This window comes from Ranitomeya imitator, chromosome 2 (genome assembly GCF_032444005.1).
Source record: "Ranitomeya imitator isolate aRanImi1 chromosome 2, aRanImi1.pri, whole genome shotgun sequence".
Classification (NCBI taxonomy): domain Eukaryota; kingdom Metazoa; phylum Chordata; class Amphibia; order Anura; family Dendrobatidae; genus Ranitomeya; species Ranitomeya imitator.
This window is the reverse complement of record NC_091283.1, coordinates 498,243,431-498,387,609: the sequence shown is the minus strand read 5'-3', so window position 1 is coordinate 498,387,609 and position 144,179 is coordinate 498,243,431. Positions and strand designations below refer to the sequence as shown.

At 45.1% G+C, this 144,179-nt stretch overlaps 2 protein-coding genes across 3 annotated transcripts in view; both read right to left on the bottom strand.

Annotated features, from left to right (window-relative positions):
• HAP1 (huntingtin associated protein 1) overlaps window positions 1-23,843 on the bottom strand; it is a 141,673-nt gene extending 117,830 nt beyond the window's left edge. Inside the window, exons 1-2 of the mRNA XM_069751545.1 lie at window positions 23,745-23,843; window positions 2,196-2,382 (exon numbers count right to left, since the gene is read on the bottom strand). The gene's annotated coding sequence lies outside the window, so the exon portion shown is untranslated. The remainder of the gene's footprint in view (window positions 1-2,195; window positions 2,383-23,744) is intronic.
• Window positions 23,844-67,442: 43,599 nt separating this feature from the next.
• Window positions 67,443-123,607, bottom strand: JUP (junction plakoglobin). Of its 2 annotated transcripts, none has more exons than XM_069751541.1 (15): window positions 123,483-123,607; window positions 91,198-91,418; window positions 88,020-88,270; window positions 87,650-87,888; window positions 87,346-87,547; window positions 83,672-83,816; window positions 82,322-82,425; window positions 79,493-79,831; window positions 78,793-78,948; window positions 77,920-78,039; window positions 73,618-73,768; window positions 73,418-73,539; window positions 73,242-73,281; window positions 70,105-70,253; window positions 67,443-69,305 (listed from the first exon to the last, which is right to left on the bottom strand). In XM_069751541.1, the coding sequence occupies exons 2-14, from the start codon at window positions 91,409-91,411 to the stop codon at window positions 70,120-70,122; spliced, it is 2,217 nt and encodes a 738-aa protein (XP_069607642.1). In that variant the 5' UTR covers window positions 91,412-91,418; window positions 123,483-123,607; the 3' UTR covers window positions 67,443-69,305; window positions 70,105-70,119. The 2 variants fall into 2 exon arrangements, with proteins under 2 accessions (XP_069607642.1, XP_069607643.1); XM_069751542.1 differs by having other exon boundaries at window positions 123,530-123,592.
• Between the last annotated feature and the right edge of the window lie 20,572 nt (window positions 123,608-144,179).

Genomic DNA, 144,179 nt, shown 5'->3' with positions numbered 1-144,179 from the left:
GTATACATATCACCATTCTAAAACATGCCAACATGAAATCCCAGTGTGTAACAGCCAACAGATCTGCTACATAAGAACACTGTAGAGGCGGATATAAGCAAGAGATAGCTGTAGGTGACAGTGGTAAAAAAGCAGATGTCCCCTCCCCATTATTAGCCACTGTCATTCTCCCTGCAGTAATTATGGGAAGAGGATGCAGGGCACGTCTAAACCTATTACACAGAGTGCTTTAGAGGAACGCTCATAACTTATGGGACAGGACGGAGATGCCAGCAGCGTTTTGGCCAAATGGCTGAATATCAGCTTTAACCCTTAAAAAAGCTTCAAGTTACGGACAACCCTAACAGGATTATATCATTATACATTCCCATGCAGGCTTACAGGGACTGTACATATAGCCTTCAGTGTAATAATAATAATAATAATAATAATAAATATAATACATATTTTTTTATGTATACCCCTTTTCACATGTAACACGCCATGGAACAAATGGCGCTATATTAATAAATAATAATAATAATAATAATAATAAGTGGGGCTCGGTGGCAGTTTTGGTGAATAAAACTAACTTTATTAAAAATGTAGTGCAGACAAAGCACACATGTAATCCATACCCAAAAAACAGTGAAAACAGGTAGCGTTTTTACGGCCAATACAGAAGGTTTTTCCTGCAGAAACAAAATAAAGCTAAAACGCTACATGTGAACATAGCCGTACTCCTGTAATATGGTAAAGATAGGCAACACTGTATATTTAGGCAAATCTATTAAAGACGAATTGTTGCCAGGTCACAAGTGACCAGTTGCTCTTATTCTCTTCCGATGCCCCCATGAATTTACTTTAATTTGTACCGAATCCCTTTTTAAAACCTCCATATAGTTGCAGAGATATGGGCCTTTTATTTTCATTGTCTTTACTACAGGGGTTTGGTTGAATGGACTCTTTGGGGATCTGTCTTTACGATGTTCTGCCTAATTATCCTGTGAGCAATGCCCCCTTAAAAGTATGTGAAAAACGGTAATCTTGTCCAGCACTCAATCTCAAGGACTAAGAACAGTACGTAGTTCTAGGCTTGAAATGGGTCTGAATTTTTGCAGAATGTCCTGTTTTCATATCTTTTTAATGGATCAATAAAGGTCTTTTTTTAACTTGGAAAATTTGGAGACTGAGTGCCGAACAAGATGACCATGTTTCACAAGTCTTCTATTATCCATCCGACTCGGATTCAGTGCCCATGTACACCTTGAGCGTTCACGTTTTTTTCCATCGGGTGAGCTGAACATTTCTTTTTTTAATCACTAAATAATCTCTAGAACCATATGGTAGAAGAAAGAAAAACGCACCTACTAAAGGGAGCCGCAGGAATAAATTAAGGGTAGAAACTGGTCACTTATGACCTGGTGACAGGTATTCTAAGTGCTGGTTAAATATAGCTTTCTGAGCTACAAGCACTTTTAGTACTCCTTCCTTTCCAACTTTTGACCATTTTCTTGCAATTTCAGCCCCATAACTTAGCCATATAGTGCCCAAGAAACAACATATTGCCATTTTACCCTTGCCTGAAGTCCACATAATACAGCATTTGCTTCCTCCAATATATCATCATATACCTCTAAATAATAATGGATGGTCCGAGTTTGCTTTTCGGTTTCCCATTCTTGGGAGACCCCTAGTGAACAGAGGTCTTGGGCATTTTCCTAAAACAGTCGCTGGTCATTTTGTTATAACAGAGCATCCATTGATTTAATATAGGGCCAGCGCAGACAGTCTGGGTATATAAGCACTGCTGTCAGGTAGTGTATACTCTAAAGTTGGGGGGGACATGGCATAGGGCCAGCCTGTGAAGCCGCACAGGGGGCCAAGATGTAAGGGGGCTCATTCCTGCCTCCAAAGCTGCAATCAGCCCATGTCACAGGCACATAAATAGGTGCATTATGAGAAATTATTGGGTTGCAAAGGGCCATGTGCTTTTCTTACACAGGGATCCTCTTTCTTGAGGACCCCGATATATGGTCAGAACCCTGTTTATTTATGTAAAGTGCCGTAGTATGGATTCCTGGGATATGTGGGCTGTATATGGGATATCTGCAGGCTCGGACGCTCTCGTATGAAAGTCATCAGACACCTGCAGAGTTTGCAGTCCTGCAATCAGACAAGCACAATGTAAAGAAAGCAAGGCATAGCGGACTTACTGCGTCTATGAGCACCAGTGCAATGCTCTGCGACAGCTCCCTGTGGCAACGCTGTTCGCTCTTGGTCTCCAAGTACACAGTCTACAGTTCCTCAGTCCCAGCCTCCTGGCACTTTAACCCCTGAGCATACGGATGCAACCACTCAGCTGCTGTTTGAGGATTCACATTCGCAGCCACTTGTAAGCACCTGGGATGAAGAGAAGAAATTCAAAAAAATGAAAGTGAGAAATCCAATATCAGCTACGACCCTTACTAAATTATGCATACAATGGAAAGTATAGAAATATCTGAGTGAGTGTTATTCGCCATTTTCATATTTGCAATGGAAAGTTTCGGTGCACTACTGCTCTTAAGATCAGAGGAGGGTTCCCATCAATTGCACCCTGCAAATCAGATGTATGAAATCAGTATGGCCTAAGGCGTTATGTATAAACACGTCAGAGGTGTAACGTGAAGACCACCAACGACCCAAACTGCAACAGGTCCTTCACCTACCATGTAGTACTGCGGCTTCTTCTGGTCCCAATGGCTACACCCCTGCTTGTGAACCCAAGAATGGTTATTGACTTGAGAGTTCGGATATCGTGTCCAGACTAAAGGTAAGAGAACCAATTCTCAAGACTCCATCGGCCAGGTCAGCAATCTGTAACCGCTGGAAGAGAGGTCTGCGAGTCTCCTTACCCCCCATAATTCAGGCATTTTCTTTTGATTAGGCAGGCTGGCGCTACATCATATGTGCATCGCACCGCTATAATGACATTGGATCAGTCAAGCTAATCAAAAGATGAGCGGGGATGTAAGGAGATGTGGAGGCTACCTGTCCAACGGTCACAGATTACTGACCTGCCGACAGACCGGAGTCCCACAAATCAATTATCATGTGTCTGGTCCAGACAATGATCACTTCTTGACCAAATAAGGCAGTTTGGAAGATGGCAACCAGTTCTGGGGAACTATACTTTCCAAATTATGCTTTCCTGTGTGGGAAAATGAGGAATACCACCATTTCTGAACATCTTGTATACTGCATTTTCACCAGTTTTACCTTCCACAAGCGTTATTTCTTAAGTTCCAATTGACTCTGAGCTGCTGGGAAGAGGTGAGCTGCTCAAATGTCTCCCATACACAACACACAGGGATGGATTCCTGCTCTCCACTCCTTAGTTAGCACACACAGACAAGCAGCAGAAGGATGGAAGAAGCAGAAATGACATGTATATCCAGCTCTTGGATGAAGTAAAAGACTTGTTAGAAAGCTCAACACAATCTTTCTGTGTCTCCTGCTTTCTGTTCTGCCACTCTTTTCCTGCACCTCTTCCCTGCTCCACAGAGCATAATAGGAGCTGTCACCTGATTCCTCACTGTGCTAGAAGGCCATTTTGTTCATGCAAGAGACTTGAACTGGATAGATAGATAGATAGATAGATAGTGAATTACAAGTTTAGGAGGCAGGGGAGAGGTGGCTCATAAGTGGAGATTTCTCTGATTAGATACATTACAAAGTTGCTCATATTTCCTTGAATTATTGATTTATGCAAAGTTTGCTGAAAGTACAGTTACGTTTATTACAGCAATAAACAGTAATCTGCTGCCAGACACCTTGGGTAAAACCAACGCTTAGGACTTTCTTTGCTCACAACATCTACAGACTAGGAATCTTGGGACATCCGGTTTCAAATAAGAGGATGGTCCCGCCGAAATCAACGGATTGCCAAATTAAAAAGTGTTGTCTGGTCTTAAAACTACAGTTCCCCACTTACACTATGTGACTGCAGACTCATGAATCCTCATATCTCGCACAATGTGCAGATTCTTTGGTACCGATGTCGGGAGCAGGGCCGGACTGGCCATCGGGCACTTCAGGCAAATGCCAGAAGGGCCGGTGGCAGTAGTGGGCCGCTCGCCAGCACCGATTCACCCCCCCCCCCCCCCCACCAGCGCATTCAACTATACCGGCGTCTATGAAGCCGGTACAGTTGAATGCAATGATGGAGGAGAGAGCGTCTGCTGTCGCTCCCTCACCCATCATTCCCCGCTTTGCCTCTGACACTGTGGGTGCGCGATGACGTTATATCATCGCGTACCTGCTGTGTGTCAGACGGGCAGACTACAGATGCTAAGACCGGAGCCGGGAGCAGTGCGGGACATGAGGGGGGCTGGCTGCATTACATTCTATGGGGGCTGGCTGCATTACATTCTATGGGGGGCTGGCTGCATTACATTCTAAGGGGGGCTGGCTGCATTACATTCTAAGGGGGGCTGGCTGCATTACATTCTAAGGGGGGCTGGCTGCATTACATTCTAAGGGGGGCTGGCTGCATTACATTCTAAGGGGGGCTGGCTGCATTACATTCTAAGGGGGGCTGGCTGCATTACATTCTAAGGGGGGCTGGCTGCATTACATTCTATGGGTGGCTGGCTGCATTACATTTTAAGGGGGGCTGGCTGCATTACATTCTATGGGTGGCTGGCTGCATTACATTCTATGGGTGGCTGGCTGCATTACATTCTATGGGTGGCTGGCTGCATTACATTCTATGGGGGGCTGGCTGCACTACATTCTATGGGGGGCTGGCTGCACTACATTCTATGGGAGGCTGGCTGCATTACATTCTATGGAGGGGCTGGCTGCATTACATTCTATGGGGGGGCTGGCTGCATTACATTCTATGGGGGGCCGGCTGCATTACATTCTATGGGGGAGGGCTGCATTACATTCTATGGGGGAGGGCTGCATTACATTCTATGTGGGAGGGCTGCATTACATTCTATGTGGGAGGGCTGTATTACATTCTATGTGGGAGGGCTGTATTACATTCTATGTGGGAGGGCTGTATTACATTCTATGTGGGAGGGCTGTATTACATTCTATGTGGGAGGGCTGTATTATATTCTATGTGGGAGGGCTGTATTATATTCTATGGGGGGTTGTATTACATTCTATGGGGGGCTGTATTACATTCTATGGGGGCTACATTATATTCTATGGGGGGCTGTATTATATTCTATGGGGGGTTGTATTACATTCTATGGGGGGGCTGTATTGCATTCAATGGGGGCTACATTATATTCTATGGGGGGCTGTATTATATTCTATGAGGGGTGATTGCATCATACTCTATGAGGGGGCTACATTATACTACATGAGGGGGCTGCATTATATTCTCTGGGGGGTTACATTATACTCAGGGAGCTACAATATATTCTGTGGGGTGGCTGCATTATACTCTGGGCTGGCATCATTATACTATATGTGGGCTGCATTATACGGTATCGAGGACTATGGGGAATACATTATACTATATGAAGAACTATGGGGTGCACTATACTATGGGAAGTGAATTGTACTACATGGATGACAATGGTGGGGCATTATACTATATGGAGCACTATGAGGAATGTATTATACTATTTGGAGGACTGAGGAGTGTATTATACTATATGAGGGACTGAGGAGTGTATTATACTATATGGAGGAATTGCGGTGTATTTTAATATATGGAGAACTATGAGGAGTGTATTATACTATAAGGAGGAGTGTATTATACTATATGGAGGACTATGTGGAGTGTATAATACTATATGGAGGACTGAGGAGTATTATACTATATGGAGGACTGAGGAGTGTATTATACTATATGGAGGAGTGAGGAGTGTATTATACTATATGGAGGACTGAGGTGCACATTATAATATATGGAGGACTATGGGGTATTATACTAAACAAGCAAAATGCTGCCTTTTCATCGAGTGATTGGATTGTTTATGTGGGAACAGAAATCCTTGTTCTCAGCAGGACATTGCCGGTGTAAACTGTAGATGTGCTGCTGATAAAATGTTACTATATGGGGACAGATTGATCTAATTGTGATTGTTCTGTTCCCTTCATTCTTTCTCAGTTGGTGTAAAGAGGCCGAGAAACAAGCGAACGACTTCAGTATTGTCAATCACACTCGTTTAGTGGCCTGAGATCAGCGCATGTAAACACAGCAGAAATGCTTCGCAGGGAGACCAGGCAAGGATGATGACAGTTGTAGTTAGCACCCGGCGCCTGGGAATAGCGCTAACTCTACTGCTTTTCCCAGCCGCCAGAGCATTTAATTCTGGTATGTGTAATGATTTTTAGGGTTGATGTCAGCCGCGTAATGTCAGCTGCTATCAATCCCTGGTGTAAGTAGTGGAGAGGTGTCTATCAGACACCCCCAGTACTAGCCCAGAGCTGGCGAGAACTAGCGACTCTGAAGAGCAGTGACGGTAGTAACAATACCGCTCTTTACAGTCGCCGAGCTCAGCGCAAGACTCAGCGGAATATCTGAAGAGCGGTGACGTTACTGATGTCACCGCTCTTCAGAGTCACCGGGTCTCATGCTGCACAGCAGAACCAAAAGTGGCTGTAGGCAAAGTTTATGGAGCATCAGAATGAGGTTCCATAGCCTTTGGTCGTCTCAATCCCTTCATTATCTACGAGATCCAGTTATGTAGGTAAAGTAGCGGCTTTTCTTGGTACTGCAACTAAAAGCAATAAATAGGACTGAGCTGTAATGCTGGATACAGCTGTAATTATATGTTATACTAGATGGTGGCCCGATTCAACGCATCGGGTATTCTAGAATATGTATGAACCGTAGTTTATTTATGAAGTTTTCAGAATAATGCAATTTATACACAGGATTTCGCCACCAATTAGCGAAGCGTAGTTCAAATTCAGCACCAATTCGCGGCCAGACTGCGCCTGTCGCTGATTGGTCACGCCCGGCCGGCCACGAACAATCAGTAAAGCCCGGGCCTGCTCCAGGTTTTTCAGGGCCCCAGGCGAAAGAGTCTCAGTGGGCCCCCTTCTTTAACACATACCACGATTCATGATGCACAGATACAGCAGAGAAATATAGCACAGCCAAGTAGCATATAACACAGACCACGCAGCATATAACACAGCCCACGCAGCATATAACACAGCCCACGCAGTATATAACACAGCCCACGCAGTATATAACACAGCCCACGCAGTATATAACACAGCCCACGCAGTATATAACACAGCCCACGCAGTATATAGGAATGTGGGCACCATATCCCTGTTAAAAAAATAATTAAAATAAAAAATAGTTATATACTCACCTTCTGGCGGTCCCCGGATCAAGGCCAGGCGTTTAGCGTCATCATTTCGCGAGACCGCAATGTATGGACCGGAGCGTTGCGAGGGGCAGGAAAGGCGACGGAAGGTGAGAATATAATGATTTTTTTTAATTATTTTTAACATTACATCTTTTTACTATTGATGCTGCAATAGTTAGGGCTAGGGTTAGGGTTGGAGCTAAAGTTAGGGTTAGGGTTGGGGCTAAATTTAGGGTTAAGGCTAGGGTTGGGGCTAAAGTTAGGGCTAGGGTTGGGGCTAAAGTTAGGGTTAGAGTTGGGATTATGGTTAGGGTTTGGATTAGGGTTGGCATTAGGGTTACGCTTCGGATTAGGGGTGTATTGGGATTAGGGTTAGGTTTGAGGTTAGGGTTGAGATTAGGATTAGGGGTGTGTTGGATTTAGGGTTTTGATTTGGGTTATGGTTAGGGTTGACATTAGGGTTGTTTTGGGGCAAGGGTTGTGATTATTGTTATGGTTGTTTAGGATTATGGATCGGGTTGGGGTTAGGGTTGGAGTTAGAATTGGGGGGTTTCCACTGTTTAGGTACATCAGGGGGTCTCCAAACATGACAGCCAATTTTGCGCTCAAAAAGTCAAATGGTGCTCCCTCCCTTCTGAGCTCTGCCGTGCGCCCAAACAGTGGTTCACCGCCACATATGGGGCATCAGCGTACTCGGGATAAATTGGACAACAACTTTAGTGGTCCAATTTCTCCTGTTACCCTTGTGAAAATAAAAACTTGGGGGCTACAAAATCTTTTTTGAGGAAAAAAAATATTTTTATTTTCACGACTCTGCATTCTAAACTTCTGTGAAGCACTTGGGCATTCAAAGTTCTCACCACACATCTAGATAAGTTCCTTAGGGGGGTCTAGTTTCCAAAATGGGGTCACTTGTGGAGGGTTTCTACTGTTTAAGCACATCAGGGGCTCTCCAAACGCGACATGGCGTCCGATCTCAATTCCAGCCAATTCTACATTGAAAAAGTAAAACGGCACTCCTTCTCTTCCAAGCTCTGCGGTGCGCCCAAACAGTGGTTTACCCCCACATATGGGGTATTGACGTACTCAGGAGAAATTGCACAACAACTTTTGTGGTCTAATTTCTCCTGTTACCCTTGTGAAAATAAAAATTTTGGGGCAAAAAGATCATTTTTGTAGAAAAAATGTGATTTTTTATTTTCACGGCTCTACGTTATAAACTTCTGTGAAGCACTTGGGGGTTCAAAGTGCTCACCACACATCTAGATAAGTTCCTTAGGGGGGTCTAGTTTCCAAAATGTGGTCACTTGTGGAGGGTTTCTACTGTTTAGGCACATCAGGGGCTCTCCAAACGCAACATGGCGTCCGATCTCAATTCCAGCCAATTCTGCATTGAAAAAGTCAAAAGGCGCTCCTTCACTTCCAAGCTCTGCGGTGCGCCCAAAATGTGGGTTACCCCCACATATGGGGTATTGGTGTGTTCAGGAGAAATTGCATAACAAAATTTATGGTTACATTTCTGTTTTTACACATGTGAAAATAAAAAAAAAATGGTTCTGAATTAAAATGTTTGCAAAAAAAAGTTAAATGTTCATTTTTTCCTTCCACATTGTTTCAGTTCCTGTGAAGCACGTAAAGGGTTAATAAACTTCTTGAATGTGGTTTTGAGCACCTTGAGGGGTGCAGTTTTTAGAATGGTGTCACACTTGGTTATTTTCTATCATATAGACCCCTCAAAATGACTTCAAATGTGATGTGGTCCCTAAAAAAAAAAGTGTTGTAAAAATGAGAAATTGCTGGTCAACTTTTAACCCTTATAACTCCGTAACAAAAAAAAAAATTTGTTTCAAAAATTGTGCTGATGTAAAGTAGACATGTGGGAAATGTTATTTATTAACTATTTTTCGTGACATCTCTGTGATTTAAGGACATAAAAATACAAAGTTTGAAAATGGCTAAATTTTAAAAATTTTCGCCATATTTCCGTTTTTTTCATAAATAATCGCAAGTAATATCGAAGAAATGTTACCACTAACATGAAGTACAATATGTCACAAAAAACAATCTCAGAATCAGCGGGATCCGTTAAAGCGTTCCAGAGTTATAACCTCATAAAGTGACAGTGGTCAGAATTGTAAAAATTGGCCTGGTGATTAAGTACCAAATTGGCTCTGTCACTAAGGGGTTAAAGTGACTACAGACCTGAAGTTTAGGATCAAACAATCCCTTTAATGTATTAGCCCATCTAAAATTGCATCATGAGACATCTTTGGCTAAGGGCACTGTCTTCATTCCCAGACAGTCAGTCCAACCCTGTATTGATGATTGCATAGCTGAATCCATGTTTTAAGGAATAGCTATAACCAACATAGCTGAATTTGCTGACTGCTGTAACCTGTAGTTCTGCAGGCATAATTTTAGTATTTTTTGTGCATATCAAGAATAAAAGCATTAATCGGCAGATGTTACCAGGTGAACACAAGCAGACATCTTAAGGTACCGTCACACTAAGCGACGCTGCAGCGATATAGACAACGAGCCAACCTAAACTAGATCGCTGGAGCGTCGCTGTTTAGGTCGCTGTAGAGACGTCACACAGCGCAACTCCAGAACGATGCAGGATCGATCCAGTGACGTAACGGTGACTCACTTCTCGTTCTCGCTGGTTGTTAGCTCCATGTCAAACAGCCGGAGTGTACCGATCCGACACACATCTAGGGGCCCTATGCTCGTTGCTGGCATTGTTGCTTTTGATGTCAAACATGACGATACACGCCGACCTGGCGACAAAATAAAGTTCTGGACTTCTAGCTCCAACCAGCGATGTCACAGCGGGATCCAGATCGCTGCTGCGTGTCAAACACAACGAGATCCCTATCCAGGACGCTGCAACGTCACGGATCATTGTCGTTCTCGTTGCAAAGTTGCTGAGTGTGACGGTACCTTTACACTCGGGTATCTGATACTATGCTGAATCACAGGAAGGTGGAGTGCCACACCTACTATCAAGGGTAGATTAAAATGCAGACAAATGGCTCCAGGGCCCGCTATTGTAAATGCACATGCTTCATTATGTACACAGCTTCATAGCATCCTATTAATCTCATAAGCGACCAAAGTCTTGTAGATTTCCTGGAGAGATCCTGAAAAAAATCCCACTTATGAATATCCTGTACAAATGAACATTAGAGACTTTAGCACTGAGCTCGATGCGTCCTTTGCTTGAAGGTCCAAACTGCTAAGCTTTATGTGGAGAAAGATCTTCGATCTTAGTATGAAAGACATGTTCTCCGACTCTTGGGGCATCAATGGAGTCTGCATTGGTTCCTTGGTGGATCAGGGTAGAGCAAAGGTGTAAATGGCCATTATAGTGTCCAAAGAGGTGTGACGCCAGCTTTCCTCAGACCAAGACTGGCAACTAAACCAACCTCGGTGCTTTGCATTGTAGGACACACACTTATGAGACAGAATAACTTGCCTGGGTCGCATCGTGGTGACAATCACCACCATTGTTCCTCATCAGCATTATTGCCTTTTGCCAATACCCCAGCTACCTTCACAGTCTACTTACATCCCGAAAATATACCATCAGCGCTTGTATACTAGGTCTATGTTCTGACAGGTAGGACAATGAGCACATTCCCCACCATACAATGTAATGGGGGAAAACTCGGGCACGTAGGACATGTCCCAGCTTTACTGTAACATTACTCTGCTGGAGATGTGTAATTCCTATGTGAATTTTACCAGTGGAAAAGTAATCCCTTTCAGAGCTGCCAACGCAAGAAGCATACAGACATGACGAGGCATGAAGAAGAGTTTGCGTCTTCATTGTAAAGAATGCTGGCGCCTCAGCTCCATAATTCAGATCCAGAGGAGGCAAAGGAAAATCAGAAGACAGAATAAAGAGTACATGGGAGAAAGAGAGAGGAAACTCGTGCAGAGAACCCACGGACAGAGAGCCGTCGCGCAGAGAACCTACGGACAGAGAGCCGTCACGCAGCGAACCCACGGCCAGAGAGCCATCGCGTAAAGAGCCCACGGCCAGAGAGCGGTCGTGCAGCGAGCCCACGGCCAGAGAGCCCACGGCCAGAGAGCGGTCGCATAGAGAGCCCACGGCCAGAGAGCCGTCGCGCAGCAAGCCCACGGCCAGAGAGCCGTCGCACAGAGAGCCCACGGCCAGAGAGCGGTCGCATAGAGAGCCCACGGCCAGAGAGCGGTCGCATAGAGAGCCCACGGCCAGAGAGCGGTCGCATAGAGAGCCCACGGCCAGAGAGCGGTCGCATAAAGAGCCCACGGCCAGAGAGCGGTCGCATAGAGAGCCCACGGCCAGAGAGCGGTCGCATAGAGAGCCCACGGCCAGAGAGCCGTCGCGCAGTGAGCCCACGGCCAGAGAGCCGTCGCACAGAGAGCCCACGGCCAGAGAGCGGTCGCACAGAGAGCCCACGGCCAGAGAGCGGTCGCATAGAGAGCCCACGGCCAGAGAGCGGTCGCATAGAGAGCCCACGGCCAGAGAGCGGCCGCATAGAGAGCCCACGGACAGAGAGCCGTCTCGCAGCGAGCCCACGGCCAGAGAGCCGTCGCACAGAGAGCCCACGGCCAGAGAGCGGTCGCATAGAGAGCCCACGGACAGAGAGCGGTCGCATAGAGAGCCCACGGACAGAGAGCCGTCGCGCAGCGAGCCCACGGCCAGAGAGCCGTCGCGCAGCGAGCCCACGGCCAGAGAGCCGTCGCACAGAGAGCCCACGGCCAGAGAGCGGTCGCATAGAGAGCCCACGGCCAGAGAGCGGTCGCATAGAGAGCCCACGGCCAGAGAGCCGTCGCGCAGCGAGCCCACGGCCAGAGAGCCGTCGCACAGAGAGCCCACGGCCAGAGAGCGGTCGCATAGAGAGCCCACGGACAGAGAGCCGTCGCGCAGCGAGCCCACGGCCAGAGAGCCGTCGCACAGAGAGCCCATGGCCAGAGAGCGGTCGCATAGAGAGCCCACGGACAGAGAGCCGTCGCGCAGCGAGCCCACGGCTAGAGAGAGCGGTCGCATAGAGAGCCCACGGCCAGAGAGCGGTCGCATAGAGAGCCCACGGCCAGAGAGCGGTCGCATAGAGAGCCCACGGCCAGAGAGCGGTCGCATAGAGCGCCCACGGCCAGAGAGCAGTCGCATAGAGAGCCCACGGCCAGAGAGCGGTCGCGCAGGGAACCCACGGACACAGGGCGGTCGCGCAGAGAATCCACGGACACAGGGCGGTCGTGCAGAGAACCCACGGACACAGGGCGGTCGTGCAGAGAACCCACGGACACAGGGCAGTCGCGCAGAGAACCCACGGACACGGGGCGGTCGCGCAGAGAACCCACAGACACAGGGCGGTCGCGCAGAGAACTTACGGACACAGAAGTCGCGCAGAGAAACCAAGGACACAGAGGTTGCGCAGAGAAACCAAGAACACAGAGGTTGCGCAGAGAACTCACGGACAGAGCGGTAGCGCAGAGAACTCACGGATAGAGCGGTAGCGCAGAGAACTCACGGATAGAGCGGTAGCTGAGAGAACTCACGGATAGAGCGGTAGCGCAGAGAACTCACGGATAGAGCGGTAGCGCAGAGAACTCACGGATAGAGCGGTAGCGCAGAGAACTCACGGATAGAGCGGAGAGCAGAGAACTCACGGATAGAGCGGAGAGCAGAGAACTCACGGACAGAAGGCACAAACAAGAAAAATGCAACAGTGAGTGAGAGCATGAGCGACTCCCAAGAATCCCAAATTAATTCGATTTTTTTTGTCGCAGGGTCTGGAAGGGCAGCATCCCTCCTAGATTTTGCTCATCTATACTCATGGTTATTTCGGACAATAAGTGTATCCATCTGTACCCGGCAGCCACTTGAACATTTGTTTGAACATTCTTGTTAATGGGTTTGATTTTAAACCCCAGCACAATATTTGTTCCAATTTTAAAGGAGTTTTCCCATGAACAAAATTCATTTTAATCAAAAGATCTTGGAATAATAATAATTTCCACAACTGAATGTGTAAAATGTGCTGAGAATCTTATAAATGTGCCCCTGCTGTGTGCTGTGTAATGGCCGTGTCTGACAGGAGCATGGTCTGATCATACCACAGCTCCTGGGCAGGGGGGGGGACACAAAAGCGAGCATACAGAAAGTGCAGCATGGGATCACAGCTGAATCTTTCTGTGAGTTAAAACACTGATTAAAAACAGGCAGTGAAATGTTTTGCCTCTCAGAAAGTATCAGCTGTGATCCCATGCTGTCCTGTCTCTATAGCCTCTTCTGCGTCCTCCCCTGCCCAGGAGCTGTGGTATGATCAGACCATGTTCCTGTACGGTCAGACACGGCCATTACACAGTACACAGCAGGGGCACATTTATAAGATTATCTCGGCACAGGAACATTTTTTTTTATCACATCCGATTGTGAAACTTATTATTATTCCAAGATGTATTGATTGAAATGTACTTTATTCGTGGGAAATCCCATTTAAAAGGAACCTGTCACCCCGTTTTTTCAGTATGAGATAAAAATACTGTTAAATAGGGCCTGAGCTGTGCGTTACTATAGTGTATTTTGTGTACCCCGATTCCCCACCTATGCTGCCGAAATACCTTACCAAAGTCGCCGTTTTCGCCTGTCAATCAGGCTGGTCTGGTCAGATGGGCGTGGTGACATCGCTGTTTCTTCCCCCAGATCTTGCATATCTTTCCGTTGGTGGCGTAGTGGTTTGCGCATGCCCAACAGGCGAATCCACTGCGCAGCTGAAGGAAAAGAGCGCGATCTGCGTTATTCAGCCGTTTATCGGTGGGCGCGGCCATCTTTGTGAGGCCGCGCGTGCGCAGATGGTACTGCTCGGCTTCCCGGGGCTTCAGGAAAATGGCCGCGGAATGCCGTGCGTGCACAGATGGAGATCGTGGCGACCATTTTCCTGAAGCTGAGTTCGCATCTTGGCTTCAGGAAAATGGCCACCGCGATCTCCATCTGCGCACGCGCGGCATCCCGCGGCCATTTTCCTGAAGCCCCGGGAAGCCGAGCAGTACCATCTGCGCACGCGCGGCCTCACAAAGATGACCGCGCCCACCGATAAACGGCTGAATAGCGCGCTCTTTTCCTTCAGCTGCACAGTGGATTCGCCTGTTGGGCATGCGCAAACCACTACACCAACAACGGAAAGATATGCAAGATCTGGAGGAAGAAACAGCGGTCACCACGCCCATCTGACCAGACCAGCCTGATTGACAGGCGAAAACGGCGACTTTGGTAAGGTATTTCGGCAGCATAGGTGGGGAATCAGGGTACACAAAATACACTTCAGTAACGCACAGCTCAGGCCCTATTTAACAGTATTTTTATCTCATACTGAAAAAACGGGGTGACAGGTTCCCTTTAAGGGCTGGGTACTTGCGGCATGATACAACCACAGATCAAAGATAAACTTTTACAGATCAATGGTCTTTTAAATGCCCGTTTACTCAGGTAGACCAAAGTAAATGATGCACAGTGAGCAATCTATACTAGATCGCTCAGTATCCATAGGCTGCCATAGTTCTCGGCAGTGTGAGTCCTGTTTAAACAGGATGACGCATGGTCGATAGCGATTATTATGTTGCCATGTAAACACCCCCTTACTTTACAAATCTTGTATAATCCTCAACATATCTTACCTCCATTCCAACATAAGAAATGCTTTACAGGGGTTGTCCAGTGATAACGAACCATCACTTACTGATAGAATAAGTTATTGATAACTTATTGATCAGTGGGGGTCCGACCACTGGGATCGGCAGCAATAAGCAGAACAGGGAACTGTTAAATCCATTAGAATGGGGCAGCAGTGCATATGCTCGACTGTGGCTCTATTCATTCCCTATGGGGTTGCAGAGAGCTGCAAACTGCTTTTTCCGGTATCCCCACTGTGAATGAATGGAGCAGTGTTCAGGCGTCCAACCTGTCACGTCATTTTGTAATCGGGATAAAGATTCACTGTGAAGGACGAAAATTACCTATTCTAACGATTAGTGCGGGTCCCAGCAGTGGGATACCCCGGATGGGTAATAACGTTGTTTCACTGGACTGCCAGTTTAAGAGTGAACGTTATGAAAATGAGATATTTGTAGACAGCTGCTGGGACCTTAGTGTCTGAAGGGCTGTCACAGTGTAGAAGGATCAGCTTTATTCTTATTTGCGCAAGGAAAGACTAGTAGGAATGGGTTGAAACTGAAAGGGAGGAGATACAGATTAGATATCAGAAAAAACTTTTTGACAGTGAGGGTGATCAATGAGTGGAACAGGCGGCCACGAGAGGTGGTGAGTTCTCCTTCAATGGAAGTCTTCAGACAGAGGCTGGACAGACATCTGTCTGAGATGGTTTAGTGAATCCTGCACTGAGCAGGGGGTTGGACACGATGACCCAGGAGGTCCCTTCCAACGCTAACAGTCTATGAAAGGCAATAACTACGATTATATATATATATATATATATATATATATATATATATATATATATATTAGTTAATTTTAGAACAATCCGTAATGCCTCTTAAGGCATGATAGGAGTTGTAGTTTTGCAAGCGAGCAGCAATGTCCTATATAGTTTGTTTCCAGCAAGGAGATGGTTAATATAGGTGTGTATGAGCAGCTGACACCGGCACACCATGGCTCTGTGCCAGACTTATTTTCCCTTGTACTATAAGGTGCACGTGTGCCGGCTGCACGCCTTGTAAAGCAGCAGACAGCTGTGATGGCGACAGTCACCCTGACTCAGGGTTTAAGTATAAGGAACCTGGCGAGGCGACTCCGTCCCTATGCCCTCCATCTTCCCATGAGACGTGCTGCAGTTCCAGTATAATAAAGGCTAATAGCACACATTATATGTGCCTCCACCCTCTCATATTACAGACCGCTCATAAACGGCTTCATCTGATCACTCCACGCTATATTCCAGGCGGATATAATCGTTTAATGGTTTACATTACCCAATGACATAAGTCCCGCATTCGCATCATTAGATCATCTAAGTGTGCAGGTGAATTTATACACACTGCACTGGCTATAGGATTATATGGAGGGCACAAAGCCACGGCTCTCAGCCATCTTGGAGACCTAAGGACCTTCCACACAGAGGAACGGTATGAGATTGGCAAGTGTAGGAGGTGCAGGGGTCGCAGTGACATCTGGGCCCTAGAGCCTACAGGTGGTCCAAAAGGTTGCTTTGACCAATATAAAAAGACCAATGCTATTAAAGATCCGTAACAGCTTTCGAACCTGTTGGAAATGTTGTATTGGGGTATACAACCTTTAAAAGGGGTTGTCTCAAGTTCATAAATTGGTACAATTGCAAATTGCTTGTAAAATAACAAACAACTTTCCAATGTACCCCTCTCAATTCTCAGGAAAGGAGGGAATTCTAATTTGATAAGAGTACAGCTTGCTGCCAGGGTTACCGGCTACCTAGTGAAGGAGCACACGCTATGCTCAGGCTCTATGCTTTACAGCCTGCTTACGTAAAGTGGCTGGATCCAACCACCTTCAGTCCCCTGTGGTTTTGATATGCTGCAGAAGAAAAGCGGTTTCTGCTAGCAGAATGGGACATAGTACAGTTGTGGCCAAAAGTATTGACACCCCTGCAATTCTGTCAGATAATACTCAGTTTCTTCCTGAAAATGATTGCAAACACAAATTCTTTGGTATTATTATCTTCATTTAATTTATCTTAAATGAAAAAACACAAAAGAGAATGAAGCAAAAAGCAAAACATTGATCATTTCACACAAAACTCCAAAAATGGGCCAGACAAAAGTATTGGCACCCTCAGCCTAATACTTGGTTTCACAACCTTTAGCCAAAATAACTGCGACCAACCACTTCCGGTAACCATCAATGAGTTTCTTACAATGCTCTGCTGGAATTTTAGACCATTCTTCTTTGGCAAACTGCTCCAGGCCCCTGATATTTGAAGTGTGCCTTCTCCAAACTGCCATTTTTAGATCTCTCCACAGGTGATCTATGGGATTCAGGTCTGGACTCATTGCTGGCCACCTTAGAAGTCTCCAGTGCTTTCTCTCAAACCATTTTCTAGAGCTTTTTGAAGTGTGTTTTGGGTCATTGTCCTGCTGGAAGACCCATGACCCAGGGAGACCCAGCTTTCTCACACTGGGCCCTACATTATGCTGCAAAATTTGTTGGTAGTCTTCAGACTTCATAATGCCATGCACACGTTCATGCAGCCCAGTGCCAGAGGCAGCAAAGCAACCCCGAAACATCAGGGAACCTCCGCCATGTTTGACTGTAGGGACCGTGTTCTTTTCTTTGAATGCCTCTTTTTTTTCTCCTGTAAACTCTGTTGATGCCTTTGCCCAAAAACCTCTACTTTTGTCTTATCTGACCAGAGAACATTCTTCCCAAACGTTTAAGGCTTTTTCAGGTAAGTTTTGGCAAACTCAAGCCTGGCTTTTTTATGTCTCGGGGTAAGAAGTGGGGTCTTCCTGGGTCTCCTACCATACAGTCCCTTTTCATTCAGACGCCGACAGATAGTACGGGTTGACACTGTTGTGCCCTCATACTGCAGGGCAGCTTGAACTTGTTTGGATGTTAGTCGAGGTTCTTTATCCAACATCCGCACAATCTTGCGTTGAAATCTCTTGCCGTGTCAACTGGCTACAAGTGTGATTTAGTTATTGCCAACACCTGTTAGGTGCCACAGGTAAGTTACAGGTGCTGTTAATTACACAAATTAGAGAAGCATCACATGATTTTTCGAACAGTGCCAATACTTTTGTCCACCCCCTTTTTTATGTTTGGTGTGAAATTATATCCAATTTGGCTTTAGGACAATTCTTTTTATGTTTTTTCATTTAAGACAAATTAAATGAAGATAATAGCAAAGAATTTGTGCTTGCAATCATTTTCAGGAACAAACTGAATATTATCTGACAGAATTGCAATACTTTTGGCCACAACTGTATATTTCGGGCCAGCGATATGACCATGCTGCTAGTCCGAACGGTCTTTCTTCTGAAGCACATTGCCCTAGCAAAGCAGGAAGCCATGGGCCAGGAGCAGAGCATTCCTGGAGATAAAACCCCTTTAAGCTGTATATGCCCCATATACATTTGGCAGACAGCTACCTCTCCTGAATCCCTCATACACAGGAACTTTGAGATTTACCAAACACTCATGTGCTCTCCCAGAGAACAGATCCTTCTCTCCCCCAACATCATGTGTCAGGGAAGAGTCGGATGGCCCCAAAACAAATTAGACTGTCGGCGGGTTCAGCCAACTTAAGTTTTAAGTGTATAGGGGCATTTCTGAGAGAAGTCACTTTCTAGATGGGTAGTATATAGAGTTCTGACCAAGTCTCCCACCGCATGGGACAACAAGGGTTCCTTGAAGGCATGTCTTCCACTGTGCTTGAGTGTGCAATTGGACACAAAGGATCAAAGAGTCAAGTAGAGCATCTCTGTGTTACACGCAAGAAACATTCCAAAAGCTCTGCTTTGTGGGACTCTTTGGTGGAACCAAGGACATTTGCAAACTTTTCCATGAATGTGAGAACTGTTCCCTCTTTCTTGGGACACTCCTGGACATTACGGGATAGTTGGCAAGCAGCTTCACACATCCAACATTTAATGCCCGAGTATGTCAGCGAGTCTCCTAATACGAACTAAACAGCTTTAGGCCTCCTTCACAAATCCGTTTTATTATGTCAGTATAAGGTCCGTTTTGTAGGACACCCATTGAATTCAATAGTGATGCGCACATGTAGGGTTTTCCACACAGACCGTGTGTCTTTGTGAAAAAACGGCAGACATGTTGAGTTTTTTTTTGCGTAAAATGGACAAACTGCATGCCGCACACTGATGACACATGGATGTGATCCATGTGTCCTCAACGTGACACGTGCGGTACAGTTTGTGCTGTTCCCAGGCGCCGGCCGGCTGCTGAAGGCAACACTCATTTTCTCCTGCTTACACTAAGATCAGCGCTACCAGTAGACAATGATGGGAGTTGTATTCAGCAGCAGCTATGTCCCTCCTGTGTAAGATAAATAATTACATAAAAAAAGCCTGTGGGCTAAGGCATAATTTTCAGAAGAGACAAAGCCCACGGCTGGGAGCTGATGTTAATAATATGGGCCTAGGGACAATATCCCAAAAGATTCCCAGGCTATTAATAACAGCTCACAGCTTTTTGCTTAGCCTTTCATGGTGAATTTACAGGGGACCCCAGAAAGAAAAATGATGTAGGGTCCCCCTATGAATTCAAACCAGCAAAGGCTAAACATACAGCTGTGGGTTGATATTAATAGCCTGGGAAGGGGTCATGGATATTTCATCGGCCCTCAGCCACCGCAGAAAGGGCACATCCATAAGATACACCAAATCTGGTGCGTTTCCTGGCTCTTCCCACTTGTCCTGTATCGGTGGCAAGCGGGGTTCATATTTGTGGGGTTGATGTCACCTTTGCTATGTCTGGGGACATAAGTTTATTGTCTCAGATTACTACCATCAGCCCCCAGCCGTGGGCTTTCCCTCTGCTACTGTAGTTATGAAAAGGTTTTTTTATTTAATTATTTATCTTACACAGGAGGGACACAGTGTCTGCTGAATACAACTCCAATCATTGTCCCCTGGTGGCGCTGATCTCAGCGAGACCAGGAGACAATGATGAGAGTTGCCTTCAGAAGCCGGCCGGTGCCTGGGAACAGCGTGAACTGTACCATTTCTTCCCAGGGGCCAGTACGTGTCACACAGACACACGCACAGCACACGGATGTAACACATGGACACACAGAAAACAAACACGTATACACGGATGTCACATATGCACACGGAACTCACCAGCAATGGTTTTTCCTTTACAGGAATCACCAGGAAGTGTGAAGGAGACCTTAGAGGCCTATATGGGAATGTCAAGTTCAGAACAGGAGTGGCAGTCAGGAGAAGGTGCTCAGACTGTAAATTGTGACTGTGTGAAGCCGGCCTAAGGCTTTATTTAGGCTCTGCTGCTCAGTTCTTCCATGACAGGTCCTGGAGCCAGTTCTGTTACTTGCAGTATTAGTTTTGTCATCAATCAACAGAACCAGATGGACCCAGTTATAAGTCAGTGGATTTTGTGGGGTGATATTTATTCTGTCATGACATCAACGTGAGCAAAGACTATAAAATAAGGAGATGAGAAGAGGAAGAGCGGCTACGCACAGACATTGTGGATGGATGTGATATCAGTCTGTAACTTTTATCTTAACTATTCAGTGCTGCGGAGGACTTAGCCCCTGTGGTTATGCAAACAAGGGAGCTTCAGTGCACCATTGCCATGGCTAAGCTATGGGTCCTCATCCTGCATCTTGGGGACTTCTCTGCTTCTGATGAACAGCGCTCGCTTCCTAGAGCAAATGCGGTCCCACATGGGTGCAAATGTGCACCGACACTGCCTGTGCGGGATGCTCATGCTCACACACTTCATTGCAAACATACACAGTGACCGGGCGCATTCTCCGACCTTGCTCTTCATTGCTGACCCCGATTGCTGTGCTGGTACATCTGGAAGTGGAGCGAGAAGCTTCATAGAGGAGGAGAGGGCAGATTACGTGCACCTCTTGACTTACCGTAACTGCATCACCAAATAGGTGATTATCTCCCTGACAACAATAGATGACAGCTAATATAAAATAGCACTACCTTATCTGCATGGGTTGAACTCTGAAAACTCATATGTACAAGAGCATCTCATAAAATTAGAATATCATCAAAAAGTAAATTAATTTCAGTTCTTCAAAACAAAAAGTGAAATTCATATTATATAGAGTCATTACAGAGTGATGTATTTCAAGTGTTTATTTCTGTTAATGTTGATGATTATGGCTTACAGCCAATGAAAACCCAAAAGTCATTATCTCAGTAAATTAGAATACTTAATAACACCAGCTTGAGAAAATGATTTTACAAGCCGAAATGTTGGCCTACTGATATGTATGTTCAGTAAATGCACTTAATACTTGGTCGGGGCACCTTTTGCATCAATGTGGCGTGGCATGGAGGTGATTAGCCTGTGGCACTGCTGAGGTGTTATGGAAGCCCAGGTTGCTTTGATAGAAGCCTTCAGCTCATCTGTATTGTTGGGTCTGGTGTCTCATCATCCTCTTGACAAAACCCCATAGATTCTCCATGGGGTTATGGTCAGGTGAGTTTGCTGGCCAATCAAGCACAGTGATACTGTTGTTTGTAAAGGTCTTGGTACTTTTGGCAGTGTGGACAGGTGCCAAGTCCTGCTGGAGAATGAAATTTCCATCTCCAAAAAGCTTGTCGGCAGAGGGAAGCATGAAGTGCTCTAAAATGTCCTGGTACATGGCTGCGCTGACTTTGGTCTTGATAAAACACAGTGGACCTACACCAGCAGATGACATGGCTCCTGAAACCATCACTGATTGTGGAAACTTCACACTAGACCTTGGAAATCAAGGTCCCAGAGTCAGAGAGTGGAGAGGCCACAATCCAAGCTGCTTGAGGTCTAGTGTGAAGTTTCCACAATCAGTGATGGTTTGGGGAGCCATGTCATCTGCTGGTGTCGGTCCACTGTGCTTTATCAAGACCAAAGTCAGCGCAGCCGTCTACCAGAAATTGTTAGAGCACTTCATGCTTCCCTCTGCCGACAAGCTTTTTGGAGTGGAAATTTCATTCTCCAGCAGGACTTGGCACCTGTCCACACTGACAAAGGTACCAATACCTGGTTTACAAACAACAGTATCACTGTGCTTGATTGGCCAGCAAACTGCCTGACCTTAACCCCATAGAGAATCTATGGAGTATTGTCAAGAGGAAGATGAGACACCAGACCCAACAATGCAGACGATTTGAAGGCTGCTATCAAAGCAACCTGGGCTTCCATAACCCCTCAGCAGTGCCACAGACTGATTGCCTCCATGCTACGCCGCATTGATGCAATAATTGATGCAAAAGGAGTCCCGACAACGTATTGAGTGCATTTACTGAACATACATTTCAGTAGGAGAACATTTCGGATTTTAAAATCATTTTTCAAGCTTTTGTTATAAAGTATTCTAATTTACGGAGATAATGACTTTTGGATCTTTCATTGGCTGTAAGCCATAATCATCAACATTAACAAAAATAAACACTTGAAATAGATCACTCTGTTTGTAATGACTCTATATAATATGAGTTTCACTTTTTGTATTGAAGAACTGAAATAAAATTACCGTAACTTTTTTGATGATATTCTAATTTTGTGAGATGCACCTGTATATACATACACAGGCTCAGACTGGCCCACAGGAAAACGGGATAATCCTCCGGTGGGCCCCTGTGCAGTAGTGTGCCACTGCCCTCCTATAGGAGCAGTAATTGGCACTATATACATGAATCACTATATACAGACAAACGCAGACTCTTATTCATTTAATAATCTACCCTGTTCATTGTTTGGGCCCACCAGTTACCAACTCCAGGGCCCCACTCACCCATTTAAGTCTATGGGTTCGCGTGAAACATTAGACTGCACTCAGATGTCATCCGAGTGCAGTCAGATATACACGCACAGAGACTATGGAGAAATTAATTTCTCGGCACCTTTGCTGTGATTCTCTAATGCGCGAGGATCGGATCACAATCAGATGGCACTCAGATCAAACTCTGCTGGATAACTCCTTTAAGGTTTTTTTTATGACAGCTCCGCCTCTTTTCTGAGAAGTGGGCTGGGTTTAGCTAGAGAGGCGTGGTCTATGACAGCCTGGCAGATCCAATGTAAAGGTTAGCGCACATATACTCCCGCTCACGACTGGAGTACATTTTCTACCTCCGGCCAGCCCGAAAGATGTGCAAATCTGACGAACCCTACCCCAGCGAACTTTTGTATGATAACAGCAGTCTTGATGAATTTCCCACTCAGCACATTACCGCCACATTGGAATCTTTTCGATTAAAGTCACTCATACACATCACGCTTTTCCTACGCACCGCAGGTGTCATCGCACGAGATCTTTGTATAGCCCCGAGGGGCATCATTTTCTATTCAACCTCTCGGTATCCCCCTAATCCTCACAACCAAGTCACTCAGACGGAAGACGCTTCTCACAGCAACCAATAACATTGCTTCTTTCGTTTTCAGACGGGTCTCAGAAAAACGAGAGCTGGAATCTGATTGGTTGCTATGGGCGACAGCACCATTTTGAAGTAGTTTTTATAAAACTCTCCCGCCCCCCTCAAATAACGCATGACCTTCACACAATAAGTTTCTTAGTAGTCACAGTCATTCATAAACAGGAATTGTATGTAAGCAGGAAATTACAGAGCAAATCCAAATAGCTGACACTCCACCGGTAGTCTGCAACCTGTGGCTGCTGGGGGACTACAACTCCCAGCATCCCTGGGGGCTGTACTCCCTCTGTATTTGTGAAGGCGCAGGCCTGTACTCACCCCTCAGTGTCTGTCAGTGTCACTCTGAGCCTCAGGACACATCTCCTTCCACTTTCCAACTGTGAGGAGCTAGACAATCATTGAACAGTCCTAAGTTAGAGGCAGGTGTGGAGCTCAGCCAGTGCATGCTGGGAAATGTAGTCATAAAGCCAGAGAGGCCAGTGAGGATGTGCAGAGTGCTGACTACAACTCCCACAGTTCTCTCCTGCTGCAGGAATGTCCTGCACCTCCCAATAGGGAAGTAGAGGAGCTCCTGAGGGAAGGTGATGGCCACTGTCCTGTGCACAGATAATGGTGGCACATGGAAAGTCTTCCCCTTTAAGATAATCAAGACAAAAAGAACTTTGGAGCAAACAACCACAAAGTATAATAAAAAATTAAGTTATACAAAATAAGTAATGTAGGACAATATCCAGAACAGAGCAAAAGATAGGGTTAATGGTGCACCAAGAGTGATGGCACCCACAGGACAAGAACATAGGCCGCTATTCCATATATGGTCAACACAAGGATCCAAAAATAAAATGCCTAGTGCATGTAGTCTCAGATATAGCTCAATATAATCACATAGATCGCGGGCGGTAAAATCCCTCCATATCAGGCAGCCAAGTGGCTATGTGAAAAGCTTAATAAGGGAGACCCGAGACCATTAGTAGAACTTACCCATGCTCTTGTCCATAGGGATACCCACGCGCCCCTACGCGCGTTTCACAACAGCTTCCTCAGGGGGCAGAGTGATAATCCATATTCCCCATTATCTTCCTTAAATAGCCACCTAATGATCACAATTAGCGGCGCATGTGGCCCGAGGCAGGCGCAGCAGAGCCGCATCACTCCGGCGCCATCATGGCGCTGCGGGTCACGGGGAAAGAGCCGATGACGTCAATGACCCGCATACGTCACAACCAGGTGCCGGCAATGATGCCGCAGCCCGCGACCACATCGGAGACATGCGCACCAGTGACAACAGATTCTGAATCCCTCCCATTGGAACGGGACGGGGTTTTGCCATGTCCAACACCGGCTTGAAAGGTACCAAATATATAGGAATTTAAATACATACAAAAGCCACAGAAGATCATGAATAAACCAAAATACAATAAAGTGAAAGTGCATAAAGTGCCATAAAATACAGAAATACATCAAATAACAGTATAACAATCAATCATTAGTGCTGACAAAGCAGAATAAATACAGTACATATAGATATATAATATAAATATCATCCAAAAATAATCATATTCAGTGTTGCCATTCCATTATGTGCATCCAGAGCTGTGATTCACAATTGAGGATGAAGACTCATTTCTCCAACAATAAATATTATTCAGGTGTGATACTAAATAAAGTGAAGACAAATAATGTTAAAAATACAATAATAAAAGAAAAAGTAATAAGAATAAAGAATATAAAAACAAAGGGAAGAAGTCATAGGTCCAGAGATGACGTCAAATATTACAAGAATGATGAAAAGCTCAGTTGCTCATTAAGACCCGCCGGTGTCATTGTATCTAAAGTCACAATCCAACGGCACTCTTTTTGTGTAAGGATGCGCACATTGTCTCCTCCACGTATGCCCAAATGGACACAGTCAATCCCCCAAATCTTCAAATCACCCGGGTTACATTTGTGTTTCAACCTAAAGTGCTTGGGGATTGTTTTCAAAGAATCCACATCGTCCACATCACGGGCGGCCTCAATATCTCTCACGTGTTCGCGAGTGCGAACTCGTAATTCACGAGATGTTAGTCCAATGCATACCAAATTGCAGCTACATTTAGCATAGTACACCACATGTGTGGTAGTACAAGTTATATACTCTCTGATCTCAAATGTTTTGAGGCCATTCGATGATGTGAAGGACGTGGATTTTAGATGATTTTTACACGCCAAACACTTTCCACAGGGAAAGAAACCTTTCCGTTTTCCACTAGAATTGAAGAGAAATGTCTTTTTGGGGATATAATGACTAGCCACCAGTTCATCTTTCAGATTTCTACCCCTGCGTGACGTCATGAGAGGTGCAGTCGAGAGTTGCTGACATAGAGTAGGGTCGGTCCTTAGAATTGGCCAGTGTTTAGTGAGGATTCTCCTCATAGTATCCCATTGTTGATTGTACGTGGATATGAAGCGAATAGCTCCGTCACCGCTTTTTTTATTTTTATTATTTTGCCCAGCCAAAAGATCACTGCGATTTGTTGCTTTCGCTCTAGCATATCCTCTTCTAATACTCCTGCTACTATGTCCCCGATCTCTGAATCTCTGCCCAAGGTCCATAGCCTGTCTCTCAAACAATGAATCTGAAGTACAAATTCTCCGTGCCCGGAGAAATTGACCGGTAGGGATGGCATTAATTGTAGACTGAGGATGTGAGGAGGCCGCATGTAGGAGTGAATTGACGGATGTTTCTTTACGATATAGATCCGTATGTATAGATCCATCGTCATATACCCTCAATTCAACATCCAAAAAGGAAATTCTGCTTTTATCAAAATTATAGGTGAGTCTGATGTTGGACCTCCCGCAATTCAATCCCACCATAAACTCATCCAATTCAGAGGCAGATCCCTGCCAAATAAACAACACATCGTCGATAAACCTAAACCATCCAAGGATCTGGGGAGCGGCATGTGCGCCATCCAAAAACAAACCCCTCTCCCAAAAACCGAGAAAGAGGTTTGCGTAAGAGGGCACACGCCGCTCCCATTGCTGTACCCCGCCTCTGAAGAGAGAAGCGGTCCTTGAACGTAAAAAAATTATGGGTGAGAATGAAACGCAGGAGGTCCAACACCAGCTCACGTAAATCAGCTTCCAGATTACTGTTCTCAAGGTAGAAACGTGCAGCCTCCAAACCATCCTCATGATCGATACTCGTATATAGCGATTCTACATCCGCTACAACGAGAAGTGCATCAGAATCAAGAAAAATGCCATCTAGTCTCCTCAGGACGTCCGTAGTGTCCCTGACATAGGAGGGCAGCGTCTCCACCTGGGGATGCAAATAGTGTTCGATAAATTTACAAATTGGATCGCATAGCTCTCGAATGCCAGAGACAATAGGACGTCCCGTGTTGTGAATTCTGTTGTCGATCTCCCTCCTGTGGTCGTGAATGGTACTTCGGCGAGTTCTGTCTATGGGCTTCCTCTGGTGGCTATGAATGAAGCTGCTGCTTCTGAGGTTCCTTACACAGGTGATGTGGTTTATCCTTTGGTTGGCTGCTCTATTTAACTCCTCTCAGATCGTTATTCCATGCCAGCTGTCAATGTTTTTGCATTGGTTCAGTTCGCTCCTGGATCTCTCTGGTGACCTGCCTTCTCCTGCAGAAGCTAAGTTCCTGATAGTCATTATTTGTTCACTGTTTTCTTGTCAAGCTAGTTATCATGATTTTGTCTTGCTAGCTGGAAGCTCTGGGATGCAGAGTGGCCCCTCCGCACCGTGAGTTGGTGCGGAGGTCTTTTTTGCACACTCTGCGTGGTCTTTTGTAGGTTTTTGTGCTGATCGCAAAGTTACCTTTCCTATCCTCTGTCTATTTAGTAAGTCTGGCCTCCCTTTGCTGAAACCTGTTTCATTTCTGCGTTTGTGACTTTCATCTTTACTCACAGTCAATATATGTGGGGGGCTTCCTTTACCTTTGGGGAATTTCTCTGAGGCAAGGTAGGCTTTATTTTCTATCTCTAGGGCTAGATAGTTCTAAAGGCCCCTTCACATTAAGCGACGCTGCAGCGATACCGACAATGATCCGGATCGCTGCAGCGTCGCTGTTTGGTCGCTGGAGAGCTGTCACACAGACCGCTCTCCAGCAGCCAATGATGTTGGTAACCAGGGTAAACATCGGGTTACTAAGCGCGGCCCTGCGTTACTTACCTAACGCTGTCTGTCCCCGGCGCTCTGCTTCTCTGGTCTGGCTGTGAGCACAGCAGCCGGAAAGCAGAGCGGTGACGTCACCGCTCTGCTTTCCGGCTGACCGATGCTCACAGCCAGTACAGGAGGAGTGCAGAGCACAGCGCCGGGGACAGACAGCGGTAGGTAAGTATGTAGTGTTTGTTTTTTTTTACTTTTACGCTGGTAACCAGGGTAAACATCGGGTTACTAAGCGCGGCCCTGCGCTTAGTAACCCGATGTTTACCCTAGTTACCAGTGAAGACATCGCTGGATCGGTGTCACACACGCCGATCCAGCGATGTCCACGGGAGATCCAGCGACGAAATAAAGTTCTGGACTTTGTTCAGCGACCAACGATCTCCCAGCAGGGGCCTGATCGTTGGTCGCTGTCACACATAACGATTTCCTTAACGATATCGTTGCTACGTCACAAAAAGCAACGATATCGTTAACGATATCGTTATGTGTGAAGGTACCTTTAGGCTGTGACGAGGCGCCTAGGTCTGGTCAGAAGCGCTCCACGGCTATTTCTAGTGTGTGTGATAGGATTAGGGCTTGCGGTCAGCAGAGCTCCCACATCCCAGAGCTCGTCCTGTATGAGGTTTAACTATCAGGTTGTTCCGGGTGCTCCTAACCACCTGGTCATAACAGTACAGCTGGCCCAAAGTATTAATGCATCTCAATAGAGGGATAAGAGAACTTCTGAGACCATTTTTTTTTCTTTGCACTGTGTTTTATCTTTCTTTTCCCCTAGACCTTTGGGTGGTTCAGGACACAGGTGTAGATATGGACATTCAAGGTCTGTCCTCTTGTGTGGATAATCTCACTGCAAGGGTACAAAACATTCAAGATTTTGTGGTTCAGAATCCTATGTTAGAGCCTAGAATTCCTATTCCTGACTTATTTTCTGTGGATAGATCTAGGTTCTTGAATTTCAAAAATAATTGTAAACTGTTTCTAGCTTTGAAACCCCGCTCCTCTGGTGACCCAGTTCAACAGGTAAAAATCATTATTTCTTTGTTGCGTGGTGACCCTCAAGACTGGGCATTTTCCCTTGCGCCAGGAGATCCTGCATTGCGTGATGTTGATGCGTTTTTTCTGGCGCTTGGATTGCTTTATGATGAACCAAATTCAGTGGATCAGGCAGAGAAAATCTTGCTGGCTTTGTGTCAGGGTCAGGATGAAGCGGAGGTGTACTGTCAGAAGTTTAGAAAGTGGTCTGTGCTTACTCAGTGGAATGAATGTGCCCTGGCGGCAATTTTCAGAAAGGGTCTTTCTGAAGCCCTTAAGGATGTCATGGTGGGATTTCCCACGCCTGCTGGTTTGAGTGAGTCTATGTCTTTGGCCATTCAGATCGATCGGCGCATGCGTGAGCGCAAAGCTGTGCACCATCTGGCGGTATTCTCTGAGCATAGGCCTGAGCCTATGCAGTGTGATAGGACTTTGACCAGAGCTGAACGGCAAGAACACAGACGTCGGAATGGGCTGTGTTTTTACTGTGGTGAATCCACTCATGCTATCTCCGATTGTCCTAAGCGCACTAAGCGGTTCGCTAGGTCTGCCACCATTGGTACGGTACAGTCTAAATTTCTTTTGTCCGTTACTCTGATTTGCTCTCTGTCGTCCTATTCTGTAATGGCATTTGTGGATTCAGGCGCTGCCCTGAATTTGATGGACTTGGAGTTTGCCAGGCGCTGTGGTTTTTTCTTGGAGCCCTTGCAGTATCCTATTCCATTGAGAGGAATTGATGCTACGCCTTTGGCCAAGAATAAGCCTCAGTACTGGACTCAATTGACCATGTACATGGCTCCTGCACATCAGGAGGATATTCGCTTTTTCGCGTTGCATAATCTGCATGATGTGGTCGTTTTGGGGTTGCCATGGCTACAGGTCCATAATCCAGTGTTAGATTGGAAATCTATGTCTGTGTCCAGCTGGGGTTGTCAGGGGGTACATGGTGATGTTCCATTGCTGTCAATTTCGCCTTCCACTCCTTCTGAAGTCCCTGAGTTTTTATCAGATTACCGGGATGTATTTGAAGAGCCCAAATCTGGTGCCCTACCTCCTCATAGGGATTGCGACTGTGCTATTAATTTGATTCCTGGTAGTAAGTTTCCTAAGGGCCGTCTGTTTAATTTATCTGTGCCAGAGCACGCCGCTATGCGGAGTTATATAAAGGAATCCTTGGAGAAGGGTAATATTCGTCCGTCATCGTCACCATTGGGAGCAGGGTTCTTTTTTGTGGCCAAGAAGGATGGTTCTTTGAGACCTTGTATTGATTACCGCCTTCTTAATAAGATCACAGTCAAATTTCAGTATCCTTTGCCGCTGCTGTCTGATTTATTTGCTCGGATTAAGGGAGCTAGTTGGTTCACCAAGATAGATCTTCGTGGTGCGTATAATCTTGTGCGAATTAAACAGGGTGATGAATGGAAAACGGCATTTAATACGCCCGAGGGCCATTTTGAGTACCTGGTTATGCCATTCGGGCTTTCTAATGCTCCATCTGTGTTTCAGTCCTTTATGCATGACATCTTCCGAGAGTACCTGGATAGATTCATGATTGTATATTTGGATAACATTTTGGTCTTTTCGGATGATTGGGAGTCTCATGTGAAGCAGGTCAGAATGGTGTTCCAGGTCCTTCGTGCGAATTCCTTGTTTGTGAAGGGGTCAAAGTGTCTCTTTGGATTTCAGAAGGTTTCATTTTTGGGTTTCATTTTTTCCCCTTCTACTATCGAGATGGACCCTGTTAAAGTTCAGGCCATTTACGATTGGACTCAGCCGACATCTGTGAAGAGCTTGCAGAAGTTCCTGGGCTTTGCTAATTTTTATCGTCGCTTCATCGCTAATTTTTCCAGTATTGCTAAACCGTTGACTGATTTGACCAAGAAAGGTGCTGATGTGGTCAATTGGCCCTCTGCGGCTGTAGAGGCTTTTCAGGAGTTGAAGCGTCGTTTTGCTTCTGCCCCTGAGTTGTGCCAGCCAGATGTTTCGCTCCCTTTTCAGGTTGAGGTTGATGCTTCTGAAATTGGAGCAGGGGCTGTTTTGTCACAAAGAAGTTCTGATGGCTCGGTGATGAAACCCTGTGCCTTCTTTTCTAGAAAATTCTCGCCTGCTGATTGCAATTATGATGTGGGCAATCGGGAGTTGTTGGCCATGAAGTGGGCATTCGAGGAGTGGCGACATTGGCTTGAAGGAGCTAAACATCGCGTGGTGGTCTTGACGGATCACAAGAATTTGACTTATCTCGAGTCTGCCAAACGGTTGAATCCTAGACAGGCTCGATGGTCGCTCTTTTTCTCCCGTTTTGATTTTGTGGTTTCATACCTTCCGGGATCTAAGAATGTGAAGGCTGATGCCCTGTCAAGGAGTTTTGTGCCTGACTCTCCGGGTGTTCCGGAGCCGGCGGGTATTCTTAAAGAAGGGGTAATTTTGTCTGCCATTTCCCCTGATTTGCGGCGTGTGCTGCAAAAGTTTCAGGCTGATAGACCTGACCGTTGTCCTACGGAGAAACTGTTTGTCCCTGATAGATGGACTAGTAGAGTTATCTCTGAGATTCATTGTTCAGTGTTGGCTGGTCATCCTGGAATCTTTGGTACCAGAGATTTGGTGGCTAGATCCTTTTGGTGGCCTTCTTTGTCACGGGATGTGCGTTCTTTTGTGCAGTCCTGTGGGACTTGTGCTCAGGCTAAGCCCTGCTGTTCTCGTGCCAGTGGGTTGCTTTTGCCCTTGCCGATCCCGAAGAGGCCCTGGACGCATATTTCCATGGATTTTATTTCTGATCTCCCTGTTTCTCAAAAGATGTCGGTCATTTGGGTGGTTTGTGATCGCTTCTCTAAGATGGTCCATTTGGTACCCTTATCTAAATTGCCTTCCTCCTCTGATTTGGTGCCATTGTTTTTCCAGCATGTGGTTCGTTTGCATGGCATTCCAGAGACAATCGTCTCGGACAGAGGTTCCCAGTTTGTTTCGAGGTTTTGGCGGTCCTTTTGCGCTAAGATGGGCATTGATTTGTCTTTTTCTTCGGCTTTCCATCCTCAGACTAATGGCCAAACCGAACGAACTAATCAGACTTTGGAGACATATCTGAGATGCTTTGTTTCTGCTGATCAGGATGATTGGGTGTCCTTCTTGCCTTTGGCTGAGTTCGCCCTTAATAATCGGGCCAGCTCGGCTACTTTAGTTTCTCGTTTTTTCTGTAATTCTGGTTTCCATCCTCGTTTCTCTTCAGGGCAGGTTGAGCCTTCGGACTGTCCTGGTGTGGATGCGGTGGTGGACAGGTTGCAGCAGATTTGGACTCATGTGGTGGACAATTTGACATTGTCCCAGGAGAGGGCTCAACGTTTCGCTAACCGCCGGCGTTGTGTTGGTCCCCGACTTCGTGTTGGGGATTTGGTTTGGTTGTCATCTCGTCACGTTCCTATGAAGGTTTCCTCTCCTAAGTTTAAGCCTCGTTTCATTGGGCCATATAAGATTTCTGAAGTTCTTAATCCTGTGTCATTTTGTTTGGACCTTCCAGCTTCTTTTGCCATCCATAATGTGTTCCATAGGTCGTTGTTGCGGAGATACGTGGCGCCTATGGTTCCCTCCGTTGATCCTCCTGCCCCGGTGTTGGTCGAGGGGGAGTTGGAGTATGTGGTGGAGAAGATTTTGGATTCTCGTGTTTCGAGACGGAAACTCCAGTACCTGGTCAAGTGGAAGGGTTATGGTCAGGAAGATAATTCCTGGGTTTTTGCCTCTGATGTTCATGCTGCCGATCTTGTTCGTGCCTTTGATTTGGCTCATCCTGATTGGCCTGGGGGCTCTGGTGAGGGTTCGGTGACCCCTCCTCAAGGGGGGGTACTGTTGTGAATTCTGTTGTCGAACTCCCTCCTGTGGTCGTGAATGGTACTTCGGCGAGTTCTGTCTATGGGCTTCCTCTGGTGGCTATGAGTGAAGCTGCTGCTTCTGATGTTCCTTACACAGGTGACGTGGTTTATCCTTTGGTTGGCTGCTCTATTTAACTCCTCTCAGATCGTTATTCCATGCCAGCTGTCAATGTTTTTGCATTGGTTCAGTTCGCTCCTGGATCTCTCTGGTGACCTGCCTTCCTGATAGTCATTATTTGTTCACTGTTTTCTTGTCCAGCTGGTTATCATGATTTTGTCTTGCTAGCTGGAAGCTCTGGGATGCAGAGTGGCCCCTCCGCACCGTGAGTTGGTGCGGAGGTCTTTTTTGCACACTCTGCGTGGTCTTTTGTAGGTTTTTGTGCTGATCGCAAAGTTACCTTTCCTATCCTCTGTCTATTTAGTAAGTCTGGCCTCCCTTTGCTGAAACCTGTTTCATTTCTGCGTTTGTGACTTTCATCTTTACTCACAGTCAATATATGTGGGGGGCTTCCTTTACCTTTGGTGAATTTCTCTGAGGCAAGGTAGGCTTTATTTTCTATCTCTAGGGCTAGATAGTTCTTAGGCTGTGACGAGGCGCCTAGGTCTGGTCAGAAGCGCTCCACGGCTATTTCTAGTGTGTGTGATAGGATTAGGGATTGCGGTCAGCAGAGCTCCCACATCCCAGAGCTCGTCCTGTATGAGGTTTAACTATCAGGTCATTCCGGGTGCTCCTAACCACCAGGTCATAACAGTCCCGGGGGAGAGACAGGATCCTTATGGACCTTGGGCAAGAGATAAAAAGTAGAGACAACAGGACACTTAGGTTACCGTCACACTGAAACGACGCTGCAGCGATACGACAACGATGTCGATCGTTGCAGCGTCGCTGTGTGATCGCTGGAGAGCTGTCACACAGACCGCTCTCCAGCGACCAACGATCCCGAAGTCCCCTGGTAACCAGGGTAAACATTGGGTTACTAAGCGCAGGGCCGCGCTTAGTAACCCGATGTTTACCCTGGTTACCAGCGTAAACGTAAAAAAAACAAACACTACATACTTACCTTCCGTGTCTGTCCTCTGGCGCTGTGCTTTCCTCTGCACTGTCAGCGCCGGTCAGCCGTAAAGCAGAGCGGTGACGTCACCGCTGTGCTTTCCGGCTGGCCGGCGCTCACAGCCAGTGCAGAGAAGCACAGCGCCGGAGGATAGACACGTAAGGTAAGTATGTAGTGTTTGGTTTTTTTTTACGTTTACGCTGGTAACCAGGGTAAACATCGGGTTACTAAGCGCGGCCCTGCACTTAGTAATCCGATGTTTACCCTGGTTACCAGTGAAGACATCGCTGAATCGGCGTCACACACGCCGATTCAACGATGTCAGCGGGAGATCCAGCGACAAAAGAAAGTTTCAAACGATCTGCTACGACGTACGATTCTCAGCGGGGTCCCTGATCGCAGTAGAGTGTCAGACACAGCGAGATCGTAAGGATATCGCTGGAACGTCACGGATCGTGCCGTCCTAGCGATCAAAGTGCCACTGTGTGACGGTACCCTTAGTTACCAATCCACTCAGAGTTTTTTTTGGAAATAACCCCTCTCTCATATGCCATCTCCAAGATACACAGTAATTCCTCTCTAAATGCTGATAGAGGATTCTGTGATAGCTGGATATATGTATCCTTATCTCTCAACTGTTTGAAAGCTTCCCTCTCATATTTCCCCACCGGCCAAATAACGACATTCCCCCCCTTGTCAGCTGGCTTGATGACAACGTCATCAAGTAATTTAAGATCTTTTAAAGATGTCTGGTATCACATTATGGTATCTGTATTTGAGATATTGTTTCCCTTTAAGATAATGCAGTCATAATAAATATAGGCCAATTATAGCGCAAACTAGCCCTCTCCTCAACATGGCAACTTGCCATTCAGGCCTCTGAGAAAGCCGAGTGATTCCTACTTGCACTGGCAGTCATACTTTCTATAGTATATACTTAGCAACTTTTGCAGACGGCGCTCTGGTAGCGATAAGGTCTCCGAAAATGTTTGCCCACGGTCCTACTATTTTTTTTTCCCATTCTTTCTTTAAATTTTAAAATTTAAAGAACAAAAAAACATTTACACGTACTATAGGACGATACAAGCAATACAAAAAGAAAATCAGGCTCACAAGTCTCATCATAAAGAAATGCAAAACGGAAAAAAAACAATAAAGGAAGTGGGAATGGAGGAGGAGAGAGGGTGATCTGACCAATAATCACTGAAAACCTATCTAATCAGGTAAAACAAATGTAAAGGTCCGAAGCCTTAAATAGAAGAAGGTGGCAGAGGAGTAGCATATTTCGAAGAGGACCACAGTTTCCACGTCTTGGTGATTTTGGATCTGAATATATGGTTTTGAGCAAGATGAAACTCCATATGAAAATGAGTTAATTTTATCACAGAGTTGAGAAAGGGATGGAGGAACTGGAGCCTTCCACATTGAAGCAGTACACTGTCTAGTAGCAATACGGATGTGTACCACCATGATCCTGTGATCTATAGGGAGGCAATCAGTTCCCATATTTAGAACTGCAAAAGCAGGGGAAGGGACAGTTTTAACATTTATACGCTCAGATATCAAATCAAAAACACCCACCCAGAACAATTGAATCGGGACAAAACCAGAAATTATGAGCTAAAGAACCCACGGAACCATATACCTTCCAACACAAGGGGGACAGATTTTGAGATCCATGAGCCAGTCTATCAGGGGTCATATACCACCTCATATGCACCTTCTTCAATTGTTCTAAGTGATTTATGCAACGTGAAGATTTAAGTATACAACTAGAGGCCTCCTGAACCGAAAAGGAAAGGCCCAAATCCTGTTCCCATCTCACCATATACGGCCAGGTCCTACAGTTTTTAAAGGTGTAACGTACCCCAATATCTGTCCCCAACAGTGCGTACCGCGCTATGCAGAAGAAAGTGCCAGCGCGAGTTTCCAAGAAGTGTCAGTGGGGCGCAAGAGGTTCCAACTCTTCTTGGGGTCCAGGACGTCTCTTCTTTTCCCACGAGTCTCCTGGATGTATGAAAAATTGTCCTTGATTTCTCATCTGTGTAGCGTTTCCCGTTTTAGTCATTGCATTTTCCATTTAAAAAGGATGCCATATGAATTGTGTCTATATGGCATGGGGTTTTTGGCACACCCATTGCGTTTATTGGCTGGGCTGGGCAAATAAATGTATAAAATGTATACAATGTGATATTCTGGATTTTATATTTGATATTCTATCTCCCAATGTTAAAATTAACCTACCCTTAAAATGATAAACTATTCATGTCTTTGTCAGTGGCCAATCTTACAAAATCAGCAAGGGATCAAATACTTATTTCCACCACTGTATGTGAGCAGTCACTGTCAGACTGGGTTGGCAAAGGCCCAGTAGTAACATTGATTATTGGGGCCACCTGAATTATTATTATTATTATTATTATTATTTTATTATTATAAGCACCATTTATTCCATGACGCTTTACATGTGAAAAGGGGTATACATAATAAAAACTAGTACACTAATTGTAAATAATAAAAGTCACAATGGTACATTGGGAGAGAGGACCCTCCCGGCTCACAGTCTACAAGGGATGGGTGAGAATACAGTAGGTGAGGATAGAGCTGGTCATGCAGCGGTTTGGTCGATCGGTGGTTACTGCAGGTTGTAGGCTTGTCGGAAGAGGTGGGTCTTCAGGTTCCTTTTGAAGGTTTCCACGGTAGGCGAGAATCTGATGTGTTGGGGTAGAGAGTTCCAGAGTTGGGGTGATGCGCGGGAGAAATTTTGTATGTGATTGTGGGAAGAGGAGATAAGAGGGGAGTAGAGAAGGAGATCTTGGTTGCATGTAGGTAAGTACCGGGAGACGAGGTCACAGATGTATGGAGGAGACAGGTTGTGGATGGCTTTGTATGCCATGGTTAGGGTTTTGTACTGGAGTCTCTGGGTAATGGGGAGCCAGCGCAGAGATTGACAGAGGGGAGAGGCCGGGGAATAGCGGGGGGACAGGTGGATTATTCCGGCAGCAGAGTTTAGGATAGATTGGAGGGGTGCGAGAGTGATAGGCTATGTGCAGACATTGTGGAATTTTCTGCACAGATTCTTACTCTCTTGGCAAAAAACGCAGTTGAAAATCCACACGGATTTGATGCGGATTTTCATGCGGATTTATATGCGTTTTTGTAAGCTAAATAAAGATATATTATTTAACAAAAAAAAACAAATTGTGATGTCATTTCCTTGTCCAACTTCTTCTTTTACATACGCCACTGAAGAATAATGTTTACACACAGATAGATAGATAGATAGATAGATAGATAGATAGATAGATAGATAGATAGATAATACCAGGCCCGACGTTAAAGGGAACCTGTCACCTGAATTTGGCGGGACTGGTTTTGGGTCATATGGGCGGAGTTTTGGGGTATTTGATTCACCCTTTCCTTACCCACTAGCTGCATGCTGGCTGCAATATTGGATTGAAGTTCATTCTCTGTCCTCCATAGTACACGCCTGCACAAGGCAAGATTACCTTGCACAGGCGTGTACTATGGAGGACAGAGAATGAACTTCAATGCAATATTGCAGCCAGCATGCAGCCAGCGGGTAAGGAAAGGGTGAATCAAACACCCGAAAACTCCGCCCATATGACCCAAAACCAGTCCCGCCAAATTCAGGTGACAGAGTCCCTTTAATGAAATTAAACACAGTTTCCCATATTTATTATATGCCTAATTCCTGCGACGCCCTCGTTCTCCTGAAAAAAAATAATAATAAACAAACACAATGCTGTAATGCTGTAGATAAGCCCCTGATGTATCCTGAAAGATGAGAAAAACAGGTTATATTATACTCACCCAGGGGTGGTCCTGCGGTGGTCCGGTCCGATGGGCGTCGCGGTTCGGTCCGGGGCCTCCCATCTTCTTACGATGACGTCCTCTTCTTGTCTTCATGCTGCGGCTCCGGCGCAGGCATACTTTGTCTGTCTTGTTGAGGGCAAAGCACAGTACTGCTGTGCGCAGGCGCCGGGAAAGGTCAGAGAGGCCCGGCGCCTGCGCACTGCAGTACTTTGCTCTGCCCTCAATAGGGCAGACAAAGTATGCCTGCGCCGGAGCCACAGCATGAAGACAAGAAGAGGACATCATCATAAGAAGATGGGAGGCCCCGGACCATACGCCCATCGGATCGGACCGCCCACCCAGGTGAGTATAATCTAACCTCTTTTTCTCATCTTTCAGGATCCGTTTGGGGCTTATCTACATCATTGCGGAATGCTGTAGATAAGCCCCTGATGCCGGTGGGCTTAGCTCATCTTCCATTTTGGGGGTGACAGGTTCCCTTTAATAAATTCTCCCATACATTTTCTATGAAACTGAGATGAACCTTCAAACTAATGCGCTCTTCTTTGCTAACTTTTTTTTTAGAAATGTCCAGCTGCAATGACAGACTCAGCCTATGGGCAAGAGGGGCGCTGTATTTAATATAAAACAAAGACTATTTCTTTAGGTTTTGTATAATGCTTGATCACGGTATAGGGAAACTCATAATTTATTTATCACAGTCTGTGCTTGGTGTCAGTGGAGTCGTCGCACTGGCCAGAACTAAAGTCCAATGTGAGCGTCCAGGATGTCGGCCCTCTCTTTATACCGGATGGCGCAGATATTTTTCTTGCTTTTTCCTTCTTGGACTTTGAGATCTTGGTTTTGTCATCTGTTTCCTTCCCATAAATGACTTCATTACTAATCCGCCTTCATCTCCACTTCCTGCCGTCTTCATATGTAAGGATGCGAATGCTATGTACATAGTAATAGTACAATGTCTGTCCACATCCAAAGCAGGAAAATCTGTTCTGATCTGAAACTTTTCTCACAAAACAACCAGGACTCAACCATAATACATTTATTTTGCTTGTTTATATAGCACTATCATATTCCACAGTGCAGTACACACATTATCATCACTGTCCCCATTGGGACTCACAGAATAATTCCCTATCAGTATGTCTTTGGAATGTGGGAGGAAACCGGAGAACCCAGAGAAAACCCACGCAAACACGGGGAGAACATACAAACTCATTGCCAGGACCCCAGTGCTGCAAGACTACAGTGCTAACTACTGAGCCACCATGCTAACCACTGAGCCACAGTGCTGTCCATTTTATCTGCACTCATACATTTGAACATTGATTTGTGTTCCTCATGCCTTTTATATTTAGTTTATATGGTTTTTTTTCGGCCCCCATATTAAAGACGATCACCTATCTTACAGATTTTTGGGGGATCCAACCTCTGGGACCCCCACTGTTCTTCTCCAGAACTAGGCAGTGAAATGCCCCATCTGAATGGAGTGGTGACTGGACATGGGCATCACCGCTCGACTTTTTCCAACAGTCCTATGGAGCCAAACATGCACAACCACCATTCCATTCCAGTCGGACATTTCAAGTCCCGTTTTCTGGATCAGTAGGGGTCCAACCGCTGAGACCTTTGGATTGGAGTGAAAATTTAAATGTTGGAGTAACCCTTTTAGAATAGACATGCCCATTTCTACTTGTCAAGATTAAGGAGTCATGGATTAGACATCTGATGACCCACCTTCTCCACGTCCTATTGGTTTCAATGTGCACTGAAATCTCCTGTAGCACAACAGCATGAGAAATGAAGACCAGTCACTGCTTGCTTGCAATCAGCTGTCATGAGGTGCAACAAGTCTGCCCCTTAGTGGGCAAATATAGAATTGCAGAAACCATTAAAATCCATAAAGACATCTCCAGAGAGGTTACATACAGTGGGGAAAATATCTATTTTATATACTGCCAATTTTGCAAGTTTTCCCACCTACAAAGAATGGAGAGGTCTGTAATTGTTATCATAGATACACTTCAACTGTGAGAGACAGAGTGTAAAAAAAAATCACATTGTAGGATTTTTAAACCTTTAACCCCCAATGGTGGTTTGCACTTTAATGACCGGGCCAATTTGTACAATTCTGAACACTGTCCCTTTATGAGGTTATAACTCTGGAACGCTTCAACGGATCTTGGCGATTCTGAGAATGTTTTCTTGTGGCATTTTGTACTTCACTTTAGTGGTAACATTTCTTTGATATTACCTGCGTTTATTTGTATAAAAAATGGAAATTTGGCGAAAATTTGGAAAATTTAGCAATTTTGAAACTTGGAATTTTTATGCCCTTAAAACAGAGAAATATATCACACAAAATACTAAATAAATAACATTTCCCACATGTCTACATCAGTACAATTTTGGAAACAACTTTTTTTTGGTTAGGAAGTTAAAAGGGTTAAAAGTTGACCAGCGATTTCTCAGTTTTACAACAAAATTTACAAAACAGTTTTTTTAGAGATCATACCACATTTGAAGTCACATTTAGGGGTCTATATGGCAGAAAATACCCAAGTATGACCGCATTCTAAAAACTGCACCCCTCAAGCTGATCAAAACCGCATTCAAGAGGTTTATTAACCCTTCAGGTGTTTCACAGGAGCAGAAGCAATGTGGAAGGAAAAAATTAACATTTAACTTTTTTGTCACAAAAATGATCTTTTAGCAACAATTTTTTTTAAGGGTAACCGGAGAAATTGGACCCTAAAAGTTGTAGTCCAAATTTTCTGGAGTATGCTGATACCCCATATGTGGGGAAGGGGGGGGGTCACTGTTTGGGCGCATGGCAGAGCTCGGAAGGGAAGGAGTGCCGTTTGACTTTTTCAACCTAAAATTGCCTGGAATTCAGATGGGACGCCATGTCACATTTGACGAGCCTCTGATGTGCCTAAACAGTGCAAACCCCCCACAAGTGACCCCATTTTGGTAACTAGATCCCCCCCCCAAGGAACTTATCTAGATGTGTGGTGAGCACTTTGAACCCCCCAAGTGATTCACTAAAGTTTATAATGCCCGGATGTGAAAAAAATATATTTTTTCCCCACAAAAATTATTTTCTAGTCCCCAATTTTTTATTTTCACAAGGGTAACAGGAGAAATTAGACCCCAATACTTGTTGCCCAGTTTCTCCTGAGTACACTGATACCCCATATGTGGGAGAAAACTACTGTACTGGGCACACGTTGGGCTCGGAAGGGAAGTAGTGATGTTTTGGAATGCAGGCTTTGATTAAATGGTCTGCCGCCATCATATTTCGTATGCAGAACCCCTGATGTACCTAAACAGTAGAACACCCCACAAGTGACCCCATTTTGGAAACTAGACCCCCCAAGGAACTTATCTAGATGTGTGGTGAGAAATTTGAATCCTTAAGTGTTTCACTAAAGTTTATAATGCCCGGGCGTGAAAATAGAAAATCCTATTTTTTGCCCACAAAAGTGACCTTTGAGGGTATGTGCACACATTGTGGATTTGACGCTGCGGAATCGTAGCAGTTTTCCATGCGGTTTACAGTAGCATGTAAACCAAATCCGCAGTGTACATGCTGTGGAAAATACCACGCAGAAACGCTGCGGTGTATTTTCCGCAGCATGTCAACTCTTTGTGTGGATTCTGCAGCGTTTTACACCTGTTCCTCAATAGGAATCCGCAGGTGTAAAACCGCAGGTTAAATCCAAACAAAAAACGCAGGAAATCCGCGGTAAATCTGGATTGGCTGAAACAACGAGAAAGGCTGTGACTGGCTGTTCAGAAATGAACAGTCAATCACAGCGATTGGGAGGGTTGGGGGTTGTAGACAGACCCCAGGATGCAGAGGCCATCTTCCCTGAGGTAAGATGGCGTCAGAATTTTAATGCGATCACCGCGATTTAAGTCGAGATGTCGCATTAAATGCCATGACGTACTATCCCGTCCATGGGAACTAAGTCTCAGGTCACATGGATGTAGTACATCCAATGGCAGAAAGGGGTTAAATAATTAAATTACATTTTTTTGCATGAAATAAGCATTTGATCACCTACCAACCAGCAACAATTCTGGCTTTCACAGACCTGTTAGTTTTTCTTTAAGAAGCCTTCCTACTCTGCACTCATTACCTGTATTAATTGCACCTGTTTGAACTCGTTACCTGTATAAAAGACACCTGTCCACACACTCAATCACACTCCAACCTCTCCACCATGGCCAAGACCAAAGAGCTGGATAATGACACCAGGGACACAATTGTAAACTTGCAGAAAGCTGGGATGGACTACAGGACAATAGGCAAGCAACTGTCATGATCCAGACCGGGTTTTGAGTACTGTTTTCCCTTTTTCCCTGTTCTGGTCATGACAAGAGTTAACCTTTCCCAGCCTCAGTCTGGGCTCAGGTTGGCTATTTATCACCGCTTCTTCCTGCTGACTCCAATTGCTCTGATGTGTACTGCTGTGTTTGCTGTCTGAACCCGTGTCTGTTTTCCCCATTCCCGTCTTGACTCAATGTTTCCCTTTAGTGTGCTGACTCCCTGGTTTTGACTTGGCTTGTATCCTGACCTGCTTCTGTTTTTTGTCTTCTGGCTTATCCACTTCTGGCCATTACTGATCCCTGGCTTGTCTCTGACCGTGAGTTTGCTTATTCCTTTGGTACTGCACTACAGTCTATGATCTGACCCGGCTTGTTTTACTATTCTGCTGCCTCTCGTGGTAGCCTCACTGCTGCACTGCAGGCCGGCACTGTTTAGCTGCAGTCCTGCTTCCACTCTACTGCCATCTAGTAAACAGTAAAAAGAAAGCATTTGCACTACTAAAGCAGGATGGCACCATTGAAGCTCTAAAAAACTATAGGGAGAAAAATACTTTATCTAAAAAACTAATTAAAGCTGCCAAAAAGGAAACAGAGAAGCACATTGCTAAGGAGAGTAAAACTAATCCCAAACTGTTCTTCAACTATATCAATAGTAAAAGAATAAAAACTGAAAATGTAGGTCCCTTAAAAAATAGTGAGGAAAGAATGGTTGTAGATGACGAGGAAAAAGCTAACATATTAAACACCTTCTTCTCCACGGTATTCACGGTGGAAAATGAAATGCTAGGTGAAATCCCAAGAAATAATGAAAACCCTATATTAAGGGTCACCAATCTAACCCAAGAAGAGGTGCGAAACCGGCTAAATAAGATTAAAATAGATAAATCTCCGGGTCCGGATGGCATACACCCACGAGTACTAAGAGAACTAAGTAATGTAATAGATAAACCATTATTTCTTATTTTTAGGGACTCTATAGCGACGGGGTCTGTTCCGCAGGACTGGCGCATAGCAAATGTGGTGCCAATATTCAAAAAGGGCTCTAAAAGTGAACCTGGAAATTATAGGCCAGTAAGTCTAACCTCTATTGTTGGTAAAATATTTGAAGGGTTTCTGAGGGATGTTATTCTGGATTATCTCAATGAGAATAACTGTTTAACTCCATATCAGCATGGGTTTACGAGAAATCGCTCCTGTCAAACCAATCTAATCAGTTTTTATGAAGAGGTAAGCTATAGGCTGGACCACGGTGAGTCATTGTGGTGGTATATCTCGATTTTTCCAAAGCGTTTGATACCGTGCCGCACAAGAGGTTGGTACACAAAATGAGAATGCTTGGTCTGGGGGAAAATGTGTGTAAATGGGTTAGTAACTGGCTTAGTGATAGAAAGCAGAGGGTGATTATAAATGGTATAGTCTCTAACTGGGTCGCTGTGACCAGTGGGGTACCGCAGGGGTCGGTATTGGGACCTGTTCTCTTCAACATATTCATTAATGATCTGGTAGAAGGTTTACACAGTAAAATATCGATATTTGCAGATGATACAAAACTATGTAAAGCAGTTAATACAAGAGAAGATAGTATTCTGCTACAGATGGATCTGGATAAGTTGGAAACTTGGGCTGAAAGGTGGCAGATGAGGTTTAACAATGATAAATGTAAGGTTATACACATGGGAAGAAGGAATCAATATCACCATTACACACTGAACGGGAAACCACTGGGTAAATCTGACAGGGAGAAGGACTTGGGGATCCTAGTTAATGATAAACTTACCTGGAGCAGCCAGTGCCAGGCAGCAGCTGCCAAGGCAAACAGGATCATGGGGTGCATTAAAAGAGGTCTGGATACACATGATGAGAGCATTATACTGCCTCTGTACAAATCCCTAGTTAGACCGCACATGGAGTACTGTGTCCAGTTTTGGGCACCGATGCTCAGGAAGGATATAATAGAACTAGAGAGAGTACAAAGGAGGGCAACAAAATTAATAAAGGGGATGGGAGAACTACAATACCCAGATAGATTAGCAAAATTAGGATTATTTAGTCTAGAAAAAAGGCGACTAAGGGGCGATCTAATAACCATGTATAAGTATATAAGAGGACAATAGAAATATCTCACTGAGGATCTGTTTATACCAAGGAAGGTGACGGGCACAAGGGGGCATTCTTTGCGTCTGGAGGAGAGAAGGTTTTTCCACCAACATAGAAGAGGATTCTTTACTGTTAGGGCAGTGAGAATCTGGAATTGCTTGCCTGAGGAGGTGGTGATGGCGAACTCAGTCGAGGGGTTCAAGAGAGGCCTGGATGTCTTCCTGGAGCAGAACAATATTGTATCATACAATTATTAGGTTCTGTAGAAGGACGTAGATCTGGGGATTTATTATGATGGAATATAGGCTGAACTGGATGGATAAATGTCTTTTTTCGGCCTTACTAACTATGTTACTATGTTAGTGGAGCCTGCACCTATTTGCATTGCAGCAGCGTGACACAGCTTGGTGAGAAGGCAACAACTGTTGGCGCAATTATAAAACAATGTAAGAAACACAATATAGCTGTCAATCTTCCTCAGTCTGGGGCTCCATGCAAGATCTCACCTCGTGGGGTAAGGATAATGCTGAGGAAGGTCAGGAATCAGCCTAGAACTACATGGGAAGACCTGGTTAAATCCCTGAAGAGAGCTGGGACCACAGTCTCAAACATGACCATTAGTAACACACTATGCCATCATGGATTAAAATCCTGCAAGGCATGCAAGGTCCCTCGCAAGCACATGTCCAGGCATGTTTGAAGTTCACCAATGACCATCTAGATGATTCAGAGGAGGCATGGGAGAGGGTCATGTGGTCAGATGAGACCAAAATAGAACTTTTGGTATCAAATCCACTGTCCTTTTTTGGAGAAAGAAGAAGGATGAGTACAACCTCAAGAACACCATCCCAACCATGAAGCATGGTGTGGGAAACATCATACTGGGGAATGCTTTTCTGCAAAGGGGACCGGATAACTGCAACATATTGGAGGGAGGATGGATGGGGTCATGTATCGTGAGATTTTGGCCAAAAACCTCCTTCCCTCAGTAAGACCATTGAAGATGGGTCATGGCTGGGTCTACCAGCATGGCAATGACCACAACAGCAAGGGCAACTAAGGAGTGGCTCCGTAAGAAGCATTTCAGGGTAACCAGTCTCCAGATCTGAACTCGAGAAAAATCTTTACAGGGAACTGAAACTCAGTGTTATATATACACAAAAAAAGGTTGCATTCTATCGTGCAAAAGCATGTCTAATCTGAAATATATGAAATATGAATAGCAAAATGGCTTTTGAACATTAGGAAAATATTAAAGAGACGCTTTGCACAGAATTTGATATAATCAAATAGTGTGAGCCCATCAACCGTCGTCAAGGTGGTCTCATAAAACTGATGGGTCCCTGACCCCCCTGTCCAAATGTGAACACTTACCGAAGGCCAATGTCTGTATGCCTGGGTGAATGTGGACACCTCTGTTCAGCAAAGCCTACATATGAGTTGGCCGGGACCAAGTGTGATGAGATGCAATTAAAAACCACATGGTGATGGGAGGAGTGCTTAGTCAGTCAGCTACCATAGAAATGACAAAAAAAAAAGACTCGCACATCCAAACTAGTGTGAATAGGTGCATACCAGGAGCAGCTACCTCCATACATAAATATACAAAAAAGGTTGCACTCTATCGTGCAAAAGCATGTCTAATCTGAAATATATGAAATATGAATAGCAAAATGGCTTTTGAACATTAGGAAAATATTAAAGAGACGCTTTGCACAGAATTTGATATAATCAAATAGTGTGAGCCCATCAACCGTCGTCAAGGTGGTCTCATAAAACTGATGGGTCCCTGACCCCCCTGTCCAAACGTGAACACTTACCGAAGGCCAATGTCTGTATGCCTGGGTGAATGTGGACACCTCTGTTCAGCAAAGCCTACATATGAGTTGGCTGGGACCAAGTGTAATGAGATGCAATTAAAAACCACATGGTGATGGGAGGAGTGCTTAGTCAGTCAGCTACCATAGAAATGACTGTTGATGGGCTCACACTATTTGATTATATCAAATTCTGTGCAAATCGTCTCTTTAATATTTTCCTAATGTTCAAAAGCCATTTTGCTATTCATATTTCATATATTTCAGATTAGACATGCTTTTGCACGATAGAGTGCAACCTTTTTTGTATATTTATGTATGGAGGTAGCTGCTCCTGGTATGCACCTATTCACACTAGTTTGGATGTGCGAGTCTTTTTTTGTCATTTCTATGGTAGCTGACTGACTAAGCACTCCTCCCATCACCATGTGGTTTTTAATTGCATCTCATCACACTTGGTCCCGGCCAACTCATATGTAGGCTTTGCTGAACAGAGGTGTCCACATTCACCCAGGCATACAGACATTGGCCTTCGGTAAGTGTTCACATTTGGACAGGGGGGTCAGTGTTGTGAATTCCGTTCTTGGGCTCCCTCCGGTGGTTGTAAGTGGCACTTTTGTGAATTCTGCCCTTGGGCTCCCTCTGGTGGTTTTGAGTGGAACTGCCGCTCCTTGGGTTTAGCTTTAGCAGCTGCTTTCACTAATCGTCTCTCCTGGCTCTGCTATTTAACCTGGCTCTAGTCTTCAGCCTATGCCACTTGTCAATGTTTTCAGGCTGGATTCACATCTCTGCTTGGATTCTCCTGGTTTCCTGACCAGTTCTGCAAAGATAAGTTCTGGCTTTGCTCATTTCAGTCCACATGTTGTGGACTTATTGTTCTGTGCATTTTATTTTTGTCCAGCTTGTCATTATGGATTTTTTCTGTTAGCTGGAAGCTCTGGGAAGCAGATTTACCCTCCATACCTTTAGTCAGGTGTGGAGATTTTGTAAACGCTGTGTGGATTGTTTTGTAGTTTTTATACTGACCGCACAGTATCCTTTCCTGTCCTATCTATCAAGCTAGACTGGCCTCCTATGCTAAAATCTGATTTCATCTCTGCGTATGCTATTTTCCCCTCCTCTCACCGTCAATATTTGTGGGGGGCTATCTTTCCTTTGGGGATTTTCTCTGAGGCAAGATAGGTTTCCTGTTTCCATCTTTAGGGGAAGTTAGATCTTAGGCTGTGCCGAGGGGTCTAGGGAGCGTCAGGTACCCCCCACGGCTATTTCTAGTTGCGCTGCTAGGTTCAGGGTCTGCGGTCAGTACAGATACCACCTCCTTCAGAGCTTGTCTCATGTTGTTCCTAAACCACCAGATCATAACAGGTCAGAGACCCATCAGTTTTATGAGACCACCTTGACGACGGTTGATGGGCTCACACTATTTGATTATATCAAATTCTGTGCAAAGCGTTTCTTTAATATTTTCCTAATGTTCAAAAGCCATTTTGCTATTCATATTTCATATATTTCAGATTAGACATGCTTTTGCACGATAGAGTGCAACCTTTTTTGTATATTTATGTATGGAGGTAGCTGCTCCTGGTATGCACCTATTCACACTAGTTTGGATGTGCGAGTCTTTTTTTGTCATTTCTATGGTAGCTGACTGATTAAGCACTCCTCCCATCACCATGTGGTTTTTAATTGCATCTCATCACACTTGGTCCCGGCCAACTCATATGTAGGCTTTGCTGAACAGAGGTGTCCACATTCACCCAGGCATACAGACATTGGCCTTTGGTAAGTGTTCACATTTGGACAGGGGGGTCAGGGACCCATCAGTTTTATGAGACCACCTTGACGACGGTTGATGGGCTCACACTATTTGATTATATCAAATTCTGTGCAAAGCGTCTCTTTAATATTTTCCTAATGTTCAAAAGCCATTTTGCTATTCATATTTCATATATTTCAGATTAGACATGCTTTTGCACGATAGAGTGCAACCGTTTTTGTATATTTATGTATTGAGGTAGCTGCTCCTGGTGTGCACCTATTCACACTAGTTTGGATGTGCGAGTCTTTTTTTTGTCATTTCTATTGAAACTCAGTGTTGCCCAGCGACAGCCCAGAAACCTTAAAGATATGGAAAAGATCTGTATGGAGGAGTGGGCAAAAATGCTCCTGCAGTGTGTGCAAACTTAGTCAATAATTACAAGAAACGTCTGACACCTGTAATTGCAAACAAAGGTTTATGAACTAAATATTAAGTTCTGTTTTTCTATTGTATCAAATACTTATCTCATACCATAAAATGCAATTTAATTATTTACAGTTGAGCGAATATGTTCGGCATCAGTTGATGATTCAGTTTGTTCATGAGGTTTGTCTGGATACGTGGTTCTGCGTGACCTCGAAACACGTTGACGTTTAAACCTTATTAAATAAATGTTTTAACTTTACCTATATTTTAATATCAGCAGCGCATGAGTGATATCTTCGTCTTCTCTCTAGAAGGAAATCTGCTGAGAGCCAGCCACCAAGTCTAAGATTAATATACTCATAGGCGTCGAAGTACACTTCCAAGGCAAGAGCTTCCTCTGTTCAAAATAATTATTTCAGACACTCAGGAGCCAGTGATAAGTGATGAATATTGGGTTTGCATGAAGCCAATATTTATGGGAGGTATATTTTCGGCGTCGTGGTGAAGTGATAAACATAAAGCATTCAATCACATCACCGTAATGCCAACCTAACACCTCCAACTTAATATCATCAGATGGATGATGCTATCCATGCCATGTTTCATCTTTATAGAAAGATAAAATTGTGATAGGAAACATGACCACAATATCTCCTGCTTGCGACCTCCAGGGTCAAATATATCCTCAAAGTTTAGGATCTCATAATCTTATAAAGACTTAGCGCATCCCACAACCAGCCCCCCCATATGCCCTCCCCAATAGGAGGTATGTTGGCGTAACACTGAACTAATAAAAATAAGAGATTGGGTTTTTTTTATTTGTAATTTCTGAAAGACAAAGTGCTCTGTGGTTATGTCCACTGCTCTAAGGAGTACTTCCCTCCACTAAGCACTGAGCCATTTCGTGACACAGGTTTAGTACTTTTCTTTTCTTATCCCTTTTATTACATGCGATTGTATATACCATTTGTTTTATTCCCATTTTTTTACATCTTTGTATATTTTTTATAAACACTGAATAGTTTTCTGTATTAAATATAAAAAATGTAATAGCTCTGTCATAGAGGAAAAATAAAATCCGTAAGACCTTTCCCCCTCACGTTGAACATATGGGGAAGTGGGAAATTACTTGTAACTTTGAAACAGCTGACACTTCTAACTCCTTTTGAAGTAGAAACTCACATTGAGTATATGGGAAAAGGAGAAAGAAACTAATCAAAGCAATATTTGAAGTAGAGACCTCCTAACTTGGACATGTGATTAAAACAGGGAAAAGGCTAGGGGAAAGATAGCTGAGATAATAATAATTAATAATAATAATAATTTTATTTATATAGCGCCAACATATTCCGCAGCGCTTTACAAATTATAGAGGGGACTTGTACAGACAATAGACATTACAGCATAACAGAAATCACAGTTCAAAATAGATACCAAGAGGAATGAGGGCCCTGCTCGCAAGCTTACAAACTATGAGGAAGAGGGGAGACACGAGATGTGGATGGTAACAATTGCTTTAGTTATTCGGACCAGCCATAGTGTAAGGCTCAGGTGTTCATGTAAAGCTGCATGAACCAGTTAACTGCCCAAGTATGTAACAGTACAGACACAGAGGGCTATTAACTGCATAAAGTGTATGAGAACATGATATGAGGAACCTGATAATGTTTTTTTTTTATGATAGGCCACACAGGGATCGTTAGGTTAATGTGTTGTGGCGGTAGGCCAATCTGAACAAATGAGTTTTTAGGGCACGCTTAAACTGTGGGGATTGGGGATTAATCGTATTAACCTAGGTAGTGCATTCCAAAGAATCGGCGCAGCACGTGTAAAGTCTTGGAGACGGGAGTGGGAGGTTCTGATTATTGAGGATGCCAACCTGAGGTCATTAGCGGAGCGGATGGCACGGGTAGGGTGGTAGACTGAGACCAGTGAGGAGATGTAAGGTGGTGCTGAGCCATGGAGTGCTTTGTGGATGAGGGTAGTAGTTTTGTACTGGATTCTGGAGTGGATGGGTAACCAGTGTAATGACTGGCACAAGGTAGAGGCATCGGTGTAACGGTTGGTGAGGAATATGATCCTGGCTGCAGCATTCAGCACAGATTGGAGCGGGGAGAGTTTGGTAAGAGGGAGGCCGATTAGTATAGAGTTACAGTAGTGAGATCTGTTTACACGAGGAGAAGAAGTGGAGAGGCTGCTTTTGTTCCAAGAAAGAAGCATCCTGGGTTCAAAGGGTTGTGTCTCCATTGTCCTGATCTGAATATTGGGGTTTTGAATCAATCCGATATTTATGGGAGACAGATTTTCAGCGTCGTAGCGAAGGGATGGATGTGACACATTCACTCACATTGCCGTGAGGCCACGTATTAATGTTTCCATAAATAATGCAAACTAGGCCATATTTGATCTATATGTAAAGGTAAAATCATGATAAGATATATGGCGTCAATATCTACAGCCTTTAACCTTCAGAGGCGAAGCTATCCTGTAAGTTGGGGATCTCATAAAATTCTAACAGACCCAGCACATCCCACAATGAGCCCCCATATGAGCTCATCAAGGGGAGCGACATGAGAATAACTTTGAGCTAATAAAAAGCAATATTTGGGTCTGGGTCATTTGTCAGTCCTTGGAAAATATAGTTTACTATGGGTTCTGTCTGTTTATTTTCCCAATCAGAGTGCTTCCCTCTACTATGCTGTGAGCCACTTCCATGACCAGGTTTAGTCATTCTTTTTGGTTATTCCTTTTTATTTTGTATAATTGTATATATGGTATTGTGTTGTTCCCATTTTGTGTCATCTTCTATATTTTGTATAAACACTGCCTATCTTTTTGGATTAAATATATAATATAATAATAATCTTTATTAATATAGCGCCAACATATTCCACAGCGCTTTACAGTTTAACAGTTTCAAACACAAACAGTAACAACGTTAACAATACAATAATTAAAGCAAAATAAAATGATCCTGCTCGTGAGAGCTTACAATCTACAATGAGGTGGGGGAGATACAAAGTACAGGTGTGTATTTACAATGATGTATTTACAATGATGGTCCAGCCATCTTCAGGGGGTGGGGGATAGATGGAGATAGTGAATGGGCTACACACACACACAAACATAAAATGAGTTTGATTACTGAATGTGATAGGCCGCTCTGAACAAATGTGTTTTGAGCGAGTGACTAAAACTATGCAAATTGTGGATGGTCCTAATATCTTGGGGTAGAGCATTCCAGAGGATTGGCGCAGCACGGAAGAAGTCTTGGAGTCGGGAGTGGGAGATACGGATTAGTGCAGAGGTTAGTCGAAAGTCATTTGCAGAGCGGAGCGGTCGGTTAGGCCGATAGACAGAAATGAGGGAGGAGATGTATGGGGGTGCCGCACTGTGAAGAGCTTTGTGGGTGAGAACAAGTACTTTGAATTGTATCCTGTAATGAATGGGCAGCCAGTGTAACGACTGGCGAAGAGCGGACGCGTCCGAGTAATGATTAGCCAGATGGACGACCCTGGCTGCTGCATTAAGGATAGACTGGAGAGGGGAAAGTCGAGTAAGGGGGAGGCCAATTAGTAGAGCATTACAGTAGTCCAGGCGGGAGTGGATCAGGGCGACAGGGCTTTTTGTTGTTTCCATGGTGAGAAAAGGGCGGATTCTAGAGATGTTCTTTAGGTGTAAGCGGCAAGAGATTGAGGTGAAGGAGAGATTGGAGTCAAACATAACACCCAGACAGCGTGCCTGCTGCCGGGGTGTTATTATGGTGCCACCCACGGAGAGGGAAATGTCAGATTTAGGGAGGTTAGAAGATGGCGGGAGCAGAAGAAGTTCAGTTTTGGAGAGGTTGAGTTTCAGATAGAGAGCAGACATGATGTTGGAGACTGCAGACAGACAGTCAGTGGCGTTCTGTAGTATAGCGGGGGTAAGGTCAGCATTTCATAGCTCAGTCCCCCCTGCTCTGCAAACCACACCCATGCAGCCATACGCTACCTGTAACGAGTGTTCAATCGGCCTGTATAAATATTGGTTGTGGCAGAGAGTAGTCCTTTTGTTATTGCGAAGCTGGCATTGACTATGCAGAGTGTATATACATATATTCCATACATTGGAATCTGAGGTGTATATACCATATGCTTATTGTTAGTTCCCCAGTAACCAGCCTAGTACTGAAAGCAGCCATATCCCACATCCTTGCCCCCATGTGTCTCATTCCTGGCCCCAAATCCATCATGTCTCCATCCTGCTGACCTCACATTCATCATATCTACATCCATCTGGCACCACATCCATCACGTCTCCATCCTCTGGGCCCCACATCCATCATGTCTCAATCCTCCTGGCCCCACATCCATCATGTCTCCATCCTCCTGACACCCCCTCCATCACTTCTCCAGCCTCCTGGCCCTACATCCATCATGTCTCCATCCTCCTGACCCCACATCTATCATGTCTCAATCCTCCTGGACCCACATCCATCATGTCTCCATACTCCTGGCCTCACATCCATCATGTCTCCATACTCCTGGCCTCACATCCATCATGTTGCCATCCTCCTGGCCCCACATCCATCGTGTCTCCATTCTCCTGACCCCATATCCATCATGTCTCAATCCTCCTGGCCCCACATCCGTCATGTCTCCATCCTCCTGGACCCACATCCATCATGTCTCCATCCTCCTGGCCTCACATCCATCATGTCTCCATCCTCCTGGCCTCACATCCATCATGTTGCCATCCTCCTGGCCCCACATCCATCGTGCCTCCATCCTCCTGACCCCACATCCGTCATGTCTCAATCCTCCTGGCCCCACATCCGTCATGTCTCCATCCTCCTGGCCCCACATCCGTCATGTCTCCATCCTCCTGGCCCCACATTCTTCATGTCTCCATCCTCCTGACCCCACATCCATCATGTCTCAATCCTCCTGGCCGCACATCCGTCATGTCTCCATCCTCCTGGCCCACATCCCTCCTGGCACCACATCCGTCATGTCTCCATCCTCCTGGCCCCACATCCATCGTGTCTCCATCCTCCTGGCCCCACATTCTTCATATCTTCATCCTCCTGGCCCCACATTCTTCATGTCTCCATCCTCCTGGCCCCACATCCATCATGCCTCTGTAACGGGGTCCAGGGTGGTAGCCGTACCGAGGGATTGCTGCTGCTTCCTTATCACACCCTGACGCTCCGCTACAGAAATATCATGTCCATTTTGTGGTGTGCTGTGTGTGTCAAGTAGTTCACCCACCTGTGAGTCAGAATCCTTCATAGCATACAGGGCTCCAATACGTCGCAGACACACACAAATGTTATCAAAGTCAATAAAACTTTACTCAATTCATGCATCTTCATAACAGACTTAATCCAACAATCTTCAAAAGACATAAGAACTTCTCCTCCTGCACTTTCCCTGGTCTTTTCCTTCAGCTTATCTTCTAGCACTGTGGCTTCCAGACCCGCAGTCCCCTGGGAATTCCAGCTTTCTGATACTAGGTTGCCCCTGCAATTCCTGTTCGGACCGTGAGTCCCAGACGTCACGGGAGGTAACCCACAGACAAGCCACCAACCCTTCCAGACTGCCTTGCTTCCCACGTGCTTCAAGATCTAACATCTCCAGACCTGCTTCCCTCAGTGCTACTTCTGTCTCTTTCAACTGTAACTTAAAGCACAACTACTACCGCTCCTTCTAGAACAATTCCTTTCACTCTGCTCTAGCTCCTCCCACTACCTGGAAATTACCTCAGAAAGGCGCTCTCCCTGCCACTACACTGGCCCCGCCCCTTTTCTCAACTGTCACTACTCTGACTGAAACCCACTAGCCCTCCTATTGGCTAAACTATTTAACTGTTACTGAACCATTTCTTATCCTATCTTAATCTAAATCTGAATCTAGCATACAGCTCTATAGTGCCCCCATTAACACTAACCCGCAATACACTGCCATAACCCTTACCAATGCTGACCTACCACTGCCACTGACTATCCCTATTCCTATCCCTAACACACAAATATCAGAACAGTGTCAGCCATTATTTTATTATACAGTGTCAGTTATCATATATTACACAGGGCACACAGTAAACACAAAACGTACCCGGTGTCATTAGGTAGGCATGTACAGGAATGCAGGGCTCAAACCAGCCGCCTGCACACCACCTTACATCTCCATCCTGCTGGACTCACATCTACCATATCTTCATCCTCTTGGCTTCACATCCATCATGTCTCCATTCTCCTGGCCCCACATAATGTCTCCCTGTCCCCCATATTACAACTTTTCACTAAAAGAAAAAGTTTCTTCTTACCTAGCCACGATCCAGCGGCGTACTCTTCCTTCTTCATATGTGGCATGGCAGGCACATGGCAGATACCTCATACGTCGGCGCCGTGCTCGCCAACATCAGCTGCCAGCCTCATATTGGCGGGCGGCTGTTAACTACTGCCGTTGGCTTCCTGCACGGCAATATAATTCAACTGAACGTACATTCTGCCCGCCCAGCCTACCCCTGACCCTGAGGCTGGTGGGCAGAAGCAAAAGAGGGGGATGCCAGCGTTTCTCACCCAGTCCAGGCACCCCCTCTTTTTGCTTCTGCTCACCAGGCCCCATACACCAGAAAGGGTAGTAATGAACTGATGGCGGCCATATAGAGACATACCTGGGGCTGGCTGTGGGGACATATGTGAGGACATACATGAGGCTGGCTGTGGGGATATATGTGGGCCTGGCTGTGAGAACATAAGGGGCTGGCTGTGTAGCATACGAGGGGCTGGCACTGGGAAAATATGTTGGGCTGGCTGTGGGGACATACCAGGGGCTGGCTGTGGGGAAATACATGAGGCTGGCTGTAGGACATATGTGGGGTTGACTGTGAGGACATATGTAGAGTTGCCTGTGGGGACATACATAGGGCTGGTTGTGGATCTGGTGGTGGACACTAGAACAGGTGATTGCTGCAGGTGTTATCATATTATATGGGAGACTGTGGGGATCATTATACCTGGCCTGCGGGAACATCATATTATATATGATATGTGAAGGGCATCACATTGTATAGGGGGCTGTGAGGAACATTATACTGGGGGCTGTGAAGGGTATCATACTATATAGAGGGATTTGGGGAGCATCATACTACATAGGGGGCTGTAATGGGACATCATAATGTATAGGGGATTGTGGGGGACATTATATTGGAGGCTGTGTAGATATACTGTATAGGAGGCTGTTGAGGACATTCTATGCTATAGTGGGCTGTGGTGACCATATTGTGTAAGGGGCTTTGGGGGACATCCTACTGTATAATGGGGGCTGTGGTGGACATTATACTGCATGGGGGGCTGTGGTGTACATCATAGTGTAAATTAGGGGGCTGTTGTGGATATCATATTGCTTGGGCTGCTGTGGTGACCACCATACCTTGTAGGAACGAGTGATGAGGGGTACAGTTTGGAGAGGACAACGTGGTAGGCATAGTGTGAAAAGGGATCACAGAATGGATATGGAGAGGGAGCAGCGTGAAATGTGGGCACAGTATGGAGAGAGGTTAGTATGTTTGGAAGACTGTGGAGATCTAGAGAGTGTAAGGGAAAGTAGTGGAGAGGGGACAGCTATGGTATAGGCTGTGGTTCATAAGGGTCGACAGTGTGGCGGTTATATATGATAATGATAGTGGTGTGGGTATAGCTGTAATGGCTGACAGTGTGGTGGTTATAGATAACTAGATGGTGGCCCGATTCTAACGCATCGGGTATTCTAGAATATGCATGTCCACATAGTATATTGCACAGCCCACGTAGTATATTGCCCAGCCACGTAGTATATTGCCCAGCCACGTAGTATGTTGCCCAGCTACGTAGTATATTGCACAGCGACAGCGACGTAGTATACAGCACAGACATGTAGTATATTGCCCAGCCACGTAGTATATTGCCCAACCACGTAGTATATTGCCCAGCCACGTAGTATATTGCCCAGCCACGTAGTATATTGCCCAACCACGTAGTATATTGCCCAGCCACGTAGTATATTGCCCAGCTACGTAGTATATTGCACAGCGACAGCGACGTAGTATACAGCACAGACATGTAGTATATTGCCTAGCCACGTAGTATATTGCCCAGCCACATAGTATATTGCCCAGGCACATAGTATATTGCCCAGTCACGTAGTATATTGCCCAGTCACGTAGTATACAGCACAGCGCCACGTAGTATATTGCCCAGTCATGTAGTATATTGCACAGCGACGTAGTATACAGCACAGCCACGTAGTATACTGCCCAGTCACGTAGTATATTGGCCAGTCACGTAGTATATTGCCCAGCCACATAGTATATTGCCCAGACACGTATGTAACAGGTTAAAAAAGAGTTAAAATAAAAAATAAACATATACTCACCTTCCGAGGGAGCCCTTGTAGTCCTGTCGCCTGTGTGCGGTGCAGGTGGCAGCTTCCGGTCCCAGGGTTGGATGAGCACAGGACCTGTGATGACGTCGCGGTCACATGACCGTGACGTCATGGAAGGTCCTTCTCGCATACCATCCTTGGCCCCGGAACCTGCCGCTTGCACTGCCGAGGAGAGGACGCGACGACGGAGGGTGAGAATAGCAGGTTTTTTGTTTTTTTTATTATTTTTAACATTACATTTTTTTACTATTGATGCCGCATAGGCAGCATCAATAGTAAAACGTTGGGGACACAAAGGGTTAATAGCAGCAGTTACGGAGTGCGTTACCCACGGCATAACGCAGTCCGCTACCGCCGGCATTAACCCTGTGTGAGCGGTGACCGGAGGGGAGTATGCGGGCGCCGGGCACTGACTGCGGGGAGTAATGAGCTGATTGGTCATGGCAAAATCAACGACTTGGATTTCCATGACAGACAGAGGCCGCGACCAATGAATATCCGTGACAGACAGACAGACAGAAGCGACCCTTAACAATTATATAGTAGATTAAGGCAGACAGTGTGGAGGCCATATACCATTGGAGGTTTATTTAAGGCATAGTATGGACATATACAGGGTGGAGCGCGGTAATTTGCTTTTTTGCACTGCATGCTGTGGCGGCACTGTCGGTCGAAGAGAGGGAAGAGTGGGTGTGGCTTACAGTGGCTGATGGGAGATTTGTATTCCTCTGCCTTTCAGTTGCCATCATGCAGTGGACACGTGAGGAGAGGTCATTTTGTGTTGAAGCGTATTTTTCAAATGCCCACTCGATCATTGCAGTGCAGCGTGCTTTTCGTTTACAATTCGCTGTTCCTCCACGCGGACCTGTTCCTGGACGGCAATCAATTGTAAATTGGGTGAATGCATTCAGAACAGCAGGGAATGTGTCATGTGTACGAAGGAGACCTGAGAGAAGGATTACAACACCACAAAACATCGAGAGAGTTAGAGCAGCAGTACTGCAATCTCTGAGACCTCTGCATTCGGACCGCGTCACTGTGTGGTGCGCCATATCACGAGTAGGCATCATTGTCCTTACTTTTTTCAGGATAATGGTCGTGCCATAACTGTGAACTCCGAACGGTACTTGTCTATGATACAGGATTATTTTCAGCCGGCTCTTGAGGCAATGGAACTAGAGGATACATGGTTCCAACAGGATGGTGCCACTGCACACACAGCGAGGGTTACCATGAATTGTTTGAGGCAAATGTTTCCTGGACGGTTTATCTCTTTGAGGGGAGATGTGAACTGGCCAGCATGCTCACCAGATTTAGCCCCATGCGATTTTTTCCTTTGGGGTTACCTGAAGTCTAAGGTGTATATCAACCGTCCCAACACCTTGGAAGACCTAAGAACAATATTGAAGCTGAAATTGGCAGAATACCAGTGGACATGCTTGTTAGAGTTCATGAAAACTTCAGAAAACGTATGCAGCAGTGTGTGGATAGCGAAGGTCGACATTTGCCAGATACACTATTTAAAACCATGTAATTTAAAAATTCCATTACTGTTCAGTATAATTAAAATATAAAATAAATTTTTCTAATGATCATAATTTTTTTATTTCATTCCCAAATCAGCAAATTACCGCGCTCCACCCTGTAGTTTTATGCAGGGGGCATTGTAATGACACTCCTATTTTAACGGCACTGTGTCAAAATGTGCTGCAAAAAACTAGAGAAGAGGGAATATGGAGACAAGAGCTGTGGATGTGAAAAGTCATCAAGGCGTCAAGACAAGATGGAGACGAAAAGAGAGAGAACATGTCACCTACAGTATAAGGTACCTGTATGTAAATGTTTACTTACTGATACTGACTACTTCTCATCAGTACCGTGGTTCCTGTATGGTCCGAAGTCTGATAAAGGCTGATAACTCCCAGCATTTCCTTACCATTGTTAAGAATATACTGGGAGTTGGAATTTCATGAGACACAAATGTATTTGGGCTTGACTTGACATTACAATTGATTGCTATACTAAGCTTGGTGATGTTTTCATGTAGTGATGGTGGTTCTAGTGACGTATAAATGTAGTTATGATGGTACAGGTGTTGTATTTATTTATTGATGGTGGCTCTCGTGATGTATCCATGTACTGATTGAGGTTCTAGAGATGCATTAATGTACTGATGGTGGATCTGGGAAGGAATTCATGTGCTGATGGTGGGTCAGGTGATGTATACATGTACTGATGTTGGTTCTAGTGACCTATTTAATTTATTGATTATAGTTCTGGTGCTGTATTTATGTACTATTGATGGCTCTGGTGTTCTGTTTATGTACTGATGATTATGTTGGTTTCGTATTCATGTACTAATGATGGTTCTGGTGATGAATACAGCACTAGAACCATCATCACTTCATAAATACATCACCAGAGTCATCCATAGTATATGAATACAGCACCAGAACAACCATAACTACATGAATACATCACCAGAACCACCATGAGAACAGGAATAGGACACAGGACCCACTGTGAGTACATTCATTTGGCTCCAGAACGCCCATCAGAACAGGAATATAGCATCAGAACCACCATCAGTATAGGAATACGGCACCAGAACTACCATCAGTTTTGTTGCAAACTGTATATGTCGCATCGCATGACGGACGTAAAAAACAGCATAAGTATCCCTTTATCTATAATGGGGTCTGTTTAGTTTCCATTAGGGTATCCGCCAAATGCTGGACACCTTAATTGAAAGCAACTGGACACCATTATAGTTAAGTTATATTAGTTTCCATAACTGTCCTTATGTCTGACATAAAAAATATAGGATGTCGGGGATGAATATCACTTTTTTCCCCTCGGACTGTGTAAAAAATTAATGATTCTATATCTATCTTTGAAAACACTCTCTGTTGAGCCTCAAATTTAAAGTACATCTTTTTTTAACTTTTGATGGCATTATTTGGTGAAAAAGGGAACAATTCTACTGGAAGTGGTAGTCAAATATTTGTTTCCAGACCCATCGGAGGGGGAGGGGGCTATAAGGGCTCTTTCACTTTAGTTTCCGACACATTCCTTTTCTTGGGGGCTGTGGGTTCGTCTGGTGGGGGGAACTATCGGCTTCATCTGCTTAGGGCACCAAAATACCAAGTCTCGACCCTGTATGATAGGACATATTGTAATGCATTCTTTCCAGTAGCAGCTAATTAAAATCATATAATTTACTGGTTTTTTTTTTTAATAAAAGTTATCATTCAACGTCATTAATTTTTCTATTGTATTATGTTTAACAGCTCTCCCCACACAGTAGTATGGCCCACGGCTCCCCACCAAACGGAGTACGATGGCCCCACAGGTCCCCCCTCATACACACACATGCACAGTAGGATAACCCTACAGTTTGCCGCTACACATAGAAGAATCATCTTCATTATTTGGTCCTCAACTGGATAATATTTTAAGTCATTAATGGGGGTATCCTACCTAAGCACTAACAGGCAGGTAATTGCAACTAACCAACCTGTTGTGCATGGTGCCGTTCTTCCCCGACTCAGAAACCGCTCTTGCCGGGGATGCAGAAGCCTCCGCTGACATCACGTCTTCAGAGTGGAGGCTTCTTCACGACTCCTCAGTCGATGAGGAGGACTTCCAATGTCATTTTGACAGCCGTATCCTCGCTGCCTAACTGTGGGATCAGCTGTCAGTCAGAATGATTTCGGAAATCATGCCCTGTCACGTCGGCAGAGGCAGCTGAATCCGGAGAAGGAGAGGTATGTGACCGCTCGGTGACGGGAAAGAATAGCACCGTGCACTATGTGCAGGTAAGCTGCAGTTACCTGTCTATTCATGCTTAGGTAAATTTTTTGTTTTTATAAAGTCTCGGACATACCCTTTAAGAGCTTTTCTTTAGACACAAAAACAGTATTTTAAGCCAAACTGGTTCCTAATAAGGAAAAGATCTCCATTATTCAGACTAAATAGATTTTAATTATAGACAGAAGGGATTCAAAGCTAGGCAAGCATCCTTCTTTAAAGTCAATAAAAAGTATTTAAGTCAGAAGAATCAGGATCTTTACTGCCAGGTCCGAAGTCCCACCTGTAATATAAGCCTATTCTAATTTCTTCCAGCCCTAGTAAATTCCTTTATTCAACACGGATTTGTGATGATACTGAGAAAGATTCCTCAAACATTATTTAAACACATTGTTAGATCTTCTAAAAACAGTTTGTTTGTTTTTTTTAAAGATATTCAAGATGGAAACCATCCAGTGCTTCCTGGCTATCATAGTGTGTATGGGCCAGAATGGTGGGATATTAGTTTATGGAGTCACAATGGTAGACATTTTTAGCAAATAGGGTCGTAGTTGGGGATTTTCTTAATGTATAGCATGACAAAGGGGGACATAAGTAAAGTCTCACATTGTGGTCTCATTCTATAATGTCCTCTATTGTGGGGATGTTACAACTGTAATAGGGCATAAAAGGTGGACGCTATTACTGTATAAGTGCCATTGGGGAGGGCTATCACTGCTGTATTTCGTCACAAAGGCAGACATTACTGTATGGGGGCACAAAAAATAATTTACTAGTGTACAGGGGACAAAATATAGGGAATATAAGTAGAGACGAGCGGATTAAGCAATATTTTAATTTGCCTGTTTTTCACAGAGTTTCTTGAGAAATTCGATTCGCAGAGATATGATCCATGAATTTAATGTCCCTAATTATTATTATTTATTTATAGAGCACCATTGATTCCAATGTGCTGTACATGAGGAGGGGTTGCATACAAAACACAAATATAAATTACGGTGAATATACTAACAGACTTGTCCCGATGAGAGGACCCTACCCTGGTGGGCTTACACTCTACAGGAAAATGGGGAAGGAGACAGGAAGTGCGGGGGTTGCGGCAGCTCTGGTGGTGAGGTGGTATCGGGGTTACTGCAGGCTGTAAGATTTCTTGAAAAGTTGGGTTTTTAAGTCCCGTCTGAAGGTTCCGAATTGTAGCCCCGATCTGTAAGATAAAGGGGCTCATGGGATTACAGGACCTTAAGGTACAGTTAGGGCCAGAAATATTTGGACAGTGACACAATTTTCGCGAGTTGGGCTCTGCATGCCACCACATTGGATTTGAAATGAAACCTCTACAACAGAATTCAAGTGCAGATTGTAACGTTTAATTTGAAGGGTTGAACAAAAATATCTGATAGAAAATGTAGGAATTGTACACATTTCTTTACAAACACTCCACATTTTAGGAGGTCAAAAGTAATTGGACAAATAAACATAACCCAAACAAAATATTTTTATTTTCAATATTTTGTTGCAAATCCTTTGGAGGCAATCACTGCCTTAAGTCTGGAACCCATGGACATCACCAAACGCTGGGTTTCCTCCTTCTTAATGCTTTGCCAGGCCTTTACAGCCGCAGCCTTCAGGTCTTGCTTGTTTGTGGGTTTTTCCGTCTTAAGTCTGGATTTGAGCAAGTGAAATGCATGCTCAATTGGGTTTAGATCTGGAGATTGACTTGGCCATTGCAGAATGTGCCACTTTTTGGCACTCATGAACTCCTGGGTAGCTTTGGCTGTATGCTTGGGGTCATTGTCCATCTGTACTATGAAGCGCCGTCCAATCAACTTTGCAGCATTTGGCTGAATCTGGGCTGAAAGTATATCCCGGTACACTTCAGAATTCATCCGGCTACTCTTGTCTGCTCTTATGTCATCAATAAACACAAGTGACCCAGTGCCATTGAAAGCCATGCATGCCCATGCCATCACGTTGCCTCCACCATGTTTTACAGAGGATGTGGTGTGCCTTGGATCATGTGCCGTTCCCTTTCTTCTCCAAACTTTTTTCTTCCCATCATTCTGGTACAGGTTGAACTTTGTCTCATCTGTCCATAGAATACTTTTCCAGAACTGAGCTGGCTTCTTGAGGTGTTTTTCTGCAAATTTAACTCTGGCCTGTCTATTTTTGGTATTGATGAATGGTTTGCATCTAGATGTGAACCCTTTGTATTTACTGTCATGGAGTCTTCTCTTTACTGTTGACTTAGAGACAGATACACCTACTTCACTGAGAGTGTTCTGGACTTCAGTTGATGTTGTGAACGGGTTCTTCTTCACCAAATTAAGTATGCGGCGATCATCCACCACTGTTGTCATCCGTGGACGCCCAGGCCTTTTTGAGTTCCCAAGCTCACCAGTCAATTCCTTTTTTCTCAGAATGTACCCAACTGTTGATTTTGCTACTCCAAGCATGTCTGCTATCTCTCTGATGGATTTTTTTTTTTCAGCCTCAGGATGTTCTGCTTCACCTCAATTGAGAGTTCCTTTAACCACATGTTGTCTGCTCACAGCAACAGCTTCCAAATGCAAAACCACACACCTGGAATCCACCCCTGACCTTTTAACTACTTCATTGATTACAGGTTAACGAGGGAGACGCCTTCAGAGTTAATTGCAGCCCTTAGAGTCCATTGTCCAATTACTTTTGGTCCCTTGAAAAAGAGGACGCTATGCATTACAGAGCTATGATTCCTAAACCCTTCCTCCGATTTGGATGTGGAAACTATCATATTGCAGCTGGGAGTGTGCACTTTCAGCCCATATTATATATATAATTGTATTTCTGAACATGTTTTTGTAAACAGCTAAAATAACAAAACTTGTGTCACTGTCCAAATATTTCTGGCCCTAACTGTACCTTCACACATAACGATATCGTTAAGGATATCGTTGCAACGTCACGCTTTTTTGACGTAGCAACGATCCCGCTAATGATCTTGTTATGTGTGACAGCGACCAACGATCAGGCCCCTGCTGGGAGATCGTTGGTCGCTGGGGGATGATCAGGACCATTTTTTGGTCACTGATCACCCGCTGTCATTGCTGGTTCGGTGTGTGTTACGCCGATCCAGCGATGTGTTCACTTGTAACCAGGGTAAATATCGGGTTACTAAGCGCAGGGCCGCGCCTAGTAACCCGATATTTACCCTGGTTACCATTGTAAAAGTAAAAAAAAAACAAAAAAAAACAGTACATACATTCTGATGTCTGTCACGTCCCCCGGCGTCCACAGGGTTAAAACTGCTTTCGGCAGGAGCGCTGCTAATGCACGCGCTCCGGCCGAGAGCTTCCCTGCACTGACTGTCAGTGCCGGCCGTGAAGCAGAGCACAGCGGTGACGTCACCGCTGTTACTGCCGGCGCTGACAGTCAGTGCAGGGAAGCTCTCGGCCAGAGAACGTGCATTAACAGCGCTCCTGCCGAAAGCAGTTTTAACCCTGTGGACGCCGGGGGACATGACAGACATCAGTATGTGAGTATGTACTTTTTTTTTGTTTTTTTTTTACTTTTACAATGGTAACCAGGCTAAATATCGGGTTACTAAGCGCGGCCCTGCACTTAGTAACCCGATGTTTACTCTGGTTACCCGGGTGCTGCAGTGGGACTTCGGCATTGTTGAAGACAGTTTCAACAATGCCGAAGTCTTTCCCCTGATTGTTGGTCGCTGGAGAGAGCTGTCTGTGTGACAGCTCCCCAGCGACCACACAACGACTTACCAACGATCACGGCCAGGTCGTATCGCTGGTCGTGATCGTTGGTAAATCGTTTAGTGTAACGGTACCTTTAGGCTGTTAAGTTAATTTGTAAGGTTATCAATGCCTAACTCATGTTTCTTTTGTTTGAGATGCTCAAGGGTTAACTGTACAGGTTACTGGGCAGATTTTCAGACTTGGAGACAGCTTTTCCCGCAAAAAATATGGACCAATGGACGGATTGGACACCTAAGGGAGGGGGTTACTGTCCGGTATTTAAGGCTGAGAGGAATGCCTATATTGGCATTCTGACAAGGCACAGTAGAATTTTGCCTTCCCACCTACCCCTTTTTCATTAAGCGTACTGTCGCAATGCTTTATTGAAGGGCGGTAACCCTAAGCCATCTGGCTGTGTGATCTTTATTAATTATTTAAATGGACTGGTTGACTGACTCGAGTCAAGTAAGGACTGAGTTGGTAAGGTATTATGATTACAAAGTTATATTTGACTAGATGGTGGCTCGATTCTAACGCATCGGGAATTCTAGAATATGTATGTAGTTTATTTATGAAGATTTCAAAATAATGCAATGAATACACAGGATTCAGCCGGCCGGGCGCGACCAATTAGCGAAGCATGGTTCAAATCCCGCGCCAATTCGCGGCCGGACTGCGCCTGTCGCTGATTGTTCACGGCCAGCCGCGACCAATCAGTGAAGCCAGGGCCAGCTGCAGGTTTTTGAGGGCCCCGGGCGAAAGAGTCTCACAGTCAACGTAGCATATAACACAGCCCACGTAGTATATAGCACAGCCACGTAGTGTATAGCAGCCACGTAATATATAGCACAGCCCACGCAGTATATAACACAGCCCACGTAGTATATAACACAGCCACGTAGTATATAGCACAGCCCACGTAGTATATAGCACAGCCCACGTAGTATATAGCACAGCCCACGTAGTGTACAGCACAGCGACGCAGTATATAACAGCCCACGCAGTATATAACACAGCCCACGCAGTATATAACACAGCCCACGCAGTATATAACACAGCCCACGCAGTATATAACACAGCCCACGCAGTATATAACACAGCCCACGCAGTATATAACACAGCCCACGCAGTATATAACACAGCCCACGTAGTATATAGCAATGTGGGCACCATATCCCTGTTAAAAAAAATAATTAAAATAAAAACTAGTTCTATACTCACCTTCCGGCGACCCCTGGATCCAGCCCAGGCCTTTAGCGATGCTCGTCGCGACGCTCCGTTCACAGTAATGCCTTGCGGCAATAACCCGTGATGATGTGCAGTCTCGCAAGACCGCTACATCATCATCTCGTGAGACCGCTACGTCATCACGGGTCGTTGCCGCAATGCATTCTTGGGACCGGAGCGTCGCAAGGAGCGGGAAAGGCTGGCGCGGACAACGGAAGGTGAGAATATAATTTTTTTTAAAATTATTTTTAACATTATATGTTTTCACTATTGATGCTGCATAGGCAGCATCAATAGTAAAAAGTTGGTCACACAGGGTTAATGGCAGCGTTAACGGAGTGCGTTACACCGCGTTATGCGGACGCTTGCGGAAGGAGTGCATAATAAAAAGGCATTACAGTCTATGGGAACGCATATACAGAAATCCCATGAGCCACGCCCATTGGGCGTCGCTTGTGTCAAGGAAATTCTCCTTGAAAAATGTTTTCATAACAAATGCATGCGCATAAACAACGCGAACACATGCAAAAATGCATGCAAATGTTGCGTTTTTCTATCTGTTATGCGTAAGTTGATGTGGATAAAAAAAGCAGTGTTATCATGCGTTTTGCCATGCGTTTGCGGTTGTGTACGAAACGCTGCGGAGGGAGCGTATATGAGCCATACATACGGGGGGGGGGGGATATGAGCCATTCATACAGGAGGGAGGGGATATGAGCCATGCATACAGGAGGGGGCGGAATAGGGGCCATGCATATGGGATGAGCCATGCATACGGGGGGGAATACAAGCCATGCATATGGGATGGGAGGGAGATGAGCCATGCATACAGGAGGGGGGGGGATATGAGCCATGCATACAGGAGGGGGGGAAATATGAGCCATGCATACGGGATGGGAGGGAGATGAGCCATGCATACAGGAGGGGAGGGGGGCATTATACAGTATTGAGCATCATGTGTGGCCATTATACAGTATTGAGCATCATGTGTGGCCATTATACAGTATGGAGCATCATGTGTGGCCGTTATACAGTATGGAGCATCATGTGCGGTCATTATACAGTATGGAGCATCATGTGTGGCCATTATACAGTGTGGAGCATCATGTGTGGCCATTATACAGTATTGAGCATCATGTGTGGCCATTATACAGTATGGAGTACTGTGTGGCCATATTTGTTTTTGGTTATAATTATTGTGTATGAAACAGTGTGATCAGCAGTGCTAAATGGGTGTGGTTGGGACGTGGATATGGGTGTGACTAGTTGTGAAATGGGTCTGGTCAGAGGCATGGCCTAAAATTTGCTGCAGCACACTACGCTCGCCGCAAACTTTATACCTCTTTCCCTTCTTCAAAAGTTGGGAGGTATGATACCGTATTTGCCAGATCACGGCAAAGTGTCACAAATCCCATAGGGAATGAATGAGGCCAAACGCAATGTTGCCGTAAGTGATCCGTTACGCAGCAGATGCAGGAAAACTGCCGGATCTGCTGCAAAAGGCGACTTTCACATCAGCGATTTTTGTTAAAGTCACTGCCAATAGTGTCATACTCACCAACGGGGCAGGGCAGCACTAAAAGTGCCTAGGGCAGCAGAAACGCTAAATACGGCCCTGGTCGGAATGTACTTACAGTTAGTGTGATGGCAGCAGGAGTCGGACGAGTCTTCCGGTGGTCCAACGCTGTTCCCATCCCAGCCTGGTGCAGCTGGTACGGCAGTGTGAGGGGCTCCTGCGACATTTTATGGAAGCCCGAAACCCCCGCACTTCTATTGCCTCGATGCTGTGGCCTCCGGGAAAATGGCCGCTGAGATCTCAATCTGTGCATACCTCAGCCTCTGGCAGTCATTTTCCCGGAAACCCCAGCATCGAGGCAATAGAAGTGCGGGGGTTTCAGGCTTTCACAAAATGTTGCCGGAGCCCCCGCACCGCCGAACCGGTGCACCAGTCTGGGTCATATCATTGCCGGACCACCAAACACCCCCTGTGATTCCGCTGCCGATACCCCCCCCTGGGTAAGCTGAATTCAGGACTGTAAGACAGACCTCCATTTGATGCATTCATTTTTTTCCCCCCATTTTCCTTCTGAAGATTTGAGGTGCGTCTTATTGTCCATAAAATACGGTACGTATAGCAATATGCACACCTGCTTACTGAGCCGAGTGACACCAAGAGGTGGATGTACAGTGGGGAAAATAAGTATCTGATTCACAACTGATTATGCAAAGCATAATAATTTGGGCATCTATATAAGCCTGTGCCCTGTTGGTCCAGTCTGGGATGGAGATTATCATGTATTAAGTGAAATACACAAAACACATTTTTTTTTAAATTTGTTTTATTAGCTGCTTTGCGTCTATACAAATATTACAGTATAAAGATAAGCATTTTCCAAGTTTTATTCAATCATAACCGTGAATGAAAAAAAAAGTAAAAAAAAAAAAAGTCGAACACAAAGCAGCAGATTAGATTTATTGCCAAAACAGATTCATATGAAACTGAATAGGGGAATGTATATACATGGTTAAAAACATTTCCACAAGTTACTAATATAATGTGCATTTCGGAACTCAAACATCAATGCTCGGAGATAGTACGGCAATACTTTTAATAGTCCAGGTATTACTTTAAGAGGAAAAATAGGCTTTAAAGTGCACCTTTTGCCCACACACAAGACAACCACCTTGGGATTCCACTTTTTGTCCAAGTGCAGGGTGTTAGGCTTCACAAGACATTGAGAAAACAAAACAAAAATCATAAAAATATGAAGACTCTTATATTACTCGCACACTTAAGTGTTAACAGGTTTTTTTTTACTATACATTTCCATTACTATCAAGATTAAAAAATAATAAAGAAATTCTAAAGTCTCCAACATGGTGATAAGCAGTAGCACTTGCACAATATATGAATATAAAGGGAAAAAAAAAAAGTAACCATCTAGTACTGGGTCGGGCTACTGATCTGCTGCGCTTTCTCAATATGCTATATATTTTGGTAATGAAAGAAGATTGTATTAAAAAAATAGTTAATATTTTTTCCTGTTTCTTACAAATAAAAGAAATAAACTTTACAGATGCGTCTCATACATCAAGGAAAGGAACCATTTTTTGTCTAGTAAAAAAAAAAATAATGCAAAGTGATCATTGTGTGAATTGAAAAAAAAAAAAACCTACAACACCCCCACCTTAATTATTTTTTTTTATATTAGCAGATAAGTATGATACATATTTATATCCCATACTAATCTACTTGATATAGATATTTTTATAACGGTTGTCTGGGAATAGAAAAGAACATGGCTGTTATGTTCCAAGAACAGCGCCACACCTGCACACAGGTCGTATGTGGTATTACAGCTCTGTCCCATTCACTTCAATAGAGCTGAGCTGCAATACCAGACACGACCAACGGACGAATGTGGCGCTATTTCTAACAGGCAACCCTTAAAGCAAACCGGGTGTGTGTGTGTGTGTGTGTTTGAGATGATTGTTATAACAAAAAAAAAAAAATGGACGCATCAATCACAACTGGACAATAATGCATTAGCAAACATTGAAAAAGGTTTTTTTTTCTTTTTTTAAATGAAAATTTTTTTTCCTAAAGTTTTTAAACCTTAAAATTTCCACAGTGTCAAAGGACGAGCTGTATAAACAGAGAAACAGCAAGAAAATCTGAATTAAGTCTTAAATGTGGGCTATATTCACAAAAAGCCAATTACCCAGCTTAAAAAAAAAAAATAACCCCCAAAAAAAAAAATAAAAAAAAAAAACTCCCTCAGCCACTGTAGCGACACTGCACGGCTGTGTGTAGCAAGGAGGACAGCAATAAGCGTGTGCCAAGTCTTACATGTGTCGCTATGGGGGGGCACAAAGCACTGCAGCAGGTGGGGAAATGGGCAGACGAAACAACCTCGCGTTACAGCTCCTTATTACTGGAAATGTACTGCAAAAGCAGAGGAGAAGCTTTCAGCATATTAAAATTATTAAAAAAATAAAATAAATGAATATATTTATAAATCTCTAGAAAAAAAAAAAACACTTGAGGCAAATGCAAAAAATGTAAAAAGATTTAAAAGGCGCATGGAGCAGAGCAGTGTATCAACTTCAAGGCCTGGCAGATAAGGGGTTAATACACCGCCCCCTAAAAGCAAAATCCCCAATGGTTAAAAAATATTTAAAAAAAAAAAAAGACCCCGTGCAAAAGTCTAAATAAAAGCTTCTCTTAAAAAGGGAGACAATTGGGGTAAAAAGAGGTGCAGGGGCAGGGTCTTTGTAGGCACTTCGGGCTGGATTGTATTCTTCCACAGTGAGGCGCTAGAGGGGAAAACAGAAAAAAAAAACAGGATCAGATAACATAAGGAAAGCCGTACTGGACCAGTCCATCTATGGACTACAGCCCCCATCACTCCCCATATACCGCACAGTGCCCGATACAGCCCCCACACACAATAGTGCCCAAATAACACTATAGAATGCCACCGTCACCGCCAAGTACAATATATAAACATATTGCATGCGTGTGTGTACGCGTGCATGCGTGTGTACAAGTGTGTGTGCGTGTATGTACGTACGTTCGTGTGTTCACTCAGTGCTCACCCGATGCCGCCATGCGTTGGCTGACATGTATGGGGCCGTTGAGGTATCCCTGTGTGATATCCCGATGTGTTAGGGGAAATCAGGATTAAACAGCGCCTAGTCTCACTATTCAGAAAAACCACATGTGTGAATGGGGCTAACCGACAGCTGAAGTATACAGACACCATAACCTGGTCATTTACTTCTAGAAATCGTGAAAAGACAAAAAAATTCCCTTTAAATTTGACTCTACAGATCAGAACTTTGGACATCATGCTGTGGACCAAGGCCGTGTTCACACTAATGTTCCACAACTAATCCACGGGTGTTACTTGATATTTGGCTGTGGATTTCCCCCACTCCAATACAAAGCCTAATAACCAGCATACTGGAGATTTGAAATCATAACCCTGCTTTTATTCTCATGTGGATTTTGAAAGCACCATTTACTTCTGCACTGTAAAGTGATGCGGATTTGCGGTCCAGATTCCGCAACGTGTGAACACAATTTAAGAGCATCAGCCCCCTGCCTACAAACCTTGAGCGTGTGGATTCAGGACATAATGTTATCATTGTATGCCAGCCTTCCATGGTCACTGTAGCCATCCATGCCATAATCTGGGTCCATATCTCCCATGTGGTCTGCTTGCATGTCATCAGGGTACATGGCACGATAATTCTCCATTTCTGCAAGGATTGAATAGTCACGTAAAGTGTATAATACAAAAGACCAAGAAAAAAACATGAGAAATGGAGATAATGATTTCATTGTATAGAGGAATGCAAATTGTCTCATTAAAGGGTCGACATTGACTGTTAGGATAGCTGCTTCCAATAGGTGGCACTAGAGTTCTAGTCCTCTTCCTCTCAGAAGAGACAATTTGCATATTTCCCAGAGGAGCATTGCGGCTTTAGGTCTTCTCATATCGACATGCTTAACATGTCACTCTCCGCAAGGAGGAATTATACTTCTTGGATTGTATAGAGGAAAAAGATACGTAATTTATAAAGTGCATTACCACAAGTCACCGCCAGAGGGCATCAGCACAATAAGAAATCATTAACTTCAGAAACTTACATTTGCACCAGAGGGCCACCGACACTACAGAGGGCCACCGACACTACAGAGGGCCACCGACACTACAGAGGGCCACCGACACTACAGAGGGCCACCGACACTACAGAGGGCCACCGACACTACAGAGGGCCACCGACACTACAGAGGGCCACCGACACTACAGAGGGCCACCGACACTACAGAGGGCCACCAACACTACTTGTATTTTCTGTTACTTTTGTTATTGATCAATACAAATTTGAATCTGGATATATAGTTGTGAATCAAGTCATAGGTTTTGATTCCATGAGGAGACAAAACTTGGTTGGATGATTAGTATTTTGCTTATTTTACCCTATTTAGTGCTGATGCATCACACACAAAACGCATTACAAAAATATTTAAAGACCCAAGTTGTAATGTAACAAAATAGGTACAAAATCAAGGGTGGTGTGGGGGTTTTAAACACTTAGGCAAGCCACTGTATATACTTATGGGAGCCTCTGTGCTCTATCATGTGCAGTTAAACAAAATCTCACTGGAATAGACAGACTATTTTCATAGTCCTTAATTGTATAGGCGATTAATCACTTCATAAATTTTTGATTCCACATATTTCACACGATAGTCACAATGCAAAAAAAAAAAAAAAAGACGTGCGATTCAAAAAAAAGAACACAATAAAAATTATCTTTATTAATAACATTTAACATATATGTTAAATATATGTTAAATTGTGACTATCATGTGAAATATGTGGAATAGACTGACTGCAGCATTTAAGTGGTTAACAGCAGCATGCAAAAGAGCTCAGTTCCACTCGCTGCTGTTGACCACTTAAATTCCGCAGTCAATCTTTGCCATTGACATTTAAATGAAATGTGCACCGGTAATCGAGCACATGAGCTTCCATTTCCCCCACCATGACTAGATTATGGGGCACCGATGAGTTGTCATGGCAGTCGGTGGCCTACTGAATGTCCCCATCACTGCCATCTTGGTAGCTAAAGAGTGACCTCCATAGGAGACCACAACTTACAATATGTAGTGTAATACTGATGCATAGTAGAGGGAAAAAAAAAAAAAAAGAAAGGAAAAAAAATATATATTTAACCCCTTCACGGCATAGGGGGAGACAAGACATGCACCGTACCATGATATAGGCTCCGGCACTAAGCCCACAATTTTTCCGGCACATGTCAGCTGTTTTGAACAGTTGACATGTGCCCCTGACAGCTGCAGGTGGAATCGCGATCCACCCGCAGCTGTTAACCCATTAAATGCTGCTGTCAAACTCTGACAGTGGCATTTAACAAGCGCTTCCGGCCAGAGCGCCGGAAATCCCTCCCATCTGTGACCCCATCACGTGATCGTGGGTCACAGATACGTCTGCATGACAACTAGAGGTCTCCAGAATACCTCTATGGTTGTCACTGCCGGATTGCTATGAGTGCTGCCCGGTGGTCGGCTCTCATACCAAGTCAGTAATTCTGCTACATACAGGTGATCTGATCATTGCCTGTATGTAGCAGAGCTGATCGGTTATGGCAGCTTCTAGTCTCCCATGGAGACTATGGAAGCATGCCGAAGTAAAAAAAAAAAGATAGAAAAGTTCAACCCCCCCCCCCCCCCCCCTCGACCCACTCAAAAAAATTAAAAAGAAAATCAAACACACACATATTTGGTATCGTTGCATTCAGAAATGCCTGATTTATCAATATAAAAAATGAATTAACCTGATCGCGAGTGAGAAAAAGGTCAAAATGCCAGAATTACTTTTTTTGGTCGCTGCAACATTGCATTAAAATGCAATAACAGGCGATCAAAATAACTTATCTGCATCAAAATGGTATTAAAAATGTCAGCTTGGCACGCAAAAAATAAGCCCTCACCCAACCATTGATCACGAAAATTGGAGACGCTACAGGTATTGGAAAATGACGCAATTTGGATTTTTTTCACCACGTAAATAAAAAAAAAAAAAAAAGAACCTATACACGTTAGGTGTCTATGAACGCGTAATGACCTGGAGAATCATAATAACACGTCAGTTTTAGCATTTGGTGAACATAGTAATATATATATATATATATATATATATATATATATATATATATATATATATATATATATATATATATATATATATATATATATATATATATACACATACACATACATACATACATATATACACACAAAAAAAACAGTAAAAACCAATCATGTCGTTCAAAAGTACAACTTGACCCCCCAAAAAAAACAATCCCTCACATGGCTGTATAAAAAAGTTATGGCTCTGAAGAAGGGGAGCGAAAAACAAACGCAAAAATGAAAAAGGGCTCTGTCATAAAGGGGTTAAAACAGAAAGAAGAAAACTGAAAAGTTAAAAAAATATAAAAATTTGAATCATCCCCTCTGACCCTCATCAAGTAAAAAAAAAAAAAACAACAAAAAACCTAAAATGAATATAAAACCGTCAGCTCGCCACACAAAAAAAAAAAAAGGGTCTTGAAGGAGTTAATATAGAATATGAAAATGGGTATAGCCCATGAACTAGTCCCTTTAAAAGCTGTTCTTATCTGACAGCGGGGCTACAAAGAATAGGCTCCGTAACTTACCATCTGGGTAAGGGTCTCCAATGGGGATCATGCTTTGAGCCTACAAGAGAAAAATGAAAATGGTCAGTTTAACCCATACAGCCCCGACGCCATGATCTGCAGATGGAACGTGCATGGAAAACCCTAGTCGTAAGAATAGGAATAGCAGCCAGTCTAGCGGAGCTCCCATTACTTACCGCGTCCCAGGCTGCGGGGTCCTGGCGGAAGATTGCATTCGTCAGTTCCACAGACACTCTCTTCCTGTAATCAGGGTTCTTGTCCTCGGAGATCCGGAACAGGACAGCAGCGGCATAGGTGGCTGGACAAGAAGGGGAAACTAAGGTTAGCTGCTCTGCAACCACAGGAGGTCACACGGCAAAAACCCCACGAGTCTCACCTGTGCCCTCGTTACGGGAATGCAGGAGCTCCATAAGTGGGGCAGAGGCTCCCTCCGCATCAATGGTCTCGGCGGCCTCTTTGTCCTGAGCCAGCTCGCACAGCACTCCTGCCGCCACTCTCTGGATGTTCTCTACTGGGGAGTATAGGAGCTGTACGGAATCAGAAACCATCGTGTTAGTAGGGACCGCGATCACAAAGCCTCTGCCTGCACGCATATATGGGATTACATATGAGCTCAATTAGTCTCAAAAACAAATATAAAAGGAGGGTAAAAGGGGCCAATACCCTGTGGGCTTCAGACAATACAGAATGATTAACTACTAGGTTGTAAATCAGCTTTATTTGAGCCCTGTGTGGCAGTATTATTTATTGCCACTTTTATTTAGCCTAGGCGTGGATTCAGGGCCGGTTTTAGGCAAAGTGGGGCCCTAGGCAAACATTTAAAATGGGGCCCCAAATGCTAACATATTGCACCATCAAACAGAAACATTTTGGTTGTAGCTACATGCGCTGATTTCAGGCCACTAAACGAGTGTGATCAACAATATTGAAGTCATTCGCCGCTTGTTTCCCAACCTCTTTACATTGGCTGAGGAATAATGATGGGGACAGAATGATCACTAGTAAATCAATCTGTCCCCATACAGTATCATCTTAGCAGCATATCTGCAGGTTTAACTGAGCGATGTGCTGATGAGAACAATGATTTTTGTTCCGGCATATACTGTACATACACCGTACATACACATACTGTACATACATACACTGACATACCTTACATGCATACACACACAGTTATATACACATATAGTATACACATACCGTACATACACCGTACATACACAGATATACATACAAATACAGTATATGCAAACACATATATACCTTACATGCACACAGATACATACATATACCGTCATACATACACATACCGTACATACACACATGCATATACCGTACATTCACACAAATACCGTACATACATATACCATACATACACACAGATACACATACATATACCGTACATACATACACATACCTTACATGCATACACACATATACCGTACATACAGATAGTTATATACACATATAGTACACACATACCGTACATACATATACCATACATGCACCCAAATACACATACCGTATATATATACACATATACCTAACATACAGATACACATACATGTACCATACATACAGTATATACACATAGTATACACATACCGTACACATACATACACATCTACTGTATGTAAATGCACATAAACATACATATATACCATATATCCAAAGAAATTTATTGCACATACAGATACACAGATACTGTACATACATACACACAGACATACACATACTGTACATGCATACACACAGCCATACAAATATACCATACATACACACATATGCCGTACATACATACACAGATATACAGACAGATAGAAACATACAGACAGATGCACACACACATACATACATACAAGCACACATATACACACATGGTAATCTTGTATAGGTGATCAGATGAGCCCTGGATGAGGTCACATAGTTCAGTTGCAGAGGGCTGCAGACCCCACTGTGGGGGATGGGACACAGAGCAGACAGCACTGATATCAGCCCCCTGGTGCTGCCGTGCTGTCCCGTGCAGTGAGTTCCTCCCCCATCTCTTCACAGTGAGGAGACGCTGCAGCCTGCTGGGGACAGAACAGTGGAGGGAGCAGAAGACCCCCTAAGGCCCTCTTCCTCCACTGCTGTCTCTATGTGCTGTGCGGTGGGGCCCCTCACCTGACTGTAGGGGTGAGTACTCACGATTGGGACGCGCCATGCAGGAGGACAGCAACAAGTGAGCGCTCTCCTCAGTCTGGTCATGGTGAGGTAAGGGAAGCATTCATTGGCCAGCGTCTCTCCCTGCATGACACGCCCCCCTTTTTGATCTCCTGCACTTCGCGCCCCGCTCTCTCCCTCGCACTGGGTGTTCCATCATTATAGGAGGGAGTGAGAGGGGCCCGATCCTGCATAATACCGGGCCTGCCTGCAGGGGCCCCCCTCCACCGCTGGGCCCTGGAGCAGTGCCATCAGCAGTGTGTCCGCCCCTGGCTGGGGGTCCCTAGGCAGCTGCCTAGTCTGCCTGCCCCTAACGCCAGCCCTGCGTGGATTTTAGGAGGGTCAAAAAGGACAAATATCCAGTGGACTCCATCACACTCTGGGGTAGGATTCATAACAGGATCAGTGTTATGTCAGCACTGTGTGGCGGTATTATTTCTTCAGACTGTTTCAGTCAGGTGTTCATGTTACTTTCAATGGGAAAGAGTAAGGGCAGTCTCACACGTCCAGATTATTCCGGTACCGGAAAAATCGGTACCGGAATTATCCGTATCCGTGTGCCCCTGCGTTTCATCAGTGTGGCACACGTGTGCCCACTGGGTACCACACGCACCGTGCAGGAGACAGCGCTAAAGTTTAGCGCTGTCCCCTGCATCTGGTGCTGAAGCCGCGATTCATATCTTCCCTGCAGCAGCGTTTGCTGTAGAGAAGATATGAATATTTTTTTTTTTGTTTGTTTCTTGTGTTTAAAATAAAGCTCCATGTCCCCACCCCCTGTGCGCCTGCCCGCTGTTCTTAAAATACTCACCCGGCTCCCTCGCTGGCGCTGCTTCCTGTCCTGGCTGCACCTTGTGTACTGTATAAGCCGTCACGTGGGGCCGCTCATTTACAGCAATGAATATGCGGCCCCACCCCTATGGGAGGTGGAGCCGCATATTCATAATTGTAATCGGCAGCCCCACGTGACCGCTCATACAGTAGAAGGTGCGGCGAGGACAGGAAGCAGCGCCAGCGAGGCAGCCGGGTGAGTATTTTAATAACAGCGGGCGGGCGCACAGGGGGTGGGGATATATATATAAATATCTATCTATCATTTTTCTTCGCCATTAACTCTAGCCCTTTTAGAGCTATTGACAACTGCCCAGGGGCGCCCACTGTACACTCCTGTCCATATATGTATGGTATGTGCCGGAGCAGTAAATCAGACGACCGTGAATGATTCCTATAGGCACTTAGCCCACCTCCCATCCCCCACTGTATTGGCTCCGGTGGAGCATTAGGGGCTATATACACAGATCTCATACACCGTGTATTGATCCTCCATGTCTCATTGAAGAAACCTCGGTTTTAACAGTAACTCTGCCCATCGACATCCCGGAAATATGGATCAAGTTAATGGAGCAATTAGATGCACAAATGACTAATTAATGAGGCGGTATTCTTCTATACTAATCATTTACAGCGTGCAGCGGCCAGCGCTGGAATATCCAGGGACCACGGCCGCACAACACTTCCTCTGCAGAGCGGCTGCCACATTTGTCAGCATTTATTGCCTACGTGGAGGCTTCCAGCAGCCATCACACCGGGCCTAATGGCCAAGGTCAGGAAAAGGGCGCGTAGTGCAGTGACTATTCAGCATCAGGACAACGTGCTCTTGGGGACGGGATTTCTATTCTATAGCAATAAACCACCTTCGGAGGACACCATCTTTTTACGGGCGAGAGCAGACACCTCTGGGTTTAATAAACCGTATGACACTCCTTACTGCAATACGTTATAGCCAAGGTTAAATATCCAGATAACTAAAATGGAATTTATTCTAGAGTCTGCGCCATTATGGGCTGTGCCTAATATTACAGCTTTATTCAGGTGACGCGCAATACCAGACACGGCCATGGACAAGAGTGGCGCTGTATTCCTAATTTCATACGGCCCCATTAGCCAGTTCTTGGCGCGAGGCAAGTATGACAATCTTTTAGAGCATAATACAAATGTTGCTTTTTGATATGCCATTTCATGTTCCCAACTCGAAATGACAAGCCCATGAGGATAGATCAAACACATGGAAGTCCATTATTCTACATTCCATACTATCCAAATTTTGGCAGCAAAGGCATCTCAGCCAAATTCCCCACAATCTGCCCTTTAACCCCTTAGCAGACTAAAGGCCATTTTATGACAGTCTGTACTCTGGGCCTAAAGTTGGCCAGCTGGATGATAACGGTATATTAAAGAAAACCTGTCAGTAAGTAGTGATGGGTGAATGTGCTCGGATAACAGCATAGGTCGCCCCCTTTTAAGCGCTAACCTTAGTTCTAACAGTGGAATATTAAACAGGAGATTCCGCCCCGCTGTGTTACATATGGACACACCTCAATGGGGCATATGGAACTCTTGGCCTTTATGAATCAAATAAATATGTGAACCCCAACCTGTGCACCCACCAGTGAATCACGCATGCGTCACGCATCATTACCTGTACAAACAAGGGAATGGTGTTGAGTCTGTAGATTTCCATGCGATTCATGGGCTCGCGGGCCAAGATGTGCAGGGCTCCGGTGCAGCCTTCCACAATCTCCTCCATTCTGACACCATCCTGGGGAAATAGTGTATGACAGCCAATGACTACTAACCGGAACCTTTTCCACTCTACTTAGCACCATGAATCAAGAGAATGGCTGGACATAAAAAATTCATGTTGTCAGAAGTAAGGGACGGTGACAACATTCAGGATGTTTGCACCTGGGGATGTGATCGAGACTACGGCTCGCCCCTGAATAAAACATTTAGGCGCAAAGGAGACCGGCAAAATAAATGTAATCCTGGCAGCAAAGACATGCCACGGATCTCCAATGTCCACAGAACTAAAAAGGTGCAGCGTGGAGAGGACGGCACAGATGCAAGAGTGGTAGAAGGAAAGGCAAAATGTATTTCTTTCCCTCCAGACGCCTTCATCAAAGGGCCAATATATGGGCCCATGCCGAAGACCAACATGCTCCACCCTTCCTTAATATCTACCATGTTTTTCTGATCATCTACAACTACCTTAAGTCTCTCCAACAACCCAACACTATTTAGGCAACTCCCCTCCCCCCAAACACAATCTAGAAAGCCACAGTGGGTCCAACATACTGGGATGGGTAGATTTCATATCTGCCAAACCAGATTGTAAAAAACATTGATGTCCAGCAGCCACTTTCTTCAGAGAGTGATGACTACACAGGGACTGGTCTAATCTGTTGTGGCCCATTGGCATATCACAGCTTACAACCCATCCAAAAACCAGTGCCCTGTATGTCCAGCATGCAACAAAACATGGCACCGCCATATGACGACCCCCTGAACTCACCGTGTACGGCTGCTGGGTTCCTGACGCTGCGTGTCTCTGTGCATCCTGGTGAGCTTTAACCAGCAGCTGCACCAGACGGGGGATGACCCCGGCATCATGAAGTGGGGCGTGATTGGCAGGACACAGCGCCAGGTTTCTTATCAAGCCAATGGTTGCCTGTAAATTTGACAAGTTACAATTAAAGAATACAGGAGAAAAAACAGCCAGACATATTGCTGTATACAGAATTAAAGGGGTATTCCAGTCTCCAAGATCCTATCCCAATATGTAGCAGGAGTAATCATAATAATATTAGCAAATACCTCCAAATAGAAATGTAGTATAGTTCTTCTGATTCACTAGGTCTCTTTCCTCATGTGTGGGCATTGTAGGACCTTAGGTATCTATAGTTCTGACCTCTAGAAACTAGCTGTCACAATATCAGTGGTCGTAACCATGGATACCTAAGGTCCTGCAATGCCTGCACATGAGGAAAGACATAGCGAATCAGACAAACTATACTACATTTCTATTTGGAGGGGATTGCTAATATTAGTATGATTACACCTACTACATATTGGGATAGAATCTTGAGGATGGGAATACCCCTTTAAGTGATGCAGTAACAGCTCAATGAAGACTGATTTATTATTGTGCCAATGGGAGCAGTACAAGCTTCCCTGGTAATGGCAGCAGGCAATGTACACTAGGACCATCTTACCTTGACCAGAGGCCACTGGAAGGGTTGGCCGATCAGTTTGACAATGGCTGGGATGCCATAGTGAAGTCTCACGGAGTTCTGAGCCACCTCTGCATCAGAGTGACGACTAGTGAGATGTCGTAGAGCACAGACTGCGGGCTCGGCAATGTCGTCCTTGTCACTTGCTCGGAGGATGGTGTGGATCAGAGATTCCACCCCGTTGCTTTGGGTCACCAGAGTTTTGTTGCGGCTGTTGTTGCAGGTCAGGTTGGACAGAGTACCTGTCGCGCAGGTCAGGACATTGACGTCGTCTGAGCTCAACTGGTTCACCAGGATCTTCAGCACATTGTCCAGGCCCTCCTGCAAATAAAAGCAACAACCATTGTAACTATAAAAAGCAAACTAAACTCTGCACCATGACCGATATGATGAGTCTTGGAAAATAATATACATATTTACCAATGTGCCATATGGTGGCATAACACACTGAAGGTCTCCATGCACATTAGATAAAAGGATGCCAAAGCTGTCAATTTTGGCTGATCATCTCACATGTATGGGAGCCACTACTGATGTCAAGGGGCATAAGGATAAGATCACATTTAATCGCCATCTCCATTTGGAGATCAGTTGCTGGCAGATGAGACAGGCTGAACCTGGGGAAATCGTGAGAGATCAGCCAAACGTACTGCTGACAGCTATGTAACGTGTATGGCCAGCAGAACACCTAAATACCAACAGCACCCTTGCCCACAAACACTTGCAGGTAATTAAGAGCCCACACAAGATTTTCTCAGGTTCTTTAACATCTGTACTAGACAGAACAGAATATAAATAAGATCTGTTAGCTGCTGGCTGATGGTTTCCCAAGAAACTTTCTTGCACAGAGTAAAGCATGAAGGAATGACTGACACAGCTGCTGTATACAAAGAAGGACTATTGAAGGGTAAAGGTTTTAAAGAACCTCTCATTTTTAATGACAGATGAGGTCAACGCTGCATAATGGTTTCCGCTCTTCTGGATTACGCAGCTACAAATAAAGGAGTAAGTGGTGATAAATGGGAGAGGACACAAGGCCGAGTGTTCCAACGCACGCTGAGGTGTGGTCGGCTCAAACCACAAACCTCGGCAGGCTTACATGCAAGGTGTGTGCTGTATCTCAGCCGCGTACACACCTATGTTTGGTTTAATTGCTGCCTGTAATATTGTTCTGCAGCTCGTCACAGGAGCAAAATGAGGGCGACTCAAACTCCTCCATTTTATGGGATCATCTACACCATCTGTCATCGCTGAATCAAGGTTGTATTGCAGATAGACATTATATTTGGCCACCGTGTAAAAGTCCAGGTGGGAATTTGTACAAAACACATCTGCCCACGGCCTGAACCTACGCCCTGACACAAAGATCAGATGAGAACTGGGTATGGAGAGCGTCGGGAGTGGTGAGACCAGAGATCGAGAAGACTTCCATCCATTCCACCAATGGTGGGACCTTACCAAGATCAGACAAGTATCTCTCAGAATGGGCCAGTGTCTTGTTGTGTACCCATACACAGGAGAGTTGAAGCGCTATCCTTCACCTCTCTCGCGTACTATGTAAATGGGTGTTAGGGTATAAACTCTTCTCTCAGAAAATAAGATCTACCATGTTGGCTTTCAACATGCACTCCTCACCCACCACCTCCAAAGAAGGTCTACCTATGTCCCATGCACATGCACGCTCACCTTAGCTGAACATACTTGTTTTCAATGAGGGATTCAAGTCAAATCTCTCAGCAAGTAAATGTTCAACCATCACCGTAAAGGTGGCATTTTAGCAGCGATTTTGCTGCAATTTTACATAGTGCATTAGATGTGCAAAATATGCATCGTTTTACAGTACAAGTATAATCAATGAGATTTCTGAAATCTCACGAACACACTTTTCTGCAGGTACTTTTGAGCCCTTCTGCTTTTTTGCCAAGACACAATATGTCCATTCTTTCAGTGTTTTTCCAGCACTTTTTACCCATTCAAAAGAAAGTAAAATATGCTACAAAAAAAAAAAAAAAGGAAAGATGCATATATTGTACACAGCACTTTTCCTGACACCACTCTGGTTTTTTGGGGAGGAAAAAAAAAACACTGTGAAAAAGCAGACCCTAAAAGGTACAGAATCTACACCTGATGGAAGGTGGGAGTGGGACAGATTACCCGGATGAAATCTAGAACATATCTGTCCTGGTGACCAAGTAGAAATAAGCAGAATTTGTAGGCATTTCCACAATTTTTAGAAAAAAGACCTACTAGCTAATAAATGGATGTGCCTACGCATAAATATGGCTGTGATTTGGCATTGTGATCTGGACGTATTAGGAATCTGCTGATTACAACGCCCCATGACACAAGGTCCGTATGTCTCATGTAATTTTATGAAATCTGTCACAGTGCCGAGAGTGAGTACACGGCCCATGGTGTAATCATTGACTTCCTTATAAATATTGCTTCATTTTGTACAAGCCGAATCTTTATGAAAAACACTTCCCTTTTGTCAGATAGGGAAACCAGATATTTCTCCGAAAACTTCATGTCTTTATACATGGTCATTTGGTTCCTGTACGGATATTTTTGGACTTTAGCATGAGCATTTCCTTAAATGTAAATGGATATAATTTGGAGGCTTAAATATACACTATGGATCCAACTGCTTACAAGATCTAATAATTTAGATTTGTGTGAAGAGTCACCCTGGACTACAGAATGCCTGTAGATCACCAACCAGTAGACATCAACCATACATTAGTGGTACCCATCAATCTACCGGCCACACTTAATATTCCCCATCGACTTTTACAATGGCAAGTTCCTCACCTGTTTAGTGGCCACATCAGACAGGTTTCTCAGAGTCCACAAGCAGTTCTGTACAAGCCTAGGGCTGGAGCTTGTGAGATGTTTCCCCAGAGCCTGCATTCCTCCTGGAAGCAAAGATGACAATTAAAGAGCTACCAAAGGATGACTAGAAACGATAAAAAGGCTGACGAGACCCAAGGCAACCACAAAAAGCATGCTGTGACACGTACCTGGTCCTAGTGTTTACAACCGCCTGAAACACAACAGAATCCTTCAGGCCACAACTAAAAATTGTGCTATTAACATTCCTAAGTAGTAATTTTCACTTTTATCTTGGATCATGAAGAGCTCTAATATCACTCTAGTGGGGGGTATAAGCTCAGCCCTTGGCTACACAAGGTCGACCTATCCAATAAAGTTTCTATTCTACAGACAAGAGTAAGAGCTGATTAGATCTATAGACCACGAGCAGAAGGATCAGAGCACCTCAACCTTGAAGACAGCTTGCCCAAACATGAAAATGGATGCAGATGTGGAAAGTCAAACTCTGGTGACCTGCACTTAAGCAGCGCACCTAAGGAAGGCAATCACTTCCACACCATAACACATGACTTCTAGGATCTCCACTCCTGGGAAAAGGACTACATGGCTGGGCTTCCCTTGTGAGCCAGCACTGCACGCAGACATGTGTGACAGGTTATGGAGCAGCTTTTGCATGCTTGGTGCCTTCAAGCCATGCCAGAGCACATCACAAAGGGATGTCTGACGGCTCAGAACAGACGGTCTAGCAGCTGACTCACTGAGTGGAAAGCAGCGGAATTAGTGGAGAAGGATTACAGAAAAAAAAAAATCACAATAACAGATTAAAGGAAAATTGTCCTCCTCCTCTGCAAGAATGCAGAAGTTTCAGTCATACATCACCAGAAACTAAGAAAGCCCCACTCCCAAGAAGAGGTCACCATATCATCTTACAATCTTAAAGGGGTACCACAGTATTAGAAAAACATTGCAGTTTCCCTCCATAAACAGCACCAAGTCATGACCTTACATGAATACCAATGGCATGTCGTTCCAAGTGGTCGTGGGCATCTTCACATATAGCCAAGTAGAACAAGAGAAAATTAAATTCCAACTGTGACCTTACAGACTGGGCTGGGAAATCCAAAAGAAGTGAAAGGAAATGTTGTGGCCACAACCGAGAAGCCATGGAACATAACATCCACAGCTGTATCTACAAAATATTCCTCTGGGATCTTCTACTATCCACCAATTTGTGACTAAAAACAGACAGGGAAAAGGGAAGGGAGGACAAATACGTTCTTCTACCACTCAAAGACTTTAGTGCCAAATGGGTCACAACAAAGTCATCACCTGCTTCAACTATGGCGGGCTTGTTGCTTGGGCACACGGACAAGACTTTTAGCACCCTGCTGGTGGTCCACAAAAGCTTCTCGTAGTTGTATGTCCTCATGATCTGCACAAGCCCTTGGGGTCCTCCGTTGGCCAGGATGATGAGCTGTTGAGATGTGGGGGTGCGAGTTAGTTTAATAGACCCTTTTTCAATGTTACTACAACACTTTAAAAAATACACAACAACATTGCCATCAATTTCTGAGTTTTCCTCTCAGATACTTTACCCTTAAGTGATACCCGTTTGTAAGGTAGAATCAGAGGCCAATCAGAAAATGAATAATAGTAAGAAACCTAGCACTCAACTTAGGTGGATGATACGGGAAAATTTATTGTAGTAAATACAAGAAAACGTTTCGGTCGATGTTGACCTTCATCAGTTACTACAAAAATCGTCAGAGCACAAACAAGTGTGTAAGTATATATAACAAAAGGTAGTAAATGCTAAATAAATCATATATAGCCGCATATATACAAGTCCTTATCTGTAAGTGTGCCTATTTACTTTGTTGACCATCCGGCTCCCACGAACGTAGTCCATTTGTTTACCTTTATCGTCTTCTTTAATCTATTTTTTTTATATAGCGCTAACATATTCCGCAGCGCTTTACAGTTTGCACACATTATCATCGCTGTCCCCGATGGGGCTCACAATCTAAATTCCCTATCAGTATGTCTTTGGAATGTGGGAGGAAACCGGAGTACCCGGAGGAAACCCACGCAAACACGGGGAGAACATACAAACTCCTTGCAGATGTTGTCCTGGGTGGGATTAGAACCCAGGACTCCAGCGCTGCAAGGCTGCAGTGCTAACCACTGCGCCACCGTGCTGCCCATGCCTTAAATCTTTCATATAGGTTTACCCAGGGAATAAATTTACCCCCAAAAGGCTACTATCCATCGGCTACTCGGTACATCTCTATACCCACTGGGCCACCCTATCACTCACTTTTACCTTCCGATCACCCATAGAGATTTGCGTTGTGCTTGATTCTCGGCTCTGCCAATATATTACTGCATGTTAATATGACCTCGCATTTATTTTGTGTATATACTTTTGTTGGTATAATGATTTATTTAGTATTTACTACCTTTTGTTATATAAACTAACACACTTGTTTGTGCTCTGACGATTTTTGTAGTAACTGATGAAGGGCAACATCGACCGAAACGTTATCCTGTATTTACTACAATAAAATCATCCACCTAAGTTGAGTGCTAGGTTCCTTACTATTAATCTGTATGGTTTGGGAATTTAACCTTAGCACCCTTCTTCTAGTTGTGCTCACGGTTATCTCTTTACGAATCAGAAATTGAAGACCTCTATAGTTGGGAGGTTGGAATCTTCTCATAGATGTAAAGGTGCTGAAATCTCATAAAAATGGTCTATTATTGACCCAGAAACTGCACCACTCTTGTCTACAGGTTGTGGGTGATATTATAGTCACGTGAATACGCCAAGCATAAATACCAGGTCCAGACATTGCCAAAAGAGGTGCAGTTTCTGGATAGAATTTTTATCTTCAAACATCAGCTTTCTTCAAGAGATAGCACCTCTGTCTATGGGTTGTGTCCCATAGCGCAGCACAGCTCATTCTAAGTGAATGAAGCCCATCTATAAAACCGTACAGAAATTTTCCGATGAAGTCATGTTCACTGCAAGACCACGCTTCTTACTGCAGATTCTAAATAGCAATGCCAAACCGGGAATGCGGAAGGCACTGATTAGTGCGCATACACTGGGGATATCATTATCTAGATACATACAGGATTAGTTCTAAGTAGATATTTATAGATAATTGATCCAAGAACCATTCAAAATTGCTCTCACCACCTTGCTCTGTATTTAGATAGGATTATTTTAATTTTATTTTTTGGGGGGGGGAGGGGGAAGAGGGCGAGGTGGGCAGAAGTTGGTGGAGGTGGGCAGGAGGTGGTGGTAGTAATGTGCTTTCTTTCCACAGTTATTCAACTGACATTGCAGATCTTCCCGAAACACAGATCTTGAAGTCTTTTATGCTTTATTATGTGGTTTGGACGACAGCTTGTTACAATAGGCGCAAGCGCGGTACGCGGCTGTTTATTACAATCAAGGACAAAGCGAGCACACAAACATCCACAGACCGGTATCTGACTTCTAGCTGAGGGAGCAAAGAAATATTGTAATAGAGGTTTCCAATAAATTGCGTTTAGCACGATGGGACAAGGTCATCATTCTGCAGAGTCCACTTTTTAAGATGCCATGAATGTATAAAGTTGTCCATACCAATGTGTTTTCCCATTTTTGACGGCCAGTTCACCCTGAGAAATGTTCCTTAACGGGCATCATTTTTGATATATCAGTAGTAGAGATGAGCAAATATGGTCAGAAACGATTGCTGAATTTGCCATATTTGTGCCAAATTTATGTTTTTACGTTTCCAAACATATTGCTCATTTCTACTCCCATTGACGCCCAATGGCGTTCGACGAATATTGCAAATACAATATTCGCTAGCAATCGTAATCCAACTGAATACTGAAACATTTGCTCAGCTCTAGTCAGCAGTTCTGCTCAGTGGAGGTCTGAGGATAAAATGAAGGGACAAACGCACAATACTATCTGCTAAGACACAGTCTGTTATTTTGGTGATTTTTTTTATCCAAGTCTGTTCCATCATTAAGATCAAATTAAGTGACCTTAAGCGCCCGACTCAAAGCTTTTATGCCAGAAAATGTGTGTCAAATGTTTTAAAAAGATCAAAAAAAGGTTGTGCAAAAGTATATGCAACATTTGCTGTTTTCATGCCAGTGTGAAGTAGTTCTGCCAATTTAGGGCGAATTGTGAGCAGTCAACGCAGGGCTGGGCGTAGTGTGGCTACACCAACCTGTCAAATATTGCCAAAGTGTCAGCATTTTGAAAAGTGGTGGCAAAGTGGCTCAGTGGTTAGCACTGTTGCTTTGCAGCGCTGGGGTCCTGGATTCAAATCCCACCAAGGACAGCATCTGCAAGGATTTTGTATGTTCTCCCCGTGTTTAGGTGGGTTTCCACTGATAATTTATGTAAAGCGTTGAGAAATACATACAAGTAATCCATAATAAATAATAGTAAAGCATTTCTGGAGCAGCATTGCTGGTGAGGATCAATGGAGGCACATGCCCCAAGAGAATGCACCAAATTCATTAACTGGTGTGCACCTCTTAATGGACTTGGAGCATCATATTCCAGCAAGCCCTTTAATACTGGTGTACAGAACGTATAAGACATTATCAGGAGTGAGCTTTGCTAGAAATATGTATTTCCCGATACTATGATTGTAAACAGGCTGCCAATCACCCGATAAACAAGCAAACCGATTACTCGGGTGAAGTTATTTTTACGCTTGTGCAATTGTCTCCGTTCTCGGCAGCACATCTACCTGTGTAAATAGTACTTGTGCTGCTGAGAACCCTGGCTATGCATACAGATTAATAGAATTAACAATCAGGGTGTATGGAAGTGCGACCAGCAGATCTATAAAGGCTGTTAAATGACAGCCGACTGGCTTAGACAAAGCCAAATCATCCCTCACTTAATGCGGTAGATTAGCTAGTCTAAATCCATGCTCAACTTTGGGTGCTATAGTTTCAGTTTTCACTACGTCATGTCGGCTCACCTTGCTCTCCTGATTTCCATATGCTAAGAGTTGAAGACAATCTGTTGTAATGGCCAAAAATTTGGGGTTGTTCTTGTTAAGCAATGGGACCATTTTCTGCAATCCATCAGCCAAACGTACAGCCATCTTGGCACCTTCCTGGTAGAGCAGGAGATTGTGCAGAGTCGTAATGGCATAAAATAGCACCGACTCCACGGGAGAGCTAGAACATAAAAATAAAACATTAAGTTGTGATACCTGTATAGAAAAAGAAAACATTGGTTTTAATGGTCTAATCGAGACCAAGGCTTGGTGGGGATGTTACCTAAGCATTCGAACAAGAGCAGGAATTCCTCCAGACTTGAAAATGGACAAAAGCCCTTCTCGATGGTGGGACAAGTTGTGCAAAATGCTAGTAGTACAACGGGCAGTTTCCATGTCGCTTGTGTTCTGCATGGTACGTACAACGGCTGCAACGATCTGTGGGGACTGCATCAGTGCTCTGCGGGATGCTTCCTTTTTGGAGAGCTGGTTAACAATCATGGAGGCCTTGCTCACTACCACCTGAGGGAATAAAATGAGGACACTTGTGTCACTTAGATCAATGTCCCTAGTCTCTACCTTTTAATCCCTCAAGGTTAGTCTGCTCAAAAATTTCCCCTAACCATATTTCTCTAGATTCGATGTGACCTTACCGGATCCTCATCGTTCAGGAGTTTGGTCAGTTCAGGGATGGCGCGGGTTGCCAGTTCAGCATCATCTTGGTAGTTGATGAGGTGGACAATGGCAGATTTCAGCATCTGTGAAGGTTCGGCAAGTTTCTGCACATTGGTCTGTTGCCCGTCAATTTGTGTTGTTAATAGGTAAGATGAGTCTTCCACAGTTTCTGGATACATCGCTGCACGAACACGCTGGGCTCGTGTCATGGCAAGCTGGGACTCCATGTCTATGAGATGAAGGAAAAGATGAAAACCTCAAATTAAAAATCCTTGAAATTCCTCAGCAGTCAAGTAGCATCTACAACGGTTCAAATTAAGGTTTAATGCATGAAAATGCCCCCCATAGACATGCAAAAGAGAGCAGTCAACCTGGAACAGTATCAAACTCAAGCCTGTCTATTGCCAGCAGTCCCATAGATAGGGCAAAATACTCAACCTCCACTCCATTCACACAGAGCTACAGAGTTCAGTGGGGGTCACAGCAGTTAGACCCCCAGCAATTGTAAACTGAATCTATATATATCCACCTACAGTGGATAAAGGATAACTTCTAAACTTTGCACAAAGTCTTTAAGGGTTCGTCCCATTTTATAGTGTGATGAAATATTTCTGGGGTATGCTCTCACTTTATGATCACAGACCGCTGGGGATAAACTAGGTGCAGGATGAGTAGCACTGCAAGACTCCCTGGGCCATTTTTTCCTGTTCAGTGATGCCCGGCCATCCATTGAGCAGGAACCTATGGCATGCCTCCATTTCTTAATGTGGTTCCCAAAGGGAGGGCCTCCAGGAGCAACAAATCTTTGAAAGGAATACCCCTTTAAAAAGCGAGATCCAAGCAAATGAGGACTTGCCATTACCTCTTTTCCCCTCAGATGCCATAGATCCCAATAGCCAACCACCATATAAAGGAAAATTATTTACGGAGCCCCTGCTAGTCACTAGATAGGGGCAGAAGGAGCAAAGTCTCCTCAAGCAGCTATTCCTATCCACATCCTCGCAGCCTATTTACAGTGCAGTTGGCAAATTACCCTAAACTGTTACAGACGGGAGAACTGTTTAATTAAAAGCAACAAAGAAAATGGCTAACAAGACGCACTTGGCAAACATACAATGCATTACAGGAACACAGTCCATTAAAATTCTCCTTGCAAAGCTGAGACTATGTTGTGCGAACAGTATGGGCTGGTTAAATAAGAAGGGGTGAAAACGTGCGTCAAGGTAATTCTGATACGTCCATGAAAATCAATAGGTCTTAACAGGAGTCGCAAACGCAGTTCCAAAACCCAGGACGGGTGTAGGATACTGGAGCTGTAACCAGCTCAGGGCTGCAGTCTAGGCTGACTGTGTAGGAAGTCGCCATAAGGACCCAAACAGCTTCTAAAGAGCTTGCTTAAATATGCTGCAGACAAGTGCAGGGTAACAATGAAGCCTTTATGCCGTTGCCCAAGGTCAGAATCGCTGCCACGCTAATGGTGCCAGCTGCAATAAAAGGAAACGTTACAGTTTCCCCTGGAAATTCACACGGAAGAGACATGCTGTGAGAAGCCCAGGCAAACAATAACCTTGTATGGTACGCGCCATCTATGGACACCGCTGAAGGCCTGACAAAAGGAGTGGGACACAAAAATGAGAAACAGACCGCCACTGTACTGGGGGCATCTCTGTATAAAGTTGGCGTCTGAAGGTCAAGATAACACGATAGAGGTAGAACCTAATGTCAGGACAAGCAGCACCAAAACAAGAAAATATAAAAACCACTTGGAAAGCCAGCACTAATGTCTGCAAGTTTTTATATTAAAGTGGTATTCCCATCGCCAAGATCCTATGCCAATATGTAGTAGGTGTAGTAATAATATTAGGAAATACCTCCAATTCGAAATGTAGTATAGTTCTTATGATTTGCTGTGCCTCTTTCCTCACGTGCAGGCATTGCAGGACCTTAAATATCCATGGTTACGACCACTGATAGTGACAAGTTAGCTAGTTGCTAGTGATTGTAAACATGGATACCTAAGGTCCTGCAATGCCTCCACATGAGGAAAGAGACATAGAAAATCAGAAAAACTATACTACATTTCTAATTGGAGGCATTTGCTATTATTCCTACTACATATTGGGATAGGATCTTGGAGAAGGGAATACCCCTTTAAGGCCCCCATACAAATCACATTAAAAGTAGACCAAAACTGCCATTTATGGAGGGAGCAGCCAGCCACCTGTTGTGTTTGGGGGTCCACTGACAAACAACGAAGAAGAAAAGGAGTGGGCAGTTAACTATAATGCCAGACCCGTTAGTTCCCAGGGGAGAAAAGCCACCCGAGATTATCTGGAAAAGACTTTCTTCCTTCTCCGCATGCACGCTCCACCACAGCGCATGTTCATGTGTATGGGAGGAGTCGATGTGGATAACTGATGGGTGAACTAGAGTCCTCCAACAGCTCTTTCTCCTCGTAGTCTATAATGGCATGCTACAGAGGCGATATCACGACTACAGCATACGTGAATGATGGAGCCGATCACTGCGCTCAGAGGTTTGAACGTTGAACCCAATGATTGGCTGCAGTTGTCACATGTGATGTGGTCATGACATCATACCTGCAGGTGGCAACAGACTTGGCGCAGCGGCATACGGCTGCCACTGAAGCAGGGGGGAAATGAGTATAGTTGATTTTATAGACCGTGGAAGCCTATTGGATAAAAAAAGTAAATAATTTTTGGAAAACCCTTTTAAGATTATGGTAAGTGAGGAAATTTTCGTTGTCCATGAACATTAAAGGGGTCGTCCAATATCTGAACAACCCCATTTTTAAGGAAGTAATCCCCCTTGTAAAATAAAAATAACATACTTATCCACCTTCTACTTAGTTCCAGTGCTGTCAGTGTCAGATTCGCCAGGGTTTCAGGTCATCATTTTGCCACGAGCCCTGCAACGCTACTATCGGACAAATGGAAGTAGTGACAGTGCCTGCCGGGCTCAGGTGGCATAACAATTTCACGCGAGCCCTAGGAGCTCTAGTGCCGACATTGCTGAAGCGGCACCACATGGTGTGGGAAGTAAGGTATGGTGTTTTTATTTTACAAGGTGGACTTCCCAGGTAGTGAACAACCCTTTTAAATTGAGAGGAGTGATGTTCATTCCTAAAGAAAATACCTGGTCCTTGCTGTTGCTGCTGTGAGTACGTGGTGGTCTTCACGGTGGTGTACTGTTGAGAGTATCCCAAGTCGTCATCGTCCAGCAGCACGGTCTTGCCATTCAGCGATGGTGCTGAGGTGTTAATTCCAGAGTTGATGCCGGAATCATAGGTGTAAGTCTTCTGCCACTCCGTGACCTTAATGGGCCGCTCCGCTACCTCGATTAACTCCATTCTACTTCTGTGGAGAAGAAAACAGCGAGGATCAGTTACGTCTGCTCAGCTAATGTGCCCGCAATACACACAGCGCGACACGGCCACACGAAGCCATCTGTTTGCGAAGAGAAACCAGTAGCTAAACATGAGCAGGAGACAACACTAAATCAACAGGCCACGTATGAAGCAACCCGTACAGGCAATGCCACCTAAATATACAGGAAACAGACTAAAGTGAGGTATTCTGCCACTTTTAGGAAGAGTTCTGGTGTTTGGGAGACATTCAGCTTCTCCAGAGAGGAAAACACAAAAACCTCAAGACATTTACACAGCTGGCGTGCTTGGTGAAAATGTTTTATGCAGGAGACAGATGGTGTGTAGTAATAGGATGGGAAAAAAGCGGCAGCGATTCGCGGAGCACAGGCAACGCACTTGGGTGGCACATAGTGGGTCTCCGCTGAACGCTCAGATATACTATACTACAACAAAGTTAGAGTAACACAGGCGACACGCTATACTATGTTCTTCATCGCCATGTTAATAGCAATACGCTCATTAGGCAATGCCATTAATGGCTGAATACACAGTTGGGTAGCTACAGCTTCCGAGAGGGGCCTGGAAAGAACAGAAGCTGGAAGACAATATTCCCAGTTTGATATCAGCAGATGCTCTGCAAAATGCATTTTTAAAGATGGTCTTGGAATTGGGATAGAAGCTGAGCAGTCTCAGGGCTCTAAAGGAATTGGCAAGCCAAAAATCCCATTATCACACCCCTGATCCTGAGGAAATAATCATCAGTGAGCTTTCATGGCAAAAGATGAGACTTCAGAGCAAACGAACATTACAACATCAATATATAAGAACAGAAGAGTTGGCCAACCAAGCTAAGTTAGGACATGCAATATCAAAGTTCCTCTGACAAGGTTGACAACATATATCCGTGGTCAGATCCATCCAACTTTACTTGGCCATAGCCGTTAGATTGTTTTAAGATCCACCAAAATCTCCTACAGCTGTGGAGTGATATTTCATGGCAGTGGTTAACAGGAGAGAAGTGATGTATAGTTTCTTTTGAACATTGGCCATACATGGTCTCATTTTTGGCCATACATCAGAACCTTCCCAGATCCTCCCGAGTGTTCTCCCCATCAACTCAGTCACTAGTCATAGTAAAGTATGCAAACCTAGTTCTGCCTACAATGAGGAAGGGAAGTATCTCCATGTCAGAAGACTGGAAAACACCTCAATGATGGAGCATAGCATCTTGGCAAGATATCTCAATATATATATATATATATATATATATATATATATATATATATATATATATATATATATATATATATATATATATATATATATATATATATATATATATATATATATATATATATATATATATATATATATATATATATATATATATATATATATATTATATATTTTTTTCGGCACCAAAACCCAGACCGATGGCAGGAAAACCGTTGTGTGAAATACGTACTTTGATACATTTTTAACGTGCATTTTTTCCCTTCATTCATATAAATGGGGGAAAAAAGCTGCAAGAATGTGAAAAAAATGCTTTGAAGGATCAAGTTGCAAAGCGAAAAAAAATAAGCAGCGTGCATGAGGTTTCAGAAATCCTATTCATTCACTTTGCTGGTGCTCTAAAATTCAGTGTTTTTTTTTCCCTTGAAAAGACACAATGTGTGAACCAGCCCTTAAGGTACCGTCACACATAGCGACGCTGCAGCGATACCGACAACGATCCGGATCGCTGCAGCGTCGCTGTTTGGTCGCTGGAGAGCTGTCACACAGACAGCTCTCCAGCGACCAACGATCCCGAGGTCCCCGGTAACCAGGGTAAACATCGGGTAACTAAGCGCAGGGCCGCGCTTAGTAACCCGATGTTTACCCTGGTTACCATCCTAAAAAGTAAAAAACAAACGCTACATACTTGCCTTCCGCTGTCTGTCCTCGGCGCTCTGCTTCTCTGGTCTGGCTGTGAGCGCCGGGCAGCCAGAAAGCAGAGCGGTGACGTCACCGCTCTGCTTTCCGGCTGACCGACGCTCACAGCCAGAGCAGGAGGAGTGCAGAGCACAGCGCTGGAGGACAGAGAGCGGTAGGTAAGTATGTAGTGTTTGTTTTTTTACTTTTAGGATGGTAACCAGGGTAAACATCGGGTTACTAAGCGCGGCCCTGCGCTTAGTTACCCGATGTTTACCCTGGTTACCAGCAAAGACATCGCTGAATCAGTGTCACACACGCCGATTCAGCGATGTCTACGGGGAGTCCAGCGACGAAATAAAGTTCTGGACTTTCTTCCCCGACCAGCGATCTCCCAGCAGGGGCCTGATCGCTGCTGCCTGTCACACTGGACGATATCGCTAGCGAGGACGCTGCAACGTCACGGATCGCTAGCGATATCGTCTAGTGTGACAGTACCTTAAAGGTACCTTCACACATAACGATATTGTTAACGATATCGTTGCTATTTGTGACGTAGCAACGTTATCGTTAACGATATCGTTCTGTGTGACAGCGACCAACGATCAGGCCCCTGCTGGGAGATCGTTGGTCGCTGAATAAAGTCCAGAACTTTATTTCGTCGCTGGACTCCCTGGAGACATCGCTGGATCGGCGTGTGTGACACCGATCCAGCGATGTCTTCACTGGTAACCAGGGTAAACATCGGGTAACTAAGCGCAGGGCCGCGCTTAGTAACCCGATGTTTACCCTGGTTACCATGCTAAAAGTAAAAAAAAAACAAACACTAGATACTTACCTACCGCTGTCTGTCCTCCAGCGCTGTGCTCTGCACTCCTCCTGTACTGGCTGTGAGCCGGAAAGCAGAGCGGTGACGTCACCGCTCTGCTTTCCGGCTCACAGCCAGTACAGGAGGAGTGCAGAGAAGCAGAGCGCAGCGCTGGAGGACAGACGGCTGTAGGTAAGTATCTAGTGTTTGTTTTTTTTTACTTTTAGCATGGTAACCAGGGTAAACATCGGGTTACTAAGCGCGGCCCTGCGCTTAGTTACCCGATGTTTACCCTGGTTACCGGCATCGTTGGTCGCTGGAGAGCGGTCTGTGTGACAGCTCTCCAGCTATCAAACAGCGACGCTGCAGCGATCCGGATCGTTGTCGGTATCGCTGCAGCGTCGCTTAATGTGAAGGGGCCTTTAGTCATCAGTCTGTGGGATAGGAGTCTCATTTCAGAGCAGACAATGGTTGGGGTAAAGTAGTCATGTGATGAGGTTTGTTTATGGGGTGGACACCATCTATAGGTGGCACCAGAGATCTACAGTATTTTTTTCTTCCTCTGAGGAAAGCTACCGTACTTTGCCTTCTCAGGGAGTGTAGTCTGGCGTAGAAGTCTTACTAAGCAAGAAGACTGTACCACCTAGAGTCTTGGACCTAGACAACTATTTGCATGGAAGCCAAATGGCCTTATTACATACTACTCCTGGACGCCTGATGTTAAAGTATCTGTTTGAAAATGAAAACCTAGAAACCTAGTTTCTGATCTGGCAGGGCCTAGGAGATATGCAGATTCCTCCGCAAGGTCTTTCCTTATTCTGAGAAAGTTGCAAATACACCTTATTCTAAGCTCATGAAGGGATGCTAAAGCCATAATACAAGCAAACGGATTAGCTTCTTACTACTGTATAAGATTACTACTATGTTTGAAGGACCTACGGGACCATATCAAACATACAAAATTATTAAAGAGTTGTCCAGTGATATGTGATAACTTGTTGATGTGTGGATGTCTGACCACTGGGACCATCACTGATCCTCAGAATGGGCACCTTTATCCCTGTTAGTATGTAGTGGCAATGGGCATGCTAAACCCTATAGAAAATCAAGTGACCACTCAATTTTGTAACAGGGATAAAAGTGACCAGTCAGGGGAATATTCCCGCTTGTGTCCTTAAGGGCAGGTCCTAGCGGTCAGTAAGTTTTCACCTATCCTGCAGATAACAGCATTGATTGCTGTAAACAATTTAAAAGAAAAATTATTAATTTAGCATGTCAACCAATATGGTTGCGTTTACACCTTTACCTTGATCACAACCAGTAATTATAAGAGTCCTTAGTGACACCTTGGCCACTTCCACCTTGTCGACCTCTTGACTACTTCCACCTTGGTGACTCATTGACCAATCTGGAGAAAACCTGAAGTTTGACTATGGATGGTATCAAAATTGATCAGACAATACAAAGGTTTTTGGGGGTCAAAGTCTGTAGTCCAATGTGTGACACTGGTGAATGAAAGACCCAGACAAAACTGTGAAGCTGAAATGTTAGAAGACCACGTGAATGCAAATGCTGGAGTGTGCACATGGGATTGGTGGAAGAAGGTGGCAAGATCAGTGAAGGGAAGACTTGATGAATCCTAGACAGTAGCTACCATTGTGAACTGTGGTAGCCCATGATCAAGCTATCCTTGCTAGCCAAAAAAAAAAAATTTCAAGAAGTTTTATAAGTATGGGTACAACCCAAATCTAATGAAGGTCTTTAGACAAAAAGGTCATTCAACATGAAAACTTACCGCGAGAAAGCAAAATGATTCTTGAAACAGAAGAAAGACGACAGGGAGTGGAGGAGGACGAGAAGACGCCTTGTTAGAGAATAATGTGCCAAATGGGGGTGCAGGGAAAAAAAGAAAAATAAGCAAGACAACAAACAAGCAGAGACAAAGCCAGCTGCTTGTCAGAGGGCGGCACACCCAGAACTGGAATGTCAGCCTGTCACAGAGTCCCTGGGCTTCCTCTGGAGTTACAGGGTGGGGGAGAAGCAGCCAAGCTGGTTTACCTAGAAAACGAGAGGCAGGGAAGAGATGGAGATTTGGTTTCAGGGCTTTCTCCAGGAACAGGCTCATCTCTCTGCTGCCCCATGGGACTGGCGGACAAAGGGCCACTCAATATGCTGATCACAAGCACAATGCGAAGAGTGTGTCAACACAATGTTACTTCAATGAGCCACTGCGAAGGTTTTGTGTGACTGGAAAATGTAGACATGCTCCCAGTATACGGGAAACAAAAAGGACACACTTGATGCCAGGATTTGAGGGCACTTATCTGTGTGCTGCAATTGTGAGAGCCACCTGGCTGTATCAGACGATTACAGCTGGCAGAACAAGGGACAGTGTCCCAGCGGGCAACACCAGGATATAGGATATGTGGAAATATGGTGCCAGGCTGTGCTCTAGTGGAAGAGGCAGAGCTTTACAGGGTACAAAGGGCCCCTAGGCCACATAAGGAGGCGCTAGCATTATAAATGGCACAAGAAAGGTGAGCAACTTACGATAATAATAATAATCTTTATTTCTATAGTGCCAACATATTCCGCAGCGCTTTACAGTTTAACAGTTTCAATGATAGATTTTGGTCCTGGGACAAGAAGCTCCAATAGGTCCGGAACCACCCAAAAGGCACAGATTTAGGGTTACATAGCAGTATCTTGTTCTGCCTCTCCTAATTCTCCATTTGCCGACCCTCCTCCGCCATGTAAGTATGACAAACCAGGAATGTTGTGATATCCGGACTGGTGGGGGCATCATCAACAAGTTTGTACAGATCCTATATTAATCATAAATTCCTTTATAGAAAACAGCGAGGAGGAAGCACAAGTTACACAGTCACACATTGCTGCGGCTGCTGGCACTTGCCCTGTACACCATGGTCTTCTGAGACTGGCACTGGGCAACATGCAGATGATTCTGCTGGTGATGGTATGCCCCAGTGCTATGCCAACCTGCCCGCACTGGGCCCGATGCCTCTCCCCAGCCTGAAAAACCTGGGGCTGCCTGTCAAGCACATTATCCTGCACTGCCGGGCATGCTCTGCCACACCGCTAAATAATGCACCGAGTGACACATTCACTTCCCATCTGAGGCAGGAGACCAAGACTGTCAGAGAGGATCCGGCTGACAATGCTAAAGTACAGCGATTCCTACAAATTAAAAACAAATGGCGGCATTATTTAGTGGCTGGTGTCCACATTGCATGTGCATTGTATACATGTGTTACCGCACTGTAAACCACCCAGGGCTGACAGGAATGTTCCTGGGGTGGGGGGGATGACGGGGGAGGGGAACGGGTGACATCACAAAGCCAAACCACAGCGACATCTGTCAGGTCAGATATACAATTAGTAATTCAGCAATGAATCACAATGCCGCCACACCACGAGGTAAAACTAGCCATAGACGTGAGATATTTATCTGCAGACAAGCTCGATTTAGTAGCATCTGCTTAAGAGTCATCCGGCACATGTTACCAAATGTAGTTGGTTCAGAAAATGGTCTGCAGATAAATATCTTAAGCCAGGCAAGGCTATCATATTCATATACAGTGGCTTGCAAAAGTATTCACCCCCATCTGGGTAAACATTTGGTTACATTACAACCGGTGGTTAAATATTTTTGCAATCAGATGTGTATGTGATGCATCAGACTATTTGGTGCTAAGTTGGTGAAGTGAGAAAAAATTAGGAATAAATTAAATTGGTATTAAATAAATAAAAATTGGCGTGTATATGTATTCACCCCTTTTGCATTAGTCATATGCTTAGTAAAAGAAAATCTGATTGTGTGCAATCTAGGTGTCACATGGTCTGTCAGTACATGCACACCTTTTCTGAAGAGGCACCACTAACCAACACCATGAAGACCTCCAGACAAGGGACGAAGTTGAGACGTACAAGTCAGGCTTGGGTTAAGAAAGAATATTCCAATCTGATGATCCCTGAAGCACCATCGAATCCATCATCAAATGGAAAGAACATGGTACAACAAACCTGCCAAGAGAGGGTCGCCGAACAAAACTCTCAGCCCCGGGCATCAATCAGAAAAACAGCACACAGACCAAAAGGTAACCCTGAAGGAGCTGCAGAGTTCACAAGCAGAGCTTGGAGTATCTGTCCATATGACCACAATAAGGCTAGTTTCACATTAGCGTTTTGAGGAGCTGCGGAGGGCTGCGGACTCCCTCCACGAAGCCCCGCCCTCGGCCACACCTCCGCCGCTAACTCTGCCTACTTCTGCATGCGGCCTGCGTACCTATCTTTAACATTAGGAACGCAGGTCGTGCGGCTCTATGCCGATGCTTCTGCATGCGTCGTTTTGACAATGTGGAGAAAAAAAAAAGAAATTGCAACCAGCTGCGTCCTATGCTGATCGCCGCATCGTCAAAACGACACATGCGGAAGCATCCGCATACAGCCGCACGACCTGCATATCTAATGTTAAAGATAGGTACGCAGGCCGCATGCAGAAGTAGGCGGGTCTAACGGCGGAGGTGCGGCCGAGGCTTCACGGAGGAAGTCCGCAGCTCATCAAAACGCTAATGTGAAACTGGCCTAAGCCATACACTCCATAGAGGTGGCCTTTATGGAAGAGTTGGCAGAAAAAAAGGCTTTAGTTACACACAAAAGTTTTACGGCTCATTTTAAGTTTGCCAAACAACATGTGGGAGACTTCCCAAATTTACGGAGGAAGGTGCTGTGGTTAAAGAAGACCAAAATTTAACTTTCTGAATACCAATGCAAATGCTATATCTGGCTCCAAACCAACACAGCTCATCACCCCAAGAACACTATTCCCACAGTGAAACATGGTGGTGGCAGCATCATGATCTGGGTGTGTTTTTTTCGCAGCAGGGACAAGGAAAATGTTTTGAGTCAAGGGGAGGATGAAGCTTCACCTTCCAACAAGACAATTACCCAAAGCATACTACTAAAGCAATACTCGAGCGATTAAAGGAGGAACATGTAAATGTTTCGGAATGGCCTAGACAAAGCCCAGATCTTTATCCAATTGAGAATCTGTGGTCAGACTTGAAGATTGCTGTTCACCAGAGGAAACCATCTACGGTAACTTGAAAGAGCTGGAGCAGTTTTGCCTTGAGAGATGGGCAAAAATCCCAGTGGCCAGATGTGGAGAGCTCAGACTTATCCAAAGTAACTATAATTACTGCAAATAGAGTCTCTGCAAAGTACTGACTTTAGGGGGGTGAACAGTTATGCACACTGAAGTTTTAAGTTATTTTGTCCAATTTGTTTTTTTGCTTCACAAAAAAAAAAATGTTCATAGTTGTATGTATGTTTTTACATGAACTGATGCAAACTCTTCAAAAGAAAGTGAAATTCGAGGTTGTGAGGTAGCAAAAAACGAAAATTGCCAGGGAGGGTGGGGGTGAGTAATTTCACAAGTCCCTGTATAAAGTTTAGGACATTTTAGGTCTTGGGGTCACTAAAGGGCTATGCAAAAAGCTAGTCTGTTGGACGAGTGTTTGCTCAGGCACAAATAAATTACATATCCCTAGGGGTTGTCATACTTTTATTGCAAGGGTCCGACTCCCAATTTACTGACAGATGTGCTGTTAACAGGATCTGCTGTTGTATCGAGTCAATATACAACCGCACCGTACACAGTGTAGTGCCCTCTCAGATATTGCAACACAGCACCCATTGAAGTGAACGGAAACTGAGCTACAGAACCTACACGTATATGGAGCCGAGCTGTTCAGACACCGTACACCTCCAGAGGACGTGCAACCTGTTAACATCAGATCGGTTGGGAAACCGAGTGTCAGACCCTTATATGATAATAGTGAGCTACCTTAAGATGGTTAGATCTTCAATATTGTAGTCCTAGACATACCCTTTAAACATTTTCCATCAAATAACAGATGAGGGACCACCCAGACAGTTATTAGACTCATCAAAAGTGTATGGCCAAGCTTCTGGAGTCCAGTGAGGCATGGATGGGAAGTAGAGTGCTACCGAACCATACCCATCTAACAATGAGCTAAGGTGAATTGAATAACGGCTTCTCACTGGATCGTAGGCATGGTGACCATAACAGTATTGAGCATGTACACCTTCAGGATGTAATTTTCCATCAAGATTTGGGTGGAATCTTTGCATAATATGACACCATAGGAGGTCTGACCATGGTCAGCTGAAGCTCGTCTGTCACATACTTGGGGTAGGATTTTTGCCAAATAGCTCTAAGACCACACATATAGGTCTATAACCATCTTACTACTAAGGCTATGTTCACATGGCCTTTCTGCATTGCGTTCTGTGGCCCACCTGAAAGCGGCATGATGCAGACGGCAGGGCCATAGACAGTTCAAGAGAACCCTTTTATGGTTTTATTTTCTGAATATCTCCACACAGGCCAAGACACATTATCTGCTAGGTCTCGTGTGGAAAAATAAGCAAAATTACATATTACAGTCACGTTAACTCCTTTCCTGTCATTACGTTCTATGGCTCCATCTCATTTTTAGTGGGATTTAACCCACGTGCGTTCAGCACCGATAATATGGCTTTGGCAATGGCCTTTTTTTCTACATGGATGGACAGACCAAGCGTCTACCAAGCAGAAATCCTTGCAAACAGCTCCATCCTGAATTAATGATACGTTTCCAGCATGCCGCTGCTGTAGACTGAAAACTTCCATTTTCTGTTCATTATAGCTGTGAGTGAAAGTTGCCACATAGAAGACGAGGTGCTACTCCCCGGAGGGGACACGTCAGATTGATCTCTGCTGCAGAGACACAGCGGATGCCTGGCCATTAGAAGAAACAAAGACAATGATGGCGACTGGAAATGAGATTAAGAAAGACTTGTGCTTCAAACAGGTGCAACTTGAGGATCAAAGTCCTCATCAGACAATGCTGTTCTGTGGAGAAGAATATCGGGAACCACCTTCCTAGAATCCATTTTAGACCTAAATTGATTGTTGTAATAGTTTAAGCATTTTTCATTTCATTAGATCGGGCACACATTTCAATTTCTATCGCAAATCAAGAATACAGAGATTCTGGGGTTTCAGCTAGGCATTTGTTCTTGAAGGATCTCTGCAAAGACTATACATTAAAGGAACCCACACATTAGATGAAAGGCTTATAAAATTGTAGATTTTGACCAAAACGTCCAATTACCAGATAGTAATAGTAAAAAAAAAACAAAAAAAAAACAACTAGTTCGGAATGATGGAATTTTTTTTGTCTGATCTGCATAATTAGTTGGTAAAAATAAAACCCAATTTTGTCCAATGTATTCTGTGTGGTGTATGAGATCAACACTGAACAAGCGATCATTTGTTGGCACATCTTGATGGAACACGCATGGGGACCTTGACATTTCTTAAAAGGTCTCAGATAATGTCCCTACCTGACGGTAACTTCCGTTTGCCTCCTTTTTGTGCCGTGGACAGGAGAAAAATGGAGAGCAAAAGGTAGGGTGACTATTTGAGACATGTATAGTCGCTTTCCAGTGCCAGCGTGGAGGGCTGCTTCTTTAATATAGGATTATAGAATATTTCCCTGTGTCTCAAAAATTCATATAAAATCATATATTAAGTCTGAGGGATGGGGGAGTGTTCTGCTCTATAACATGCTTTATTGTATTGGTACACGGAGAACATTCCCATATGGAAGAGTCGTGTGGGCTTTTTGCTGCCATACAGGCTCTGTGTACGTGTTGTGTTCATAATCGGCCATCTGGATCATCAAATATTCTGGATTATTATAAATAAATCCGTATATAAAACTCACTTCAAAGGGGACGAGTTCCTAGACGAAAAAAATGTGAATAATGAAAATGTGAATGTGTCAATACAAAATCTGCTTCTGTTTCCCCGTATGGTTCCCTTTCCCTCATCTCACGTCCCACTTTGTTGCTATTTTGGAAAGGATTGTTGAATTATTTTTTTTTGGATGACCGCTCATTAGATAACTGGAATTGTATTAGATGTATTGCAAGACAAAAAAAAAAAGGAGCTCATCTGAACAAGTGTGTTAGAAAGCGCTATTCCCCAGTGTACACGTGACCGGTGATCAAGGAAACTATAAATTTGCTCTTTGGTCTTCAATCTCATCTTTTACGTAGACCTAAAAATCCTTGCTCGAAGGTAGCGCATCCTTATCTAAACTGTATAGTGGTAGGTGGGTGTGAGGTTCAACCATGGCACGCCACGAATAAACGTTTGTTTGAAATCCTACATTTGCCAATACTAGTAAATGAGCATCGATCGACAGGCTGGCTTGGTCAGCGCTCATTAGGAGCCCATGAAAAAGAACCCCAACTTTCACTGAGGGAAAGCACAGGTAGACCAAAGACCGTACAAAGGTTAGATATTCCCCGGGCTTTCGGCTTCAGTCTTTATATTCATTACTGGTTAGGAAATCAATACATCCAAGCGGCACCTTACTACCACCACCTAAACGGGTGTTTCCAGGCATCTTGATTCTTATGTAGACCACAAACTGGTCAAGTTAATAGACGTCGAACAAGGTACAGACTGGGGCTGAAATTCAGTCCTGGCCTTTGAAATCACACAGGCCCATGTTGTCCCCGTCCCCATAAACCAGATAGGATATATTACTAATATTACCCTGGATGGAGGAAAGGAAGATTTTCTACAAGACTAATATTTCTAATGATACCCGTGGCCTGCTGGGTAAGTGACGGAGTCAGCAACTTTGTGCTCCATCACAACTCTTAACAGTATGAGGGTCTTGAGAACACAGATTCTGTTAACAACACAGCAGACAAGGCAGCCTATGACCAGACAGGCCCTTCTGGCATTTGCCAGAATTGCTAGTCCGGCCCTGCGTCGAACTATATAAAAAATGCTTTGGTTTAATGAATTTAAAAACCACTTCATGTCTCAATTTGTTGATAAGCGACATGTACGTTTTCACTAGAATTGTATATTTAACCCTCGGTTTGTCTGTACTGCCCCCCCCTCCCCCCACCATTCCGCTACAAGACAAATTGGTCTTCTCAACTTGAGCAGTTGATGAGTTACCAGCTCTGCAAAGAGGCAAGTCCCCCAGCACCGCTGACAGCTCCGGTAACTGTGTGGATATGTGACAGCCCAGGCATGAGCTGCGATTCTGAAAGCCCCAAAGATGTCAAGCTAATTCTGATTAACAGGCCCTGACTGCCTCTACTCACTGCCGCTTGTTACAATTATCTACTTAATGAGAGCAGAATGAGCCTTTCTGCAGGGCATGGCGGGAGAGGAAGAGACGCCGTTGTCCAGGACATGTTCTTTAACAACCTCCAAAATAATAGTCTCCGGGGGGAAAAAAAAGGCCCGAAAATTAAAAATGAATAAAAATCTACACTCTAAAGGATCTTTTTCAAAGAAGTGTCAAGCCCGTCAATTAGCAGAGCTCTACATAGGGGATATGGAGCGAGTGGTCTGAGAAAGGCAATTCGGTCAATCTAGTCAAAATGGATACACATTTGGGGTTTGTATATGGAAATCTGACAATGCAATCTTTTGTAGTCATTCAATAGTTTTGCAACCATCCTAACAGTCTGAAACTACTTGGTCTACAAATAAGTAAAAACAGGGAGGGGGGGATGTAGCTGCAGATACTCTGTATATGCATGCTATGAGAGGCAAGAAAACAGACGGCGAGGAGCAGCAGGAATCCGCCCCACAGTAAAAGTCAAGATGATACCAGAAAGATCTGGCATCCAAAAAGGCATTGTGTGCACCCAACAATGTCAAGGAGTTAGGCGGGTTCCATCCTGACACATCAAGAAAAAGAATGCATGATTGAAATGTTATAAGGGCTGTGCAGGACTAGAGAAGCATGGCTTCCTTCTGACAAAAGCAGTTCCATACCTGTTCAAGGGTAAATTATTGAAGATCAGTCCGATCCAAAAAATTGTGAGATGCCTTACTAAAGAACCCAAGGACACTTGCAGCGCTGTTTATCAGAGGGAAAAAAGCAGCCATGTTTTCCTAATACTAGACAAAATGGTCACATGGAAAAAACAAGGCTGTACTAATAAAGCAAAATGGAATACAGTGACGGAAATAAGCATTTGATATCTTGCTGATTTTGTAAGTTTGCCCACTTTTATTTTTTTTTCTTATTATGTACATTCATTTGCATTTAGCAGTGAGAAATAAGTATTTGATTCCCTACCAACCATTAAGAGTTCTGGCTCCTACAGACCAGTTAGACGCTCCTAAGCAACTCGTTACCTGCATTAAAGACAGCTGTCTTACATAGTCACCTTTATAAGACTCCTGTCCACAGACTCAATTAATCAGTTAAACTAACTGCTACAACATGGGCAAGACCAAAGAGTTATATGGATGTCAGGGACAATATCATAGACCTGCACAAAGCTGGAATGGGCTACAAAACCATAAGCAAGATGCAGGGTGAGAAGGAGACAACTGTTGGTGCAATAGTATGAAAAAAATGGAAGAAATACAAAATGACTATCAATCGACTTCGATCTGGGGCACCATGCAAAATCTCACCTTGTGGGGTATCCTTGATCATGAGGAAGGTGAGAGATCAGCCTAAAACTACACAGGTAGGGGGGGGGGACGACTTGTTAATGATCTCAAGAAAACCATTATACCGTAAAGGTTTAAAATCATGCAGTGCCCACAATGCCCCCCTGCTCAAGAAGGCACATGTGCAGGCACATCTGAAGGTTGCCAATGAACACCTGGATGATTCTGTGAGTGATTGGGAGAAGGTGCTGTGGTCAGATGAGACAAAAATTTATTTCTTTGGCATTAACTTAACTCGCCGTGTTTGGAGCAAGAGAAGTGCTGCCTATGACCCAAAGAACACCATCCCCACTGTCAAGCATGGAGGTGGAAACATTATTTTTTTGGGGTGTTTCTCTGCTAAGGGCACATCACTACTTAAATCGCATCAATGGGAGAATAGCCATGTACCGTAAAATTTTGAATGACAACCTCCTTCCCTCCACCAGGAAATTAAAATGGGTCGTGGCTGAGTCTTCCAGCAAGACAATGACCCAAAACATACATCCAAAAAGAAGCACATTAAAGCCATGGAGTGGGTTAGCCATTCTCCAGACCTTAATCCCATAGAAAACCTATGAAGGGAGTTGAAGCTCTGAGTTGCCAAGTGACAGCTGCAAAATCCTAATGATTTAGAGATCATCTGCAAAGAGGCGTGGACCACAATTCCTCCTGACATGTGCGCCCACCTCATTAACTACAAAAAAAAAAATCTGACTGCTGTGCTTGCCAACAAGGGTTTTGCCATCAAATATTATATCTTTTTCCAGAGGGGCAAATACTTATTACTCACTGCAAAATGAAAATAAATGTATATAAATTTATACAGTGATTTTCTAGATTTTATTTTTGATATTCTTGCTCAATGTTAAAATTAACCTACCCTCAAAATTATAGACTTTTCATGTCTGTCAGTGGACAAACTTACAAGGGATCAAATAATTATTTCCTTCACTGTATATTTTCTTAGGAGTGGTGTTTACAACTATATGATGATATGATGGTGTCTAGAGATATATATGCCTAGTGTTGCTATATTCTCTACTTGGATAATGTCTACAATGGTTTCAAACCAATATGTAACAAAACCAAAGATATCAGCCTTGTATATGTAACATGAGGTCAAATAGTGAAAGGAGGCACCAGAGTCAAAGTCATCAGTATTAGCGACCAATATTTTAACCCTCGTTAGCCTTCACCACTATCGCCTGCCAATAATGCACTTCCCACAAAAGGGGACCTAACCCACCAAGACTGGGCACCTTCTTCATAGCAGCCCCATGACCTGCCTCCATGGTACTCACGCTCTTTATTACACAGGACATGTATAATTCCTGGTGGTTCACAAGTAGGTTATGGGATGGTTGGAGTTAACCTACAATAGGATATGGTTCCTGCAGAGAGGCACATGGAAATGAGAATGATCCTTCCTGAGACGGGTAGGAAGCGACATCGTTTACCAGCACAGACTCGAGCACAATGAAAAGTAAAATCCACCGCAGTCACTCTTCATGGAGTTATGAGGTTCGAAGATTTTCACTTACAATATCAATGTACCCTGAGATGCTGCAGCTCAGGAGGTCCATCAGATGGAGGAGGATGTTTCTCTCCTAAAAACTTCACCATTTCCCTCTAGGAGATCAAATACAACATTTGCTAAACCGAGTGACCATATGATTACAACAAGGAGAGTTTCTACAAGACATCTTGTTTGGTTCCTCACCTACACGTTCTCAGATGATATCAGTCGTGTTGAAAGGGTAAAGAAAACCAACATTTTTGATCATAAAACGTAGACGTTGGTTTCTCGTCACACTAAATTGGCTGCCAGCGCTATAAACATAACATGTCTGACATCACTGTGTGAAGATAACAGATTTCAGGACTTCTGATGGGCAAAAAAAAAACCACAACAGCTTTGAGGGACTAAACTCCTGCAAGGTGGCACTAACAAATGATCAAGCTCTCATGGAGTAATGTCAACATGGGGTAAGCAGAGGCTGAACAATGGCGTTACCTTTCCATTGTGCAGACAGAAACCAGACAGATCTTGCATACAAATATGGAGGATGGAGTAGACAGGAAAGGAATTTTAAGTTTTTACTACTGTTGTGCTGTGCCAACAACTTCTCATTTACTTCTCAAGAGGTATTTAGTTATTTTGGGTCTACACGCAAGCTTGTGGGGATTTTATGAACAAAAAAAAATAATAATAATCTATTTGTACAAGTTTCAGTTATATCCAAAACTTTATCATTAAACAAGATATCCATATCCAATTGAATAGGTGTAGTCTATGGTGGAATCATGTGTTCAATTTGCCTGCAGTGCCCCAGCAGGAGAAATGAAATACTACCTGGCCCTCACTTAGCACGGAAGAAAAAAAAAAACTTCCAGAATCAGTGGAGAAGTAGCCATTGCAGGAGGTATCCGTTTTGATAAAAAAAAAAAAAAAAAACACAGTTAAAGGTCTTCTTTAAGACTTTTGTAGCCACTAGTGATGAGTGAACATGCTCAGGTAGCGTGTTATCCGATCATGCTCAGGTGTTATCAGAGTCTCTTCGGCATGCTTCACTAATAATGTTCGGGTCCCTGCAGCTGCATGATTCGCGACTGTTTGACAGCCGCAGGGACTCGAACAGATTATTCAAGCACACGTAAAATATACCCCGATAACACGTTATCCGAGAACATTCGCTCATCACTAGTAGTCTTTCCTGCTGAAGCAAACAGACTTGGTACACATTATGAGGAGCATGTTGACCATGTAAGTGTATACACATATAATTATCTACCATTTCTGCCATCAAGAGTTTTAAAACATCAAAGGCTATAGAACAAGAGCAAATATTGACCTAGCTCACATGTCCTCAGATGGCATACTTCTGGCACATTGGTTCACTCATTATGCCATAGGCAGTCACAGCAATTCGTAATTACGGTAATCATTGAACTCGCTCCAGAAAGCTCACCCATAATCAAAAACCCAGGACCATACATTTCTTAGATCCCTTTAGTTTTCGGATACCTGGCTCTTACACTGAGCTCTTTCTTGTTATCAAAGAATCACGTCTGTCTCTAGTCTGGCTCCAGAAGTCTGAAGCATATTGTTAGTTCCTGAAATACAGTATGTAAAGGATTCCAAGTTATGGATAAAGTAATTAACTATTGTAAAACAGTGGACGATATTGGAGGGAGTATGCCTAGAGCTCAGGCATATGGCCTACCGGTGGACCATTGCCAATGGAGACTAACCTTCTGTCCTACTGACTCTTAGCAGATTGGCCAAGTGTCTCACATTAGTGATGTCACCATCCCAGTTTTGAGGTCACTAGACCCAGATGTACATACATTATAGCTAGCTGTATAGTCTCAAAAAAAAAAAATGTACCGTAGTTTTCAAACTACAAGGATCCATTAATGTGGTCGCTGATGTCAGGCACCAGGTAAATGCATCCAGTAGGTGTCTAGTTCACCATAGAATGGCAAGGCACCAGCCCCAAAAAGGGTGCTCAGCAAAGCCGCCCTAAGAATCTTTGCTAAACTATGGTAACATTTTTTTTTTTTTTTTTTTTTTTAATTCATATCCCAGCGGTATGGCACAGTTCTTAGATCGAAATAAGAAGAGAAATGATCCAGCTGAAGGCGGAGGTGGTTCACACTTTGTGAGACTTTATTAGACAACTAAAACGATATATCGTTCTTCAAAAAAGTCTTTGCATAGCAAACACCTGGCACACCAGTAAGGAGGATCAACGCGTTTCAACTATGAAGTCTTACTCATGATCAGATCATGTGCCAGGTGTTTGCTATGTAAAGACTTTTTTGAAGAACGATATATCGTTTTAGTTGTCTAATAAAGTCTCACAAAGTGTGAACCACCTCCGCCTTCAGCTGGATCATTTCTCTTATCTCCATTTGTTGTGGGCGCTCACCCCTATCCATGCTGGGCGTTGGTAGGTCTGGGGGTTCCTTCAAAGACCGGTAAGCTGACTACATTCTTTTTTTTTTTTCAGTTTTTAGATCGGTCCGCTTTTTGGTTGGTGTGTGTCAGCCATCGTTGCTGTGGCTCTTTGGCGCGGTGAGAGTTTTGCCTGGTGCCATGAGTGCAGTGGGGCCCCTGGGTCACTCGCCCTATTGGTGCAGTGTCATGGCGGTCACAATACAGCACCAACAACACGTGGCAGTGGACATCTATAGACTGATCAAAATGTTAACCAAAGAACTCAGGGATGAACGCTATGGGTAATGAACTCCAGATACTTAACTGTAAGAGATGAAAAGCAGTAGAGGAACCATAGCCTCAGACGCTCATAAAACGTGTCCATTAGAGCAATCTTTACATAGAATCATATGCACTAGAGCTCCCGTTACCGTTCAGAGTCAGCATCGAGATTTTACAGCAATTAGCTGGCTATAAAAAGCAGTGGGGAAGGCACGGGTCAACGTGCAGGGCTACCATTGTATATGAGGCTGAGCAAGCTCTAGGGCTTTTTGTCCTAAGACAATAAGGAAAGTGAAGCAAGAATAGGATGACTCAGAATATGCACAGAGTTCCCTGTATCCTTTAGATAAAGCATTGTATAAAGCCGAGAACTGACTGTACAGATGCATTGTGGAGCGCGGTGTGAATTCGGTAGAATTGGGGTGGCTCGCTGCCTCTAGGCTTTTAGGAATCTGCTTCTTCATAGGTTTCATTTCAAGGCAGAAAAGCAGAGAATAAAATGTAGATCAGCTACCCAGACTTAACAAGAAATGTCACTGGAAACACAATGACCTGGGGCGAAGTAAAAATTAGGGTGCCACCTGAAACTGGCACAATATAAAAGGCAGATGACCCTAAACTGTGCATACAACCTAGTAGTGCTGGTATTCTAAAACAGCTGATAAAATATTATAAGGGAACTCCAAGAGTCGTTTCACATATGGTAAGGTTTTAATACTAGAGGTTCGTACTGGTCCCGAACACAGTCACCGTGAAGGGGTGGGAATGGCTTTTATGGGGGGGGGGGGGGGGAGGTTTGTTATCAAAATTATGTTAACCAAGTAATTTATGCCATTTTCATGCAGTATTGCCATTTATTTACTGCAGGGTATTTGCTCACATCGTTTTTATCATAAGATTCTCTAATAAGACTGACCAGAATCCGACCATTTCTCACCGATGCAGCAGATAGCACATGAAAGTCGCTGGCCCAGTAACTGGTGGCCAAGGGCGTCAAAAGCAGCCGGAAGAGAAAGCCACTGGTGTCGTGTACTGGGTAATGGATTAGCAAGTGATATCTCTGTTAACTTGTCTAAGGATTGTGTAAGGTGTGGAAAAGATCTTCTACTTCCATCCACCCATATTAGAAATGGCACCACACTGGTCTGTAGGCAATTAATGGTATTGCAATTCTTCCCTATTCTAATCAATAGTCATGAGCGGACAAGGGTGACATTGCATTTGGGAAAAGGCAGATACATTTTTCTGGCCCTGGAAGCCCATTTAAAGAGGACCCATCATTTGCGATAAACATTTATTTATTCTTTTTTTTTTTGTGTAAATGCAGCAGTTCTCCTGAATCTGGGGTTATTGTCTTTTGTTCCTGCGCCTCTCCATTTCCTTGTACGTAAGTTAGTCTTTTTACCCAAGTGGTCATAGTCCTTAACTCTCTTTATTTTAATCTGGCAACTTTTATACAGAAAACCCTATAAATTAAAAAATAAAAAAAATAGTTCAAGACTGTGGTCTTTCCCACAGAGTTAGGACTCTGCACCCCCATTTCCACTTTCATTTGTAGTCACAGATACCATTTGATCACATGAGCCTCTGTCTGCCTCTATGGGGGGGGTGATTGTGCTTTCCTATGAAGTTGCGCATACATTCAGGTCTCGTAAGGTCACACGAGCCATTCTTCCATCCCGCTGAACAGCAATTACGGTGCAATCACCACCTTCCCTGCTGCAAGAGATTAAGGCAGCGGAGTGCGGCTAAAACAGATGCCAAGCTACAGATGTTTGGGCATAAAGCAAGAGCAAGTCTAAATTGTGCCCATGCGGTTGCAAGATATTTTAATTAGAGTGATGGGTCCAATCTGTTAATGGACCCGGTGGGAGGGAACGGGTTAATAAATCGTGCCATGCTCTAATGTGTCCCTGGGACAATCAAATATGATGCTGGAGCTTTATGGTCTGGAGAAACCTGTGTACTGAATTTAAAAAAAAGCAAGTATAAAAACACTGCTGGTAAAAAAAATAAATAAATAAAACTATGCCATATTCTGAACGTGTGGCATGGGTGACTAGCACAACTAGACTGCTGAAAAGCTGATTTTTCCTAATCTTAATTGAGCCCTCTGATCACATCTGACAATCTGGTTGCTAGGAATATCACTACCTAACAACTAGTCATTTCAGTTCAGTTGTCATATAGCAGATCCTTACCAACCATATTTAATCCAGGGCAACAGAAGAGGCGAGGAGGTTGATGGCATCTTGTAGGCCTGTACCAAAGTCATTATTTAATGGCCTTCGGCTTGATCTTGAGCCACGGCGACTTGATGGATGAACGATCTGTAGGAAGAACGATCTTGTGCAAGCCTAGATAGGTCCACCAGGGTGTTCTCCGCCATAATTTTGTTTCTATCAAGCTATCGGGATGCTGGTCATCCTCTTCGCCCTGTCCCTTACATTGTTCTGACCATGATGTCCTTCTCCAGTGATTGCTCGCTTCGCATAATGTATCCAAAGTAGGCAAGTTTTAGCTTGGTGATCACTTCTTGGTTGGTTTGTTCTTCTTGCTATCCATGGCATTGATAACATCCTTAATTTCGTAGGCATCCATTGTGTCTTGTTTCTTTATCGTATCAGTTTCGAATCCATATGTTACTACAGAAAAGACCAAGACTATGCACGAGCCATGTCTCCGTTGCCAGTGAAAAGATCCTCAATTTGAAGACCTTGTAAATTCATATTACACCATGGCTACCGCCTGTATCTAGTACAGACGAGCAAGTAGACAAGTGTGAGCCCAAAAATAGTAATTTAAAGTATTTACTAGACTGACAACCAAGTTGTTCGATAAGACACTCGTCAGCATTCCTGACCTAAACCTAAATTCCAAGGGAGGGATGGAGGTAGGTAGGTAGGAAGGTATGTAACAGGTCATTTTCTGGTGATAGCTTCTTTTTCAGGTCTTAAGGTGGCTATGTACCTACACATGAATGTGTTCTCAATGGGAAAAAAAGGGAATAAGCCGCTGCCAGAAAGCGATGATGGTATTATTAGTGCTGGAGATCATCAATTTGATTCACGCTACATTGGTCCTGCCTCCAGTCCAGACCCCCATGGCAGCTGGCTTTTACTAGAAAGTTCTACACCATAAAGACGTGTCGCAACAGACATTAATTTTCAATTCACCCGCTTATATAGTTCCATTAATTCCACAGCACTTGGTAGACATTGTGAGGAGATGGCCATGGACTTATTTCAGCACGGGAACTGGTACGTCGATCTTATTGTTGCATTTATTAGAGATTTGGAAAGTGTTCAGCCTCACAAATCAATGTTTCCATTCAGTGACAGTAAGCAGAGAAAGGCTGGCTGGATCTCACATATACATCAGGACTACATTAGCATTTCTGTCCTGCATCTGGTGGGCGCATGTGTGTCCTTGTTCCTCTCGGCAGGGGGCATCTCTAATACCACAGGCTGGAGACTGGGTTTCTGTAAGGGTATGTGCACATGTCAGGATTTCTTGCAGAAATTTTCCTGACAAAAACCGGACATTTCTGGCAGAAATCCGCATGCGTTTTTACCGTTTTTGACACGTTTTTGGTGTGTTTTTTCCCCAAATGCATAGAATTGCGGGAAAAACGCAGAAAATCCGCAAAAGTAATGAACATGCTCATTTTTTTATCGTGATACGTTTTTTTCGCGGAAATCCATGTGCACAAAACATGCAGAATGCATTCTAAATGATAGAATGCATGATGTATGCGTTTTTAATGAGTTTTTATAGTGTTTTTAGCGCGAAAAAACCTGAACGTGTGCACATAGCCTTATATTCTTCATTCTCAAACCTATAAACAAATGTTTAAGGAGGGGGGTGTGAACACTTTTGCCCATCCAGGAGAGGGAGAAGAATAAGCAGTTGGTGCAGTGATGCTGAGGATCTGTTGGTGAGGGCCTGATGCCCCTGTATGGATGGCCTATGGAGACTGAAGATGGGTTGCCGGCTGGAGATTAATACACATGCTACGGTCGTGATACCCATCGTCTGGGTATGAGGAACTATCTTAAGGCAGCCGGAGTGGTAGACATGGCTCCGGCCATGGTATGAAGCATGGACTGACTACAGACTATACTGGTAGGAGAAACAAAGGCAGTGGGCTGACAAAAAGTTGGAGACAGTGGAAATATCGGCGCCAGGATGGGATCTTGTGGACTGGGGACACTGCATTGTGACTATCTACCCAGAATTGCTGTAAGACCATGGATGTAAGGAATAAAAATAGTTGCATTATTAACCTGCCTAGGTGATTATTACAGTCCACAAGCTCAGATCTTCACAATCATCATGACGTCGTAAACCCTACAAGGCACCTGACGGATGCTTGGTAAAGAACTGAAGACCAGCTTTCGGCCCAGGGAGGTGCAATTTGAGATGTACATCTCTAGTTAGTGCTCGAGCACAAAGAATAGAGTATATTGAAATTCAACATGCCCCATTCTCCTTTTGAAACCCCCCCTTCCCCCCCCATACAGTTGGCTCATCTGCCTCAGAAAGGGAACTCCACTCTTAAAGGGCCCCAACATAACAACAGGCAACACAGGAAGGTTTCAAAACAAGGTGCTACTATCTCACTGTCAGTCTGGACTATGTCATGGAGAAAAATGTAGGCTGTGCAAACATGCACTAGCTCAGCACTGAAACATCAAGCAAGTATTCAACACAGACACGCTAGAACAACTCCCCCCCAGCAACAAAGAAGGGAGTGAGAAATGCACATAAATCTGGATAATGGCCTCTCAGATCTGCAGAAGAATTACAGACTTCAGCATAGGAGGGCTATTTAATTGGACACTGGTGTTTTGCTTTCCGCTCTCGTAGATATGGAGCGCCCTGGCTAGACCTTTATCCCATTCCCAATCCATTAGCACACAACGCATCTGACAGCTTCTCATACACAACTAGTAAATGCATTATGTAATGAGAAACGCGGCAGCGGCAAACAGGGGGCAGCGGCAAACAGGGGGCAGCGGCAAACAGGGGGCAGCGGCAAACAGGGGGCAGCGGCAAACAGGGGGCAGCGGCAAACAGGGGGCAGCGGCAGACAGGGGGCAGCGGCAGACAGGGGGCAGCGGCAGACAGGGGGCAGCGGCAGACAGGGGGCAGCGGCAAGGATGGCTGCCTACTATCCAGGTCAAATGGCCCAATAGGTCATTCACGATGGGCAAACTATACATAAGTTATCACAGGGTGACAAGAATTTGCAAGGAGGGTACTTATGACTAAATCAAAGTCATGTTAAGGTAATTGATAATGTTATAGAAATCCCTTTCTCCCAAATCAAAGGAATCCACAGTAAATTACGGTAGTAGTAATCATAGACAGACTGCAAAGCGGTAAATAGGGTCTCTCCAGTACTTCGTGTGCTGTAGCATAGTTACTGCATAGGACCATATTCTCTCTTAGAAGCTTCTGTACAAGTTCACCCACAGGTACAGAAGATATGGGAGCCATATTACGTAACAATACAACAAGGAGCTTGAATACGTAATATGTAAAAGCCCAGTTTTCGCTTCGTTAAGCCAAATGTCAATTATATATCGGTTATATACGGCTGATTGCCGCCATCCTGATATTTACGTGAAGTAACAAGCCTGAAAATGTGACCTCTCTGGTTAGACGTGTTTTCAGACAGACATTGTGATGAATGTGCAGTTTCCAATCATTTACACCACAAAGCGGCCACCTCCCATAAGTCTATTAATTGCTGTCTCAGAAGCTTAAAACTACAAAGTAGGCGGAGAAGGAAAAATTCAAAAATCCATATATTCATATCAGCCCGAGTGGCGGGTATTGATGGCTATTACATCTAGAGGTCAATACGGGCAATTTAAAAGACAATTTGTCAATCATGGACGCACTGATGGCATTAAAGCAGAAGTGTGCCGTACAGCCTGCAGCTGGGTCATCTCACAGAGGCACGAGAAAGCAGCGGCCCCAAATACATACCACATAGAAAAAGGATAGTAAGGCATAAAAATACCCAAATGAAGTTCAATTGTATAAAATTCCAATATCAGGACCGTGGTATATGGGACAAAGCTACAATACCACATCTGGCCTGTGGACATGAATGGCACAGTTTCTGAAAGTCTTGTTCACACTGGCAGCATGACGACGTGACCTACTGGCCACAGCAGAGAGGTACTGCCCAATATAAGGGACTGTGGTGGTTTAATAACATGTCTAAAAAAAAAAAACACAACATAAAATCAAAAAGTCAACGTTTCGGCCTCAAAAAGGCTTTTTTTCAGGACGGTAGCCGGCATGTTAAACCTAACCAGGAATGTTTCAGCTCACTTCCAGCAAGCAGAGATCTTAAAGCGTGAGGAACAACTATAGAGTTGACGGGAAAGTTGCAGATACAGCCAGTTGTTCCTTCGTCAGGCCCATGGTGGCTTCATCAGTCGGCACCAGTTACATGCCCTCTGCCCCGTACCCCGATCAGCATGGAGATGCGAGCTCTGGGCCGGGCAGTTCTGCTTGTTGACACTGATGGTAAAGGGAGGCCGGGCCCCTGCTGTTAGAATGCAAGGAATGTGAATGTAGTCTGAAAACAGGTTGATGTGGGGGCCTTCAGCCTCCCCTCCTCCGGGAACCAAAACAATGCGAGCAATGGGTGAAGTCTCTATACAGCCGCAGGGGCCACAAGCAGCAAAACCATCCAGATAGCTCCTAAAGTAGGACGAGAAATACATTAGGGTGATGGCCGCCCTGGATCTGTGGCGAATATAGAAAGAGGAGCGGGTCACTGACCCCGAGTGTTTTCAGATCACAACAATTCGTGGTGTAGGAAAATCTGAGTGTGATACACCCACAAAAGGGCGGGAAAATTCAGCACCGCCGCAATTCCAATGTCATCTAGAACACAGGGGCAACCACAGTAGTAATAGCAGATCGTCAGTTTTGAGCGCCCCCACTACTGCCCGATCGCTCAGAATTTTCTGTTAATGCATTAAAAATATTATTTAATGGTTTACCTCAAACATTCTTGCCCGATGCTCCGATTCTGGTTTCTTTAGTCTTTGGCAATCCCCTTTACTCTGTGGTTTGAGGTAGAGCGAATAGGGAATATGGGATACGCAAACTAGCTCTCCCCTAGAAGAGTAAAAGGGCTCTCGTGCTACCTATTGGAGGTGGCTATGTTCCCATAATGAGTTTTTGGTGAGAAATTATGTTGTGTATTATTGAAAAAAAAATGCAAGTAACCCATTTTTCTTAATGGGTGCAGAAAATCTGCAACATCAAAACTCCCCAAAGCTCAACGTGAGCATGTGGCCTAAAAGTCAATGTCTGACCCAACAAGTCGGGCCACATGACTAAAGGCACGGTCAGACAGCGGCTTATCTCCCTGCCAAACAAAAAGATTGGCCAAATAACTTAGGACCCACAACATCATAGGTCACAGGAGAGATTAGATTGTTGGCCAATCTTGTCGAAATTGGAGGGTCCAGCCAACATTTATCGAATAGTTCCCCAAAATGAAATTCCACCCATCAGCAGGCAGCAATTTTCAGGGATTTTAACCCTTGTTAGCACAGGGCAGGGAAATGAATGGCCGGGTGAGAGCCACTCACTTCCATTTGGAGGGTACCTCTATGGTGACAATGGGAAGTTTCAATGCCATATGTGGACATGGCGTTAAAATCAGAGTTGCAGGGACCAAAGAGAACAGCAGCAGGCGGGTAAGGATCCCGGGCAGGCACAGAATACCAGGTATAACATCCACCACCACCTGCTCTGTACAAACACACCTGCACGCCACAATATTTGATCAGTTTCTAAAATAATATGCAAGACAAACCAACCTTACCCTGTCCAGACGCCAACGAAGCGGGCACTCATGAGATCATCCTGCATAAATGAACACAGGGTGGCAACCTCCAGAATAGGACTAAACTCATACATTTCCATCCTGTGACCCTCCCCAATGCTCAGCATGACAAAAGAGCCAAGTACTCTACTCACACCCAAAGCTTAACTTACAACTCCTGCTGGTACATTCAAGTCAAGTCCTCAGGATTGCCAACCGTCCCTGGAACTGGGCCGTTAAGGTAGCGGGGGTTTAGGAAAACCATGTCCAAAAGACTATTTGCAGTTTCTGGGGCGGGACATAAATGCTCCAAATCTGGTAGTGTAATGTTGGAAAGTATGAATGATGGCTACCCCAGAGGGCTTGCTAGGTTATATGTCAAGACTGGTGAGTACAGACCTCTTGTGTAGGAAGGATAGGTGGTCAGGCATACACATGACAGCTCCATTCTAGCAGGTCGGACCCCCACCAATCTATAGTCACAGGCAATAGCGGTTTTCATTGGAAAACCCCTTTAAAGGTCACAGGCCCGGCATAGACATTACAAAATTGGGCAACAGAGGCAAATATCTAAAATGTAGAGTGCTGCGGAATATGGTATGTTAGCGTTATAGAAATACAAATATTATATCTAGGATCATTGGCCTGCTGGACTTCACGAACCGTGGAGCTGTGGCCTACACCTTGTCCCATACAGGTACATTAGCTACTGACATGCGAGAATGATTGGTGGGTTGTCCAAATAGCTCCACTGAGGGAAGAGAGGTGCCAAGCCCTAAAAATAACACTGACTCTGTAGTGGTCCCAAAAACTGGAGATCTCCACCCAGAGAGGCCATCATAGAGGAACGCCTTTGAGGCTTAGCACAAATGGACTATGGAGAAGGGACGTTTTTCCACATAGGGTCATGGCCGTATTATCCCTGGCAACTTCTTGTGGCCATTGTGCTAGCCTGCTGACAGAAGCTCAGCAAAAGCATTCTTGCCTTTTAACCCGGCTACCATAAATCTCAAGATAAACAGAAGGTGGGGGAGGAGGGCAAAGATCGCATGCCCATCTTGGTTCCTCAGCCAACAGCAAAAAACCACCAGAAATGCAGCCAAGATGATAACTTTGCTCGTAAATCTGGCACAGGCCGAGCTGGAGCATGGCAAGGGTTAACAACGAGGAAGTTCATCACACCGAACACAATGAAATCAGATTTCAGACGCAGCAGAAGCCGCCAGGAAAAGAATTTCCATTTGTTTGAAAAGCAAAACAAAAAGATTCCAACTGGCAGGAGGACCGTGCCAAAAATAGCCAGCGCAAATGTACTGAGCGCCTGGGGAGGCCGCGGCTGCCAAAAATGGGGGCTGTGAGTACACGGACGGGACGGCTAATAACAGCAGAACAATAGGGGGGCAATATGGTTTACAGCACGCGGCGCTCCAACATCTGCAATGGGAAAGCTGGGAACAAACCAGTATGGCCGCCATTACATAAGGGGGTCAGCCAGCTTTCGGAGAGTTCATCAGTGCAATTATGGGGATATACGGCGGTCAGGGGGCTAGAGGAGGCCTGCCATTTAAGTCTGCGGGAGACGTGTTGGCGGCCATATTGGTCATCACCCAAATTTTCAGCTAAGAAAATTTCAAAGAGTTACACCAGATTCTGACCTAGTTTAAAAATTCACAGAAAAAATACATACAATTTTTTTTTTTACGACTTCCAGTTTCATGCTTTTTTTGGCAACTCCGCCAAAGTGGGTGGAGCCGGAAAGTGTCACCACCCACCCAACAAATTTAGAAGTGGAGACACACATTACGCCGGAAATGTAACTCCGGTCCCTAACTGTTTCCATACAATGAGTGTTTTATCACCTGGAAATCATCACTGCCTGGACCACAGCTCACGTGACTGATAGACCGACCATGCTCCCGCCATGATAAGCAGCTCACTGTCAATAGATAATGTGCACAGAAAACTGTGGGTGGGGGCAGCTGTCTGACCTCTGCTACATCTAAAAACACTGATTGGGTCACAACTGCTGCAATCAGTAAACTAAGTGATACATCATTGGAAACAGGGACTCCTTTCCTACATTATGCTGCTCTCAGATGAAGTAGTAAAAACCCGGTGACAGATTCTCTTTAAGTGGTGTGCATCTCTTAATGAATTAAGCGCTTCTTGTTCCTGAACGCCCATCATTAAGATGCCAGTCGTAATGAAATCGGGGCCTACCACTTTAAGGTTGGGTTAAAGCGGGTGTATTTATGAACCGTATATGGACAAAGTCTCTCAAACCTAAACCACCACATACACAAGGCCATTAGTTCCGGTCGGGAGACCCCCAGACAGTCGGGCATTGTACAGTTTACGCATCGATAAAGGGGCAGTGCACTTAAACAACCCCTTCTTAAATGCCATATACCACCCGCTAGTAAGTGCCGATTCATATTAAATGCTGCACTTCTTGCACCAATCATGCAACGCCCCATTGAGAAGACTTGCGAGTCATGGTAATTATGACTGCAGGAGAATGAACAGACAGCTTTCCAGTCCTCAGCTTGAAAATGTGTTTCATAAGTCATTACCAGTCAGGAAATCAACTGATGCGGCAGAGAGGTGCCGCCTTTCATGTCTGTAGGTTTCCTGTCCTTGAAGTGCGGATCCTCCCTCTCATGGTGCTGTCATGGGAGACCGAATAAAATTTGATTCATAAGTAATTCCCGGTAGGTGAACATTACCTGCTATTTATTTTCCTCAGATCTTTCCTCTTTTTGACCTCCTCTCCATAGGGCAGAGCCGTGACCTGCGACTTCACTTAATGAACAGTGTCTGTAGGGAGCCTGCGGTAGTCTGAGACACACCCCCTGTCTTATAGGCTCAGCCTCTATGTTTGGTTGTAGCTCTGCCTCCTCTGATTGGTTGCTATGGTACACAAGCTCACCAGGCATTAGCGCATGGAGAGCAGATTTAATATAACTGGTTTTAAAGGGAACCTGTCACCCCGTTTTTTCAGTATGAGATAAAAATACTGTTAAATAGGGCCTGAGCTATGCGTTACAATAGTGTATTATGTGTACCCTGATTCCCCACCTATGCTGCCGAAATACCTTACCAAAGTCGCCGTTTTCACCTGTCAATCAGGCTGGTCAGGTCAGATGGGCATGGTGACATCGCTGTTTCTTCCCCCAGATCTTGCATACATTTCCGTTGGTGGCGTAGTGGTTTGCGCATGTCCAACTTCTGAATCTACTGCGTAGGCGAAGAAAAAACATGCGATCGGCGCTATTTCCCTGGTGATCGGTGAGGGCGGCCATCTTCCTGAGGCCGTGTGTGCACATATGGAGTCCTCTGCTGCCCGGGGCTTCAGGAAATCTTCATCTTCAGAAGATGCGAACTCGGCTTCAGGAAAATGGCCGCCGCGATCTCCATCTGCGCACGCGCGGCATCCCGCGGCCATTTTCCTGAAGCCCCGGGCAGCAGAGGACTCCATATGCGCACGCGCGGCCTCAGGAAGATGGCCGCCCCCACCAATCACCAGGGAAATAGCGCCGATCGCGCGTTTTTTCTTTGTCTGCGCAGTGGATTCAGAAGTTGGGCATGCGCAAACCACTACGCCACCAACGGAAATGTATGCAAGATCTGGGGGAAGAAACAGCGATGTCACCACGCCCATCTGACCAGACCAGCCTGATTGACAGGCGAAAACGGCGACTTTGGTAAGTTATTTCAGCAGCTTAGGGGTGGAATCAGGGTACACAAAATACACTATAGTAACGCACAGCTCAGGCCCTATTTAACAGTATTTTTATCTCATACTGAAAAAACGGGGTGACAGGTTCCCTTTAAGCTTCCGTATTTCAGGATCCCAGTACACCACGGGCCGTAGGTCTCCTGACTTCCCGACAGCGGAGGGGCGAGAAATAGCGGAGGGGTGAGAAATAGTCTACAGCCCATTCTGACAACAGGTGAAAATTAATATTGTGACAGCCAAGAGAACATTGGAAATAGTAGAAGTTTGGAAAACTGAAGACTATCAGCAAGTTGTTTCATTTTTGTTCTTTAGAACTGGACAAGCCCTTTAAATCTCATATTTTTGTACCACAATTTAGGGTTTTCTCAGATTTCCAGAGATAGCTGAAAATGAGATGCTTCCACCAACGAAGAGGTGAGGCGGACCCCGCAGGTAAGGCCGGTGTGTCAACAGAAACTCTTGTCAAAGTGTTGACTTGGCTTCTGCTTGCAGGTAAGCGAGTGAGATTAAGCGCTAGTCACCAGGACACGCCAGCAACGCCCAGCTGCCTGCAGCTTCCTACAGCTCTGCTATAACCTGGCAGCGTCTCGGCCTCACCCCAAGGCCCTGCCCTTGTCTGATTACTCTTTGTAGTGAGAAACCTTCCCATGACTAAACCAGGGAGTAACCCTGAAATTTCTCACATGGATGAGATATGGAAAGTGCAGCTGGGTTAACTCCTACACCACCGGCCTAAAACCAACCAGGCACAGGCACAGGTAATCCAAACTGGTTTCTATGTTCTCATCATTGTGGTGACAATCGGTTCCACATTTGAGACTATAAGGAGTTGGAAAGTTAAAAAAAATTCTAATGACCTCAATAACCAAGCTCCACATTTGTTCCCAATTTGTGAGTTTCTGTTCTGCAATACGCCCCCACAGCACCCCCGACACCCACATGACCCCTTTAGATTCCTAAAGGAGTACGATTCCCCCAAAATAAACAGATTACTTAAAGGGACGTTCACAGGACACATTTTAAACTTAAGGCGGTTAGGGGGTCATTTGATCGTCATACGCTGTGTGACCCGGGGGGAAGCAGCGTACAGCTGGATCCATAGTGTAATATGGTCAGATCCGGTCCTACAGAGTGGGAACTGCTGTGGATCATATATGGGGGGCACTGATAACGACCCCAAAAGGTCATATGGTGGTCTCATCATTGCCGTGTACTGACGTCTATGCATACAAGTACACCTTTGGCGACGCTATTACACCATTGCCTTAGTAACACCCAACTCTCACGGTATTAATGTCCCATCTGTCAGCAGACTACAGACGTCTACCTGCGGCAGCCATGACTGCACTATAGGAATATTCCATAGTCCCTCCCTACTCCTTCCGCTGGTGGTTGTTGGCCGTCACGTTGAAGTTAACACCCAGGTATCACTTAAGGGGAAACTCGGGCTAAAAATGGGAGGATTGTATAAACCTCAAGGCAATAATAAAAGGTCATGCATATTTAAAGGGGCAGGTACACACAGAGAGGAGCATACACAGACCTGCAGGAAATAATCCTGGCCCTCTATAGTACACAGAATGGACACCACATACCCTAGTCTGGAAGGGAACAAATGTGACAGCGCACATCTTCCAAGGGGGTCTTCAGAGTAATTCAATATTCTGACTATGGTGGGCAGGGGGGCTCATAGCGCTAATTTACTCCAAATCCATTCAGGACCCCAGTTGTCAATTCACAGACCCCCACCTCTAAAAGTGATGCCCGCCCTCGTACGCTTACACATATACCCATCACACACAAAACAAACACCGCCTGGGGCCATCCAGCAACCTAAATCCTGCTCCCACTGATGACAAAGGCAGAATATCCCCCGCACAGGCGGCCATTGTCCTGCTGGATCAGCAAATAAAGGCAGAATATTCCCACTAGTGGCAGCGGGCATGAGGGCGGACGCCCTGCCCCACCGAAGTGCAAAGTTCACAGCACAACAAGGGGATGCGCCGCGCTCCTGACAGCGGAGGGGGGACACAGGCTACACCCCATACTGACATAATGCTGTGACAGCCGGGAATACTACAACTGCTGCCTGTCATCTCCTAGACAGCACAGATCAGGGTGTGCACAGGTCACAGGTATCACAAAGGAGGCCATGCCTGCCCACAATGAGGAGACTACGGGGAGCAGGGACGAGTCTGTCAGGTGCTGCAAGGCTGCACTGGGGGGTTTACATAGGACTGCAATGTGTCCGAATGTACGCGCATAGTTATAGGACTGCCAGATATTTGCCTTGAAGGTCATGCAGTTTATAAGGGGGAGCAAAGGGCAAAAGCGACGGCGCAGCGCACAGATGTAGCAGAGCCAGGAGGCCAGAGAAGCAGCGAGACATCTCAGCTCTGCTACATCGGTATACACTATGCACAGGTTGTGTCACAGCAAAGAATGGTTACTCTGGGCATGTGGAGGGCGCCCCCTAAACAGTCACCGCACCCTACAACACCACATAACGTATATATAATACCATAATGCTACAATAAATAATAATAACGTATATTAACGCCATGATTTAGGCACAACGACGCGGCATCTATAGGGTTGGGGGTCTAACCGTATATATATATATATATATATATATATATACACACACATATACATCACACAGTGGCCATGCTCAGTGCAACCCCTAACTGCAGCTGCAGAGGCACCACAACTCCCAGCCAGCATGCCAAGTAACTCCCAACCTTCCAGGGCTCGCTGGGAGTTATGGTTCCACACCCACAGTAGCCTCCCTCCCAGGTGACAGCGCATACAGCACACAACTGGCCCCCAGCCCATTGCTCCCCAGGTCAGACACACAGGTAGTGTGCCCCTCCCCCCACCGCTGCCGACACACAAAGGAGCAGGCCCAGTACACATAGAAAAACGGCTCCAGTCATTACCCTGCGGTGAAAGTCGCTGGAAGAAGCGCCTCTATCCTCGCACTCACCCAGACCTCAGCGCTCCAACAACTAACCCGAACACAGGGCTAGCTGACAGCGACAACCACCTCCCAGCCAATGAGGAGCCGCCCCTATCCTGTCCACGCCCGCCAATTGCACCTCCTTGCTATCTTATTGGACAGCGCATACATCAGTCATTTCTCCACCTTTCTTGCTATTCCCGCCCATTCTGGTTTCTATTGGTTAAATCGTACGCTCTTTTTCTTTGTCGGCTTATTATTGGTTACAAGTTCACAGCGTGCAAAATGATTGGATACTACTCATGTCATTTAAATCAAGTTGAGCCTATAAGAAGCTTGGAGCCGCCTAGCTGAATTTTATGTGACCCCGCCTTGGGATTACGTCATAGTTTCACCTGGGCAGGTAAGGAGCTGGTGAGTCAGGGGTTAGTCATCATGCACCCAGACGTATACCGACACGACGAGCAGCAGCCGGCAGGCAATGCCTGGTCTGTGGTTATCAGCTGTGCACCAGGTGTGCGTGTATATGGAGCACTGGGGGGCAACACTATGGGGGTCCCAAACACGGCCAGCAATGGCACATTACTGAACTGTGCATGTAATGATACAGAAAATCCGCACAAGTTCGGATTCTGATAGTCCAGAAAACCCTACTTAACCCTTTAAGGACATGATGTTTTTGGTTTTTTTTCTCAAAAGTTACACAGCAACCACAACATCTGAAGGGTTAATCAACTGGGATTGGCGCCTTCTCTGATCCCAGCGGTAGCGGCAGGACCCTTACTGTATATGGCATCCCGCTGGCGCTGCATGTGGTGCAGGCACCACCCCTGTACCTGCACTACAACTATGATCACATCTTATTTTTGCCCCAATGTTTCCATCCTTTTCTGTGTGTTTCTTGAAGTCTGTTTGGGGTCATTATCATGCTGGAAGACCGATTACCTAGGACACAAACCCACCTTTCTTACGCTGGGCACTACATTGTCTCTCAATCTTTTGGTAATCTTCAGATATCACAATGCCTTGCACAGTCAAGGAACCCAAAGGCAGCAAAACAACCCCAATACGTATTTGAACTTCCACCATATCTGACTGTAGGTATTGTGTTCTTTTCTATGTAGGCCTCATTCCGTTTTTGGTAAACAGTAGAATGATGTGCTTTACCAAAAAGCTCTGTCATCAAGACTTTCTCAGAAAAACTTTCGATTACTCATGTACAGTTTGACAAATGGCTGTTTTTTTTGTTTTGTTTTTTGCCAGCAATGGGTTCCTCTTGGGACTCCTGCCATAGCCTTTCATGTCATTCAAATGCTGACAGTTTGCAGCCTGAGCCTGCAAGATGGCTTAAATTTCATTGGAACTTGATTGGGGCTTCTTGGGGTATGTTTCCACGTTCAGGAAACGCTGCGTGTTTGACGCTGCATAGAGACGCAGCGTCAAACACGCATCATCCAGATGTTACAGCGTAGTGGAGGGGATTTAATGAAATCCCGTCTCCTCTATGCGTGGTAACACGCATCCGGCAGCCCTGTGATATCGGACATGCGGCGCGTCTTTTTAGATTGCAGCATGTCCGTTTACCTTGCGGCGACGCTGCGCCGCCGCAAGGTATAACACAGGGCCCTATGTGTGGGGTGCGATGAACACATCCGGCATCATCGCGTCTTCAGAAGGGGGCGGAGCTTTGGTCGGAGTAAGTTTGCCGCTCCGTCAAAACTGCCGACCATCCTGAACATGGACACGTACCCTAATCCTCCATCCAGACAATCCTATGTTGCAGCCTTTCAACAAAATTTTCTCTGCCGTCCAGGTAGACAAGCTACAGTACCATGGCTTGTAAACGTCTTATGTTGTCCGCTGTGGACAGAGGAACATCAAGATTTCTGGAAATGGACTTGTAACCTTGAGATTGTTGATGTTTTTCAACAATTTTGGATCTCAAGTCATCAGTGTGTTTTTTTTTTTTTTTTTTTGTCCATACTTAGTGTGTCACATCCTTGCTGCCGCCGCTCCCCGCACCCTGTCATTCTCGCTTCTCGCGTGTCTTCGGCTTCCAGGCGCGCCTCCTCTGCTGAAGATCCCAGCCTGGCGTCTTCTCCAGTCTGTCTCTCATCGGATGCGTGCGCACGCTGGTTTGAGTGCTGCGTGCGCACATTTGAGGGCGTTCCTGCCTTCCCTTCCTGTCCTCTCTATTCCTTTGGAGGACTCCAACCCGGAAGCACTACTTTGCGCTGCCTTATTACCCTGCCCCTTCCTCCTTACTTTGCCTTGTGTTCATTTTTGCTCCACAAGTGATTCTGGCCGCACCATTGTGTTCTTAGACCTGACCTTGTGCTTATTCTCCTTCTAGGTCCTGTTTACATTCCCCGTCCTGTCTGTTCCTCCTGGGTCCAGCCTGCTAGTCCGTCACCACCGTTCAGTCCTTGTTCCTGCCTCCAGTCTGCCTGTCCTCATCTTCCATCCGTTTTAACGAGCATTGCATACTGTATAAAAAAGTTGTTAACCTGCTATTTTGCAAAGGTGCCAACAATTGTCACGCCCATCCTGGGGGGTTTTTGTCCAAGTTGCCTTTTTTTTTTTTTTTTTGTATTCCAATGCTCACAAAGGAAATAAATCTGTAATTAAATTACATTTCTGGGAGACATACTTCATTTTCTGTAACAATTTCAAGTGGGCAACACTTCCGTGACTGTTGGCCAACACGTGGAGCTACCAGAAGACTTCCAGATGATCTATGACTTGTGGCTAGAGAGAAGTTTTCTCGAAGCCCATATCGTGGGAAGAGCTGCTGCAATAACTAGAACATCTGCCCAATGATGAGAAATGACTTCTCCATATCGCATTTATAACACTAGTTACGCTTCAGAAACGGCCTCTTATTGCCATTCCCTAATATATCTGGGCCAAATGGCTACAGTCTATACATTTTAGATGCAGTGTAAATATGAATGGTTTTCGAAAAGAGCTTGCCCTTCTTTAGTGTTTTCCTTCTGCAGATTTTAGTTCACTCCATATGTAAAAGTAATATTTCTGCTTCAAGAGGTCAATTTCTATCTGACCTTCCATCTATCGACCGAGGGGAAGATTAGGGTGAGTTATAGGGTAACAAATATTTATATTTTATGTATTGTCAATTGCATCGTAGTACCAGATGCGGAGTGCAACGTACATTGGGGAACTTCCATGACTGTAGTAGCAAATTGCAGGTTCCTGGGGGAGTAAAAAAAACTCATTAATCCTTAACATTAGTCATAAAGGAAAAAAGACACCTCGGAAATGATTTTGTTAATTTCACAACCCTTAAAGGGAACCTGTCAGCAGGATTGTGCACAGTAACCTACAGACAGTGTCAGGTCGGCACCGTTATACTGATCACAATGATACCTGGGTTGATGAAATCCGTCTTGTGGTTGTTAATCTTTATTTTCAGTTAACGCAAGTGCCGAAATGTGATCGCGCTAGCGCAGATAGAGCATCTGCTAGCTCTATCTGCGCTAGTGGACCCGGAAACGCTGCAGCCCGTGTCCCAGGGTCCGTCACATCGCTAGCGCACGCCCATTTTGGGTATGCGCTAGCGATGCGTCCGATATAGGACTTAATAGCGGCGTTAACGGACTGCGTTACACCTCGTTATGCCGCGGTGTAATGCAGTCCGTCTAACGGACTGCCTATAACGTAATGTGAACCCAACCTAGGGCTCACAGGTGTTGCTGGCACAGCAAGACAGAGCAGCAGCTGCAAAGGGGATGTCAAGCCCATGCAGTGGTAGGGATGTGGACTGTCTTGCCGTGTTCCTGTCCCTAAAGACAACAATCGCGCTGTATGTATAATGTCATGCGGTTTTACATGTAATAGTCATGTGCAGCTTATGTAATGTACAGCATTTAAGTCACGTAAATTGTTAATGTGCAAGGTAAGCATATGACTAGCTGTAGGATAGCATAAGTATGCTTTATGGATTAAGTGGGTTAGCAACAACATAGGATAATGACAATAGGTTTAGTCTATAGCAGGGGTCCCCAACTCCAGGCCTCGAGGGCCGCCAACAGTGCAGGTTTTCAGGATTTCCTTAGTATTGCACAGGGGTTGGAATCATCGCCTGTGCAGATGATCACATTACCACCGATGCAATACTAAAGAAATCCTGAAAACCTGCACTGTTGGCGGCCCTCGAGGCCTGGAGTTGGGGAGGAAACGGTTAATGATAGCACTAGCCCAGTGGGTGGGAACTAATGTTAATAAATAGGGGGCACTTCCTGATAGTGTCAAGTTCAGGTACAGTGGGCTGCTAGGAGCAGCATGGGCCAATCATTCGAGGCACTGGGAGGCCTTATGGACATGTCTGTATGTGTAAATCAAAGGGCTTGGGACAGATATCAAGTAGCGGCAGGTGGCTGGTCCCGGGTGCACTGCTGAAGTTGACAGAAGATCCCTGAGGCTGATGGAGTTGGCTGGCTAAGGGGTAGTCCAGGACAATGAGTTGCAGGGCTGAATAAATACTGTACGAAGGAAGAAACCTGAAATGCTGTGCCCTATCCCACATGTCACCACCTCCTGAACTTGAACTGACCAGTAAACGTTTGCCTGTTGTAAAGAACTTGGTGTCCCTTGTGTTGTATGTGGTGGCTCCTGAGGATTGGAAGCAGCAGAGGGCTGTGGCCTACAGGTGAGTGTGATGCACCCCACACCTGACAGCACACTGGGATAGCATCAGGTACGGACTGGGACTGATATTCAGCCCTGGCATTTTAAATCACACAGGCCCATGCTTTACCTGTCCCCAAGGACCAGATGGGATATATTTTCTTGGGGAAAGCAAGATTTACTACCAGACCAATATTTCCATGATGCCTGTGGCCTGCTGGGGTAAGTGATGGAGTCGGCGACTTTGTGTTCCATCACAACTCTTAATGGTGTGGGTCTTGAGAACACGGATTCTGTTAATGTAGCAGACAAGGCAGCCCACGACCAGACAGGCCCTTCTGGCATTTGCCAGATGGCCAATCCGGCCCTCGACAGCAATGTCTGGAAGGTGCCAGAGCGAAACTGGACAGCAGCTCAGTCATGACTACCACTCTCGCACTCTCTACACAGTACAGCCGGATCAGCAATAACTATTGTTGCAGAATTGTTACCAAATAATGTTGGAACCACAAAATAGCACTGTTGGGCATGGGGGCAGGAAGTAGCGGTGCTGGAAGCATGGAATAGCTGAGATGTGCTGCTGAGGAGCAAAGTAGTGACAGGATGTCTACTACCTGAATCAGGCTCGGACTGGCCCACCGGGGAACCGGAGAATCCTCCGGTGGGCCCTGGCACTGACACCTGCTGGCAGGGCCTCCCCCCGCTCCAGGGCCCCCCCCCGCCTTGAATACTCACCCTGCCTGCTCCAGCGATGGTCTCAGCGTCTGCACTGCAGCTCGTCCTGAACGAGCGGTCACGTGACACCGCTCATTAAGATCATGAATATGCGCATATTCATGATCTTAATGAACGGTGTCACATGACCGCTCAAGCAGGAAGAAGGTGCTGCGCCGGCGCCGCCGCCAGGAGTCGGGACAGAGCGCGAGGGAGGGATGTCGGCACGGCCGTGCAGTGGGACAGGTGAGTATGAGGGACGGGGGGGAGGAAGGAGGACATAAGCCGGCGCGCCGAGCAGGAGCGGGTGCGGAGAGAAAAGCCTGCATACAGGGGGGAATATAAGCCATGCAGGGGGGGAATATGAGCCATGCAGGGGGAATATGAGCCATGCAGGGGGGAATATGAGCCATACAGGGGGGGTATAAGCCATGCAGGGGGGAATATGAGCCATGCTTGGGTGAATATGAGCCATACAGGGGGGGGATATAAGCCATGCATACAGGGGCGGACTATGAGCCATGCATACAGGGGCGGACTATGAGCCTTGCATACAGGGGGGAATATAAGCCATGCATACAGGGGCGGAATATGAGCCATTCATACAGGGTGGGGGATATGAGCCATGCATAGGGGGTGGGGAATATGAGCCATGCATACATGGGGAGATATGAGTCATGCATACAGGAGGGGGTAATATGAGCTATGTATATGGGATAGGAGGGAGATGAGCCATGCATACAGGAGGGGGGGTCATTATACAGTATTGAGCATCATGTGTGGCCGTTATACAGTATGTAGCATCATGTGTGGCCAATGGACATTATACAGTATGGAGCATCGTGTGTGGCCGTTATACAGTATGGAGCATCATGTGTGGCCAATGGACATTATACAGTATGGAGCATCATGTGTGTCCATTATACAGTATGGAGCATCATGTGTGGCCATTATACAGTATGGAGCAATGTGTGGCCATTATACACTATGAAGCATCATGTGTGGCCATTATACAGTATGAAGAACTGTGTGTGGCCATTATACAGTATGGAGCATCATGTGTGGCCGTTATACAGTATGGAGCATCATGTGTGGCCATTATACAGTATGGAGCACTGTGTGGCCATTATACAGTATGGAGCACTGTGTGGCCATATTTTTGTTTGCTTATAATTATTGTATATAAAACTGTGTGATCAGCAGTGCTAAATGGCTGCAGTTGGGACGTGGATATGGGTGTGACTAGTTGTGAAATGGGTCTGGTCAGAGGCGTGGACTAAAATTTGCCGCGGTGCACTACGCGCGCCGCAAACGTTATACGTCTTTGCCTTCAAAAGTTGGGAGGTATGGTACCACATTTGCCAGATCACGGCAAGTGCCGCAAATCCCATAGGGAATGAATGAAGCCGAAGGCAGTGTTGCTGTAAGTGATCCGTTACGCGGCAGATGCAGAAAAACTGCCCAATATGCTGCAAAATGCGACTTTCACATCAGCGATTCTTGCCAAAGTCACTGCCAATAGTGTCATACTCACCAAAAGGGGAGGCAGCGCTAAAAGTGCCTAGGGCAGCAGAAACTCTAAATACGGCCCTGGGGGGCTACATTATATTCTGTGAGGGGGCTACCCCAACCCTTGCTACATTATTAAGACGTGAACTACCTTATATTATACCCTGATATTAGGGCTTTTTACCGCACAATTGGTGGTCTTGTATCTATTTCTATGTAGCTACATAGTGGGCCCCAAGAATGATTTTCTCTGGTGGGCCCAAGGTGCTCCAGTCCGACGCTGACCTGAATAGTCTGGCTGCTCAAGCCAGGCCTAAATTTCCTGGATGGCTGATTCTGTCTGTCCTTCATTCACTGGAATCAGGACAAGTGAGCCACAGTCAGATCATACGGGCAATAAGTAGAGATGGAAGTGTTTGGCAGCTCCCCTTAATGTCCGTCTTAAAGTCAGAAACTTCTTTTTGGAGGTGGACGTGGCCCCATTTATCTCTTGGGCTCTGTACGGCCTCTCAAGATGCACTAAAGACATGTCTGCCCCTGGGTGGGACACCATTGTGGCATCTTCAGAGCGCAACCTCTTCTCACCCTTTTCTAGTGTTGTTCCCCCCCCCCCCCCAGCTCTGTTCTATTCTTTTTAGTTTTACAGCTTTTGCGCTTCAACATGAGTAGTTTTTTTTTTTTTTTTTTCCCCTTTTAACCACATAAATATTTGTTAGTAAATCTGTCTTGCTTTATATGGTCATGTCTTGTATGTAGCGAGCTCCTCGTCTGCATTAGTGAATGTGTTGTGGTTTTTGTAAGGAGGAGGAGGAGTAACTCATCAAGTCCCAGACAAAACAGGGGTGTGGGGGACTTGGTAAAATCACACCTTAAATTTTGAAAAACTTATTCTTTTGCTGCATATCTTTTTTTTTTTTTTTTTTTTTTTTTTTAGATGCTATAAAAAGGCAATTTGCACATATCTGGCCCCAATCAGGGGAATCAGGAGCACAATAAAAATCCAATGCGGGAGATTGTGACAAAGAAAGTAAAGGATGACGAGAAAAAAGATAGGTATGTAAAGGGGAATAGCTGGACACTTAAGGTACCTTCACACTAAGCAACGCTGCAGCGATACCGACAACGATGTCGATGACTGCAGCGTCGCTGTTTGGTCGCTGGAGAGCTGTCACACAGACAGCTCTCCAGCGACCAACGATGCCGGTAACCAGGGTAAACATCGGGTTACTAAGCGCAGGGCCGCACTTAGTAACCCGATGTTTACCCTGGTTACCATCGTAAAAGTAAAAACAAACACTACATACTTACCTTCCGCTGTCTGTCCCCCGGCGCTGTGCTTTCCTGCACTGGCTGTGAGCACAGCGGCCGGAAAGCAGAGCGGTGACGTCATCGCTGTGCTCTCCGGCTGGCCGGCGCTCACAGCCAGTGCAGAGAAGCAGAGCGCCGGGGGACAGACAGCGGAAGGTAAGTATGTAGTGTTTTGTTTTTTTTAACTTTTACGCTGGTAACCAGGGTAAACATCGGGTTACTAAGCACGGCCCTGTGCTTAGTAACCCGATGTTTACCCTGGTTACCAGTGAAGACATCGCTGAATCGGCGTTACACACGCCGATTCAGCGATGTGTGCAGGGAGTCCAGCGACGAAATAAAGTGCTGGACTTTCTGCAGCGACCAACGACATCACAGCAGGATCCTGATCGCTGCTGCGTGTCAAACTGAACGATATCGCTAGCCAGGACGCTGCAACGTCACGGATCGCTAGCGATATCGTTCAGTGTGAAGGTACCTTTACACTATTTTTCTCTAGTAGCCTTCCACGACAGCCACCAGGAGGTTGTCTCCATTCCCTAATGGGGGACAGGAAGCACAAGAGGTTAAAAACCCCTCCCATTAACCAGTGTCTTTCCTGTCCCCCATGGGGCATGGAGAGGTTCCTGGTGCGCTGCTGCGGCGGCTCTAGCAGAGTACCTGTATTGATTTCCTTGCCGGGCACTTAAGGTCGGGCCCCCCGCGGCTTCCTCCTGCGCTGTGCCTCCCGTCTCCTCGGATTCTGGGACCGCATTCCCCGGCCTCCTGCGTCCTCTTGCGGGGACAAAGCTGGTCGGGGTGCCCGCTGGAGGCCTCCCTGAGCTCTCCGGCGTCTCCCCCTCCAGCGCACGCTGTTCGGCGACCCGGAAGTCAGGTGACGCTCCACTTCCGGGTCGGCGCTCCTGTGCAGGAGCGATACAGACCAGAGCGATGGATCACCGAACGGCGTGCGAGGCACGCTGCATCCTCGCACGCCTGCCTGGGACTCCGGAGGGGGAGGTGCGGCTATTTGCCACGCGCTGGTGCAGCTTATTTTCTATATAAGCTGCGAAAACGTCTCAGGTAAGCTGCTGTAAGCATGGATGCGTCTTGCCCTGCAGCTGCAGAGCCCAGCGCTCCCCAAGCCCTAGTAAGTACGGCAGAGGGGGTCCCATTTAAAGGTACATTTTTTTTTTTTTTTTATACCTTTTCTTACACGGCTTCCTCTCTCATTGCAGGGAGTCAAGCCTGGCCCTAAAAACATTACTAAGCGCAAATGTGCCACCTGTAATGTAAAAATGCCACCAGATTGGCAGAAAAAGTTATGCCAACCTTGCACGGATAAAATCGTCAGAGCGGAACACCCTTCTTTGATTGATGAAATCCGCTCCTTGGTTAGGCAGGAGGTTCAAACCTCTTTGGCCACACTCGCCCCACCTCCACTACCACCACCATCCTCACCTGGTCCATCACTCCCCAAAAAGAGAAAAATCCAGGAGTACTGAGTCAGAGTCTGAGGGGTCTTATACGTCTTCCTCTGTCAAATGGGAAGATGCGTTACCCCGTAAATCTGCGGAAATTAGGAAATACCTTTTTTCCTCTGAATATATTGAGGAATTGGTATCTGCAGTGAGGAACACCATGGGGCTAAAAGAGGAATCAGTTCCTCAGTCTATACAAGACGAACTGTTTGGTATACATACTGAAAAACAACCCGGGTTCCCCGTCCATAAAAGCATAATTGATATAATTAATAATGAATGGGAATTGCCCGAGAAACGGCTAACAACGCCTCCAGACTTTAAGCATCGGTTTCCTCTTGATGAGGACCTAATAAAATGGGACATTCCAAAAATTGATGTCCAGGTGGCTAGAGTGGCTAAAAAGACGACTCTGCCGTTCGAGGATTCCTCCCAATTAAAAGACCCCTTGGATAGGAAGATTGAGAGCCTTCTCAAAAAGTCCTGGGAAACGTCTACCTCAGCCCTCAGATTCAATATAGCATCCACCTGCGTGGCCCGCTCTCTCTTCCGTTGGATAGAAGAGTTAGAAAGCCACATCTCTCGGGGTACCCCAAGAGAGGAGGTACTGGACTCTTTGCCTATCTTACACAGAGCAACAGGTTTCCTTGCAGATGCCTCACTAGAATCTATCCGGGTGGCCGCCAGATCCTTGGTCCAGACAAATTCAGCCAGAAGAGCTCTCTGGTTAAAGATGTGGAGCGGAGACGTTACGTCAAAAATAACTGTGTTCTATTCCCTTTAAGCGTGACTACGTGTTTGGGCCCTCCTTAGATGACATCTTAGAGAAAGCCACAGACAGAAAGAAAACCCTTCCTGAACAGAGGCCTCCCAGGAAGCGTTTTTTTCGACCCTCCCAGCCCCAGCCCTCCCAGGGTAGAGGGAAAGGAAAAACAGGGAGGTGGAGTTATGCTAAGGGGAAGCCTAAAAACATCCTTATTCCCCAACAAACACAACAAGAAAAGCAATGACTCCGATCCGGTGGGGGGGAGGCTTTCGAACTTCGTTCACAGTTGGCAGAATATCTCCAACAGCCCCTGGGTGGTGAGTGTTATCCAACAGGGTCTGCTGATAGAGTTCGATGCGCCTCCTCCCAGGATCTTAAGAGTCACCTCCCTGTCATCTCGGGAGACTCAAAAGTTGATGATGGCTGGAATACAGGACTTGCTAAACTCAAGAGCTATTTCCGTGGTCCCGGTGAACGAGCAGGGGAAAGGACACTATTTCCGTATATTCATAATAAAAAAGCCTTCTGGGCAATCTCGGATTATAATAAATCTGAAAGCTCTCAACAAATACATAACCTACCGCAAGTTCAAGATGGAGTCATTAAAAACAGCCATCCCTCTAATAGCTCCTCATTCACATATGGCAACAATAGACCTCAAGGATGCCTATTTCCATATTCCAATACATCCTTGCCACAGGAAATACCTGAGATTTGCGGTCCAATTCAACCAAAAAATCTTACATTTCCAATACAATGTTCTCCCCTTCGGGATCTCCTCAGCCCCAAGGGTGTTTTCCAGAGTCATGGCGGAAGCAGTAGCCCATATCAGGAGCCAAGACATCGCTATAGTCCCGTACTTAGACGACCTGTTAATAATTGGTCCTTCCGCCGAAGTTCTCAATCAGAGAGTTTCCAAAACTCTGAACATCTTACAGGGTTTGGGTTGGATTCCAAATCTAAAAAAGTCTCAGCTATCACCATCAAAGGTGAGGAAATTCCTCGGAGTCCTCCTGGATTCAGAAGGTCAAAAATCCTTCCTACCAGAGGAACATCGGATAAATCTAATTTCCAAGGTCTCACACTTCAGAAAACAACGTTCTCCGACCTTACGAGCTGCGATGTCTCTTCTGGGATCAATGACGGCCTGTATACAATCGGTCCAGTGGGCTCAGAGCCACTCCAGAGTTCTGCAGGCGCACATCTTGGGGAACTGGAATGGGAATCCAAATTCCCTAAACAGAAGAGTTTACACACCAGGGAAGGTAAAAGCTCGTTAACCTGGTGGGCGATCCAATCAAACCTACTGAAAGGAGTAGACTGGGTGCAAGATCCGCTGGTTACGGTAACAACGGACGCCAGTCAAAAAGGTTGGGGAGCAGTGGTCTCGCAAATCCCATTCCAGGGTCACTGGAATCAGAAAGAAAGCTCCAGTTCCTCCAACTCCAGAGAATTGTTGGCAGTGGAGAGGGCCCTTCTGGCAGCCAGCAGTCTCATTATAGGTCAACATGTCAGAATTTATTCGGACAATATGACGACTGTTGCGCATCTAAAACACCAGGGGAGTCCGAAATTCAACCATCTAAGAGCAATATCAGACAGAATATTTTGCTGGGCAGAAAAACATCTCTCACTTTCAGCGATACACCTCAAGGGGTCGGTGAACGTTCAGGCAGATCGCCTAAGTCATCACGACTTGCATCCAGGAGAATGGAGCCTGAAGGCGGATGTTTTCAGAATGTTGACAGACAGGTGGGGTCTTCCCGAGATAGACGTTCTAGAGCCCAGCCAGAATGCACAGGTCAAGAACTACTTCTCCCTAAACCCCAAGGACAGGTCTCAGGGAGTAGACGCCTTCGCTCATGCTTGGAGGTTCCATCTAGCATACGGGTTCCCTCCAATACCGTTACTTGCGAAGACCCTTCGGAAGATCCGGGACGATCAGGTCCAGACTATCTTAGTAGCTCCAGCATGGCCGAAGAGGAGCTGATACCACCTCATCGAAGAACTGAAGGTGGACGGTCCAGTCTTTCTTCAAGTATCAGAAGACCTTCTCTGCCAGGGCCCCTTTTATCATCCGGAACCGCAGAAGTTCAAGCTGGCAGCCTGGCTATTGAAGCCCAGGTACTAAGAGCTAAGGGCCTTTCAGAGTCAGTAATCTCTACTCTACAGAAATCTAGGAAACCTATTACCAATGCCATATATGGAAAAATCTGGAAGAGATTCTCCTCGTGGTGTCATCCTCATAAACCTGACCCTTTTCATCCTAATATTTCACAAATATTAGACTTTTTACAAAAAGGATTAGAGTTGGGGCTGAAGCCAAGTACCTTGAAAGTTCAAGTATCAGCCTTGAGTTCCGTCTTTGATCAGGACCTTGCGGGTCATCGTTGGATAAAAAGGTTTATGGTTGCAGCATCAAGACATTGTCCAAGAAGACAAATTTTCGTACCATCTTGGGACTTAAACATAGTCCTAAAAGGTCTTACGGCTCCTCCATTTGAGCCATTATCTTGTTCCTCACAACTTCTGTCCTACAAGACGGCCTTCTTGGTTGCAATTTCTACCGCAAGAAGAGTAGGGGAAATACAAGCCCTTTCAGTAAGAGAGCCTTATCTTACCATAAGAGATGATTCCATTGTGTTCCGTCCAGATCCTTGTTTCCTACCGAAAGTAGTGTCAGAATTTCATCGATCACAGGATATAGTCCTCCCATCGTTCTGCCACAATCCTTCAAATCCGGAAGAACACAGATTCCATACTTTGGATGTACGACGTATAGTGTTATACTACTTAGAACATACTAAATCATTTAGAATTGACAAAAATCTCTTCGTTCATCTTTCTGGCAGAAACAAAGGCAAGAAGGTAGCGAAGAGTACCATTGCCAACTGGATAAAAAAAGGCAATTTCTGAAGCATACTCAACTCAGAATATTGCGGTTCCTGCGGGCCTAAAAGCCCATTCCACCAGATCTACTTCCGTCTCTTGGGCTGAAAGGGCTGGCGCCTCATCGGAGCAGATTTGCAGGGCAGCAACATGGTCTTCCCTACACACTTTTACTAAGCATTATAGATTGGACTTCTGGTCCAATCGGGATCTTGCTTTTGGCCGAAAGGTTCTTCAAGCTGTGGTCCCTCCCTAAATACAGAATTGGTTGGCATTCCTCCTGGTGGCTGTCGTGGAAGGCTACTAGAGAAAATAGAATTATTCTTACCGTTAATTCGGTTTCTAGGAGCCTTCCACGACAGCATTAATTCCCTCCCGATGTTCTTGGATATTTTTTTCTGAGAACCTAAAGGTAACCGGTGCTATGGGTTCAGTTGTAAGTCACTGGTTAATGGGAGGTGGGAGGGGTTTTTAACCTCTTGTGCTTCCTGTCCCCCATTAGGGAATGGAGACAACCTCCTGGTGGCTGTCGTGGAAGGCTCCTAGAAACCGAATTAACGGTAAGAATAATTCTATTTTTTTTAAAGGAAGGTCTACCTAGCTTGTACTGTGTTCTGCTGCAGGAAGTCCTCTGGACATGGCTGTGTGCATGTAGCCTAAGGCCTCTTTCACACTGTCTTTCTTTTTCCTTCGTTTTGTGAAAAAAAAAAAAAAAAACCGCATCCAGCAAATGGTGCTACTGGATCCGTTTTTTGTCATAGACTTGTATTAGGCTACTTTCACACTAGCGTCGTTTGGAATACGTCGCAATGCGTCGTTTAGGGGAAAAAACGCATCCTGCAAAGTTGTCTGCAGGATGCGTTTTTTCCCCATAGACTAACATTAACGACGCATTGACACACGTCGCAACCGTCGTGCGATGGTTACATCGTGTTTTGGCGGACCGTCGGCAGCAAAAAACGTTACATGTAACTTTTTTTGCGTCCTGTCCGCCATTTCCGACCGCGCATGCGCGGCCGGAACTCCGCCCCCACCTCCCCGCAACTCACAATGGGGTAGCGCTTGCATAGTATGCGTCGGGCCGACACACGCAACGGCCCCGTTCTGACGCTAGTGTGAAAGTAGCCATTGTGACGGATGGCTACACGTTTCATCAGTTGTGCACTGGATCTGTCATAAAATTGCTGTCCGTCGCAAGCCAAAAAAAGTGGCTTAAAAAAAAAACCTGCACATGATGAATTGCATCCATAGTGAATTTCAGTCTCGCATAGCTGCTCCTTTCACAGTACTCTAAACCTGAATCCACAGAGGTGTGCAGAGGTATTGTACTTGCTTCTGTGTTTCTTCAATGCTGACTTACTAGGTTCATTCCAGTTATCAAAAGCACAAAACAATTGGAATATCAGAAGTTACAGGAACTGGAGGCTTTTTGACAAGAACAGTGGGCAGCTTTACCATCTGAGAAAATAAAGAACCTCATCCCCAAGTACCCCAAAAGACTTCAAGCTGTCATTGATGTTAGAGGGCGCAATACACGGTATTAAGAAATGGGGTATGTGAACTTTTGATCAGGGTCATTTGTATGTTTTTGGTTGTCATGATTTGATTTAAAAAGAGAAAACACAGTAGTTTAACAATAAATGGCTTCACCCAACCACTAACCATGAGTGGAGAGAAAGTTTTGGTGTTATCATTCGTATTTTTCGGAAAAAAGGCCAAGAAAGTGAACATTTTTCTGGGGTATGTAAACTTTTGAGCAAAACTGTAACAAATTTATTAAGAGTCTTGTTGCATTCTGCTCCTGCATATTATTATTTTTTTTTCTTTTCATTACTGGAATCTATTGGGGGCATTTTAGTGCTGAAACTACGGGTATGGTTGTCAGGGCTGGCTCCAGGTCTTAGTGGGTTCCGGGCTGAAGAGTCTCAGTGGGTCTCTTTAACCCATACCACAATTCATGATGCACAGATACAGTAGAGAAATATAGGTATAGTACAATGCCAAAGATTTTACTTATTACATGAGTGATGCCAACCATTGAAAAATTGGACAGTATAGTCCTCCATACAGTATTATGGGCAACACATAGTGCTCTACACAGAATAATGAGCCTCAGTATGAGCAAACAGTATATGATGGGCCCCTTATAAAGTTTTATGCATTTATCCAAACAAAAAAAAAATGAAATACCTCTCCTCCTCGCTGGCTGCTGCTCTTCTCTGGACTCCTCAGCATCGCCGTCCTCTGGCTCTCTCCGCTATGACTGTTGAGGCGGAGGGCACACTGTAGTGACACCATCGCACCCTATGATATGAAACATAAGTCAGAAGACGCTGCAGTGGAAGAAGTGGTCCTGAACAAGCAGGGGAAGGGCCACATGCAGGTGTTGGAACCAGAATCCCATAGCTCACTTGTGTCCCTGACAGCGAGTGGGCCTGCCTGACTCCTTAGGGCCTGTGGCATTTGCCTGGGTGCAGATGCCGGCCCTGATTGCTGTACAAGAATAAACCATGATAGTTGTTCTACTAAACAGCTATGGACCAGGGCTAAGAAGTTTTTAAAGCCCCTTGCACATGATTCATGCATGCCAAGCAACCAACGACAAAGTTGTCTCAAATCTGCTGGATCCTAACGTGTCTAGTGTGAATACCTCTCTAAGACTGGTAGGACCCTGTTGCAACTAAAATCCACAACATGCTGCAGGGCGGAGTGCTTGGTCAGAGAACTAATATACAAATGACAAAAAGACTGACTGTCACTTGCACATGAGCCTGGAGATGCCCTGGTTAGAATCCTGTGTCAGATTGCCATTTGTAAAGTAACTGCATGGTTACTGAGCAAATGGGAAAACTGGCTCATGGGTCTTTTTTTTTTTTTTTTTTTTTTTTTTTTTTTATGAGAGTGCGGATCACTCAATTACACGCGCTGTGGGCATTACAAAGATGTAATGGTACATATTGTTAGAGAGAGGCAGAAGTTTAAGTATAGGGTGAGACAGGAGATTGGGTTCATACTACCAGTAACCCACCATGGACAGAGAAACTGAGCTGGAGCCACTGAATATACCTTTAATAGAAAAGTTAAGACTTTACGCAGACCTTTCAGCCCATCTGTGTAGAGACTGTGGTAAACACCTGCGCAGGCCCCCCGCCCCCCATTAGAGGAACCTAGCATTGTTACCAGGGGATTGGGGACCTGGCCCAAGATTAAAGAGAGGGGGTTGAGGGGTAAAACAACCTCCTGTCTCTGCAGTAATTGGTAACAAATCACAGCACCATTATTGGGCTCCCCATTTCGAGCTGGTTTCTCTATATGCCTCATTGTCTATGCTTTAAATGTCTGTCATGAACTGTGGGGAAAATAAGTATTTGATACTGTTGATTTTGCAAGTTTTCCCACCTACAAAGAATGGAGAGATCTGTAATTTTTTTTCATAGGTATACTTTGACTAGAGACAGGATCTAAATAGGAAAACCAGAAAATCACATTGTATTATCTTTAAATAATTAAACTTCATTTTGTTGCATGAATTAAGTATTTGATCACCTAAGAAGCCACAAGAATTCTAGCTTTCACAGACCTGTTAGTTTTTCTTTGAGAAGCCCTCCTACTCTGCACTCATTGCCTGTATTAATTGCACCTGTTTGAACTCATCACCTATATAAAAGGCACTTGTCCACACTCAATCACACTGCATCCTCTCCACCATGGCCAAGACCAATTAGCTGTCTATGGACAACGGGGACAAAATTGTAGACCTGCTACAGGACAATAGGCAAGCCGCTTGGTGAGAAGGCAACAACCGTTGTTGCAATTATTAGAAAATGGAAAAAACACAAGATTACTATTGTGAAGACATGGGGTTCTGTGGGTGCTCTAGTCCGCTAGTCAAAACCGCATCGACAAGGGATCAACCCCCCCTGGCTTTCCCAAATGCATCCGTGGGGCTGAGGTGACTGGTGCGTCCAAACCTTGACTACCCCAAACGAATTCATGGGTTCAGTGATGGTCAATGGAGCAGATATGTATTCTTTCAGCCGGTGTCATGGTTCCCTAATCTGGCATCCCATAGAATGTCAAATCTGCTATCCTGTAGTGTTCCTGGCTGTGGTTTTGTATGGAGTCTCTGGTTCTTTGGGTTTCTTAACCAGAGAGCTATCTTATCACAGAGGCCTATTTCCTATTTATAGTTAACTGTCCTTCAAGCCATCATTTACACATCAAGGGTAAGGGGTGATGAGATTAACTCGCATTAATTTATTCAATTTGCATATTGGAATTGAGATACTGATTTGGCTTTTATCCTAAAGGTACTGTCACACTAGACGATATCGCTAGCGATCCGTGACGTTGCAGCGTCCTCGCTAGCGATATCGTCCAGTGTGACAGGCAGCAGCGATCAGGCCCCTGCTGGGAGATCGCTGGTCGGGGAAGAAAGTCCAGAACTTTATTTCGTCGCTGGACTCCCCGTAGACATCGCTGAATCGGCGTGTGTGACACCGATTCAGCGATGTCTTCGCTGGTAACCAGGGTAAACATCGGGTAACTAAGCGCAGGGCCGCGCTTAGTAACCCGATGTTTACCCTGGTTACCATCCTAAAAGTAAAAAAACAAACACTACATACTTACCTACAGCCGTCTGTCCTCCAGCGCTGTGCTCTGCTCTCCTCCTGCTCTGGCTGTGAGCGTCGGTCAGCCGGAAAGCAGAGCGGTGACGTCACCGCTCTGCTTTCTGGCTGCCTGGCGCTCACAGCCAGACCAGAGAAGCAGAGCGCCGAGGACAGACAGCGGTAGGTAAGTATGTAGCGTTTGTTTTTTTACTTTTTAGGATGGTAACCAGGGTAAACATCGGGTTACTAAGCGCGGCCCTGCGCTTAGTTACCCGATGTTTACCCTGGTTACCGGGGACCTCGGGATCGTTGGTCGCTGGAGAGCTGTCTGTGTGACAGCTCTCCAGCGACCAAACAGCGACGCTGCAGCGATCCGGATCGTTGTCGGTATCGCTGCAGCGTCGCTATGTGTGACGGTACCTTAAGTCATATTGCACGACTCGTTAATGGGTTGATTGTGACTTGTAGGATCGCTACTTCCAACAGGTGGCGCTACAGAGTTTAAGTCCTCTTTTTCTCTGAAGAGGCAATTTGCATAGCATTTTCATATTTTTTTTTTTTGCAAGTCACCAAGCTTCATGTCCTGGTATAATGTGCAATCACAGATCAGTAAACATAATTGTTCAGTGACCCTGCATTCCTGTTTTGAAAAGATAAGAGTTCAATAAACTGTAGGAGATGATATATAAGAGGTAAATAACAACCATTCATCAATTTACAAATATCAATTCAACCTACAAGAAGTCAACCTAAAGATAAGTTTATAGCTTCTGGCTTACTGAAAATACCGTAGATGTCTGGATAATTAAGATTAAATGCTATGTCGTCACAACTGTCAATCTTCCTTGGTCTGGGGCTCCATGCAAGGTCTCGCATTGTGGGATAAGCATGATTCTGAGAAGGGTCAGGAATCGGCCCAGAACTGCGCGAGAGAACCTGATCTGGTCAATGACCTGAATAGAACTTGAACCACAGTCTCAAACATTACCCTTGGTAACACACTACGTCATCATGGATTAAAATCCTGCAGGGCACACTAAGTCCCCCTGCTCACACCAGCACACATCCAGGCCCATTTGAAGTTCACCAATGATCACCTGGATGAGGCATAGGAGAAAGGTCATGTCAGATGAGACCAAAATACAACGTATCGTATCAACTCCACTTGCCGTGTTTGGCAGAAGGATGAGTACAACCCCAAGAAAACCATTCCAATCTTGAAGCATGGCAGGGGAATCATCATTCTTTCGGGGTGCTCTTCTACGAAAGGAACAGGATGACTGTACTGTATTGAAGGGAGGATGGATGGGGTCATGTATTGCAAGATTTTGACCAACAACCTCCTTCCATCAGTAAGAGCATTGAAGATGGGTCATGGCTCGATCTTCCAGCTCGACAATGACCCGAAACACACAGCCAGGGCAACTAAGGAATGGCCCCGTGGACTAGCCCACGGAAGACAACAGTGGTGGATGATCGCAGAATACCGTATTTTTCGGACTATAAGACGCACCGGACCATAAGACGCACCCCAAATTTTCAGAATAAAAATAAGGGAAAAAAAAAATGTTTCAAATGGCGGTACGTCTTACAGTCCGAATTCAGCTTACCAGTGAAGGGATCAGCACAGGTGGAGAAGTGGTCACAGGGGTCTTTCGGTGGTCCAGGCTGGTGCGTTGGCCTCCAGGAAATCCCATCCCAGGCTGGTGCTCTGTGCTTGGGCAGGGGTGGAAGCTCTGTGCTTCGGGGTAGTGGCTGTGCTCCGGGGCAGGGGCTGTGGTTTGGAATAGTGGCTGGGCTCCGGGGCAGGGGCTGGGTTCCGGGGCTGTGCTGTGGGGCTGTGGCAGTGGCAGCAGCTCTCTGGGCTCAGTGAGGGCTCCGATGGCATTTCGTCAAAGCCCGGTGGCCCCCCGCTCATCCGTTAATGGCATGACCATGTTGCGGTGACCTCCGAGAACATGGGCGCCGGGAAAATGGCCGCCGGCTGGCACACGCTCAGATTCAGATCTTGTTGCTGAGATCTCGTTGATGAGATTTGAATCTGAGCGTGCGCCGGCCCGGCGGCCATTTTCCCTGCACGCATGTTCTCGGAGGCCACCGCAACATGCCATTAACGGATGAGCGGGGGACCTCCGGGCTTTTTCGAAATGCTGTCGGAGCCCCCACTGAGCCCAGAGAGCTGCTGCCGCAGCCCCACAGCACAGCCCCCTGCTCGCAGCACAGCCACAGCCGCACCAGCATGGGAAGGGAGGCTGCATCGGGACCGCTGCCGCATGATTTGTAAGTATATTGCGACTACAAGACGCACCCTCATTTTCCCCTAACATTTTTGGGGAAAAAAGTGCGTCTTGTAGTCCGAAAAATACGGTAATCTCCATGGTGAAGAGAAACCCCTTCACAACAGCCAACCAAGTGAACAACACTCTCCAGGAGGTAGGCGTATCAATATCCAAATCTACCATAAAGAGAAGACTGCATGAAAGTAAATACAGAGGGTTCATTGCACGGTGCAAGCCACTCATAAGCATCAAGAATAAAAAGGCTAGACTGGACTTTGCTAAAATATCTAAAAAAGCCAGCACAGTTCTGGAAGAACATTCTTTGGACAGATGAAACCAAGATCAACCTCTACCAGAATGATGGAAAGAGAAAAGTATGGTGAAGGCATGGTACAGCACATGATCCAAAGCATACCACATCACCTGTAAAACATGGCAGAGGCAGTGTGATGGCTTGGGCATGCATGGCTGCCAGTGGCGCTGGGTCACTAGTGT

What these genes read in the sequence shown, in the direction of transcription:
- JUP (XM_069751541.1), bottom strand. Translation starts at nt 91,411, where the DNA reads ATGGAGTTAATCGAGGTAGCGGAGCGGCCCATTAAGGTCACGGAGTGG. An exon ending in GAACCCAGCAGCCGTACACG is followed by an intron (nt 78,040 to 78,792) that starts GTGAGTTCAGGG and finishes CTATTTCCCCAG; the next exon opens with GATGGTGTCAGAATGGAGGA. An exon ending in TTCCCGTAACGAGGGCACAG is followed by an intron (nt 73,540 to 73,617) that starts GTGAGACTCGTG and finishes CTTCTTGTCCAG; the next exon opens with CCACCTATGCCGCTGCTGTC.